This window comes from Zonotrichia leucophrys, chromosome 3 (genome assembly GCF_028769735.1).
Source record: "Zonotrichia leucophrys gambelii isolate GWCS_2022_RI chromosome 3, RI_Zleu_2.0, whole genome shotgun sequence".
In the NCBI taxonomy this organism is placed as follows: Eukaryota; Metazoa; Chordata; class Aves; order Passeriformes; family Passerellidae; genus Zonotrichia; species Zonotrichia leucophrys.
In genome coordinates, this window is record NC_088172.1 from 15,303,147 (window position 1) to 15,447,325 (window position 144,179).

The 144,179-nt window shown below is 39.5% G+C and overlaps 2 protein-coding genes across 3 annotated transcripts; one reads left to right on the top strand and one right to left on the bottom strand.

Moving 5' to 3' along the window:
* Positions 1 to 37,458: 37,458 nt before the first annotated feature.
* Positions 37,459 to 90,698, bottom strand: IBTK (inhibitor of Bruton tyrosine kinase). Of its 2 annotated transcripts, none has more exons than XM_064707453.1 (29): positions 90,517 to 90,698; positions 82,300 to 82,967; positions 78,937 to 79,033; positions 78,482 to 78,606; positions 77,527 to 77,637; positions 76,177 to 76,347; positions 74,965 to 75,082; positions 73,037 to 73,217; positions 71,616 to 71,739; positions 68,647 to 68,824; positions 67,776 to 67,950; positions 66,393 to 66,986; positions 64,960 to 65,046; positions 63,953 to 64,035; positions 63,815 to 63,852; positions 61,948 to 62,041; positions 61,459 to 61,560; positions 60,600 to 60,717; positions 58,887 to 58,947; positions 58,066 to 58,193; positions 56,498 to 56,610; positions 55,761 to 55,909; positions 55,408 to 55,571; positions 54,166 to 54,258; positions 52,905 to 53,057; positions 47,863 to 48,015; positions 41,381 to 41,449; positions 41,148 to 41,280; positions 37,459 to 38,821 (listed from the first exon to the last, which is right to left on the bottom strand). In XM_064707453.1, exons 2-29 carry the CDS (start codon positions 82,621 to 82,623, stop codon positions 38,696 to 38,698), a joined length of 4,062 nt encoding a protein of 1,353 aa, XP_064563523.1. In that variant the 5' UTR covers positions 82,624 to 82,967; positions 90,517 to 90,698; the 3' UTR covers positions 37,459 to 38,695. The 2 variants fall into 2 exon arrangements, with proteins under 2 accessions (XP_064563523.1, XP_064563522.1); XM_064707452.1 differs by having other exon boundaries at positions 52,905 to 53,060.
* Positions 90,699 to 115,184: 24,486 nt separating this feature from the next.
* TPBG (trophoblast glycoprotein) lies at positions 115,185 to 122,347 on the top strand. The gene is made up of 3 exons (XM_064706973.1): positions 115,185 to 115,227; positions 115,631 to 115,916; positions 116,626 to 122,347. Exons 1-3 carry the CDS (start codon positions 115,185 to 115,187, stop codon positions 117,899 to 117,901), a joined length of 1,605 nt encoding a protein of 534 aa, XP_064563043.1. The 3' UTR covers positions 117,902 to 122,347.
* Positions 122,348 to 144,179: the final 21,832 nt, after the last annotated feature.

The following is a 144,179-nucleotide window of genomic DNA, read 5'->3' on the forward strand; positions in this document are numbered from 1 at the left end:
ATTTAACTCATTTTACCACGCTAATAAATATTTCTATTAGCATTAAACTATATACATGGGCAGGGCATGCACTATATATAAATATGATCTACTTCGGACCTCTGTGAGCTAACTTCTACCTGTTCTTTGTAGGCTGGATTCTGCAGGTTGCTTCAGTTTGCCACAAATGTCATTGGTCCAGATCATTTTAAAATAGAAGATAACCCAGAACACAGTAAAACCTGCTCAATAAGAGCATCTCTCAGCTGGCAGCAGTGGTACATAGACCCTCCATCAGAAAGAGCTGTTGTCCTAAAATTAGAGCTACAAGGGACAAAAGGTCTCCCTGAAAAATATTTCTCTAATCTTATTTTATCTTTTTCAGATGTCTGGAGAGAAGTGTAATTATCTGAAAGAGTAAAATCTTGTCTATTTTGATTATTGCAGACACTGACTAGATCCATGTGTAGCCAGTGTGCTGTGTTCTCCCTTGAGAGTTCAAGCCAGAAACAATTCAGCATAAGCTCCACTTAGTAGCTGCAGAGAGTATGCTTTCCTTTTCCAGCTTTGCAAGCAAATGCAAATTGCAATTTTATTCACTGCTCTTCCAGCCATGTGAGTTTTGTCAAAGGTGTAGGGCCTGGTCTAATTCTGCTGGGCCCAATGGAAGTTTTTTTCTACTGACTTGCTTTAACATCAATTGGACAACAGGAATTCATTGGACCTCAGGCAAAACCATCACTTTCTGAATTTATTAGTTAAGACTGTCACACACATCCACAGAGCCCCAAAATTATGTTGGGTAGTAAGAAAAGAATCCTAAAAAGATATTTATTGTAAAATTTAGACTGGCTATTTGCTACATTCACTAAGCTGCTGCCCTTGGAAGGGTCTAAACACAAAAGCCTGCAAAGAGATTTAAGGAACTTACCTGTGCAGAGAGAGGACAAAGTCACACCAATAAATGAGAAAAAGATAATGGGGTCTTTGCAAAGATCTCTGTTGTTGACTTAAGTTGCAGTCTGGTGAATGCCAGAAGGGAATATGAATTTTCACTGAAAAAAGCCAACCTCAAAACAAACAAAAATCCCTAAAACACCCCCCTGAAAACTAGATCCTTATTTGCCATCAAAACAAGTGCAAGATGGTGAAAGTGAGCGGAGTCTTATGACTGTAATTTGTTACACAGTCACTAAGCTAATATCTGAGCCTCAGCATCTGCTGACTGCTCACAAAAACATTCTATTTAGCAATAGTTTTGCTGATACTGTATAACAGATTTGCTTTATTTTCTCCTCCTTTTCCCTTTATTGCAAGAGATATTTATACAGAAATAGAATGCTTGCTTCTGAGGAGTTCATCTGTGCCTTCTGGCGTTTCCACCCCTGTTATCACAAACAGATGATCAAGACCTGACACAGAGCACCAGCTGAGAGAGCTGACTAACCCTGCTGAAGCAAAAGGCTGGCTGGTGATTCAGAACAGAATATTCCCTCAGGAGGACTCACAGACCAATTCTTCTGGACACTGACCTACATTTGCCAGAGAATTGCTAACTAATCTGTCACCCTAATTTGTGCATATGTGTTAGTATACACACACATATTCTCTAGTTTATACATGTCCTGCATATAATTGTTTGGCTATTATTACTTCTTCTTATGAATAATAAAAAAATAACAAGGAACTCTTTGACTTATTGATGTTGTCATCAGTCCTGCCATTATATGGGGGAAAAGGCTACTCAGATTTGTTGCCATGGATTTTCCCATGTCCATTGCATCAAGCACCCATCCAACCACTCATCTTCCACTGGTACATCTCCAACAGCCACATCTGTATTCTTCGGATTTTACCTGACACTGCTAAATACAACTCTGGCAATAAAGTGGATTCCATCTCATTCCAAATGCAAGCCAGTAGCAATCTCCTAGGATTTTCCACCACGTTAAATTATTACTATTACACTGCCATAATTTGTCCTGGTGCAGAAATGCTTACCTGGTTTTAAAAGCTGATGAAAATACTATCAAAGTAGGTGCACACTCCCTAAACAAATTCCAATACATATTTTAAAATAAAGAGACATGCCTGACTTTGATTTTCACTGAGGAACTGAACCAACAGTAAGGATATCCTCAACACAATGTATGAACACTCTCAGTAGAAATTCTGCAGTTACACTAAATTCAATTGCAATTGCAAAACTGCCCCATGGCATAGGCCCTTGGGAGAGGTTTTATTATAAAAAATCCTCAGTCCTGGTTCTCAGACAGGAGAGACTGGCTCACTGAGCATCCTAGAGCGGTTAGATTAAGGGTAGCGTCTGGGTTACTGATTAAAAAAGTGTCTAATTTTAAAAACTTGCCAAAATCAAAAGCTCCCACTGATGTCTCATTTTCTAAAGACTGTAATGACTCATCACAGATCTTTGCCTTTTCAAGTTCAAGACTCCCTGCAATCACATCCTTAGGAGGAGAACCTAGTTGCTTAAAACGTAAAGGAAAGGAGGGGGCTGTGAAATTCTGGAAAAATAAATACACCAAATGCTCAAATGGTAGCTACCAATTCAACCCAAGCTGAGAAAAAGAAACCCTTTCTTTCTTTCTTTTTTTCTCTTATTCCCTAAGAGAATAAAAAAGCTGTCTAGGAAGTAACCTTTCCATGACAGACCGAAAATCTCATTTGTTATTCCACTTCATCCAAAGAGCTGAAACCCACTAAATACAATGCAAGCTGAGGAAGAGCACAGCCCAGTGATAAAAGCTTCGCAAGCAAATCTCTTCCAATCCAACTGCAGTTCAGCAATAACTCAGAAGGCCCTCTTTCCCCAGTGGAGAGCAGTGACTCTTTTCCAATGGGAGCTGTAGAGACTCCAGAAGTTCTCCTCCCTTCTTACCTACCAAAATCCTCTGGAGCTCACAGACTCCAAGTAGGGATCATTTGGGCATGGAGAGTAACAAGTGACTCCTCCAGCAGGGCCCTACAGCCCTTAGAGGAGGCCAGCACATTCTGGCTGAGTAGGAAAGGGAAGGGCACAGGTTAGTTAGGCTTTTAAAATTGCACTGTAGCATTTCTGCCTTCTTCCTTCAGTAAAAATTTGTTACGGTCTTTTTCCTAACAGAGCACTGTTTACTAAAGAGGAAAATTCTGCTTCTGGGAAGCCTAGGCTATCTGATTTTATAGCAAAAGCTTTGGGGTGAAGTAAGTGAACCGAGATAGTTTATGTTTTTTAATTAAACTGGCTGGAAAAACAGAGCTCTGCTGCTGACCCTGCTGCTCAGTGACTCAGAGGGGGTTACAGCTCATCTTATCTTTGTATTTTAACAGCTTTTACCAACCACCTCTCCTACATCTCAGTAAAGTTGATGGAAATTCACACAACTAAGACACAAAATATTTCAACAATATAATTCTCAGTTTCACATTCTTTCCTCCTGCTCTATTTGTGGGAAAATAATGGAAATCTAGCATGAGATCTAAAGTTGCACAAATATGGAGTGGAGGCCTGGCTGCTGGGATTCAAACAGGGATGTGACCCTTATAGAGATGATCATAAGCTTATTCTGAGAAGTGAGGGATATTGTGGTATAGTTCTGACACATCTGATGACAATTCAGAGCCACCAGAGATTCTGACTCAGTTCTCACCACAACTGCCACGCCTGGATGGCATCCAGCACAACAGATTAGCACTTGAAAACTAGTTGCTAGAGATGTAGGTGGGTAGCAGATCACAGTTGCCGCCTCAGAAGAAACTTTGTCTTTGGAAAAGAATTAGTAATTTTATAACTATCTCCAAATTGCATCTGCATGTGTCCCAAGTGCAAACAATACTGCACACTGGGACTTCCACATAAAAACTGTGCAACTTCTTTGCTAGCACTCTATCATGAATGCACCAACACAGAATTAAGCAACAAGAGCAGCAGACCAGGGGTGTACCAAACAACCAGACACTGTCTGTCCATCAGCCTATGACACAATCACTCTCAGAAGGTCTTACAGTTCAGATTTCCAAGGCAAACATAAGAAAAGGCGTGGGTGACTTAAAAGCTGTGACTTTTCCTTCTGAGTAATGGTCCAATTCAGTGGTTCTTTCAAAATGAGGAATCTTTCCATTGGTGTCAACAGATGTTGACCATCACGCCCTGAGAAAGAGATGGTGAAACTTCTTGGTCTCTGTGACTACACTGGTTTTAAGAAACAGCCCAGTTTCCTTTTTGGCAAGTCTTGACTAATAAACTGTTGCTTATGCTAATAGTTTGCCATGGCTGCTGAGAAGGGGACCAGCCCTCACTGCAGGTCTCTACAAATTTTGTAAACCTGCTGATTGCTTTTCAGGACATGGAGGCAAACACTGTGCAGCATTTCAAGGAAAGGAGGTCATAGAAAGAAATTAAAGCTCTAAAAAAATGAAATTAAAGTCATTGCAAATAACAGAGTTAATTGATGAAGTCACTTTAAATGAAGATGCAGCTAAGAGTCAGACCTGTCCCTGTAAAAACAAGATGTTTTTACATAAACATGGTAATAAAAGGCTACACAAAAGTTGGATTTTCTGACTCAGATTTTACACCACACTTTGCACCTTCCTTCCATACCCCATCTGCCTCTCTTTTCTCCCACAAAAGAGTATTCCTGTCCAAATTATTTATCAGGAATTATCCTGGGCCATAACATGCCTGGATCATGTCAGAGTACTACTGAGACACACGTTGGTCACTAGTGACCAAAATCATGCCTGAGAACATGCTGGCAGTCCTATGATCAAGGGACAATTCCCTAACCTCTACCCCAGGACTCCCCTCACCTGCTCATATAGACATAAGTAGGAAAAAATAGGGGGAAAATCCTTGTGAAACCAAGTGCTCCTTACTTGTCACCATTAGGTGTTAAACTGTACTGCTGTCTGCTCTTCAGGAGGTTTCCAGTTTCACCTCAGCTTTGGCTTGAGGCACCAGTTCGTTCATTCTGAAGCTGTTTTAATGTGGAATGAGAACACAAAAACCAAAAAATGTGTTCACACCTTTAAAATTTCGCTAAATAAAATCATAATCAATTCTCTCATACCCAGTAAGGAAGGATCACACCAAAAATGTGCACTTGGCCAAACGACCCCTCAGGGACACAGATTAAGGCTGGGCTCCTGCCTCTCAGAAGCTGTGCAGCCAGGAACAGTGTGGTGGCATCCCCAACTCTAAGTTTGCTAGCCAGAGTCTTTAACCAGCTGTTTGAGATATTTGAGAAAAGACACAGCTAGCAGGCTGCTAGAAATTACATACATTATATTATGACAATAAGGTCCGTTTTGAAATTTTGCTCTGAGTATTTCTGTGGGAATAACAAGGAAAGACAAGCATTGTGAAGACAAAACAGCACTGGAGTTTCCATTTCCATAGCACTTTATAAAAGCTGTGATTCTATATGGTCACTTTTTGAAAACAGTTTTAAAGGAAAAGAAAGTTTCCAAAGCAAATGTAGTGGCCATGTTCCAAACAGAGGAAGTAAGGAGATTTCAAGGTACATTTGAAATTTACAACTCTACACTAAGCTTTGGCACAACTTAGAGCTGCTTTTTCTACTGGAATCATCAGCTCGGAGGTTCCTTGGTTGTTGGTTTGATTTTTCTTTCATGTGATCCTCAAGTCACCTCCTGACACAGTAATTTCACCTTTCTGTTCCTTGGAATCTGCTCTGAAGAGAATATGTTCATTATAGAAAATGACAGACCGAAAATTTGACAATTTTGGGGAAAGAATTAAAGACTAGTGTCAAGATCAAGTGAACTTTCAGGACAGAAGGAGTTCCCTGCTACTTGACATGACTTACCATGAGCTGCTGCTTCCGCGTTGTTTGGATGTTGGCTGGATTTGTTCAGCTGAGTTTGATCTCTTATCACAGCTGGCTATCAGCCTGCTGCAGCTGCTCCTTCTTGACCTTTCACTTGCAGTATATTTTCTCCCCAAAGTCTGTTAGGATGCACAGGGTTGGGCAGCACTTCCCTGGGGATGACAAATGTCATTGGCAGGGCCTTCAACACCTGCAAGAGGGATCCTTCCTAGTATGATGTACATTAGGAGGAGCAGAGTTCTACACAGCAGAGCAAGAGGAGTGAAGAGGAAAATATCTGATGTTTCAGGTTGCAGCTGTCTCATCTATAAAATCGAGAAGCAGGCAACTACCGGAGAAACCTCAAAAGCAGCTACTAGAAAACAACAAGGCACAAAGATGACACTGACAGGGCCTATGGGAATGCAATATTTCCCAACAAATAATTAATTAAAAACGGCTTGGTAGGGTGGAAACAAGAGAAATTTGGACTGCAATGCTACTGTGAAAGTCTCTCTTTTTTCCTCCTCCTCTTTCTCTGTCTCTTCCCTTTCTGCACCCTAAGGCTCTTCTCTCCCTAGTAACTGCAGGGTAGCTCACAGCTGATGCCTTCAGAAAACAGGGTTCTTTACTATTGAAACAAATCATCTCTGGTCCTAATTACACCTGGAATATAAATCACATGTTACAACCAATGGGATGTCATCATATCTCTCTCAGGGAGAGGGAATAGTAATCCACTCTGTAAAATCCAGCCTTACCAATAGCGGTCAAAAATCAAATCAGTCTTCTGAGAGTACCACAACATTTCCCATTTTGATCTCTGTAGGGGAGCCAAAGGAAAACAATATATGCCTGTCAGTTTCCAGGCTCCTTGTTTTGGAGGGCTCCTAAGGTGACTCAGTGAGGTAGCAACACACACCCACACAGTAATACCCCACACACCTCACCACCAGGGATTAGGGCATGGGCACCAGAGAACACACTTACCTGCACACATTGGCATTTTGTGACAGAATCTCAGTTAAACAGTGAACAAATGTCAAATGTTAAATAATCCCTCAATTTCAAAAGGAAAAATTGCTATGAGCAGTTGCAACCTCTTACGGCAGAATTAACCACATCTTGAAGAGCTCCTCTCTGGGTGCCACAGTCCCTCAAGAAAGGATCCTTAGATCCCAATCTTCACCAGGAGGGCCAAGAGCAGATCCACTACAAGGGGCAGGATGGGGCTGCAGTGGGCTCAGCCAAGACACTGCTGCCACAGGCTGCTCTGTAGCTGTGGGGCTACAGACCGTCCTGACCACATATCCTGGTTAGCTCAGGAAATCCAAGAATTCCAGATGGGGACAGGGGTGACACAGAGAGAGCCATGCTGCAGCTTAGGGGAGGGTGAGGCTGATAGTTCCAGCAGAAATGCAGCTTCAGTGTAAGGGGGGGAATCTGCTGACACATCCTCATCTCTCATTGCTCTCCAGCCCTTTAATGGTGCCCACTCAAAGCTTCACAGCTTTTGGGGGAGAATCCTGAATGTTCTCTGTTTGCATTCTTATTGTTAAACATGCTAAATATTCTTCATATGTTTTGAAAAGCTAACACATTGTCTAGCCCAGCCCATCAAGCTGCAAAATTAGATGATGTTGAGCTTTGAACTCATGTCAGTGATGCACACCTTCATTTACACTCCTAGCTGGGGAGACAGATGTTGTCATACATGTGTGCTGAAGATGCTTCTGCACAGAACTGAAATGCAAGCATCACAGTTTGTACCTTTTTTGCCTCCTTTTTTGCCTCCTTTTTTCCAAGAAAGAAAATTATTTAATTCTATAAAATTTTTATTGAGTTGCAGGGAAACAAGTCAATCCAGGCAGCAATGTAGATATATTTAACTTCTATTCATCCAGTCATCAGTATTCTGTTCTTGCTGTTGAAGCACTCCTCTAAATATTAGGCAGCTAATAAACTTGTGCCTCTTTAGTGACATCAACATATTGAAAACTTGTAGATTTGAATTCCCTGCCATATGCTTTTCTCTTATAGCTTTTGCAATTTGATAATATTACTCAAAACATTCAGTGAGAGAAGGGGACAGTTTTGGGGGAGAAGAAGGTGTAGGGATGAGTTACATATATTCATATGTATATATTCATCAAGGCTTCATTTCTGAGCATTCTGTCTGTAATTCAGCAAGACAGCCAAGAGCATTGCAAGCCAGCAATACGAGGGCACATGTATGCTTAGAATTAGATGCAGACATAAAAAGCTTAGAGAACTGGAACACATAGCATCTGTTCCACTCTAAGTCCCCTAAACAATGAAATTCAGGAAGTAAAAATGCATTTTGTAGTTCATGGTTCTTTTTCTGTCAGCATTCCAGGAGCAAAAGCAAAGAATAACTGTGGGAAAGATCAAGTGCTTAAAAGCCTCTTCAGAAAGGATATTTAGTCCTTAAAGAAAAATGTATATTAAAAATAATCCCCATCATTCCAGCATTTCATAATACACATCTCTTGGTCATTTGCATTAAATATAATGTTCTGAAAAGCTCAAAGAATCACATGACTGTGAGACTGGGAGAAAAAGGCATTTATATGTTTATACAAAAAAAAAAAAGCCGTTTATTTTATATCTTGGGACCACATCCTTGGCTTCATTCAATTCCAAGGTTTTTAAAGTACAGTGTACGGAAAAACTAGAGATATGGTTTATCAAAATTAATATATTTTCACAAGCTGGATACACGTCTTAGAGTTGTAGGAGAGCCATAATTCAGAGTAAAGAAAGGAGCTGAAAAATGCTGTTTAAAAATTATGTACTTTTTATACCATTCATAGTTATAGTGGAGCCCTAGTTTAATAGAAATACTACCTAAAAAAATTTAAAAACCAAACCAATAAACTTCACCTTAGAAACAGCAAAATATTTTCTTTAATAATTTATCTGAAGCCTGCTACACAAAGTTAAATTTTCAGAGCAGCAAAATCACAGAGAGGGTGTTACTTTAAAGAATTTCTACAGGAAATTCAAAGCAAAAGCTGTGTGCCTCTAAGTATACTATGAGTTTCCTGACATTTGCTTGTCTGGTGCCAACAAGAAAGCTTAGGAATGCCACTATTCCAAGAGAACTGGCTAGAAAGCATCTCATTTTGCCAAGGCAATAAATCCTCTCCAGCATATCAGATAAGAGACAGGTCTTTCTCTTGACATGCAGACCTATCTGTTCTCATCCAAGTGGTGAGCTGGAAATCTCAAGACATCCGTTTACTCTAGGCCAAGAGCCCATAGAATTCCAAGAAATCTCTCTGGAGCTTACCTCAGAAACAGAATACCAAAGCAGAACAAAGAAAATAATTAGGAATTTGCTTTGCCAACAAATACAACATCTCTTTATTCTGCAGCTAACACAACCTCCCTTCCTATTGGCAGCATGCACAGAGTGAGAGAATATGAACAATATGAAGGATTAAAGATAAATTTGGAATTTTGTCCTTTGATTAAACAATGCTTGACTCCCTTTCTGAAACCAAACAAATAAGAGCTAGTGGCAATGACCATGGGGAAATTCTGTTGAACTCCCAGCCCCCTTTTTTCTAGAAATACTGAAAGCGCATGATAATAAAATCACAAAAAGTCTCATAAGCAAGCTAGAAAAAAATGAAACTTTCCTCTTACGAAGATGAACACCATCTTGACTCCTTTAAGTTGCCCCCACTCAATCATTTCCCTCCTTATTTCTTCCTCTTCTTCATATTTTCTAATGTAATTTGGATTTTATGTAGTCCATTAACAATAACAAGAAATATGCCCAAAAGGTTTGCAAACAAAAACTCCCCTGGACTTTGGTCTGAATCTTGACTTCTCTCAACTCCACCATCATGCTCAAACAATTCATCCATCATGGCCTGAAACGTGCATGGACAGACAAATGGGATTGCAAGAGCTCACAAAGGAGAAAAGCAAAACGGCTGACAGACAAACACTGGACAGTTTCTCCCCTGAAAGAATTAGCTGGAAAGAAAAGGCAAAGGTAAATACCACCCACAGGCCTTCTCATTAAATGAGAGCTCCTCTTGTCACACAGTGGTCTCACCCCTCTGAGCTAAATGCACAAATTTAACTGTCTTCAAAGTCATACAGCAATTGGTTTTGTTGTATCTGTGCTACTTACTACTGACAATCTATGTTCCATTACAAGATCCCTCAAAGAAGAAATCCCCATTCTGAAAAAACAGGCATAAAGACCAACAATGCTGAGGGTAAATGGATTTTTTTTCTAGTTCCAGAGGAGCCACAGCACTGCAATCCCCATCCAGGGTAAAAGTGAAATAGTCAGGTTTGAAGCATACCTCAAATTTCCATAGGAAACCAGAGAGCAGAGCAAAGAATTAAATTCAGTATCAAGTGAATAAATTTCATTTAGGTCTCAGGTCAGCTCTGTCTGACCAGCATGTCTTGTTTCCTTGACTTCAAAAACCAGTTTGATTATACCACAGAATCTGCCAGAGAAGCCCTTCATTCTATTTGCAGTATCCACACAGTGGATGGGATACATTTGACTAAATAAACTTTCTCAATCAACCTAAACTCAAAGAACTCTTTCATGAAGATAAGGCAGACTTCAAAACCCATCCCAATAAAATTCAGCCCCAAAGAGTGGACTCTGGGATCATTAATTTTATTGTCAGTAATATCTGGTTTTGGCTTTAGATGAAATTATCTCATCTGAACACTCATCTAAAGAACAGCACTGACATTCCAGAAGCCTATGAACAAGATTGTTTTATGGAGTTCAGTAGCAGACAGTGCAGCACAATGGGTGCCGTGGGAGAGGCAATCCCAGCTCAGCACACACCTAAGGTTACACACACGGATAGAACTGCTGAAATTGGTGCCTTTATCTGAGTGTTTACTTATTTAACTTTCAAGTGGGTGCGGGCCAGAGCAAGAACAAACAGTGAAATCTTGATGTGTTGTAATCACCAAAGGTCCCACTGAAGTCAGTGCTGTAAAGATGCCATCTGTGGCAGCAAGAATTACAGCCAGCAATTCCTGCAGACTTGGGATGCTCTCCTTAGTGCTGCTTTCTGGTCTGTGCCAGCACTACTGAGCACATGCTTTTGTTTCATTACTTAACTTCTTTTTCTATTTTCCTCCCCAACAAAAGAACAGATCTGAGACACATAATTTGCATTATTGCATATTCAGGGATTTTTCTGGCATTATGAAGAAAGTAATGCAGTCTATATACATTGCACACCCAGGGATTTTCTGGAGTTCTGAAGAAAGTAATGCAATCTATATTAAAAAACTCTTTCATTAGGTACATGGTGTTGTTACCTTATGTTTGCCATGACATTCTAGAACAAATCTGAATAGTTGCAGTGACTCAGATGCTCACTGTAACCTTCTCCCCTCCTGGAGGAGGGGAGATTTCCCAGAATGTGTGCAATGTTGCCATCTGTCTCCCTGCCCTCTCTGCCTGCTGACAACTCACAAACACCTTAAGTACTACATCCATTTTAACAGACAGGGAGAGAAGAACTTTTCTAAAAAGTTTCACATAGCATGGCAGGAATTGCTAGAGAGCACACCAGGTCCATCAAGTCCAAGAGAGACCCTGCAGCATATAGGGTTCTTTTCTTATTTATTCCCTGATAACAATTTTCTTGGTGTCACAGGTTCAATTTCAGAATCTAGTGAGGCTCCAATATCTGCTGGGCAAGGCACTCCTGCATCTTCAGACTCAACAGTCTCAAAAATCATTTAGTGTTACACTTGTAAATGAACACAATTCTGCAAACCCACTAGACATCAGTGTGCCAAAAGTATTCAGATGGCTTGTCCACATCCTGGTGAACAGACACAGCAACAAGGGTGTCTGGGTAGCCCATATTTTGCATTCAGGGACATCCCTACAGATATTTGGCTTAAACTGCATTCCAGGCACTGACTGCATAGCCAAGGAAAACACAGCTTCAGAGAGCTATTGTTCCTTTTCACTTGATTTATTTCAAAGTATGCATACATGCATACAAAACTCAGCAGATAGCTCCAACCATATATCTTTTCATCTGTGGTCAAGCAAAAAAAGACAAGATCCCTATGGTGCAGAAGGCACAGACAAGTATCACAAGATATTTTTCCACTGGAGCAACCGTCATCATCTACCACAAGCAAAAAATGGTGATGCCAAAAGCATCACACAGATGCAACTTTCCAAGCAGCCTCATAATCTTCTAAACTTAAACATTTTCTAATAAAGAAGAAAAATTTATTCCATTGTCAGTCTCAATCATTGACTTCAAAAGAATATAAAAGTCCAGGAACAAAAATTCTGCAACAGCTTCTAATGATTCACAGCAGCTAACCAGTCTAAAACTTAAAGCCCTGGGTTTGGGTGCTTGTAATTTTCTGCCAATTCCTGCTTCCCAATAAAAGAAGATATTTTCCATGGTATGTAGGAGATGTATAGTGTCAAGGCCCATATACAAACATAAAGTCATAGAACAGATTGGGTTGGAAAGGATCTTAAAGACCATCTACTTCCAAACCCTCTGCTGTGGGCAGGGACACCTTCTGCTGGACCAAGTCGCTCAAAGCTCCATCCAACCTGGCTCTGAGCACTTCCAGGGATGGAGCATCTCACACTCATTCCTGCCATTGTTAAACATTTCAGCAACCATTTCCTCTCTAAATTGTTTCCTTCCACAGAGGAATAGGAATCCTCAGAGCAGCACAAACAACCTTACATAGTGCTAGGGTATGTGTGCAATTGTAAACACAAGGTGAGGAGTACAAAAAGTGATAAGAGTGCTAAACATGTAAAAGCAATGCATCTGTAACTCGTGTGGAAGCTCCATCCCAGTACAGGCTGAGTTGTCCTCCCTGCTCCCATTGCTCTTCTGTGGGAGCCAGAGATCTCAGAGAGAACACAATGGAGCCTCTCACAGTCTGCATTGTTCAACCCATTTCTCCTCTCTGGATTCACTCCCTCTTTAATCTGCTGATAGCTGTTTTGACACAGAGTAGTATTTCACTTCAAACCCCTTCTCAGTGCTTCGGCGGCCAAAGCGTGGTGGGGCATCAATATAAATTAACAGAGATAAGCTGAGAGTTGTTAAGAGCTACAGCTGACATCTGTACCCTCAACAGCTCAACAATTCACACATAAACAATAGCCACATTTCCTGGTTTTATGTTTTCATAAGTTAATGAAAAGAGATAGGTTTCCCATGAGAGGTGCTGGAGCTCCACGCAGCATTATTTACCCTTCTTTCAAAAGCATGATCGTCGCCAACGGAAATTACTCAGAATGCAGTAAAACATGTTTTTCTAACAAAATGAAGTCCAAATCCTGCTTCCTGGACCAACATGAACTTTCCAATAGAGGACAATAAAGCTACCTCTCAGACCAGGAAAAACATTATTTGGGCCTTTTTCTGAACCATCCAAGAGCGGTAAATAAATATGTAGAGACAAACATTTCACCTCATTATGCTTTGGTTTATGGGGAACTGGGATGGTGCATGCACAGGAAGATTCTTTAATGATCTCAGGTTGATACTGAACAGACCATGCTGAAAAGCTTTTTGTGATTCATTAATCCAAATCAAGTAGTGATGTTACAAATATCTTTCAACAAAAACACCCACATCTTTGTCAGTGCTTGCAAAAGAATTAGCTATAGATCAGACTAACTTAGATATACCATAAAAAAACAAACAAAATTAGGAAGCAATTTTTCCTTCCTGTATATTTTTAAAGTGTGTAGAAAGAGGGTTTTTGTAGCTTAAACAGGCAAAAGAGAATTTTTATTTCTAATCTGTGTGCCTCTATGCTGTGGAGATCATTTCCAACTTTATCATTTCATGTCTGCACTAGAAAATTTTACCAGTTTTTGTACTGCAGGGTCTGAGTGGGATGATCTATTTCTTTCTTAAGTGACAAAATTGTATTGGTTTTTCAGTTCCCCCACAAGAAGGAAAGTACTTTAGTAAAGTATTCCTCAAGTGTATGCCTACAATGCCATGAATTTCTGCAGGCAAAATTTTTATGTTGTCATCATAAACTGTGTTTACCTCATATGAGTTCAGCATTCTGGTTAGAGACAAATCTTTTCTGATGAGACTATGAGGCCACTAAAACTTTTCTTATGCATGAATGGTGGCACTGTTTTTGAAAAGAAACTTATTTCTGTTCAAATGGGCTCTTTATGGAGCATTTTCTCATATTATGATTGCAGATATTTGAACCCAGCAAGCAATAAAAAACTAAGTATGTTTAGTTCTTCTCATGTACCTTCAAAAAAAAGACAAAGTTTTAGATTACCCATTTTTTAAATTTTAAAATCCTAAACAACCAAAATTATAGGCATTCTCTGACAGTAATAAGGACCAACATGGAAGACTGGGGATGACTGTTTTTTTCCTGCTGTGCAAATATTACTTTTCTTGTTTAAAAGTCAAAAAAACAATAGCCAGATATGGTTTCTGGATATTTAATAGACAATCACTACTCTTCTTCAGAAAAGAGCCCAACATAATAAAAAAACACATCTCAATAAGAAGTGTTTCACACCAAGGTCATTGCCTGATGTCCCAGACTCTCGGGCACCAAAGCCCACTGCCACCAGCAGACCTGGGAGGGCAGAGCAAACAAAGCTTTTGCACCGCAGTAAAAGCTGATGACTGAACAAAAATGGTGTGTGATTTTTCAAAGGCCAGATGAAGTGTTTTACACAGATGACAACTCTGACCTGGACTTCTACCCTTTAAATTGTTTGACTTGTGTTTTAAAAGTTTGCACGTAGATGCAGACGGATGCAACAGGTGAGTTTACTTAAATAAATACCCACAAGCATTTCTGACATTGCTAACTTGAAAATTCCAGAGAAAATCTAGTTCTTCAAAAGTTATGGTCTCTACTCACAGTTTCACTAAGTCTCTTCAGCCAGCAATCATGGTGACAAACAAATTCTTGCTCTCTGCAGGCAACTTGCAGTGAGTCCTGATGGGGTTTTTTGTTGGTACAAAGCATGGCACAATGGGTTAAGTTTTTCAAGCATCAAGATGGAGCACATGTGTGCAGGTTGAACACTTGGAGTGTTCAGAGGGTTTTGTGCTGAATGTGGGCTGAAATGGTGATGCAGAGTCCTCTAGCCATGCACATGTACTGTACAGCAGCACCCTGGCCCAGACACCATCCCAGCTGCACTTGATGGGCTCAAAGTCTGTCATGGCTGTGACCACTTTGATAAGCAACTCAACTGCTCTTCCTTTGCCATGGAACTTTTTGCAGCCTAGAAACTAAATAAAAATAATAAACAAATAGAAAGAAAAAAAGTAATTGTTTACCTCAGAGTAACTGAGACTCTAAGATGGGCTGTTGACTTAGACTCTACCTTTGAGGGCTTACTCAGGTAACAAAGATTAGGCTGTTTTTGCACTGCCCAGAGGAGTGTCCTGCCCTATAAGAACACCTGACCTACTCCTAGTCCTTCCAGATTCAAGGAGCCCAGAGGCACAAGGATTTAAAACCAGGAAAAAGAGTTACTAATCCACCCAAACAAAGCTGCTGAGAAAGCCTGCTTGCTGTAGGTTGAGTAGCCCTCCTGTATTCCTTCAGCAGTTACCCACATGGACCCCATCTACCAGCTCTTGTAACACCTAATTAACACTTCCAGGACTCATTAGACATGATCTTCTGAAATGGGCACCCAATCCACAGGGAACACCAGGCCAAGTGGGAAGCATTCAAAATATGAATCAAGACCCACACAAGTGCTTTAGAAATTTCAGGAACTCAGTTGTTTTTCAAACCAATCAACTGATGCTCTACAAAGGATGCATTTTTAATGTATTTGTTTTGCCTGATGATTTCAATTTGCTACGATGTTCAGAAAATCTAGAAAACATCCGTTTCAGAGCCATCCAAGCTCCAAAATGGAGCTTCTCCTGGTCTTTAATTTGATGTCTTCCTGTGCCATGGCCTCTCACTGCTGGTATGTCTTCAGATGGAAAGGTTTTAGGTCTTGGGTGCTGACAGGAAGACTGGGTGGTTGAAGAAAGCCTATCCCCTTATTTGAAAAACATTTTAAAGAACTTCCCTTTTACTAAAGATATTACTTAACATATAGACCTAGGTCTAAATTTAAAAGATATAATATGTAGAATATTGAAATAATTTTTACAGCATCATGATCAGAAGAAAGTTCACATAAATGAGAAGAAATGTACTAATTAGTGGACACAAATGAGCTGTATAAACTAAGAGATGCTGCATACCACAGTTGCACTGAATGGCAATGTGATCTAATTTAAGAACAAAACCAGCATGAGTCTTCCAGGTTTGAGGTCCCAGGTGAGAGTTTGAATATCTCCTATGACAAATAGCCTGTAACAACTCCAGTAATTGTGTTTAAATAATTTTCCAACAATGAGCTTGGGGATTTAAAATGTTCTCTATTTTACTGCACAGACTTGCTATACATGTTAAGGAATACAGAAGTAGATAAAAATGAGGACAAACTTAAAACAATAACAATGAATAGATGGGATCTACTTGCTAAAAGAAAAGATATCCAAATTACAGAAAGATTCCAATAAATCAAACCTGTCATGGTTTGACCAGGAAGGAGTGGGAATTCTGGGAAGCTGTGGTCAAACCAATGAAGGTTTTGGGTTTCATACTGACACCTGGTGTAGCCAGTGGGGTTTGGACACACCTCCGAGAATACACAGGGGTTAAAAGCAAGGCACTGCCCTGGCACTTCCTCTTTTGGACATCGTCGGGCGAAGAGGTCAGATCTCTTCCCCCGCCCGGCCCGCTGCTGCTGGGCGGGGGAGGGGCCGGCCATGCGGTAGGCCTGGGGCCTGGACAGAGGTGGGGGTTGAGGGGGCTTTCAAGGATGGAAGGGTGGCGGAGCCCCAAGAGACATCGAGACATCGGGCAGCCAGCCCCCCCCCCCCCCCCCCCCCCCCCCCCCCGGAGAGAGAGAGCCGGCGGCACCGAATGTGATGGCAGCCAGCCAGGAGGAGAAGGGGGGAGGGAGAGAGTGCCCGGCCGGCCGCAGCAGCAGCACGTGTGGGAGTATCATCTCGTCCCAGGACAGACAGAGACTGAAAACTTTTAACCCTTTCTTGCATGACTGGGGCCTTGCAAAAATGCTAATCCTCCTCGAAGCTGAATAAGAAGGGAGATGAGAGATGAGATGAGATGAGATAAGGACTTTGGCCCGGAGATTGTGGAGATGATTGGATGGGGAGAGATGATTTGGAGTGGCCTTTTGGCTGGACTTTTTCTTGTAGCCATGGACTCAGTTGTTCCTGTGACACAGACTGCATTTAGGGGGAGGCAGTGCCTCAAAACCAGGAGGGTTCATTCGTGAGGACCCCCCGGCCCCAGGGGGTTGGAAAAATATGGGGGGGACAGTTGTCCCAAAAGCAGAGACTGTGCCTTTTTGGAGTGAGACAAGGCATCCTTGAAAGACCACCCTAAAAGCAGCTCTGGCCATGTCTCGGTGGTGAGAGCACTGGGCATGGAAGGAACATGTCACAAGCGGCAAAAGGACTTTTTTTTTCCCCCGGGCGGTGCCGAAGTGACAAGGAAGCATCCGAGGTTTCAGTGTGTTTCCAGAAGCCTATGGAACAAGAAGGACTCCTTTCCTCTTCATGAACTGCAGTTTGAGTATACTAAAGTGTCGTGCCGGGCTGGGCAGTTGGTGTTTTTGAGAGAATGTATTGGATTGGGAAAGTCAGGGAGTGGGGAGGAGGAAAAGTGGTTTTTGTAAGGTTTTCAATTTTCTTTCTTTTTCCTTATAGTCTTTCCCTATTTTTCCTGTAGTTTTAGGTAATAAAGTGTTCTTTATGTTTAAGTTGGAGCCTGTTTTGCTTATTCCTGGTCACATCTCACAGCAGACACCAGGGTGAGGCATTTTCATGGGGGCACTGGCTCTGTGCCAGGCTCAAACCATGACAAAACCATATACTCCTTGAAAGAGAATTTTACTGTCTCAATGGTGCTAACCTTTCAATGCCCAGTTAGCCATTACTTCATCAAAATTTCAAGTAGGAGAATTACTGGCGTGCTCAGGCTGTCTTCAGATTTCCTAGTATTTTCTCATTAATGTTAATATGCCATTAGAACATTGTGCACTTGAATTAGTGACTCATGATATTAGACATAGCCCTATGGCAATCAAGAGCCACAAATGTCTCATAGCACACTTCAGTAGCAGTGCTCTGTGAAATATCCTTTGCATCTGAAATTCATCACTTCCTCAGCAATCTCATAAAAATGGCAATTTCTAGAGGTGCCTGCAGCAATGCAGGCAGAACACAAGCCCTTTTTCCACAAGTTACTTCACAGTGCTGTTATTAGCATTCAGTGGTGGAGCTGGCTGGTAGGGAGCAAAGCTCTGACATCTTGTCATGTTGCATCAGTCACTGCTGATACAAACTGGTGAATAACCTAGGACACAGCCAGAACTTCTGCAGAGAATGGCAAAACATCGAAACGACAGCAAGGTCATTACTGAGGGACACTCATTTTATAGTGTGTTTTACTTAATAACACTGATAGCAGGTAATTATTTTGAATGGAATTAAAGTAACAGTTTCTTGGTGTCAGCTGAAAATGAGACATTGTAGGAATCTGAGCTTATGAAAAGGAACCAAACAACCAAGTTTAAGATACCTTCGATGGAAGATGCAAAATGAAAAAAATTCCTTTGATGGAGGAAGAAGAATGCAGAGATATCTCCAGTTCCACATGACACTAACAAGTATTGAGCACTACAGTCAGTGTGGAAAGGGGATTAGAAAATGTTATCTACATATCTGCCAGTTGCACACCTTTCCCCAGGCTCTACTAGTTTTTGCTGATATAGAAATATTCTTTTTCCTTCAGTGCTGATTCCATTAGTGTTATTAACAGTAGTGTTGATCTGTAATCATTGCACTCATTCACCCAACTGCAAAGCACCAACATCCTGCACACACAGAGACTTCCCCACACAGCACCAAATCTGATAAAGAAATAAAAGAGATCCTTAAATTGCCTGTGCCTTCAAAGTAATCTGGGAGCCATGAATTGTGCAGGAAAAATTGAAGAACAGATTAATAACTCTAATTACAAAATGGAGATTATCCTTAAATGTTTCAATTTGAATGGGTAATTAACTGTGATAATGGTTGCAAATACATATTCTGAAGCGTTCTTACCTTTCATGTTCAAGTAAGGCTAATATCCTTAAGGAAGAAATGTCCTCAAAGCACGCTTACCATATTAACTCAGTCTTCCCCACACCAATGTGAAGTTCTTCTTCTGGCTTAACTCTTCAAGCAATAGGTTCCCTACAATGATTTTGCTTGTTGGTTTTCTGCTGCATGAGCTTCAGCAAGATTAATCTGACTTCAAAGCAGGCAGTGCTCTCTCAGTACTCATTTGCATTGAGTTTTGTAGCAAAGCAATAAAGTTATGCTGCATAGCTTGCTTGAACATTAGTCTTCCATCAGCCATTTGACAAAAGACTGAAAATAAACTCTGGTTAAGAAATTAAAAAAAAAAAGACAACAAACAAACAGTTCATTAACACAACTGCCTTACGTGGGCATGACCCAGTTTTTGGATTTTTTCCCAAATGCACATGTTAATAAAGACCAAAAAAATTTACTGAGAGAATATTGCCTTTTTTATGTTAGTAGGATAGCTAGACTGGAAACTGCACATCTCATATCAGCAGCCCAGAGGAACCAAACCTGCCTTCAGACCTGCCCCTTACCCATGGGATATTTTTCTTATTCTGTTATTTTCTTATTCAGAATTATAGCTTTGTTTAAGTCAATGTGGCATGAAACATTCCAGAAATTTGACTGTATCTTCAGACCTGAACTTGGTTACTCCTGCTCACAGCTACTGATGAGGGCACTAGGTACATCCTAGGTTACCTGAGATGTACCAAGGGCAAATCCATTCTTACCTGGAAACTTTCCCACCCACTCCACACTTCTGAGAAACACAGTCATCAGCAGGCACAGAGAGGTTGCTGCCCACCTTGAGTTCACAGCTGGGGACTAATTGGCATAAACAGCCTTTGGCAGTAAAAGCAAAGCAAGAGCATTCCTCCCCCAGACACCCAGGCTGCTCCATATGCTCTTTATGGCAGCTGAGTGGTGCAAACCCCAGCTATGCACCAGCCAGAGAGGAGCTGAGCAGGGAAAGAGTCATAACATGCTTTGGCTTCCAGCTGCTCCCCTACAGGCTGACATTTCTTAAGTAGGTGTGCATTTTGTGAAATAACACCCTGAGGCACTCAGAGGAGCAGGAGGTTGTTTTCCAGAGCAGCCACCATCGATCTCTGTACTCACCACAAAATTGCTGTAAGCCTCACTGTTTCACATGACTGCCTCAGACTTGGTAAAAACTCTTTGTTTATATTAAAAATGAAGATATTGAACATACCTGCTGGGACTGGAGGTGTGAGATATGAGACACAGCAAGCAGGAAAGCAGAAAGGAGGGACCTTTAAAAACTATGTTGTTTTTTGTCTCTAAAACACATTTCTGGAAGCACAACAAGGAAGCACAATAGTTACTGTAATGGTAAGATGACAAGAAATGGTAACAGAAAAGGCATCACATAGGAAGGTGACAGGGAAAAAAGATATAGCAGGAAGGAAAATGAGGAAATACAGCAAGAACTCAGACTGGAAAGAACAGCCAGAAATTTTGATTCCAGAGGAAACGTTCATCGTCAGGCTACAGCAGAAATAGGTTTGAAATGTATTTAGGATGTGTTTGGCCACAAAGATCACAACCACTTTGCCAACTTTCTTTCCAACAGTTCCTAATGCCAGTACCCAAAGCCTTATCCCTGCACAAGGCTTCTACAGCCACCCACATCTTAACCACTGGACTGTCTCAGACCTTTCCTTTGATGATTTAGGGTATGGCCATGAATTGAGGCTGCACCTTTTACCACTGGTCAGGTGCTAACTGGGTTGGTGGCTTTTGAGGGGCGTGTGTGTGTTTGTGTGAAATGGGGAGGGATAAAGAGGGAAAGTACAGCCACAGGGTCTTGCTCTGGGCCGCCTTGTCTGAGCCAGTTTCTATTGCAGTTTCCAGACCAAGAACTCACTCTTTGTTCGTGGTCTGTAGAAACCTAACTTGTGAAAGACTTTTTGGCTCTCCTCCTCATTTCCACTAGCTAAATTGCCATGAAAAGCAGTCATGTTATGCAGGGATTTTCACCTTTGGCATTTCTGAGATGTCTAGCCTTCTTGTTTTTCACATTTCTGCCCTGTGTCAGCAAGTGGTGTGGCTTCAGGAAACAATCTGTGTAGTCATGGTTAGCAGAGAAAAAGTCCTGTGGAGCTGTGAACTGTGAGGCCAAGAAGCAAGTGTGATCCACTGCTGGTTTGGAAAAGTCCAAGAGAAAGTGAAATTAAAAGAAAATTCTGATTTCTCAACTCTAATGCAATGTGTCAGTGGTGCTGGCACAGAGAGATTCAAACCCTTCAGAGACCCCTGCTCTGGCCCCAGCCTCAGAATCTTCTTTACCTCCAAATTCACAACTGAGCCTCACTGGTAGAGGCTCCTGATTCAGAGGTCCACTAAATCTCCTATCAAGAACAGGAGGCACAAAAGCTGTGACTGGATACCGGGGAAAACCACACCTACACCATTCTTCACAAATATCTTAATCACTTAGAATCTAAATAAAGCTTTCCAGAGCTGTTGGTGGGTCCAACTCTCACAATAAGAGGGAAACAATAGATCTACAAAGCGCAGACATGGGATGGTCTTAGAGGGAAGTTGCAAGTTCAGCTGTAGTGGAGGTAAGTGGGGTGACAGGACAAGAGGTCTAAAGGCAGAAAGGAAGTTTCCTCAAGGTAAAGAGGATGTTTTTACAGTAGATTTTGCTTTTTATTAAAAACTGAGTTGTTTTGTGCATGCCTTATCCATAGAGCAATGCAACATTCCACTGCCCTGCCAGACTTCTAAACATCCTCCTTCATTGCAGAGTGTCCCCTCATCCACCATGAGATCAAGCACAGGTGGATTGCATTACTCTGGGCTGATACTGATGGTACATGTGGTAAAATCTGAGCCTGTGCACTAAATTCATGCGCTACACTCTCTGTCTCACAACGGGGTCCAGCCCAGGCAGTGTCAAGCTGAAACATTGCATTTCTCTGGTGCCCTGCTCAACATTGCTCTTGCTTTTCTCAAGAGATGCCAGTTTCTTTCTTTCACTTAGACTTCATTTTTGAACCTTCTTAGTGACACTCAAAAGAGGTGGTTGGGGGAATAAAATAAAACCTGCCAGGCTCCAGTTACTTTGACTGAGTTAACTGCAAATACTAGTGAGTAGAAAAAAACTTGGGAAACCATCACGACAAGAAATGCACTTAAACTAAAAACATTATAGTACAGTTTCATTGGGTCTTGATCTGGGTTTCAGAAAAATTTCTCTTTTAATGGGGTTTTTTTCAATAAAATGTCACTAGAAAGGCAGCTATTGTGTATAAACTCTAAGTGATTTTGTGATTTCTTACCAAAACAGTCTCATGCTCTCTGTTTTACTCAGGTGAAAAGAATTTAAACTGAAACCCACAGCTACCACACCTAATTATGAGGTCCAGCACTGCAGAACACTTCCCATAGAATGGCTTCATTTCTGCTTCTGTAGATGACTTGACACAAAAGAAAGCACTAAGAAGCTGTCCAAAAGTTAATTCTGAGAAACTAAGGGCTGTGGGGACACGATATGAAAAGGATCAGGGTGAAAGAGACTATGTCGTTACTACAAATTGTGAAAATGGAGCAGATTAAATCAAGCACTTGTGCCAACCTGATTTACTTGTTCATGCACACTTGCACATCCATACTGCCCTTGTAGTAGTAGTTTTGTCCACTGAAAACCAGGCACCATGTCCTATACTTCTCCTTCTGATTGACAAGAAAAAAGCACCTGGTTCTTGCTTCAGTTACTGAACTTTCCAAATCACAGTTATCCTTTTTTAAGAACATCATGGGGTTTTTAAAAAGGATGTTTTTTGCAAATTCACACAGGCATAGTAGAGTTAATACATAATTTTCATTGAGACAATGCCAGGTTCTAACTACTTTAAGTGGCCCTTTAAATAAATAGATGAAAATTAAAAGCCACTTCCAGAAATAAACTGAAATAATTATAAGTAATTTCTGACCATGCTTAAGGAAAAATAATTTCCAAGCAGTAAAAATTAATAGTCAAATTTTGCTATCCAGCCATGGCACGTGAGATTTATGTTTTGATGTCTATTAGTTCTGTAATTGTTTTCCCTCCAAGCATTCATTTCTGGAGATTTGGTAGCTCTCTGGAGTTGTTATTAATTACTCTAAAATAATTTGTCCTGAAAAAATTGCTAGTGTTCTTAATAAGTGGCAGGTCTGAATGCTTACCTGCATGATTCATGAACATCAAACTAATCACAGCTCGTCACTAAAAATACTAAAAGTTCATTGCAGTAATTACAGCCTTTAATGCAGAACATTTCATACAACTGTCTTTATATAAAGGTCTCAGTTTCATACCGATGTCAGCAGTGGCAGAAAGCGCTCCCTTTTTAGGAGAGTATGATCATGATTTCAGGTGAACTACTCTGCAAGAGGCTATCTGCACGAGAAGTGGAAGAAATGGCTTGGATGAGAACCCAGATCGCCTTATCCTGAGTTGGGATTAGTTACATCTGCCTTCATACAGCCTGTTCTTAAAGACATCAGTGATTTGGACTGCCTAGGGAAGTCATGGCAAGGCTTCATCATACTTATTATCACAAGGATTTTTCAAGTGTTTAAGCTGAGTCCTCAATGGTTCAGCTGCATGGTGCATTTATATTTCTTTGTAAGATCCACTACTATTATTTTCTTGAGGGTAAAAAACCCCTTTTTTTTTCCCAGACCTCCTTCAGTGGTGGTATTTTCTACATGTGAAATAGGTTTTCGGAGGAAATGTGTCCACCTCATCCAGAAACCTGCACAGGAAAGCAAGTCCAGCCCACTTTTACAGGCAGAGACAGAGCAGGAGGTGCTCCAAAAGCCCCCTGTGACCTCTGGCTGCAACAGGCAGCCTCTGTGTGTGCAGATAATACATTACTCTGCACATTGATGTAAAATCAGCCATAAAGGGGCAAAAATAAAAGCCACAGTGGGAATGAGAGATTAACCAAGGAAACAGCGATGATGAGAAAGTTGGGATCATGACATGAACATAAACACTGAGTATGAGGTTGAAGGGTTTTTGTACATGTCAACAAATCAGATGAGAAAAGCAGGGAAATCTCTACCTCAGCATTTGGTTATACTGCGACATCTGTGGAGTGCTGCAGCAAATCACAGCACACAAATATTCACATTTCAAAGAGGACTTCAAGAAGAAAAGAATAAAAAAATCCAGACATGTTTAATAAAGAGCTCTTAAATAACTAAAAAGATGAAAATCATCATAGGAATCCAGCACATTTAGTTCACAAAGTTACTCAGTTACATCCTCTGGGATTATAAATACATTGAGGCCCCGCATACAAAGCAAATGATTGGAAGCTGAAGCTAAGATTCAGAGATAACCAAGATTCCAGCTCAACTCACAGGTGTAAAACTGTTCAGAGTGTTTTACTGACTTACGGATCTGTCAGTTGCCTTTTGAACAGTAGACTCTGTGCATTAAATGTCAAGGACTTGCACTTAGATCAGGATTTGATTAAGTGGATGTTGCAATCTCAAAACTTGCTGAGTTTCAAAATTCTTAATTCACAGGGTTATTTTCAGTCTTCAGTTTTAACATAAAGCATTTTCCTTTGTTCAGAACAGAAAAGGAAGGTAAGAATATGAAGTTATGTGACTTTATGGAGTGAAGCCCACAAGGAGAGACAGCTCAGCAGGGAGATTCCCTTGCACTGTCTGTCCCTGCCCATGGCACGGCCAGACAGAAATGTTCCTGAGACAGAAATGCACTGCTGAGCTTCCCACAGCAAGTTCTACACATGCTCCTCACAAAGACTGAGCTCCTCTGAAATGGTGTGGATAAAGGAGACATGCTTGGTACTGGAGGCTTTCTGCTGGAAGTAGCTGAAACACTTTTATTTTCCTGGTCTGGCAGAGTCCCTCTATTGATTTACCTTATCCTTCTCAAGTCTTGTTGATTTCTCTGAATCTGATTTCACAGATATTTAATTAAGCTTCTTTACAACACTAGCACTAACTGTTAAAAACTCACATTTGAGAGAGTACATTAAAAAGTATCAGATAAGGGGAAATCCCAAGTGTGTATGAAATGGCTTTTAGTGTCCAAATGCGCTGGCTAACAATTAGCAACACACTGTGGGAACAGAAAACTGTAACCAGAGATGTTTCTGACCAGAGTTTTACAGGCCCCTGTAGAAGCACGGAAAAGATTGTAAACTTCAGTCCCATTTCTAAATTGTATTGAAAAAAACCCTTAATCTGGGCTAAAAAAGAAAATTGTTTACATCTGGAAATAATAAGAAGGCTAGAAAAAAATGGAATGTGATTGTGGCTCCCTGGTGAAGCAAAGTTGGATATAGATTTAGACTGCAGAAACAGACATGAAATCAGATGTTACAAATATTGCAAAGAAATGCATAAATGAAATATAACCAGTGAGAACCTGTTAGTAGATCAGATTCTAGTTTACAAGCAGGTGAACTTTAAAGGGAAGATGTATAACGAGTAGTGTTCCCCTAGATAAAGAGAGGCACCATGCAATTGCAGTAAAAGAGAAAAAGAGATTGGGAGAGGGAAGCAAAGTGCAGTGGAGCAAGGAGCAGCAATTAAAAATTGGTGCAACCCAATGCCAGGGCATTTAAATGAAACAGAATATTGTGGGGGGTGAGGGAGATGAATCCTGGGAACTTTCCAAAAGCATTTAAATCTGCAGAAAAATGGCATGTGTGAAAGACATTTTGAACAGGGTTATCAAGATGTTGAAGGAAGCCCACAATAATATTTTGTCAAGCTACAAAAAAAGTTACAGGCTTGTGTAACTACCCAGTTTCCAGAGATGAACAGATGGCACTAGTAACAGAAAAGGAAAAGGCAACAGCTGAAATGAAAGCACAGAAAGATGCAAATTCTAGCAAACAGTAGAGACTTGCATAGACCTGAGGAAAAAGCTTGTACACAAACAAGAACACTAAAGAGAAGGGGGCATGCAAGTGATACAGAAAATAAACCAGCACACAGTCAATAGCAAATGTACAAGATACAAAAAAAAAAAAAAATAGAAAAGCAGTGATGTCGTGTAGAAAACTCAGTGGAAAAACCTTATGCACAGAATCATCATGTCAGGGGTTTCGGGAACAAATTCAACTGCTGATAACTTTGAGATTTCTCACAGATGACATTATTGAAACACAGTAAGTAAAAAGTAAATGTTAGTCATACCCCTCAAAAAAAACCCCCATCAAACAAAAAAAGACAGCAGTGAATGAGCAAGAAAACAGAAACCAAAGAGAAAATCAACACTTTTTTTCCCCATGCTAAAGTGTGCACTAAAATAATGCAAATTAAACCTATAATAAGTCTGGGAACTTTACTATAAACAGCACTTAGACTGATGAAAAGGGGAAAAGATTGAAATTTCACATAGGGAGGAAAAGCCACAGCTTCTGAATTAAAAAAATGTATATGATAACTAAACCTGAGACATACACTAAAACTAAGACAGAGGTAAAAAAATAAATTGAATAAAACCAGCTTATTTACAAGTCAGATACAGTATAGAAGTGACACATTGTCTATCACTGACTCCAAAGAGGTAGAAATGCTACTACATTATCAGAGCAATAATCTAGGGTACAAAACCTTCTAATATTTTCTCAAAAACCTCCAAGTACATCTGCCACCTGAGACAACAAATGGAGTAAGCTTCTACAGGATACTGTCTCAGCACACTGCAGCTTGAGTGTTGATGGGAGCTGGAAGCCAGCTACCACATCCTGAAAAATAAAGCATGAATGAAGAGGCAATCAGCATACAGCATGAGATTAGCCAGGCAGAGCAGAAATACCACTCCAGGAAAAGGCAGTGAGCTGCTGGATTGCACATCAGCTTCATTATCAAGAGATGGTCAAGAAATACTTGGAAAGAATTTCTTGAAATAGATGCCCTCTTGACAAGAGCCAGCCAGAACTTTTAAGAGTACGTAAAAACTAGTAGCAGAGGATATTAGAGGATAATAGCCAATGAGTAGAGGGGGGGGGGTTGGGGTTTGCTTTTTTTTCCTTTTTTCACTTAGTTGATTATGGGGTTGTGGGAGTTTTGGGATGTATTTTTTCATTCTGTTTCATTTTTAGTGAAAAATATCACAATCCAAACAGGTACTTCACTACAATGAATGAGAGGTGGATAGCTAATTGCTGAGACAATGGCCTTGCTATGTGAAAACACATCAACTGAACAAGAACTTTGACCTCACTATCAAACAGAAAATTTCTGTTTTTTCTCCATCTCAACTAATGGAGAATTTTAAGGCAGTCACTAGAAAGACACAGGGAAATAAAGCAGAGGTTTCCAAGTGGGCATATTTATTATTCTGCCAGACTGGCCCTGCCAGAGAGGAATTCCTCTCTGTGCCCATAAAGACAAGAAACACAGAGAAAAGCTGAGCCAGGTTGAAAGCATCACTTAAAAGATGACTGGATCATCAAAAACAAAAGGGCTGTCAAAAGTCTGAGCCACTGTCAGCGGGAAAGCTATTTCTGAAAAGTCAGAATTGCCAAATTCAGCCCATGACACTGGGTTAAGTGGTCATGGTACTTGCAGAAGTCAAGTTAAGAGCCAAAGAGATAATGACAGCTCATAGCACTAGCAGCAGGGTTTAGATTTTAGAGTTACTAGTTCCAGAGAATTTTTTACAGGTTAAAAAAAAAGAAAAAAATATTGAAAACAAAGGAAAAAAAATTAAAAGGAAAAAAGAAGGCAGAGAAAAGAAAACAAAAGGAAAAAAGAAAAACAGAAGTATTTTATGAGCAAGAAGCTGTGTGGGACTGAGTTGGTGGCCAGGATTAAACCATGACACAAACGAATAAACAAGTCAGCTAATCTACCCTAACAGATGTCCTGATTTTTAAATTTACATCTCAAACAAATATGACAGAGGGAAAAGTGATGCAGTCTCCCTGAACAGGCACTAGGATCTTACATAAAGAAACTGAAAACAACTTTCAGGACTTTTTACTTGGTCAGAACAACAAGTATGAAAGAAGAAGCAGGACCAGGACGCTGCACTCTTGTGTCTCACACAAAATGGGAGGGAGCCAAAAGAGTCCCTGTGACAATTTATCTGCTTGAAATGCTTTTAGCCACAGGGAATGGAGGTAATTTTGCCCAAAATTTACTTAGCTCATTAGGAAGCATTTCCTACCATAGAAGTGAATATGTGAAGGTGCATGAGAAGGAAATTGGTTCCTGATTTCAGTCAGCTCTCCATCCCCCTCTTCAAAGCTTACATTCCTGTACCTCCATATCACTGTCTAGAAATTACTGTAACCTCCATGGCATGCATAAAGAGCGTAAGGTGGTTTAATGAGAAAATAATCCTTGCTTTTTTTTTCTTTTAAAGCAAGCTTTCTGGTACTATATAGTTAGTACTTGCCACGAAATACCATCATAAAACCTTAAAACAGCCCTTGGTAATGTTACTACTGTGAGACCATATTTCAGTTAGTTTAACATATAACACATTAAAATAAACACAACCTGGTTTGGTTTTTTCCCTTCCTTTCAGCCTGACCCAAAATATGCTAACCTGATAGAAGGAGGCCAGGAGTGTTGCAAAGGCTCAGGCTCAGTACATTGCCTCCACAGCCACAGCTGCACCACCACAGGGGAGCACATGAAGAAGCAGCCATACTTTCTGGAGATATTCAAGGCACAGATACTTTTGGGAAAGCAGGGCTGGCAAACTGGTGTCTGATAAAGTCTGGGAAGCCACAAGGGAAATACTCTATGTGTACAACTCAACAGGACATAGGATTCTATAAAATTTTACAGTTCTTCCTCACAGTTGGACTTCACAAAACCTAAGAGTTACTTTCTCTCCCCGTGAACTGCTCAGCAAGGTTAAAAGGGATTCAACATCCAGTAAGTGAAATAATTCATCATTATGCTGTCAGCAGTAGAATCCAAAAGAGATGTTATTAAAAAAGAGAGCAAGAGTAAAAATGCCAGTTCTTGAGTCTGTTGGATATCAGCATACTGCTTCAGAGTCCAAGGCAGCATTGCAGGCATCCAACTCTGAACACTTCTAATAAGTTAATTAAAGAAATATTACATTCTTATTCATAAAAATCTTCCTTCTTCCAGAATGGACATTGATTGATGTCCTTAATAAATAAAAGATCATCAACTTTTATTCTATGATAAATCTTTCAAATTGCAATGTGTTTGCACTTTCCTGCTCTACCCACTGCAACTCCTCCAGCTGCTGTGAACTATTAGCAATATTTCAAGAATGAAAACATGGAACTGTTCTTGTTCCTTCCCAAATGCCAGAACTGACAAAAATGAAACAGAAAGTGACATTTTCAACCGTTTTACCTGATCCCATCATCTTTGCTGAAAATATGTGTCCAAATAATAATGCACAGCACTCTACTCCTACTTGAGTTAACCTAATTCTTTCTTTGACTGAAGTAGAAGGGGACCTTTCATATGCCAGTCCACAGTCCCTAACCATATTAAATGTCTCCACTTCTCATTTCTCATCTGTAACTTCACTTGGGGTAGGGGTTGGTGGTGGATGGAGCAATGGGTATGACAAAAAAACCCAAAACCAGCTCTAACAAACAGGCCATGAAAAACCCAGTCAAATAACCCAAAGAAATCCTGAACCATACATCATAGTTATTAATATCTGGCCATGATAAGCAGTCCACAATTGTTTACAGGACCAAATTAAAGAGCAGAATATGCAAGTTTGTTGTTTCCACATAGCCACATGCCTACAGTTGGGGCAGGTCATGATTCTTGCATGCAAAAACTTTGTGAAGCAGTGGTCTAAAGCAGAGAGATTTGCATAGAACTATTTTGCAAAAACATTTCGTTTTTGAAAATATTTTTCAGCTTTGTACCCAGAGATACAAAGCTAAAGCAAACAGATTTACAGTCCTTCAGGAGGACCCAGCTAGACTAAGACAAAATAAAAAAGCAGCAATGAGTTTAAATGTGATAAGGCAAAGCATTGATTTTCAGTCCACTACATTGCTCCTTTCAAAGGCATCCACAACAATCCTTGCATTGGCTACACAGGGAGATAAGGCTCCTGTGCTTTCCTTATCTGAAAATAGTTAATGCAAAAATTCTCTTTTCAGAGTTCTTTATCTCCAGTATAACCATCTTACCATAGTACCAGTAAGAAGTTATATCCAAAGCAGATTGCCTGCAGTAGAGTTCATATATTCATTTTCTTTCCTATTTAAAAAATAAGCTTTAAAAGCTTGCTTGACTTTCATATTTCTGTCCCTGCAGTAAAGTTTCTGAGAATCTAGTCAAGACCTTGCTGCAACAACAGAATCACAGTAGTAGCAATAAATATATATAATAGACAATTAATGAGTAATCTGCTTTAAACTATTGTTTAAGGATAATTCTGACCATGCTGACACTCCCTATCAACAACGCCTTTAAGTAAAGCTGAGAAAGACACAAATGCGGATGTGGGGGAAGGTGGTGAACAGAGAAATCTCCTTTCCCACTAATGAAACAACTGAAATAAGTAAACAAAGACATCACCAGTAAGTGAACTCTGACAGCTTTTTTCACCTAACATCTCAGTAACACAGAAACGTGGAGGCAGGTAGGTGGTGAGGTCTGAGATGGATACAGCCAGAAAAGATCTCTTTCACCCATCAGTGATATCCAAACCAAAGGGAAGGAAAAGGTAAGAGGGTTCACACCCTAAACTGAGAGAAATGGAAACGCTCCTGAGCAATTGAAAAGGAGACAGTGGTACTCAGACTTATGGTATTGGTTGTATTCTACTTAATCTGTTCTCCTGAGTCACAGAATATCCTGAGTTGGAAGTGACCCACAAGGACCCTCAGATACAACTCTTCAATGCTTGATACAAACCCACAACCTTGGCATTAATAGCACCATACTCTAACCTGCTGAGCTAATCTCAGCAGTCAAATGGTGTTTGTCCCCAAATTTAGGGCCCTTCCACTTCAAAGACCCCACTGTTTGAACAGGGCCCTTGGACAGTCAAAAGGGAAAGCCTGTCCCCTAAATATTCCTACACAGTACAAAGGCATGACATTAAATTTTCCCTTGGTGAGATAATTAGTTTGCCAAAAGGGAACCCCAGGCTACAGATGTGACTGCTCTGATTTCCAGCACTGTGAGACAGAAAGGTAGTAGGAGAAGTCAGCCTTATGCTGACCTCTCCAAAACAGGACAAGAGAAAGAGGCTGCAGGCCTCAATTCTTGTTTTGACACAAACAAAAGCATTTTTTATTATCCAGCCTACAGTAAAAATGAAATTAAAAAATCGAATAGTAATTCCCACAAAGGTCACAGCAGCATCCAACACAGCTGGAAACAGAAGCCACATGAGAGGTTCACCTGGAGGTTCCTGGGTGATGGGGCAGAGTACACTGTCAGCATGCATGACACCAAACTGGGGAGAGTGACTGATACACCAGAGGCTGTGCTGCCCTCCAGAGGGACCTCCACAGGCTGAAGAAATTGGCTGACAGGCACCTCATGAACAACACAGTACTACACAAACAGCTACAGAAAAATAATTCATTATCAAGATTATGCTGTGGAGGGGAAAAAAACAAATATTTTGTTGTCATATGATCAAAAACAAGGAAACAATAAAAGTCTTGGTAACTTGCCCTTCTAACTCCTTTTTGTACTTAGCCCAAGTTGCTGAAGATACTGAAATTTGTAGAGGCCTACTGCACAGGCACAGAAACACCCAAGCATTCTGCAAGGTGTTAAAGTGCTAGTAAAGATTTTCTGTGGAATCTTGCAACATCTTGTAAAAAGACATTTTGTGCTCTAAAAAAGTTTGCACCAGGTCAGCAGTTAGGTTTATTTTTCAATGGGCTTAAAATCTGTTGCCATGTGCCACAGTAGCACACAAATCTTTCCATCTCCTTGTCCACCAAAGATTTATCAATACTAGACCTTCAGTTACTGCTGCTCATTCTGAAGCTGCTAAGGAGCAGGGAGAAAAAAAAACTAAAAGATGAGAATGAATAAAAGGTAGCTGAAAAATTGCAGCTTACAACTTACAATGGGTGTTCAGCAAAATTTCAGCCAAAGCCTCATTTTTTATGCCATCAGTGAGAAGAGAGAGTGTCCTGGGAGTGGAATTTCCACCTCTGCTTGTGGTGCCAGCCTGTTCTTGCAGCAGCGGCACTTGTTTCATAGAGAGGGTCAGAGAAAGAGAGGAACAAATCTTGGCTGAAAGGCATTCAGCCTTTCAGCATTTAGCCTAAATAGCTGATTCCAGAACAGCTACAGGCTCCAAATGGGACAAGAAAAGAAGGAGAAACTTCCAGATTCTCCTTCAGGACATGACCATAATGTACTGCTTAGCCTTAGACTAACCAGCTTCCTACTTGCCTGTTGACAGCCACCACCTGGAAGCTGGATAAGAGTCCACAGTCAGTGTGCCTCACAAATACAGTGAGACGTAATCGTTAACATTTGCAAAGCACATAGATAAAGTTCAGATGAAAAGGTTCACTACCACTGAGTACACAGAGATGGAGGGAAGAGATAACACATTACCTGTATTTGATGAATGGTGCAATATAATTCAATTCTACAACCATGAGCAAATACAGCTATGCACACGTGCATGCACACACATTCTCCTTCAGCCCACATGCTAGCAACTATTTGTGTAACACAAAGATGTGATCCTGGAAACCCTGCTGCACTCACAGCCCAATTCCATCTTTGCAGTATGCATGAACATGGGCAGGGAGTCTTGTCAACATCTTAAAATACACATAGTGGGAAAAAGACTTAGATTTTGCACGTTTTTCCCTCCTATTGCAATAGAGGCAGTATAGAGAAGGTCAGGTGAACAAAAATATCTGTATATGTGTATACAGAAAAGAGAAAAATAACTTCAATACATCCTTTATGCCTTTTTTTTTTTTGCTAACGTATCAGTTGTTCCCAGTGTTGTGTCACCAAATGGCATAAGCACAGCTCTCATCACCAAGTGCTGTGTTGTCATCTATGACCTCTGCAGAAATGGTGGGGTCCCCTTCAGTACAAACTTACAACAGTAGATAAAAAATTGGCCTAGAAGCCCAGTGACACTGAAGGCAGTCACAGCTGATGAATCATGAAGACTGTAGAGAGATGAGCAGGAGGCAGAAGCAAGCAGCTTGTACTCCCTGCACAGCTCTCACGACCTCGTCACCGGCAGTACAGGGGCTGCAGCCGTGCTCACGCAGCAGGTACAGCGGCTGTGCTTAAAGCAAAGGGCACCTGGCACCCTCCTGACCACAGCACAGGCAGCTATTTCCTTCTAGTCAGGGTCCACTGCCTGGCATATTCCTACAGAATTACAGGATGGCAAAATGACTGCGTGAAGAAGAAAGACCCCTCTTCTACTTTAATGGCATGCAGTCTGAGGAGACAAATCTGGAAACAGTTTACTCCTGTGAGAAATTAGTTGAGAATCCAGGCTTGGGTGTTGCGCTTTCCCTATCTTCCTGAAACAAACTTTAAAATAATATTGAAGGGAGAAAAGAAGAGGAAAAAACAAAAGAAATCTTACAGTAATGAGAATTATATAAAAACGTCTGTATCCATTTTTGCCTGCTCATTTTCTTATTTGAGAATTATTCATGAAAATTATGACTATTAACGAGAGAACTGACTCAGTTTTCCCTCAGCTGTACATTTTTGCTTGAGAGCAAATGCAGGGGATCTGTTTAAGTCTGCTGTAAGGTCAACTTGCCTTTGTTCGTTTGCTTGCTTATCTATTTTTCATACATCCTTTATGCAAATGAAACAGGAAAAAATCCCCCAAGCATATCCCTGCTTTTAACAATTATATTTCCGTCATTATCGGAAAATCTCATGCATGATTTGGAAGAATTGACCCCAAACATTAGAAATATGTGTTTTAAAACAACTTTGTAGATATACAAAGAATTGATTTAAATCACGATCAAGGAGTGTGATGATCTTGCCTAAACCATCACTTGACTCAAACTTTTCTATCTCCCTGGATCAGTTTCCTCCAAGAAAACTGCAGTTGAACAAGCACATTGTTCTCCCACTCCATGAGATTATGAATCCTCTAGAGTGGCCTAATTTGACTGGGTATTTCCTTCTCCAAGACGAGCCACACAAAGAAAATGCACTCAGCACAAAGCTAATGCTTTTGACAGGCTCACGGTGTTTCCTGAAAACATGAACCAAGGAATTTTCCTCCCTCTTTGCAAAGGTTGAGACATGCCAATTCAGGCACCTTCACGTGCTCTGAATGGAGGTGCAGAAGACCCAGCCCAAGCAGACACCAGGACCTGGAAAGAACTCCCCTGCAGACTCCTCAGAAGTCACTCCAGAATTGTCATGCTGCCCTCACTTGATTGCCCAATCCTTTACTGTCTGTGACCTCAGCTCAGTCACTCAGCACCCACCAAGGCCCAACTTCATGCTTCTGGCCTGAGCTGAAATCTATACATTGTATACAAACAGAACACTGTCAGTCACTCGAATCACAGGAAATAAAGCATGCTTTAAACACCACCTTGATAAACCAGAGTGCATTCTTCAAAGCTGATCTAAAGAGCAGACTTTTAACTATTACTATTGCCAGTCCTTATCTGAAGCCATTGCAAAAGTTTTCTCTTTTCTCATGTTAATCAGGTGCCACAAAATAAGGGGATAAAAGACAGGTCGCACTAAAGAAATAGTATACTATGTGAGAAATAAAAACAGAAATCAATATAGAGAATGAAAGAGGAATAGAAATAAAGATAAATAGAGAAATAGAGAAGGAAAAACAAAACCAGAAAAACAGAACAACAGAAAGAAAAACCGAAGAACAGAAAAAGAGGGAAAATTAGAAAGACAGAAAAGAGAATAGAAAGCAGAACTGTTGCTAGAACAACAGGCACCTCACCTGAGCAGTATCTTCATTCCCAGCACATTCTTCACATCCAGCTTACTCTCCTCCAAGCAGAGTTTACAAGTGCTGAAGGACTAGTGTAATGAGTGTCCCATGCAGGTATCTGAAAGCTGCTACAAAAATGCCTTTTTTTTGGTTCCGTGATACACACTGTAGTTCAAGAAGAATTTTACTGGAAAGCAAAAACTTTCTAGGTAGAGTTTGTGTCAGATACCACTCTCTTGAACAAGAAACATCTCACACAAGCCACTAGAGGGATTCCCTAAACTCACAAGAACTTCTCTGCTGCATCATTGCTAAAACCCTTTCACTTCAAACTCAGATTGGGGGTTTGTGAATTTGCTGGCCTTCGGCAACTAATGAAGACTTTTTCTCAAGGTTAGACACCTGAAACACTACACAAATAGTCCCTTCCCTCTTGGCATTTCTCAGGTCTGCCACATCTAGAGCCTTGACAAGAGGGATTCATTTTGTATGCCTCAACATCTTACCATTTTCCAGCACATTAGGCCATAGAGAAAACCTTTCCCTTCAGTTTAAGTACCTGGCACTTGAGTGGAGTTTTACAAACTTTTCTTGGAGTGAGAATGGAAGGAATACATTTCGAGATCATTTGATACCTTAATTGACCACTTCTGTTACTACAAAGTAGTAGTAACTTTGTTGTCTGGGGACATCCTGCAAGTCAAGGATTAAGAGCCCAAATTACTTTATTCCTGTGTAAATCTTTTACCTTTATATTTAGAATATGATCTAACACCAGTGTTCTGTTCTGACTTGCCTTTACATCAGAGCTAGCAATTGTTTGGGTAAGGAGGAGAGTCCAGGTTGCCAAAGAGCTGCAGAACATCATTTCAATGGCAGAACAATCAATGAACACAATCAAGCTGAACACTGTCAAAAGAGCTCAGAGCCTCTTTTATATTATTAAAAAAAAAAAAAAAAAGAAAAAAGGAGGGGGGGAGGCATAGGGACAAAAAAACGGTCACATTTGAAGTTCAAAAGTGTTCATTTTAAAACATGCAGCTAAAATAATCTATCACCACCTACAAATGATGCTAACCACAGGGCGGGGGATGGGGAATTCAGTTAAAAAATATACAGTAGGAAGGTATCATCAAGATTTATAACAAAAGCTAAATTAGGAAATTCAGTAATTTTTTTGTCAATTCTGTTCTGTGAAAGGTTGCTCATTCAGTCCTAATATGGAAATTCCATTCAACAATACTGTCAGATTAGTCACTAAAAACAACCTCTACCCTTGAGGAACAAAAGTAGCAAAGATTCTACACCTGACTGAAGTCTCTCATTTTACTTACAGTGCAGAAGAGTTATGCATTCCTCAAATGCCTTGACACAGTAACAGCAAGTCCTGAAGGTAGTACACTATTATTAAAATTTTAAATTGTTTTTTTTCCCCTCCATTTGAAGGAGGAAAATTCGCAAGTTTTATTTATCCCTCTATTTTTTAAGAAGTTACTGAAGTTGGGGATAATGAATGATGAAGGAGAAAAGACAAAATGCTTATTCAAGGAAACCTATTTGAGAGGATGGTTCATTTGTCTGAGATAAAACAAATACTTCAGTAGAATCCTTTTGTTAAAGTTGTATTTCTTACACTAAGTAGCTGCAATACATCTCCTTTAACTTATAAATCTATATGTGAAATATTGTTCTTTACTGCAAACTCTGATGTGCTGCATTATGTTCACCAGAAGCTGGGAATTCAACTGTGGTTTTGTGCAAGTTAAAGGAGTTAACAAGCCCAGAAATGACAAAATGTCATGAGAGCTGAATTCATGTCTGGAGTAAAGAAAAAAGGCCACAAAGTTGGGCATCTGAGATAGAAAATGACAGTTTTCTGTGACACATTTTAGCCTTAACAAAGTTGTTCAATCACAGCAGTTTAGTGTTCTCAACTCCAGAAGAGTGGTACACTGATCATTCTTCACTTTTGTTTATGAATATTACATATAACCAGTGATGATGCCTAAACAAACTGTGACAATAAAACCACAACTTGAAAGCAGTCAAGCTCTTTGGCATGGTGGAAACATCAACACTCTTAAAATTTCAGGATAATTTTCAATGGCATATTTTGAAAAAAAAAGCAAATTAACAAATTTACAGCAATTTTACACTTGATAATAAATTAGTTCCCACCAGGAAAGGCCTGCTGCTTCTATAGCTATTTCTCACAGAACACAAGCTTTCTTTTAAACCAAAGGATAGTTTCAGCAGGCCCTAAGGCCTTTAGTGCACCAAGTAAAGCCTTTAATGCAAGTATTACCATTAGTTTAGTGAATGAATTACCAGTAGAATTCAAAACAGAATCAAAACCTACATCTTTCCTGGCCTGTGTAGCTTCAAAATGTCTGCAGTTCTTGTTTCAGACACAGAAGAAATACTTATCAATTACTCTAGTTACCGAAATAATTGATTATATATAGACAGCATATAAAAGTACACTAACTTTGTATAAATCAAGATTTTATGGTTTATTGGTTTTTTTTTTACAATTTTTGTGGGGGATATTTTTGGTGTAGCTTGACCTGAAATCATTAAGACATATCTACATCACTTTTTTTAAGATTCTTTTATCACACAGTGATCAATTTTTTACATTCATTTTCTGTAGATCTCTCCATTCCAGTTTTCCAGAGTTCATGAGTACTGACATTACTGAGTAAGCACAAGTTCAAACACACCTATACAAACAAGACAAACTAGACAAAGTATTGCAGATAAGGCTACATTTTTTTTTCTTCTTTTTATATCTATAAATTTGTTTCAACCAGGCACAGAGAACTTTGGAACACAATATTGAAAGCCATCTATGATAATCTTTGCAGCTCAGGTATTTGCAGATTTCCCAGTCAAGCACTCGCCCCTACAGCTTCAACAACGTATACACTGATCTTTGATTTCCTCAGCACTGCACGTGAATCATCCCCAAACACAGTGGTTCTAAAACCATACCATATTTACCAGAGTTAGACTACAGATAGGCTAATAAATGGCACCACACCCTCTTGAGCTGTGTGCTTTACTTCAAGACAGAGCTGGCTGCTCCGAGGCAGGGCTCACTCACAGCAGTGACAAACATGCACAGCTGAGCCGAGTACAGGCCATGGCTGGGCACAGCCTGGGGCACAACAGGGAAACGTGCTGGCCACAGCAACCAGAGAACCAGGACTTGCACACATCACTTAAGAAAAACTGCATTGTCAAACTATACTTTTACATGAAGTTCAAGCACAAACTTTTTCCCAATATTCCCAATTTGCAAGAAAGGTCTGAAGGACACATCCCCAAACTTTAAAGGTGTTTAATTCTGCACATTCAATTCCACGTTAAATCACAAAATAAACACTCGCTTTTCACCTGTTAATTTAATAAAAAACCCTTACAACTTAAGATTAGCAAATACATTCCCATCTACAGCCTCATGTACCATTACTAATTATAGGTGTTATTAAAGAAATGCTGTCAAAACATACATACAATAGATACTGTGGGTAAAGGACATAGTGAACACATTATTTCATTCTCTCTAACCTAGTGATTATGGGCAGTGTTTTAATGCTGATGTTAAAAATTACACGATTCTTATTCTTCCAGTCCTGTATTACTTGTAAGAAGAATTACAATTTCAAAAGTGCACATACAGCTGTGAGAACTGTGGGAGGGAGGACTGTGAAGAGTACAAATTAGTGCTTGTTCCACATAGGTGCTGCTATAGGTCCCTGTGGAGCCCTTTCAACGGTCACAAATTCTTCAGGGTTGTCAAAAGCTTCGTAGTGGACTAGTAAGTCTTGAATAGCACACTCCTCAATCTGGAAGGAAAAAAAGAGCATGTATGTCAGTGTCAAGTCTACATTTACTTTACTGGTCCTGAATGCATCACACCTCCTAATCAGGATGGAGTAGTAGATGATACATTCTTCAGACAGCTTGAAGAAACCTCATGTTTTCAGGCCCTGCTCCTCATAGGAAACTTGAGGCACCTTGATATCTGCTGGAAAGGCAAGAGAGCTGGACACAAACACTCCAAGATACCTCCCCAATGGTGAAAAATTCTTAACACAGATGATGAAGGAGGTGATCAAGGGAGACATTCTGATGGATCTCATATTCCCAAAAAATAAAAGGACTGGTCAGGGATGCAAAGGTTGAGGGCAGCCTTGGCTGCAATGACAATGAGATGCTGGAGTTCAGGATTCTGAAAGCTGGGAACAAGAGAAATAGCAAAAAACTTGAGACTTTAGAAGAGAAGACTATGAAGGCATCTGCTTAGAAAAATTCATGGGATTTGCCCCCAGGAAGAAGGAAGTTCCAGGACTGCTGGTTGACTTTAAAGATCATCTCTGGCAAGCTCAAGAACAGGCCATGCCAATGAGCTTCCTAGCCAAATAAGAATGGCAGGAGGACTCCACAGCTGAAAAGAAGAGCTCCTGACAAAACCCAAACAAAAAAGGAAGCATACAAGATGTGGAAGCAGAAAAAAGTCACACAGAAGGAGAACAGAGACACTGTGTGACCACAAAGGACAAGAATTAAGAAAGTCAAAGGCCATCTGTGGTAAAATCTGGCAAGGAATATGAAAGGCAGCAAAACAGGCTTCTACTGCAGCAAAAAAAGACAACATGGATCCACTCCTGAATGAAACAGACATGGAAAAGGCTGGGGACCTTCATCTTGGTCTTAGGTGTAAAGATCATGTCTCTAGCAATGCCAGGTCCTGGAGATCACAGCCAGCCAAAATGACTGCAAGACCACTCTCAGAAATACCTCTGGAAAATTTCTGCAATAAGGGTTGATTCCTGAGGACTAGGAATCAAGTGTCATTCCTACCTTTAAGAAGGGCAAGGGAATCTGAATGACCACTAGGTGCTTCCTGGGAAAATACGGTACAGCTTAAGTATTAACTACGAGTTTAAGTGGACAAGCTTAAAAACAGACCTCACAAACGCAACGTGAGACAGACAAAACTGGCAGAACTAGTGATCTCAAAGAGGGTGTGACCAGTGGCACAAAGTCCACCACACCAGCATTGAGACTAGGACCAGTACTGTTTAACATCTTCATCAATTACACACAGTGCACCCTCAGCAAGGTTGCAAGCAGTAGAGAATGGGAAGGAGTGGTTGATATACCAGACAGCTGTACTGCCAGAGAGACTCAGACAATGCTGAAAAAATGGGCTACAAAGAATCTCATGAAGTTCAAGAAAGGGAAACATGAAGTCCAGCTCCTGGGAAGAGAAACTCCAGACACCAGTACACACTGGGAGCTGACAAGTTGGAAAGCAGCCTGGCATAAAAGGAGCTGGGGTCCTGGTGGACCATTTAGCCTTTTAGCCAGCAGTGCTCTCATACTGCAAAGAGGGGTGACAGCCTCCTGTGCTCTATGAGAGACAGCACTGCCAGAAAAATAAGATGACACTTTCCCTCTACCCAGCACTGGCAAGACACACTTGAAGTGCTGGGTTCACTTCTTGACCTCCCAGTACGAGAGAAACATGGGACAGAATGACCAGTCCAGTGATATGGCACAAAAATGATTAAGAGCCCAGTGCATCTGACACTGAGGAGATGCTGAGCACACTGCACTTGTTTAACATGGATAAAAGAAGGCTTACAGTGATCATATCAAAGTCTATAAATACCTGCTAGGAGGGAACAAAGACAACTGACCCATGCTCTTCTAAGAGGAGGAGTCAAGACAGGAGAAGAGGCAATGGGCACAGACTGAAAACAGAAAATTTCATTTAAAAATCATTTTTCATGTGAGTGTGGTCCCTGGAACAGGTTTTCTAGAGAGGCCATTAGTCTTCATCCTTGGAGATAATCAAAGGCTGTCTGGCTTTGAGGAACATGCTCTAAACCTTCTCTGAGCAGGGGTTTGGATTAGACAATTTCCAGGGGTTCATTCCAAACTCAACCATTCTCTGAAGCTGCAAATACATTTATCACATTTATCAGCCATTTTGACTTTAACAGACCTTATCAAATAGCAGTGTGAAGTTATTATTAAATTATATTTGCTATCATTATGTAAATGACATGTACTACTACATAATTAATACTAGTAACTGATCTCTGAAAGAGCCACTGGAAACTCCTTGTGTTACTTTAGAGCAGCAGTAATTTAGCACTTTACCTGGATCAACGCCAAAGGTTTTTCTCTGCTCCTAATAAGAGCAGCTTCCTGCTGGAGCTCCTCCTCTACAATAGCTGAGAACATGACAGGTGCTGTCACAGGAGAGCTGGCTGGTGATGCTGTTGACCAAGGACTGCAAAAAAAGAAAAACCAAACAACATTATGAGGCAACATCAAGGTCAGCACAACATACAGTAAAAAAGTTCCAGAACCTACGCCGCTACCAAACTTACTTATGACTCTCCAGCTGTGGAGAATCCAGAACATGGTCTTCCAGACCTGGATTACTTCTAGTGTTGCACCTGGAGAGAGGTAGGAAAGGAAAGAAAAAGTCATTGGCAGAGCATTGTCCTACATCACATTGTGAAATACAAAATTGCAGTAGGAAATCACAACAAATGTGTAGGATTTTTACAGAGGAAAGGCATTAGAATGTAATGTGGAATTTGTTTTTAAGTGTGATACCAAGACTGAAAAAGACACTGATTCTCATTTCTAACTACCAGACCCTAACAGAATTTCATCTTGCACATTAATTCTGGCATTTCCTAACATTTGCGGATTTGATAAAAGGAGTTTTATTTCTGATTATTTAAAAAAAAAAAAGGCTCTTTTGCTTTTTTACACGTAAATTAGCCAACTGAGCTATGCCCTAACAGCACTACCCATAAAAGTTGGCAATTAATATGAATGAACAAAAAATTCAAGTTAAAAGGATAAAGAATCAAGATAAAAAACTGAACTGTCCTGCATTCAAAGTGAGTGTTTCATGCAAAAGAGTCAGTGCTACAATCTCACTAGAATAAATTCTTTGAGTGCAAACCCAGAAATTATGAAATTTCTGTACACATCCTGTAGCCACCTCTCACATTCACAAGAACAGCATAAAACTAAAATTAACAGAATAGAAAAAAAAATCTTGAAATATTGATGTAGTTCCTGACAGGAAGGTATTTTATTCAGTAGCAAAATGTTAACCTCTCAACAAAAAGAAGCTCACATTTTTTACACTGTATTCATTAAGAGACAAGTGTATTTGTCAGAAAAATCCTACACCAGTAGGAAGAGAGGGCCCTACTCTCATGATTTAATATCTATCTTTGACAGAATAGTTTTGCAATTCTCAGAACCTTAAAAAAGTATTACAGCATAAAGTGACATGCTGGCAAACATTTTTTGAATTATTCTATGGCACTGCAAACAACTCTAAGGGTGTTGCTGTTTAAATAAATCACTCTCAATTTTCTTTAATGCTTTGGTAATCCTTTGTAAGTGACCACAAGCTCTTGGATAAAACAGGAAAAAAATCTATAGAAAGCTAAGAGAATTCCAGTAACAACCAAGTTCTCTGTCTGAAATATTTTCCCCAGAACACAATTCCAAGGATAACAAAAAACATGATTCCTACCACTAAGTAGTAAGGGCAAGATCTCAAAAAATCTGAAATCCAACATCCATCATCAAAAATGGATTTAAATTAATCGTGTTGAGCTTTTTGTCACAAAACATAATTTTTTCCCACAAAACAAACAATGCACATTGCCAGGTCATACATCCTTGTTCTCAGTCTGAAAAATATTAACTGAGTAAATGGACTACAAGATGGGTGGAAAATAGTCTGGAAATGGACTAGCTGTACAAAGTCCAACTGGAAACCAAGTACTAGTGGGGGTCCTCAGGGCCTGGTACTGGAACCAATTCTGTTAAGCATCTTTGGTAGAACAGAATAGAACAGAACAGACCCTCAGCAGGCCACAGCTGGCTGTGGAGAGGCTGGGGATGGTGCATATTCTGGATGTCAGGCTGCCTTTCAGAAGCCCTCGGGAGGCTGGAAAAACGGGCAATTGAGAACCAATGAATTTCAAAGGCAAGTGCAAGGTCCTGTATTTGGAAGAGAACAACCCCATGAGGCAGTACTGGCCAGGACTGACTGGCTAGAAAGCAGCAGAGAGAAAGCAGAACCTGCAGAGTCCTGGCTGACAATAAGTGGAAGATGTTACCAGCCAGTGCCTCTGCAGCAGAGAAAGCCACCTGTGTGCTGGGTTGTGCTAGCAATACTGCAGCAAGGCAGGCAGAGGAAGTTGTATTTCTTCCTCTACATACAGAGTATCATCCTCAATTTTAGCTCCACAATAGAAGAAGGATGCTGTTAGGTTGGGACAGGTCCAGAATTTGGAAGAATGTGTTTTCTTAATCCTAAAGTGAGGCACTTAACTGCAGGACAGAGAAAGATGAAGCAAGAATCTTCTTAGAAGAGCACAATGATAGATTAAGAGGCAACACACACAAGAGGTAGAATAGTAAATCTCACACAGATAAAAGGAAAAATAAAAATACCATACAGAGATGATTATCCACTGAAATATGTTGCCCAAAGAGTCTGGGGTATCTTCTTGGAAACAGTCACAACTCAACCAGGCCACGTCCTGAGTAACATGATCTAGTTTCACTTATTTTGAGCAGGAGGCTAAACTACAGAATCAAAATTATTCTGTGATTTCAAAGCAGGGCACTATTTTTCAGCTGCATCCAGCTCTGAAGTCCTCAGCACAAAAAACACATGAACCTTGCTGCAAGTCCAGAGGAGGCCACCAAGAAAATTAGAGGTATGGAGCACCTCTCCATCCAGGGAAAAGCTGAGAGAATTGTTTTGTTCAGCCTGGAAAAGAGAAGGCTTCAGAGTGACCTAATTATTGCCTTTTAATACATGAAGGAACCCTGAAAGAAAGATGGACAGGGATTTTTTACAAGCACATGTAATGTCAGGACAAGGCTTCAAACTGAAAGAGTGCAGGTCTAGTCTAGATTAGGAGGAACTTCTTCACTGTGAAGGTGGTGAGGCACTGGAACACATCTTCCCCCAGGGAAGCTGTGGATGCCCCATCCCTGCAAGTGTTCAAGGCTTTTACTGCACTTGAAGATAACATTGAAAAACAGAAAAGAACCAAAGAAAAGAAAGACAAAGAGGAGATGAAGGCAACCTTCTGTGCTTTTATACTGATGTTAAATCTCAATTTCATCTCTTTTTCCACCTGCTTTTATAATACTCACATTCCAGCACATTTGACAGTATCTGATTTGACAGCTACACTATAAATGAACCCAACTGGATTGCTACACTTAACAAACGTGCTGACTTCTATATAAACAAACAAGCCAAAAAACCCAAATAAGAACTAAAAAAATCACCTGAGCAGGAATTTCCCAAAACTGGAATTAATAGTTCCAGCATCACAGTATGCTCTAGTGATCAATTAAAACATAAGTAAATACCTATATCATCTCCCTCAGTTAAAGTCAATGGGGCTTTAAAATGTAGGAAGAAGTCCAGGTATTTTGAAGCTGTTTGTACATACGTATATCTGTGTTCCTTGCTAACAAGCTCGACTGCTAACTCAGTCCAGATATTAAATCAACTGCAGATATTTCAACATTCTAAATTAATTCCTCAGCTGGCATCAAAATGACTAGAAATGGAATACACAGGAAATGTGAAGCTAGCATATACAGAAAAATGGAAAAAGAGCCACAAAAACATAGAACTTGGAAATCTGGAAGTCTTAGAAATTAAGACTGATGCAGACACATAAATGATTCTGCATGGAAATAAACCAGCCAAGTATCATCAGTACTGAACCAACCTGATTAACTCGGTTGGCTGAACTTGCCATGACTCTTGTGCAGCCACCAAAATGTCCCAGCCCTGAGCCCCCTAGTGTTTCTGGAGTATTTGTTCATGAGACGCCAGGTCAGGTTTGTTGCCTCCCTGATCTAATAACTGCTCTCAGAAAAAGAACACAAAGCCTGGTCTCCTGCAGAACCCTCCTGGGTTTTGCTATACCATTTGAGTCATGAGCTACATATTAGTTCACTATTAGCCATGACAGAACTAGGCCATTCCCACACGAAGCTGCAAACACTTGTTTCCACTAAGATTCTTCCCTGCTCCCTGGAGTAACACCGTGAACACAACTCAGGCTGCCACAACTGAGTTAAGTCATGTCAGCCCCATGCTTTGAGCTTGGACTGTGAGCTACACATGCACAGCATAACTCCCAAGGCTGAGGTGCCCCTGGAAACAACACAGCCACATCCACATGCCCCAGCTCTTGGAATGATGTGTCTCTGGATTAAATGCAGTTCAAATCACCACAATTCATGATATGGTTTACTTAAAAAAAAAAAGATCTGTACTGCAAAAATTGGCAAGTGACAGCACATAGAAGAATGCTTATGTCACCATCCAAAATACCCTCATCCAGAGATATAAGAAACTGTCATTTTAATTAGTGCACAGTTTATCCAAAGGAGAAAGACAAAGCAGGAACATAAAGCCATGCAAGTATCTTCAGTGTCCCATCACCAAGTCTGACATCAACAGATGAGGATTGCTTATCTCTATGTTTGTGTAATTTCCTCCCCTTAAAAAGGAAGGGGTAAGGGTGCAGATAATTAATCTTCACATAAATAGCCCTTAAATGCCTCAGGTAAAAAAATCAGAGCCTACTGTGACAAAATTGTACAGTCAAAAAAATTACCTCAAACTAGAAACTCCACTTCTAAGTTTCAGATGGAGGAACTAGTCACCTAGGCTCTTTATACCTACTAGGAAAAAAAGGCATCTTCAGAGTCAATTCAAAAACAACCTGAAATGGCTTTGGAGGGACCTTCTCTTCAAAGTGATGATAGTCAATTTAGCCATCTAGTCTTAGCCATCTAGTCTTCCACTAGCTTAATGTATCATTTTCAGACATTTAATGTATTAAGCCTGCATTCAGCTAAAATAGTCCACTTTGTGAGTATGCAGACAGGCCAGATTGCACAGACAAGACAGGGCAATGCAAAAGGAAAAGAAATGACTTTATGAAGATTACAGAGCTGTTGTGGCAAAGCTAATAATAGCATCCAGTGCAAATTCTCTTATTACCAGCCCCTGGCATCTCCCATATAATGAAAAGTTTTATTATTGTCCTAGCAACAAAATGAACAATACCTGTTCTGCAAATTTGTGTTTCATGTCCCCACACCTCCACTCACCACAGTAACTTCATCTTTATCACTCTGTTCCTGAGGAATGCCTCCCCTTCACACACACTCCAAATGCCTCCTACCTCTCTCCTCGACACCATCCCACACACAATGTTCCTACATTTCTATCCTCATTTTATTCTTTATATAGCAGTGAAACATGTACTACTAGGAAACATTTTCCTAGGGAAACACCAGTTTTTATACAAGCTGAACAACCAAAAGCAAGATCCAAAAGAACCTTCTTTTCCTCACAGAGGAGTCAGTTACTGGAAGACAATGGAATGGGAGTTCATTAAAAAAACAGCCAGAAAATGACACAGCTCCTTGTGCATCAACAGCTCTGCAAACTTCTCCCTCAGCACAGCTGTGTAAATTTGAGTCAGATTGCTCTGAAGTTGTGTTGTAAGAAGAGTTGTGTGAAGGATTACAGAAGCTCCCCCTCTTTATGCAAGAGCTTCACTTAAGCTCAGTCCCTCAGGCCTTTCTTGAGCTATGCTGCAGCTATGGCCAAGCCCAGCTTTGCTGTTCCTGATCCTGACTTGATTTGCAGGTTTGACGTCAGCCTTGCCTGATCCCAATGCACCTGTCTGTGCTCACTGCCACAGAGCCTGCCCTGCTCACCTCCCTCTGGCACACTGGGGCTGTGCCTTTGCCAGGGAAGCCACCAGCCAGTTGTGCTGTCACACTTGGGTTCCCTACCACTGTGGGTCAGCTGCTCTGCAGTGCTTCCAGATAGTAGGTGACAGAGTCTGTAAGATTTTCAGGCTCTCTGTTTTGTAACTATATTTTAAACATCTAGCATTCAAAGTTACTGATGATAGGAGGAGGAGATGCAGGTGGGTGGGCAGTTCAGTCATACAGACCTTCAAGAGTAAGGCTGAGATTCTTTCCTCAGCTTAAGCAGTTATTTAACCCAGAACAGAGATTCTATTGGAGGTAGCAAGAGGATGCATGGCTAGAACATTTTGACCAAAGAGCAATATTGTCTAATAACTAGAGATATAATTCACACGTACCTTATTTTGTCCTCAGAACTGTAACCCCACAGTAATTATAATACACTGACATAACCAGTGCATCAATGTTTCTGTAAACCTGCCTAATCCATGAAAAACTGCACTTAAACAATAAAGTCATCTTATAAGAAAACTCAGATTAGGAAATGCCAGAACTGTGTTCAAATAAACTAGTTTTATCCACTCAGTGGTTACACAAAAATACTTCTTAGCAAAATATTTCATGAATGCCGCATCTGAATGCTCATGAATATCTAATTACTGCAGAGGTTAGAAAAAACTGGTTTATCATTTGATACATAGATACATAAACAAACAAATTCAGATATGTTTTGTTTGGAGCCCGAAGTTTTTACATACATACATACATACATATATAGATACACACATATATATATACATAATATATTTAAATATATATAAACATGTATCCATCTATATGGATACAAACATTTTGAAACTGAAACCAAGTATTAGCAGTGGCATTAAATTGTTCAAGTCTTTAAGCTTTCTATTCTTTATAGTATTTCATTCATAAAATCTTATTAACAAAATCATCAGAAGAATGCTCTTTTTAAATGACAATTTTATTCTTATTTCAGCGGAATTCAACAGGTCATTGTGCTTCTTGTACAATGGCTGACAAATCATCAAAAATGTATTCTTACCTTATGGTGTTTTGGACAGATGAATCCTCAGATCCTTTATATCCACATCTTTTAATACCGGTACCAGGTGAATTATTCACATTCATACATTTTTCTTCTTCCATCACAAGATCACGGAATGACTTTGGCAAAGCAGAATGTAATGAAGATGACCTTTTCAAAAACAAAAATGAAACAAAACCATTGCACTTGATACTTGCACTTTCCCAGATCCCACATTATTCCATTATTCAGATAGCAAAGAGGCCTTTCTACTTAAATATACAAATAACAATACATTTATTACTAAAAATACATTGTTACTTCAGTTTTGTATACCACCATTATCCTCCTAGACCCCATCTGTTACAGTAAGTCATTTTGGGTCATATAGATAAAGAACAGGAAATAAATATCTATGAGAAGAGAGGAAGCCAGTAGTTTTGAAATGTCATTAGAATTAAAAAAAAAAAAAAATCAAACCTCACTCCTCCACCTATTCCCCCCACCTCATCTTTTCATAAATTAATTATTTTTTTCCTAGATAGCTTCTCTTAGACAAGCTGCACCTTTTCTAAAAGTGCTAGTCCTTGAAAAGTATTTTCATAAATCACAATGCTCCAGGTACTGTTGGTCTAACACAGGCAGTTTACCACCATGAAAGTCAAGTACACCTGATCTTTTCTTCCCAAGATACTGAATGGTTTACTCATACCTGCTTGAGGCTCTATAAACCCCTTAATCCACAGTGAAATTCAAAAAAACTGATATCCTCAATTTTCTTTTACTTGTCCAAGCACAAGTTACTGAATTAGCGCTTGCATATTATCTTTCAAAAATAAACCAGTAAGCAAATATAGCAATTTACCATCATAGGTATCATGAACACTTTCCAAACCCAAAACCTCTTTATTTACAGAATTCAAGGCAGTTACCATGAGTCCTTCTCTTACCTATCAAGGCTCTGGAATTAATTCTTCTTAAACACTACAGAAGTAAAACAAGCTTTTTATACAATGCCAATTTTTTGTGCAACTGCCATAAGAAGAGCAGCATCCCATGTCAAAGACTTTAAAGCTACATCTGGGTGGGACACAATTTAAGGTAACAAAGACAAGGGAATTTTAAAAGCACAACATTGTATCTGAAATGTTACAACAAAAGCACCTGAAATCTATGTATGATGTCTGATGTTAGACCACCCTGGCTTAAGTCTGGATCCTTTTATTTAAATATTGGATAAGAAACACAGAAGACACAGAAAGCAGAATGGGAACCTCCAGATACAGGGGCTCAGAGTCATTTTGCACATCCTCTATTCCTACCACCAGCTGGCACACGGAAGTTCAGGCAAGTGTTTGACCAGAACTTCCCCAAAACTATTATACTGAGTAGGCATATGGTCCATGGGATCTGCTGTCACACAATCTGCTTCTGCTAGTAACATTTTAAGTAGCCTACTTTGATTTGATTTACCCATTTCCATAAAAATTCTGTACTGCAATCAGATCCACTTGCAACAGAGAGCCAAAAAAAAACCCCAACCCACAAACAACATCTCCCAAAAAAATCAACTGTGTCATTCTCAGTTTGTGAACCTATCCAAAACAATTATTTGAGGTTTAAAGTTATTTGTCTGTAAGGTGGTACAAAATTTTCCAAGCACATAACTCTAAATTTCAGCTTGTCCTGTCTGATACATTGACATTTTTATCTAATTTGCAAAATTAGAAAAACTGGTTTATACTTTAAAAAAAACATAGAGTATGACTATGGTTCTCTAAGATGTAACTGCAAACCATCAAAGCATGGAGTTCCAAAACAGCTGCTGATGTTAAGTATAAGCTGTCAAACCAACAACCTAGACATCAGGATACACAATTGTTAATTCTCAAGAGAGATTTCAAATTTCTTCATGACTCTGGTCTTGAAAAGCCATAGACTCTCCTGAGCTTAGAAAAGGCAAAAACAAGTAAGCAACACTCCCACTTCCTTGATCAAAGTAGGTTTAGAGAACTAATAAAGTCAACATGCAATTAACTTTAGACATTTTTTCACAGTGTTACTAGAGCAGCATTTTATTTTTCCCTTCTAAATTTCAGTTCTCTTCAAAGGAAGAAAGAAAGGTTCAGTTTCCAAAAAACTGTGAAACTGGAGGTTTCTCTTGGTGGAAAAGGTAGGGCACAGTGTATAACAGACTTTCAGTCAACCCAAAAAAGCCAGAAGGTCCCACACCCTTCTGGCAAGTGTGCTTCACTGCGTTCAACATCCAAGTTGAATATCTGATTTCACTGGAACACAAGTTCTATGGCTTTGACTATATTGCAAGTGTGGAAAGCTCAATCGACTGCCAAATGCAGTCGATTAATAGTCCACTGTGAATTTACAGACTAACTGCAAATATAACATTAACGCAGATGAGTAATAACCATTCTACCTTACACACAAAAATACTTTGAATAACTAGCAGGGGCAATCGAATAATTGATCGCTTGCCTAAAGCAGCTTGAAGTTTATTCAATAAATGCTTTCTTCCAGCAGTGAGGCCTAATTTTAAAATTTCATAGAGCTCCCACTGGTTCTGTGCTTGAACTCTTGAGCTACCGGCATTTTCCAGATCGGCAGCCAGAGGAACGCAGGAGGAACGTGTGGAATCACGCACAGTGACCACATGAGTGTTAGATTGGATTCCATCCTCCTGAAATATACCCTAGCCTTTCCACCTAAGATGGTTTGTGTAACACAGTAGGCCCAGCTCTTTCCAAAAACTGTTTAATCAGAACCTTAAGAGCACAATATACTTTTTGGAGACATTTATCGAGGGATATTCAAAAATCAGTCTTTATTTGCTTTTTAAAAGCAAGGAAGAATTCATAGGCAGTTTGCAGTTTAAATAACACTCTATAGGTAAAGAATTATCTATCAGAGAGCAGACGAATAGTATGAATAAGTCAAACTATTCAGGCACAACCTGCCTTTCTTAAATCTATGCTGGCTAGACCAGACCATCCGGTTGTCCTGCACATGCCATGTTAAGGCACTAAGGATGATCTGCCCCATGAGCCTCCTGGAGCTGAGGTCAGGCTGACAGAATGTAGTCCCCACATTCTCCACCCAATCCTTCTTTAGATGGGTGTCATATTGGCTCACCTCCAGACACCAGGGCCCTCTCTATTTGACCAGGGCTGCTGGTAAATGATTTAAAGTGGCTCAGTAGTCACCTTGACCAGCTCCCCCGGTACCCTTGGGTTGCTCCCATCCAGCCCCATGGACCTGTGTGTGTCTAAGAGTGTAGCATATCATTCCCCTTGGATTATGGGGGATTCATTCCAGCATTCTCCAGTACCTGGAGAACGACTCATCTTACTAGTAAAGACTGAGGCAAAGAAGACATCAGCTGGTTCAGAATTTCCTTCATACTTTGTCACTGCAAATGATAAAAGGATGGAGGTTCTCCTTCACCTTCATTTTATTTCTATAAACAATTTTGTCTTTATTTCTTAGAATTTTTATATGGAATTGTCTTTATGGATAATTACAACATTAGTGGTGAGATTACAAGTGGTAGATAGAGTATCCCTTTTTTAATAAAGGATAGAATGACTCAGTGTTTACTGTGCTCATCAACAAGTGATTCAACCATCAGTTTCTCCTAGCAAATTCTAAGCCTCAGAGCTGTAACAGCCCTGTGACACCTCCATTAGCTAAGGCAAATAATTAACCTGCTGCTTGACCTGCAAAATCACCTGCGTAAAGCAGGTAGCATGTTCTTCAAAGCATTTGAGAGGAGCAGTTTTAAGGATACAAATTCATCCACTCACTAGACTTCAGAAGATGAATCTTGCAAACCTTGTTTCTCCTTCTGTCAAGGTCTCAATTATTGTTCAGAGATCAGGAAAAGTCTGAATCCTTAAATGCAAACCAACTCATTTGTCTTTTCACTTAAAAGTAAAATTGTGGGCTTTGCCTAATATCGTAACAGAACAAATTTAAGGGATTGGGAGAGTGAATGAGACCCTAAATTTCAGTATTAGGTGTACATGGATGAAAATCAATTCAGAAGAGAGAAAGCTTAAGAGTGACTGTGATGGGTATGCTGAAACCTTTGCTCCCACTGAGGTACAACCGAATAAGCTACAGGGAAAGGAGACTGACAATTCTTCTAAGGTAACAGTACAAATGTAATCTGCAACAAAAGTCTAGACCTTCTTGAACAGGAAAAACTGGAAAAATGGCCACATTTACTTAAATGAACTTTAAATGAACATTTACTTCATGCATAGAGCATGCAAATAGGTTTATTCCTGAGATAATTAAACCCATTGAATTTACATAGTTTGAAACTTCTACGTGTTTTGGTTATGCTTTATGCTTTTATCCAATACCAACAGTAAAAGTGAAGAACAAAGCATGACTTGGGCTAGCACCTTATTATATTTGTTATAAACCTAATTCACTGAACAGATGATAAACTATTATGGCATTAGTTACTATGACATAAACTCAAACTTCTAAATTGTACGTGATCAGCATTCAAAGTCATTTTAAGCCCCTATGCATCCTTCCACCATAAAAACTGTTAGAAGCATCTAATGCTCCCTCCAGCTCCAAGACACCTAGATAACTTTGTTATCCCTAATTTGGGTCAGTTTCTCTAGTCCAAAGTCATTCCAGACCTTCCCCCAGGAAGGGCTAACATTTTCCTTTGGTTTGACAGAGAAAAAGCACCATCCATAATGGTTTTCAATAACCTCTTCCTAACTAAGTTTTTCTAGTTAGTTAGAAAACTCCTAACTTTCTAGTTAGGAGCTAGTTCTTCTTCTTCTATGGTTTACTTCAACACCATCTGCAAATACAACATTGTACACAGGAAAGCACCAGTTGGGGTGCAGTCTTCTGACTCAGAGCAAAATTTCAAAGAACTGTTAAACTGCAACCACTGCATTTCCCTACCCCCTTTGAATTTCTAGATTACTTCCAAATGTAGATTCAAATAGATCAGTCTGCCTATTCAATGTAAAACTCTCCAAAGAAAAAGAATTGATATTTGATTTATAACATACCACACATTCCCTAGTTTTGCAACTTTTGTGGGTGGAGGTGGTGCAGTCACTAGAGTGGTAGGCTCTGGGCTGCTAGCTGATCCATTATCTTTTGCTGCCAGGGCAATCATTTTCCTTTGCTTCTGAGAAAGCTTGATTCCATGAGACACCATTCTGCTGTGAATGGACATTGCAAAGAAAGAATTTGTAAGATCTATGTCCTTTGAGATGACTCACCTTTAATCCTGCAAATTAAACTGAGAAATAACTTGTTCCCTAAAAATACTTTGCTTAGAGCGCCAAAAGGCAAGGGGGGAACAAGGGCTCAGATGGCTAGGAAGCAAAAAAAAAAGAGGATCAATTAACATCAAGGGTGACAGAAAGAAAACATCACAGAAATATTCTTCACATAGATGTCCATAAATGAAAACATGCAGAGTAGGAATCAAATCACCAAAAGGGGACTACCACCAGATGAAGACTACTTTCTAATCTTGTCAATTTTTTAGAGATTTTCAAGCTTAGCTCCCTTAAACCAAAAATATTCATACATTAAAAAAATGTATACAATAGCATAGAGCCATTTCTTCTATCTGCAACAATATTCTTTTCTAAGCTATTTGGATTCTTCAGTCTTGGCTGTTTTGTTTGTAGTTTCTGAATCTATCCAGCAAGCTTTTACCAGGTTCCATGAGTACTGTCCTAAGTCTCCTTCATAAGAAAGCCACACCTCAAAGGTCATGAGTCACCTCCTCTTCTCTTCCATATGTTTCTACTTAAACAACACTAGCTTTAACACACTGCCTTGTAAAGAAGCACATTTATCACCGTGTCTTTTGGGATGCTTCTGCAAGGAGGAACCTCACTTGCTTCTGTCTGAAGACTTGTTAATATCAAGACATGGTTTCTGGGAGAGGTCAGGGAATGCAAGACAAGAAATTAACTTCTCAAATCCAGTACTCATGCACAAGTAATTTCCAAAGTCCAAGGGCAAGAATTAATTCTTTTTGGTCAGAAACAGAAAGGCTCATCAGGACAGGCCACTTATTTAAAATACTAGCTTACTTGTTCTTTTGCAGTAGTTGACAAAGCAAGACTAGAGTAAAATAAAGGAATTCATTTTGTATGCTCAAAGAAAAACAATATAATGAAGTAAACAAAGCTGTTCAAATAGCACAACTTTTCTCCTGTTTTTTTTAAACTGAAAGGCCTAAACCACTAAGTAAATTCATAACAACTTAGGCCTATCACACTTTTTTATAGATTTTGGTTTTTTACCAACCTTGAATTTGCCTTTGGCATGGTTCCACATTTCTGCATACTTTCTTCAATTTCCATGATGGTTCTCAGATCCATAGCGGGAGGGCTGGCAGGACTAAATGAAAAATAAAAAGTTACCTTACAAGACACTGATTTTTACTTACATTCCACAGTTCCAGCCTTCACTGAAATCCTCTAAATCATACATAGGATTGGTAACTGGTTGTATAATTTATGTCTGTTTCCTCAATTATGGCAAACCTCAAATAAAATGTTTCTGACAAAACTTTTATAAATATATACATATTTAAGAGCACACTATAAAAACGCTTTCAAGACTCATTATAGTACGAAACAAAAAGATGTGAACTATGATTACTTTAAAAAAATTAGAGCCCTAAAACTTAGATACCTAACACTATGATTACTTCAAAAAAATTAGATAGCTAAATAAGGATACTTATTTAGTAGTCAAATGCTCATGCTAAGTTATAGAGAGGCACTGCTTGCAGCTCTGAATATTGGATTAGGTCTCTTTTAAGTGCAGGATTAAAATTATTTCACATGATAAACAAAACAGTTTTTGCAGTCAGAGTGCTACACAAACATCAGTAACATTCTTAAACTTCAGATATCAGTCTCTTTTTCATACATGACCTAATTTTCAACTTCCACAGAAATAAGCAAGAATTAAACCTACACATTCCCAAGCTCTACAAAAACTATAAATTAAAATGTGTGTACTTAAAGCCATCTGTAAAGTAAGCTGCAATTCAACTCAATTCAGGGACAGGCTTTGGAATAAAACATAATCAGCACTTCCTCCATCTCTCCTTACAGACAAAAAACAATACTCAATTTTTCATTATACCAAGTATACCAGTTAAACCTGTGGCATTGATTTTTACAGCCCTTGTAAGTCTAAAGGCCTAAAAAATGTCAAAGTACAGTGGAGCTTCTAAAGGCTTCAGGCATGGTATGATTCTACAAAAAACTCTCCTGTATTTTTCACAGTATTAACCAAGTAGGTGTTATAAAAACAGATATTAGAAGTATGGAGTGGAAGCAATTAAAAAAAAATTATATATATATAGCATTGTTTTTCTCCATTAATAATTACAAAATATTCTCCTTTTATTAAATTACCAAGATCTTGAGTTCACGTGTACAATCATTTTGAAGAGCAAATAGCATTTTAGTCTAAATAGACCATTGTTAGCTTTCACTACCAAGTGTAAACCAGCGACTGTAAGCATTACTGCACCTGAAACTGGTTGCTACCCAATTGGGAGAGCTTGCAGAGCTGTGTCTGGCACTGGGAATGGACTGTGGAACAGACTGCATCACTGCTGATGCTCCCTTGCATGACTTCATCTCCTTGTTAGGGTGAGAGGGTTTCATACCCGGACTGCATACTTTGTCCTTCATCTAAAGATCAGGCAGAAAATAGTTGAATAAACACTGCAAACACTAAATTTTATTTTCTTAATCAAATAAACTACAACTCTTCAAAGTCGTCTACTCCATTGTACAACAGATTCACAGAAAGACTCTAAAATAAAAACTCTGCTTTTGATGGACTAGATAAACAAAAAAATTGGTAAGAGGAAATCCAACCTCAGTCCTCTCTGGATGAAATCCTTTTGTGAAGTCAGGGGACTGCAAGTCTCTGGGACTACTCACTCCTGCATAACTACCTTCAGAGTCAGATGTTAAGAGTTCTGGAAGTGAGTCTACTGAGTTAGTTTTATCCAGTTTTACTGAGCCTAGAAATACAAAAAGATAGTAGAACTATTAAATCATGAGAGCCAGACTAAACAATGCTTAACAAACACAAAAATTATTAACACCATATGATGAATATAAAGCAATCAGAAGTTTACCTAGTCCAGAATACCAGCCAGTGGTAAGTATAAGCAAGTTTTTTGCTATCCTAAATATTTTTTCAGACTAACATTACTCCCAGTTTTCTTCTTCTGTCTCAGAATATACAAATAACAACACTTTTCCTTTAAATTCTTCTACCACCTTCTCAATAAAAAGTGAATAATTTATTCTTTGTTTCAGAAAAAAAAACCCACAACAGAAATGTTCCACTTACTAAAAACCACGTAAGAAAATGTGTATTATTTTATTTGATAAAACACATGCTTTTAGCTGAACTTTGGGTACAATGACAAACACCCTTTCAAAAAAACCCTCATCTTAAGAATTTACTATTTAAATTCAACTCTAGTGTTCACTAGAAAAGAAATAATCTTTCTAAGATTTCCTTCTTGAAATACAGAAATTGCATTGCATATTACACTTCATGCTCTGTTTTTATACCTGAAAGCAATCTCTTTCCCACTGACCTGTAGAGGCCGGACTCTGAATAATATCTGACAGATTATATCCTCCAGAGCTGTCAGACCGTTTTCTTGGCTTCTTTTTTGCCTTAGTTTTTGCTTTTTTGAAAAGGGCTTCCCTAATAGGAAAAAGACCAAAAAATCCACAGGATGCATTAAAGCCAAAGAAACTGAGAACTCCCCATGTCAACGTCACCTTTCTCAGTCAGCAGCAGCAGTGATACTTCAAGCAATGGTACCTCATCTCAGCAGCCTGCACTAGCTGCCTGCTCCTCTCTGCTTATGCACTGGCACAACCATTTCATAAATGTCTTTGGGGGAAAAGAAGAATCCAGGAGGAAAAGAAAAAAACTCTTTCCAATCTAGATCTAGCCTCTGGACTATTACACTGCACATAGACTTCTGCTGAGACAGTGGAAGATACAGCTGCTGCACAGGCTGGCACTGCCACCTAGGTCAGATTAAACCTGCTACATATAACAGCAACTGACATAAAGCAAATTACATACAATTCTCCACTTTTTTCTCTCTTGCTTTCTCCTAAATTACTGAAGCTTAATAAATGCCACAGTTGGTCTCAATTTTCCCCAACATAAACACTACCATTGTGATAATACTAATTTTACAATAAAGCAGATACAGGGTGATGTTACCTAAATATCATGTGTTCCTGTATATGCTATTAGGAAGAGTGAAATCAAATTAAAAAAGGCATCTTTCATTTTAACAAAACTACTAGATATTCAGAATTACATGAAATGCAGCTGCATATTCAGAATTACATGAAATGCAGCTACAGTGCACTATTTCGAAGTTTCTTTAAGCAGATTTTTGTTAAGTAACTATATAACTACTTAACCACTGCTGCAGCACTACCATACTTGGGGTGTCTATTTTTCAATCCTTGGACTACCCAATTCCCTAGATGCTACCATCCTGCCTTGAAAAACACTGGAAGGTTTAAAGTTGAATATAAAACAGCCTTTCAGTTGCCTTGATCTACTAGCTCTTACCTACACTAGTTTATTTTGTGCAACTTTTCCTGACACACGTGCTTAGAACAGTACACAATATTTCAGGTGAGGTTTCCTCTGCAGGCTGACATTTTATCCCACTATTTGGAAGCCTGTTACCAAGCTATTCTATCATACTACAAAGCGCTGTATTTCACTTGACAAGTCTGTGATAGTTTTAATATCAAGAAATTTAGATTATCACAATTTTTCATACAGATCTATAGTACATTCAAGTCTGTTTTTTCTTTTGATCTCTCCTAATGCAGTGTAGTACAATGAACTGCACAGTTGGTCTCACACATATACAGATACTCTCATCACATGCACAACCCCCAAATATTGCTGTGAATGCTCATTTTGCAACCTTTACTCATATGCCACTTATAAGCTGAAAGTGCTCTGCTGCAGTTTTGCAACATTTTCAAAGACTTAAGGAAACTGATAATGGTCTTTGAAATCTCATTTCTTAATCTTTCAATTCTGAACTTAAACACAGTCAGGCACCAATACCATACACAGCTCATCTAGTAAAAATATTGATGAAAAACAAACACTTACTGAGAATTTTGTTCTGTATTCATTTCTTCCCTCAAAAAGACAAAGTTCTCTCCATCTTCAGGCTCAAAAGAACTTATATCAGGTCCATCTGGATATGGAGTAATTACTCTCCTGACCATAGCTGGAATCTGTAGTTGTAGAAGTTGTTACATTAAGTTTCACTGAAGTTGTATGCTAGCAAATTTATGTAAAGGGCCAAAACTGTTCATCGTTTAAAACCCTTTCACAAATCAGGTAATTAATTACCTAACAAGCTTATAAACTTAAGTTATATCTTTAAGCAAAATTGGAGAAGTATCTTAAGTGACAGACACAAAATGCCCATGTTTCATCTATTGTTAACTTATGGCAAAAAAAAAGCTTAAAGGTTTTGCAAGCATTTATCTTTTACAGTAAGAGAATACTGGATTATAATGGGTCTTGGCTTTCACCATTGCATTACAGTTCAATTTTCACATTATTCTTCTACTGATTTTAACATCTATATGATCACCCTGAACATTTTAGCTTTCTTCTAAGTAAGGGATGCTCTTTTCCCTAGGTTTTGCTTACACTGTCCCAAGCAACAACTGTTAATTACAGAACATGAATATGTTTAATATGTATAACTAATTAATTTAAAAGACACAACACTGTAGCAGCAGCAGCTAGTGAATAATGAAATAGGGACTCCTTGAGAGTGATAATAGCAGAAGACAACTTTATCTTTTGAGTCAGATGTTCCATTTCAGCCTGTCACCTACAGACTCTTCAGGTACATATTTATCACATCTATTCTCATTTCACACCTAATCAGCTTACACTCAAGTTGTACAACTTACCATTTTCCTGTAATAAACAGAAAGATCCTTCACAACTTCATCACTTAAGACTTCCAGAGTCCTAAAATAAAAAAAAAAAAGTTATCTTTATCCTTAAATATCACAGTCATCTTAGCAACTTATTAAAAAAATGACATTAATTAAAAATTCAGATTAACATTTTGGATGAATCTCACCTACAGGTATTATCACCTATTCATGGTGGTCAGAGTCTAAAGGAAGACACTGAACACAAAATAAAAACTAATCAATATCTTGGTTGTAGGGTAGGATTAAACACACAACCTTCCCACCTACCTTTACCTAAGGTCATAGCCAAAACAGACCTATATAGTTAAGTTACCAAGAACTGGTAGCTTTACCTATTTCTGCACACTGTCCTCCTGACATGTATCTAAATACTCCAAATCTGTGTAAATTCTCCATAAAACTCAAACACAACACACAACATAGACATTTATGCCAATAAATAATACTACAGCAACAAACTTGACTCAACAGAACTGTCTTGTCCATGTGAGTAGTTCTCCTTGCAAAAAGCTGTCAGGAGTTAGTTCTGTTTCTCAAATTAAAACTCTTTCTACCCAATACTAACATTTTCAGATTTTCATTGAAATGTAGCCAGACTCCTAATTGTAATAAGAAAATTACATGTAGGCTTAAGAGGAAATGAGTCTGAACTCCAGGTAATATTTAAGGCAACATTACTAGATTTTTACTCTTCTCTCCAAAATCAAAGGTTAGAATGTTTATATTTTATAGAGAGGGGAAGAGGGAAATTGCTAACATGAATGAACTTCTATATCTGGGATGCAAGTGAAGCCACTGTGTGATGTGGCAATGAAATGCTGGCATTCTGAACTGTTTCAGATCTCTAAGAACTTCTCTAAGTGAAAAGAAGTCTGACAAAAAGGACAGAGAGAACTCACAATTGAGATTTTTGTTTTCGGTGGGTTTTTTTGTGTTTTTCTTAAGGTTTTGCTAGAAAAAAACTTCATTCAGTGCTGATAAGGTTTACTCTGAGAAGATGATATGTAATTAGGAAACAACTTGACGGCCTGTCCAAATGCATCAAGAGAAGGAAGGCCAGAGCACACCTTCAGCTTCTCAGAACTTTAGAACAACTGTGGAAAGCAAGGATAATAAATTAATTTGTTCAGCTCTCACTGCAGACGTTAAAGCAAAAAGACTACCAGAGGACAGGCCCATCCTCTTTGGAAAATGAAGCAGCTATTTAGTACACCTGCTTAAAACAAATCAAATATTCATTGTTAACAACCATGTTTTAAAAAAAAAAATCCACCCAAACAAACAGTCCTAAAACAAACAAAAATCCCCACAATAATCCCCATCCCCCAAAAAAACAACCTCCAAATGAAGGGAAGAGCCCCACAGCAGTTTTAGGCATCTTCAAAAACACTTTTAAAACCCCAGAAAAGACTAGACCTAATGTTAAAGCCCACTGAATTCCAGAGAGGCTCTTCATGCCAGACTGTAACATATGGTTTTGTATTACAGAACTGGCACAGTATGTACAGAGGTTTAACTAAGTTCTCTCTCCCTAACTGACAAAAATGAGCCTACCTTTAAGCTAGAAGCATTCAGCTGCATTTTAACATTTAACTGTCCATATTAGTTATTCCAATCCTTTTACCTTTTTGGGCTTTTTAAATTTTACAATTAATACATGAACACATTTGCACTCCTGCTTACCTTGCTTCAAGCAAAGCTGCCATATTGAGTCCTATGAACTGCAAGCAGGACAATTTTAGCTGTTCAGCATTATACATTGCTGAGAACTCCAACAGCTCAGCAGCATTCTTTAAGGTCACTGCAGAAACAAAAACCAACAAACTATATTAGATAATTGGCTGTAGTATCAAGCAGCCATTTTAAGACTTATTGTGCAGCATGATCTAGTTATTGAAACATATCTTATACTTCCCATTCCTAGAAAAAATGCTAATGCTCCAATGGCCATAAACAATAGGGAGCTCCATGTTATTTGTGGCAGCTTGCATGCCATGGCTGCTGCACAGAACTAAAAAGCCCTGCCTACAAACAGATCAGTTTCAAAATATTAAAACCCAGCAGTCCAAAACAAAAAGAAAAAAGAAAGATAAAAACAGTAAATTTCATAAACAGCACAAAGAGTTGTTAAACGTCCAAATGTTCCAATTTAGCACAGATAAAGAAAAAATAAGGAGAGTGAAAGAGGAGAGAGGGAACACTAAATGCAAGGAAGAAACAGAAACAGAATTCATTTTATCATATTTTAAAGAAAATAAATTCCAGTTCAATGAAATGAAGATTTCATTTGGGTTAGATTTTTTTTTGTTTTTTCTTTTTTACTTTTTTTTATGAAAGAGCATGAACATAAGTAATGGAAGATCATGCTAACTTAGAATATTGCTCAGACTAAAGAAGCAAGTATTAGCAGACATGCAATGAACATCAAAATGTAATCACCTGAAAGGAAGACACACAAATTCTGCTCTGCAAAAGGCAAGAACATCTAAAAATAGCATTTTTTTGTTCTCTAACCCTTTACAATACATACGGAAGGACTCACATTTTTCTGCAATGGCTACTTCACAGATTTCTTTGAGTCTGGATATAAGAAGCTGGTCTGCTACCACAAGAACATTACATATGAATTCCACATTTTGAGAATCTGGAAAACAAAGCACCATATAAACACTGGGGGTAAATCAAAAGCAACTATAAAACAGACAGCTTCAATGAAATTTTACCAAAGCACAAATATAATGGCTTTGCAAATTTTGATAGGAATTTCACAGCACAAGGAATAGCTTAGAAGAGCACCAACAATCCACTTTTTGAAACAACAGAAGGAGGGAAAAGGAAAACTGCAGTTTGACAAAATGAAGAAAAGGTAAAACAAGGCCTGGGGTACTGCTATGCCCTCAAACTCTAAAGAAAGAGTCAAGAATTTTGATTTTTTTAAACGTAACTCCAACACAAGCATATTAAGTTTTGAATTTCTATTTTAAAAATATAAAAATTGCAAGAGTTATAGTTGAAAATATATTAAAGGCACCTTTGATGGCAAGTGCTTCATCTGTATACAAGTAATCCACAATTATCTGTAGTATGTCAGAATGGATGGGCATTTCCAGAGCTGAACAGGTAGCCTAAAAAGCAGAAATATTTAAAGAAAAAAAAAAAAAAAGAAGAAATAGAAAGAATAAGAGAGGCTGACTACTTGGAATAAAATGCAAAATTAAGACAGTACCTATATTAAGAAAATAACTCAGATTGAAGGCGACATTTTCAACATCAATTACTTAAGCATTAGTACAAAATCTGTCCAAGTTTCTCAATCAAGAATTGATTGTAGCAAAGCAATTAAAATCTGTTCAAACTTCTGAATAAATACCCATGAAACAGTTTCATATTTGATCACTTTGATCATCTACTCTAACAATCCTCCTTGACTATATTACTTTACCAAAAATTGCCTAAAAGTAGAACTACAGGAACCCTCTATGCAAGTACTGAACTGCTTTCCTGTCAAGGTCAAAAGAGCTAATGAAATCATGAGTTCCCAAATAACAATACTGAAGTAATCACTACTGTTAATACCTCTGAAAACAAGGTCCTGATCAAGTCCTACATTTGAACCATCCTAACCATTAAGATAAAGCTTTTGTAAGAGCAAAAATTGGCCACTAAACCATACAACTGTCACCATCTGTGTTTATTCAACATCATTGCTAAACAATTTTGGTTTACTTCAGCTGGTACCCAAGTAAAGCTTCATACTAAAATATTTACTTTGCTTTAGAACACACTACTGGTACTGACATATTTTCCTTCTAAAGGTTAAAAATCTCTTACAGACATTAAGGTTTTTATATAACATCTACAGCCCTTGCTTCATAAAATATTTACTTATTAATTTAGGTTGATTTAGGTTCACTTACAAAATAATAGGCAACTTATGAACTATATACTACTGATATACAAAACCATGATACAAATGGACATTCAACACTCAAAAAAAACCCCTTAAATCCATAATTTGTTGCAAATATGTCTTCTCAGGGATGACTTGGGAAAAGGCAACACAGTAACCTGGAGGACAGGTGAAGTTCTGTTTCACAGCAGAACAGAACTGCCAGTACTTCACTTAAATACTGAATGTTCTTAATGTATTGCCAGAAAACTAGGAATTTGAGGAACTCCTGCACACTGCTTTAGTTTTTAGTCTCAGAAAAATGTTTCTCCATTTAGACCATTCCTCTCTTTCCATAAGCATTATCAATAGTGATCAGGTAGTTAAACAGAGACATTTTTTGGAATTACAATGTCCAGGAACAACCAGGGCATTGACACACAGCTGGCAAATAGGAACCAAGACAAATGAAAGATCTACACCTTTTGAAACAGCAGTTGGTGACAAAGTAGAATAGTCCCTGGTATCTTCTATTTCATTTAACAGCAAAAGTCAGCTGGAGTTCTACACACTGACCCTCAATCCTGTTCTCTCTTGCACTCAGTACATATGACAAGCTATTCCAATCTGCATACTATTTAAATTGTACAATCTTTTACAGAAAGAAAATGAAAATTCATCCAAAGCAGTATCCCATAAGAACAGTCCAGTCAATGGTTTTTATAAATCCATGAACTAGCTCAAACTAAATCCCTAAAACAAAAGCAGTAATTTCCTTCGATATACAGTATTACATTTGCTATTCTCATTTAATACACAATCTCAATAGTACAAATACAGCATAACTAAAAATGTGGCTTGTGGGGTTTTTCCTTGCAAATTGAATCAAAGAATCCAACCCTTTCTTTTCCCTAGCATTTAGGATATGTTATTATAGGAAAAACTGAAAAGCTGTCACTTATTTGATGCAAAAAACATGTACCATCACACATGGTTTTGGCAGACTTACCTCAATCCATGAGCTGCTTAACATGCTGTGAAAATAATCTGTAAAGAAAGGCATTTCAGTTCAAGATGCAATAAAATGACAGTTAAAAAAGACAATATAACTTTTGTTATATAAAGATATAAAAATACACACACATACCAAGTCTTGCACAAAGTACACACTTATGACACGGGAATTCCTTTCCATCTAAAGATTTCAGGGTCACATCGCAGAGGTATGAACTAGAAGATATTTAATAGCATCAGAACTGCGACTATTCAGATTTACAACTATTTCAAGTTGTAGACTCTACAATTAAATGATAACTTTAGCAAGTTAGGATCTATACTTTGAAATAACACACACCTGACCTTTAATAATACCACAGAACATGAACCCAAAAGAACAGGCACTGTACTTTCCAGGGAGAATTTCTTTGTCCAAAGTTAAGCTTCAAAAATTCCATCTGAAATATTTCCTTCAAAACTCAGTCAATTGCTGTTTCAAAAATGCTATGATTAAATAAATTAATTATGGCTTATTTTCATCAATCTTAAATGGTCTTAAATGGTTAAGTTACCTATTTCTTCAATATCAGGAGGTACCATAGGCCTTGATGATGCATTTTAGGAATGAACCCCAATTCTGTGAAACCAGCTACTGTCATGCAATGTTGCTTTTCCCATATAGACAGACTATTCAGGACTTTGGGTATAAGTAACTCGATCACATCAATGGAATGAACAAAAAATCACTTTGCTAAAAGCAAATTAGAAAGCATTTGCTTATTTCCAATCCATGTATTCTTATTGTTACAGAACAATACAGAAAGCAGATTTACAGAAGTCAAATTGCTTTTGACTGGATTACCCATTACACTTCTCCTGGCATTAGCACTCAATGACACAGTTAATCCACAGAACACATTAAGGTACAGTAAAAAGAAACAAGGATATATCACACGTAATCTACCCCCAATTACTGATCTACAGATCAAGTCTATAAATATGTACAAAGAACTTCCAAACCTGAGTTACTATGATATAGAAAATTGCATACCAGAAGTTAAAATGCAGTGGGATCAACCTCAGCCCTTACTTAACATATAAAGAGATGACATAAGAGGAAGATAGTGGGGCAGGGAAAAGTTGATTTCAAAAAATTACCATTTCTTCTGATTTAACTTTGGTTTGTTCCCATTCTTCTTGTTGACAACGTTAATTTTTCCATTTTCTAATTTGACTCCATCCAACCTGCAAATTATTACCATTGGTAATAGGCAACACAATTAGTATACACTTCAAACCATTAACAACAGTTTCACAAAGTAACAGTACTTCAGTGGGCTCATATTGTGAACATGAAAACGAATCATCATACAAAAATAGAAGCCAGTTGTTACTTGAAAGGTCTTCAAGGAAGATGCAAAATGTAACTGACATTCTTTCCTCACCTTAGATATGTATTTATTATCTGAGATGAAGCCTATACTGTATAGTTAATGCCAAAGTTCAATACTACAGAGTCAAAAACCAGAAGGTTAAATACGTATTGGAACCAGCCAATAAACTGAACAAAAACAGTGGCTGGGATTCAGCACAGGCTTTTTTAGCATCCTAATTCATAAAGGAGGCTTGTGAATGGGATGGTAAAGACACAGGAGTGCTGCTGGTAGATTACAAAGTAATACACCTTTAAAGCAAAGTACTTTACCACAGAAATATTACTTAGGAACTCAGTTTTAGCAGCAGCCTCACATCTTTGCTGTGTATGCAAGAAGTACAGTAAGAAAACTGCCCTGAAAAAGTTCATATCCCTCTTTGGAAGAGACAAATGCAGGGAAAAAGAAAAAAAAAAACCAAACCAATTAATGCAGTTCTACAGAGACATTTGATCCCAATCCCATTTGTTTCAGTATGTAACATAAAAATTACATCACTTGAGCAAGAATTTAAATTTGCTTTGTGGTGTTTTACACTAAACACATTTGCTGTCTCATGAAAAACTGCTAGACTACAGACCAGAGTATAGAAATTACGCAGTTCAAAATTCAGTTAGATTCAGTCTCTAACATAATGAGTACTAATGTTTTACAACAGTCTTTCTAGAAAGCCAGATGATTTATCCCAGATATCAAACCTCACAGAGCTCATGTCTTAGAGGATACTGTCATGGTTTAACTTATATGGCTAAAGACCACACAGTCCCTCACTCACTCTGCCCTCACCACCCACCAGTGGGACGGGGGAGAAAACTAGGGAAAAAATAGTATAATTGTGGGTTGAGATAGACAGTTTTAATAGGGCAGAAGAAGAATGGAACATAGTAGTAATGCTAACAGAATGAGCATATAAAAACCAAATGATGTCCAAACAGTGATGGAATAGCTCACCACCCACCAACCTGAAACTCCTATATGTACTGGAAATAAGCCCAGTCAGTTCCTAAGCAGCATCCCCTCATCATCTACCCCTAGTTTCTATTCTAACATCAGTGTCTTAATTTTCACTATTGTCATAAAAACTGAAGTTAGATCAGCTTACATAAGAAAACTACAGGGAGAGCTTGTTGAAATAGAAATGCATTTCCTTTCACCTACCTTCCACTTAAATTGCTGAGCCCAAACTTCTTTGCTGCACTTTGCAACATTTTAATAAGGTTAGCTTCATCACCAGCTTTGCCTTTTTTAGATTTGCTCTTCTGTTTTTCATTTATAACTTGCACTTGATTATTTCTATAAATCTCAAATGCAGACTTTCCATTGACATTTTCATCAAAGCTCATTTTGCTGAGATTCGAAATTAAAGTATCTTGATATTCATCTGATTTTTCTTTATATGAGATTTTTGGCTTATAACCATGAGTCAAAAGATCACAAGTATCAGTGTATATGAACTGCAGAAGGTATGCAAACAGATCTGGATGGACCTTCTCAATTACATAGAGATCACATCCAACAGCATCTTCATCCTTCCGGTAGATGTCTGGAGTGTCTAGCTGGCTGTCACTGGAAAGAAAGAGCTTCCTGAAGAAGTCGGAGCGTACGGCCAAGATGTATTTGTGCACAGGGTACATTCTTGTGCCAATCTGAAAAGTCACATCATGGATGCTGTCCATTTCATCTGTTTCATCCAACAGTTTGCCAAAATCCATTCCAAAACTTGATAGTGACACACTTGGAATTTCATAGAGACTAAAACAAAATTAAATCCATAATCAAACACTATTTTAAACCTTCATCACATTTTACATAATATGTTTAATGACAAGAACAATGATGTTTCCATTTGGTTTCTTTGTTTCTTACATTGCTGCACTGCTCAACATTTCTTGTCCTGTTCTTTACAAGAATAACTAATAATATGGTATTTAGGCAATTAAACTACATAAAGAAGACCTGTCTAGTTTCAGTATATTTATAGTATATAGTATTTTGCCTTTATACTGTACCAGTATTATCAGAACTATCTTATCTTCATCTCATTTTTCCAATGTGAAAACACAGAAACGCCTGCTGTACTTCATATTACAAACTAAAGCAATAAGGGAAAAAAGCTAATGTTCAGCTATTTATCACAAACGTTGGAAACTATTATGAGAGCATAAGAAACATGGTCCAGTATTGAATTTATTTATTTTCCTTTACACATTTCTTTCCAAACAAACAAAAATGCACTTGTCACTTTTACTTAAAAGCTGGTTATTGGTGATTACTGAAGGGGTGAATTTCTACATGGCAAATGCTTGCCTTAAACACTTCAGATAAAACATCAATAATGTCTACTATTACGCAAATACATAAGCTTAGGCCTTTAGATAACTTCAACATAATTACTAACAAAGTACTATTCTCTAGCAGTATGGACAACTGTATTTACTGTATTTTTGTATCAGCCAAAAAATGGTTTGGAAAAGAATTGTTCAATCACAATCACACACAAAAAAAAAGGAAAAATTACAGCTGTTGCTATCTTAAATATACCTGGTTTTAGGATCTGACTGCAATACAGCAAAATTGCAGCCACTAGGATCAGTGGCAATACTGACAGCTCGGTGGACAAAAGTCAGCTTCTGAAGTCGAATTCTTTCATACACACTGGTTGTATCATGTTCACAAGCCACATCACATGAAGGATGCTGAAGGCTTGATACAGGTTCTGTTAAAAAAACCCAGAAAGCGAATACACATCACAAAAAGATCCTGCTCATTAAAATACAACTAATACAACAAAAAGGCAAGACTATGACGTTGGTATGTCCATTGATGGAGTAATTGAATAAGGCTAAACCATGCTGAACATTTCAGCTTGCTTATTTACAGAACCTAGCAGGAGAGCTGACAATTTCAGTTAAAATTTTGTCTTATAAGAGACAAATATATTCCTTGCAGAAAAACAAACCATCAGGACCTATTTTCAGTAATATGAGCCAAGCTAATAAGGTGGAAGTTGCTTCGGACCCTGAATTGTGCCCAGATAAGGGACTGGGAAACAGATTTCACAGACTTAGCAGAGCAAGCAAGTATATGTTCCTTCTCTTGCTTAATAACAATTCTCTTCAGACTCATCATCTAATATGTGACAAGATCATTACACTAGATCATTGTGCTACTACTATTCTCCAGAAGTACTTTTTTTTCCCAGAAATCTCCACCTAGAAGTGTACTGAAGGGTGCAAAGTCAATCTTAGTATTACTGAGGAAACAGTCCAGTAGCAGTCAATGCTAAAAACTGTCAGTCACAGAGGAAAGAACAAACTTGTCACATAATAATACTGTTAGAGATTGTAAACATTCAGTAAACTTTCTCACTGATTTTAAAGTACTTAAAAACAGCTAAGAAATCACGGCTAACCTTTCTTTTCTGAGTTTTTTTTCCCTTCTTCCAGCCACTTTCCTGTAAAGGCTTCACCATCATGTGTGACAAACATGATTTCATTCCCATTCAAGGCAACATCAGACATGAAGACTTGCCGGCCATACACCCAACGACACTGCTTCATGGAGTTGTTAGATGACTTCCAGCAAAACACCTATAATATCAAATTTTTCAAGAAAGGGAAAATCTTCATGTCATTTAAGAGCAGTTACATATTACACATTACTTTTTTAAACACAAGAACATGCCATCTCAAAATTGCATATAAAAGGAGAAAGACCTTCTTCAAAATTTTAGGATAGTGTTATGAGCATCTATGAGAGAATCCATAAGTAAAACAAAGAAAATGTATCATGATATCAAGATCCATTTGCTCATGAAGAGCATCTGAAAACCTTCTCCAAACACTGAAATATCTTCACAGCAGTCATATATAGGACAGGTTTCACTGACATCTCGACAAAGAGAGTAAAAGGTGTCAAGTCAAGAAACAAGTTTTATCTAGTTCTTAAGTAACAGATTTGTCCAACTGGTTTGCTTATAAATCAGACGAAATTCAAAGTCAGCACACTGGGAATTTAAATAATTTCCTGTAAATTATTTGACAAAAATCTCAAATTTCTCTGTACTAGTCTAGGTTTGGAATGGACATCATGACCAAACACAAACTTCAAAACCCTCAGGAATATGAAGCACTGCATGCACAGCAAGACCCCAACAAGGTACACTGTACATGTCTGAAAGACAGTCCCAAGCAAAGTAAAGCCCAAATGTGTATTAGCAGTGCTAAAGTCAGCCTTCATTTTCTCCAACTGAAGGACCTGCACAGGTCTGTTAGCATCCACATAAGGAAGGGGCAGAAGAACTTGAGTAATCTACTTCATCCCACCTGCCTTGAGCCCTAAGAATCACAGAATGTTGAAACTGAAAGAGATCTCTGGAGGTTGTTTAGTCCAACCCTCTGCTAGAGCCGGACTACCCCAAGCCAGCTGCCCGGGAACACATCCAAGACAGCTTTTGTGTATTTCCAAGGATGTTATTTCACAACCTTAATTGGCAACCTGTGGCAGTGCTGGACCACCCTCAGTGCTTCCCGATATTCAGATGGAGCCTGCTCTATTTCAGTTTGTGCCCACTGCCTCTGGTACTGGCTCTGGGCACCATTCACATCTTCTCTTCAAGTGTGTATATACAAGATTCCCCTTGTGATTTTTATTTTCTAGGCTCCCTTCAGAAAGTGCAATCAGAAAGTAGTCCCTTCAAGAAAGTACTCCCTTCAAGAAAGTGCATTCAAACTAAAGAAGCACTGACTCAGTAAACCCAACTTTTAAGATCCCATCTCTCTCCTTATTCAATGATTTATAATGCCTGAAAACACTGATGATCCCAATACTTGTCAGTATTCAACACTGAAAGATATAAAATGCACATGAACATTTTTCCTCTGATGCAGGAAGATCAAGTAATTCCTTACTGATAAAGCAGTGTCCCAAAGATGCTGAAGGGGAACTACCAATACTACAGATGCTAGAGGCTACACCTCACATGATCAAATACTGAATTGAAAGTTTATCATCTCTGAGACAACTAATGACCTAATGAAAAGATAAGATCATCTCAAAACATTATTCAGCCAAATGCGAGGAAAGAAAAGGAAAAAACCACATTGCTCCTTATTTTGATATACAAGCACCTTTTTCAACATTCTTTAAGAAGGCGTTTCAGCAGGAAAAGCTTCTTTGTAAACACCACTAGATGGCAGTGAAGGTTGAGATCTCTCAGTGAGCAGAGCGAAAAAAGGGATTTAGTAGGGTCCTGTAAACTAGCACTTAAAAAAGAGTAAGGGAAGAAAAAAATAGTGAACGGGGTGACATCAGACTGGTGACCTGTCATTTACTGGGGTTTCTCCACAGGGCTCCTCAGCCCTGTTCTCTTCAACACCTTCATAAATGACTTGGAGGCAGGACTGAGAGAGATAATGAGCAAGTTCACAGGTGATACAGAACTGGGAGGAGCTGCTGACTGCCTCCAGGGCAGGGAGGGCCTGCAGAGACCTTGACAAATTAAAGGCTGGGCAACCACCAACCACATGAAGCTCAACAAGAGAACGCGCTGGATTCTGGACCTGGGATGGGCCAACCCTGGATGTATGGACAGACTGGGGAATGGGATACTGGAAAGCAGTGCCAAGGAAAGGGATTTGGTCCATGGCGAGTTGAACATGAGCCAGCAGTGCCCTGGAGCCAGGAGGACCAACCCTGTCCTGGGGGCATCAGGCACAGCATCACCAGCTGGGCAAGGGAGGGGATTGTCCTGCTCTGCTCTGCACTGGGGCAGCCTCACCTCCAGTGCTGGGGGCAGTTCTGGGCACCACAAGGTAAGAAAGACATTAAACTATTAGAGAGTGTCCAAGGAGGGCAACAAAGATGGGGAAGGCCTTGAGGGGAAGCTGTGTGAGGAGCGGCTGAGGGCACTGGGCCTGTTCAGCCTGGAGGAGGCTGAGGGGAGACCTCACTGCAGTTACAGCTTCCTTGTGAGGGGACAAGAAAGGGCAGGCCCTGATCTCTGCTCTGTGGTGACAGTGACAGGAGCCAAGGGAATGGCCTGAAGCTGTGTCAGGGGAGGTTTACAGCAAAAAGATCCTTCACCCAGAGGGTGGCTGGGGACTGAACAGGTTCCCCAGGGAGAGGGTCACAGCACCAACCATGACAGAGTCCAAGAAGCTCTTGGACAATGCTCTCAGGCACCTGGTGTGACTCTTGGGGATGGTGCTGTTTAGGGCCAGGAGCTGGACCTGGCAATCCTTGTGGGTCCCTTTCAACTCAGCATATTCTATGATTCTGTGAAATTCGTTACTTTCTATGCATGACTTTGTCCTGTCTAACCTTTAAAGTTTAATTAATCACTATCCAGCCTGCTATATAATTATAATTATAACAACTTACCCTTCCAGCTTCATCCAGTGCCAGAATGCAAGTCTTTTGACCCCCATTTTCTTTAAGATGCTGGGTATCTACTTTATATTCCAAATATCCTCCACTGACAAGAACTTTTTTAAGGTTCAGCTGTCTGAAAGAACACAAAAAGTTAAATTAGTACCTCCCTATTGGGTACTTCATGTTGGTTCTATGACAGTTACCTTTTTATTTTACACAAGCAGTAAAAAAGTAAAGTTGAGGCAGTGACACTGAAAAATTACTTATGTTTAGTTTCATTCTACTGGTTCTATTAACATAGTTGCTAATATTACAGCAGACTATAACTTTTGTTTTGTTTTTAAGTATATCAGATTGTATATCTGTAAGTTCTTCACAAAATAACAGATTTTGTGAAGAATCTGTAATTCTTCACAAATGAAAAATTATATTTGTGAAGAATTGTAAAGAGTGAAATTCATTACATGAATTATATTTCATGAATGTGACTCATTCCATGAGTGAAAATTAGTAGATTATGTAGCTTTGATTTCATCATTACAAAAATTTATTCAGCTGTGTATATTAAAACATCTATCCTGTCCCAGCAGGTCACTTCTCAAGGGTTTGCTAGGTCTTGGTTTTTAGCTGATCAAAACCATACTCATTATCTTTCTTCAGTTGCTTAGCATAAGAACACAGGACACAGCATTAAGGTTCTTCAAGTGTCAACACCTTCACTTACAGCCATGTAGAAATTAAGTATGAAGCAATCATTAAGCTGTAATATGTCAATAAATACTGTTAGAATTTGAAGCGAAGCTGAAAAACTAGGGGGGGAGTTATGTTTTAAGTAAAAGAGAACAGGATTATATATTTTCCTAAATTGATGAGTTAAGAATCCAGCTTCTTCAACAGATTTTACATCCTGGTTTTAGCTACGTACCAGAGGATTTCACAACGTCCTCCTTGCAACCTAAATTACTCTTTATAATGTACTATATCTACACATTAATTAGGAAATTCAGACCCCAAATCACTGATTCAAAATCATAACAACATAAATAAACAGAACAGCAGATCTTCAACATCTCTACCAAGATGCACTTAGACTAATTCAGGGTAACAGAGGAAGAAAAATATCAGTTTTAATGTCTTTAAATTTATGGCACATAATATTTCCGCCTAATGTGTTTTTTTAAATATCTTTAGTAAACAGTAAGTGGCACCTTAGCCTCTTGTAAAAAAAAAAAACCAAAAAACAAATGAAGAAACAAACAAAAATTATAGCCCCAGCTCATATGAAAGAACCATAAATGAAGAAAATACAGGGCACCACTGTATTTTCTGTACTTTATGCACAAAAATCTTTAAAATAGCTTGCAAGTATACAACTACAGTGAAATCTTCCCCTATTATTCTTCATGACAAATTAGAAAAGTAACACATACTTGGAAGCTATCTTTTTGCACTGATAGTCTGCAAGTAAATAAATATCTCCTCTTTCAGAAACACATACTGTAGCGCCATCACTTGCAGAGACCAGGGACACAGAGATGTCTTTATGGTGTAGAGCAGAGACTTGGCGAGGTGCAGTTACACATTTTTCTCCATTAGGATCCAGCAGATAACCTAGAAAATACAACACACTCAAAAAATTATTTGTCATTCCACACATTGTGCACTTAAAGGATACTTTATGACACTACTTTGAAGAACCTTTAAATTCTAGAAGATTTTTTAGGTAGTTGGATAACTTGTCTCCAAAATATTTAGACAGATGAGACCCACCACACCTACTTGTTACTTCACTACAAACACCTGAAAACCAAGACCTGATACATAAAAATGAAGTAAGGCATATTCAACAGGGAAGCTATTTAATGTGGTGGTACTGCTTTGATTCCAAAAAAAAGAGTATTTATTTGATCATACAAAAATTCAAGACAGTAGAACTACCATAACACTGGCATAAACTACCGATTATTTTGGACACTGGAATACAAAAAAAAAAAAACATTGCCCAAAAAATTACTGTTAACTGCAGGTAAGCAAGAAGGCAGCAGTTACATGAAACAGAAAAGGTTGGAGCTGTAATGCAAGATCTCTGAAAACATTAAAAGAAATAAACAAAATGAGTCATTGCTGCTCTGTTGCAACAAGAAACCTAACATCAGGAATCTCATATATGGCATAATCCTGATTTTTGATTCTTGCCATCACAGAGCAGAGCACAGATACCAAGAAACAAGCAGCAGAGCTGCCTCTACAGCTGGCAGCAACCCTGCCACAGGACAATGCAGGGCAATGCTCAAACATCTGATGGGGGCAAGGTTTACCACTGCAGGTCTACCATGGTGCCCAGCTGACACAGATAATATCACTTAAGATTCAATTACTGTCTCTCTATGGTACTGCACTGGGCCACATGCTAGCCAGAACAATTCCAACAACATAAGCAACCATAAAAAAGCTTATATGATGGGTGCTTATAAAAAAAGGCCAAAAAACCCAAGAAGACAGTCATTACTAAGGTATTTCTCTGACAAAGACAAGTTTTTTCACATACCTTTGACACCTTAACATAGAAATACAAAACTACCTGGAACCTGAGGCCAGAACTGATTAAGTACCAGAGATAGCTAATAGTTTTGTTTGCCCATAGACCCAAAACTGCAAAAATGCAAATCCAAATCAATATAGCAATACCTGTTTATTAAAAAAGATAAAAGCAATTAAAATGCCCCATTCATACAAAAAATCAAGTTCATTAGTTGGTAATATATTTTTAAAAGGTTCTTTCTTGATTTCAGAGTAAGAAAAAGTTAACTGAAGATTCTGGCAATGGTATTGCTGAAAAAATTCTAGATATAGGCAAGTATTTAACTTTAAAAAGTTAGTATGGAAAAAGTTATCAGAAGCATGTTTACAGTGCTTGATGAAAGAAGGACATAGGCAGGAGAGCTGAAGGCTAATTTATAATTTATTAAAGGCAGTGCCAGCCAGATTGCTGGAAGGAGACAAGCTTGCCTTGGAGTAATTTCCAACACAGCAACATTCCATTTCCTCAAAGTCTCCAGTAGCAGGACCACACAAGATACATGGAAGGTGAAAGTTAAAAAGAGTTCAAATGAGAGCTAAATCTGACAAGCTCCTGTCATCTCTGAATTTGAAAGTAATTGGTAGGAATGAAAAATATTCTTTGAAAGAAGTGTGAAAGGATGATGTCATCAGATTGGTTAAAAAAAAAAAAAAAAAACAACAAGAGAGAGAGAAAAAAGCTTCATCCAGGCTTCTGTTCTCAGAAGCAGATGATAGGTTAAGCATGAACAACATCTTTCAATGGCTGGGTTTTACTGTCAGAATGCTTCTACCTTACCTAGTTGGCCGCCATTCAGCCCCATGGTATACACTGCTTCCTTAGTCCATAGCACAGTATGGAATCTGCCTGCAGCCACTCCAATCACCATTCTACCTTTCAGGTTTTTTGCCTGAACCTAAGCACAAATCCAAAGTACATCTTAATATTAAGTAGCAACAGGTGAATTTCACACGTACAAACTTCTGACAACATTTAACTCCTAAAGTCATTAAGAATGAAGCACTAATATCAATCCACATACAGTCTAATAAATCAGATTATTTCAGAAGTTTGTCAAGTGGGGTACTATTGCACTAATGAAAAAAAGAACAAAACTTTTTGTAATAGCTAATTAGAACTAGAATCAAGTCTCCTTAGGCTGTCTTCATATGTAAGATGTTGAACAAGACTGAACTGGACATGAATAGCACAGCCACAAAAGACTCAGGTGCTGCAAAATGTCAACTAGAAGTTTAAACTTGCAAGTCCTAATGGCCTAAACACACTGCAGAACACTACACTACTAATTCCACACTTCACATTTAACTTAAATTTTCCATATTAAGATGATAAAATCATGGCAAATACTGTGGATATAGAGCTGTCATTACACTACTGAAGAATACACAGTACCCCAAAACAATATCCTGCTGCATTTTGGCCAATCATTCTGTTTGACACTAATAGTGCCATGTTGCTCTACTTCAGATGAAGTTAAAGCTTCTTTACTTAAAAAAAAAAAAATAGACATTAGGCATAGAAATATAGTTAAGCTGCTGATGCCCATACCCCCTCTTCCCTGTCACTACTCTTCCCAAAGCACCGACTCCAGTGCTTCCAGCAAAGGATGTAATGCTCCAACCCTGAGAGCCATCATCCAGTGATCCAGAAGGAGTTCAGACCATGATTCTCAAGTGATACATATCTATTCATACTTCAGCTACACAACAATTTGGGGAGGAGGGAAGAAAAGGGTTTTGGCAGTTGTACCTTGTATCACACTACAAATTTTGGTCTTGTTCAGGTTACAAACTCAGACATTTATCAGAACACAGTAAAGATCTGAGATGTCTGATAACACAGAATCAAGATTTACCTGAATTCACATTAAACTTTGCTGTTCTGAAAAAGCTTAGGGGTTATTTTTATAATCTTCACATTTTACTTTCTGTTAAGAGAAACCAAAATAGCAACACCAAACAATTAAGCTTTGACTGATGTTATTTTTACCTGTCTTGGAACACTGCAATTAGAAGGAGGAGGAAGAATACCCAATTGATGGAAAGTATTCAAACCAAATGTGTAAACATATCCATCTTCTGTTAGAACAACAGTATGATCCTTAGCTGCAGCTATCTGGGAGCACTGATGACCAGTTAAGCCTTCGACGAGTCTTGGAACCTGAATCAGGAAAAAAGAGTTGATATAAAAGCATATTGTCTTGTTATTAACCAGTGGCCATCTATGAAACTAAAGTTACACCAACAGAAAGTCATGACCAAATATTGAAATAAAGATAAAATGCATTTTAGCACACAACACACTCATTAACATAACCACATCCAGTGCAGTACGATTAACTACTTTCATTTGAAATGCTATCATGGAAATGTCCTTTTCTGTCATGAGAGATGAATTTTAAACCACCTGCTCTGAAATTAGATTGGAAACTACATCTTCAGGACAGCTGAACAAATATTAACTATCACGTGGTATTTTAAGTACCACAAACACTAAAGCTATCTCCCTCCAACACAGGATAATCCTGATGAAATTTCACAGAATAAGGAAGCAGTTCTGTATCTTTGAGTCTTGATGCACTCTAACATGACTTCTCCTTTATTCAACCACGTAACATCACAATTTTGAAAAGCAATTTGAAAAAAAATCCTAATTTAACAGAATTACTTTCTTTTCAAAACAGTAAGGAAATGTGAGCTCTAGTCTCCACTATAGCATTCAGCAACAGAATATCAAGTTCTACCAGATACTCAAAATTAGAAATTTTTAAAATTTACTATGCTGCAAGATAAATGCATGCTACAAGGTAGGATAAGATGCTTAAGTCTAAGAATTGCACTGTCATCATATTTAGTCTTCTCAAATTTTAGTTTTGTGCATTGCAACAATGTACTATTCAAATGAAAATGACTTTTCAATTAAGTTGCATAAGTCTAGTAAAAACCAACCCTACCAGCCCTCTTCCTGCCACTACAGCTTCCCAGCACTGTACTGCTGTTCCTCTGCCAAAAAGCCCAGACAAAAAACATTTGCTTCCACTTATCTAGCATCAGCTGGCCTTTAAATCAAGTCAGCCATAACACAAGTTTGACCACAGCATCTAGCTATCTGAAGTTAAACTATAATTAAATGCACACTCCTCTACTCTCTGCCACCTCACTATTAGCACTGGAAAAGCTTTTCTGTTACTTAGTGGGAAGCAAGGAGATTGGTTTGAAATGAATAGCAAACTCATTTTGAAAGTACACTGACAGAAACTCTAATTCCCTTTTTAGCCTTGCTGCTAGAAATAAAGGAAACATCATAGTAGACTACAAGGAGTAGTACAAGACAGCATACCAAGCACGTTTGCTCATCACCATGACCCAAGCGCCCTCCTTGTCCATGTCCACATGTATACACTTGGCCTTTGTGGGAAAGGAACACAGAGTGGAATTTGCAGAGTACCACCTGAAAAAATAGCAAAAAATGGATGGGAAGAGGCAACATAGAACAGATTAATTTTTCTGGATAATCTGAAAACACTTGCCATAAGCACTTTGTGAAGAAGTTCTGCTTTAAAGCTATATTCATGAAAATACAAGTAAGATGGTAGTATTAAATCATAGGACACATAAAATACTTGCTTTAAACATATTATGTACTGCCTTAACCTACTTGAAGAGATCAACAGTTTCAGTTTATTAAAATAAGATCAAGCATGACCCCATAGGCTAACAGAAACTCGAAAGACTGAACTTTAAGGTCCACAGTGCTGCCTCAGAAATGCCAAAGAAAACATGTTAAGACTGCAGCACAGATTGTCTGCCCTGAATGTTTGCTCAAGTTGTACTTTAAACTTTCAAATATTCTCAAATTGAAGTCACAAGAAGTTATTAGAGACATGTGCTTAACAGCATATGCTGCTTTGAACACAAGATCAATTTTAATTCAACAAGTACCAAGCACATTTATTATTCCACTTCAGTTCAAAGTGTGACTGGAGTCACACAGGAAGTCAGCAGCTCAAAACAGTTACAGAAGTGTCAAGTTTCTGAATGTATTTAATGACACACAAGCCATATATCCAAAGTAAATAATACAGAAACCCCTGTTCTCCCCAGAAAACAGAGAACCACAATTTCAGTGATGGTGAATGGGGGTGCAGGGAGGTAAGGAGGTGGGCAGAGAGGGGAAGGCACCAAGAACTGTTTTTCCATGGAAATCTTCAATGTTTGATAACTCCCCTTGGTTACTTTTTCCCCCTTACACACCCCTCACCAGGAAAAGTGCCTATGTAATACATGAGGAATACCTGTTTGATATACACGCCATTCCGAGGAAAAAGGTCCACCAATTCAGGATGATGTCTACCCTGCTGACCACCGTGGCCCAAAGTAAAATTTATATTGTTTCCCCAGGTGTAGACTTCTGTGGGATCTGTAGTGAAAAAATCCTCTCTGGTAAATGTAACAGTATTGTGCACACTGACTTCAAAAAACAGCAATTGCTATTTCTATCTAAAAATTGAAGAGGAATTTTTTTTTTTACCTAAAACTGAACTTTAAAAACATTTAGTATTATAAGAAGTAAGGTACCACGACAAAATATTCCAATAATATTGTACAGATGATCAACACTAGCATCAGGCATCTCACAATTTATGAAGTCACAATTAAAAACAGAAAACATTGTATACACTGGTGCATTCATTAACACGTTGAAACAGATCTCATTGCAAAATACAAATTAGACTATTTTATTTCTTACCAGTTTTCTTGAACACCACATGGATAGGCCTATCTTTCATCACAAGATCCAGGGCTGATAAGCCTTCTTTATCCTGAACATACAGACTAACACCATGCTGAAAGAGGAGAGAAGAACTGAAGTTAATTTTAACTTCATAGCTTGATGTAAACCAGGTAAACCTTTTAAGGAGCAAATCATATCTTTAATTGAAGTTTAATACTGATAAAAGAAAATTTTCAGATTCAAGTAAACTGTATGCAAATCTAAAATAAACCAAAAACATAGCAAATCTGTTCTGCTATGTATACATCTTGTTGACATATTAACATGGATTTTATTGTTTCAACACTGACTGTGTAATAAACTGTAACCAGCAAAACACAAAGGAAACAGATGTGAAGATAAAGCACTGACATCTAGGAATGGCAAGTATTCACCAAAAATTAATTTACCAGCTTCAAAGGACGCATTTTCTTAAACTGGCATTCTACAGAATCAGTCTTGACAAGCCAGACAAGTGACAAAATAAAAAATAAAATACTATTACTTTGAAAACAAGCAAGGAACAGAGTTTCACGGTTGCTGAGAAAAGGCAAGAGGACACAAACAGCCAGGAAAGAGAGCATTAGGGAAGGTTCAGAGCCACAAAGCATGCACAGGTCATTCTTTCAGAACCTAGACAGACACAGACAATCTCTGTAAATACCATTTTCTCAATAAAAAAGAGTGCTGCTACAGTAGCACTGATTTCAGGAAGGAAGTCAAGTTCCATCAATCACCTCCCAAAAGGGGACTCCAGACGTCCTCAAATGGAATCTAATAGCCAACTCAGCTGTACCTGCGTCCCTTGTACCTGAGGTCATGGCTAATACAAAGGATACCTTGGAAAACCTCACACTTAAGAGGTAAACACATGAAATACAACTTTTTCTGAAAAAAACATTCCCCAGAAGAACAGCAGCACACATTCTCCAAATTATAAAGACAACCCTAGTGCAACAGGGCTGGGATTAATTCACCATATAATAGAAAAGACTGACCTATTTTTATGACCTAACAGATAGCTGGATATTCTTCATTTCTGGAAGTTGTTTAAAACATTCACAAGCAGACAGAGGCTGTAGGGATATTCACATGGTTGGAATTTGTGAAAACAAACCCCAATTGCTGCATGGCAAATCTTGTAGTTAGATACAGCCTCAGAATAAGCCAAGAACACCTCCAGCCCACAGCAGAAGTCTGTCATCCACACTAGTTTAGGAATCCAGGGGCTCATTCTGGAGCTAGTACTGTTTAACATCTTGACTAACAACCTGGATGATAGGCTAGAGTGCTGCTCCCTCAGCAAAGGCGATGACAGGAGAGCAGGAGGAGTGGCTGATAAGTCAGAGGGTTATGCTGACATTCAAAGGGACTTTGACAAGCCAGAGCAACAGGAAGAGAAACCACATAAAGTTCAACACAGGGAAATGCAAATCCTGGCCCTGGGGAAGAACAACCCGGTGAACTGGTACAGCTGGAGGCTGAATGACTAGAAAGCACCTTAGTAGAAAAGGACTTAGGGACTCTTGCAGACCACCAGATGACCACAAGCCAGCAGGCTCAGAGTTAAGAATGCTGAAAGCATCCAGGGCTGCAGGTGGGAGTGTTGCCAGCAAGCATTACTCAGCACTGGAGTGCTGGGTTCAGGTCTGGACTCCCAGACAGATAAGGACACACAGCAGCAAGCTCAGCAAAAGACCATGAAGATAATGACTGGGGCATCTGACACTGAAAGAGAAGCTGAGAGAGCTGGGATGCTTAGCCTAGAGAAGGTTTGGGATGGGGGAGGGGGACAGCACGCCTTATTGAACATAATAAATACCTAATTGGAGGTTAGAGGTAGGGATGACAGTGACATCCAGTGACAGAAAAAGTGGCAATGGGCACAAACTAACATGGAAGAAATCCTGTTTAAATGTAAAACACATTTTTACTGCACTGATAGTAAAACATTGGAACAGAGATGTCTGATGCTCTGCTCAAAATCCAACCAGACCTAGCCCTGGCCTGCTCCAGCTGACCTTGCCTGAGCACGGGGGCTAGATTAGGCAATCTTTAGAGATCTCCTTCTATCTCACCTATTTCATAATTCCATTCTATAATCAGTTTCTGTTGTTGCTATAATACCTTAAGAACACATCCTTTTTATAACACAGTACAGCAGACAGACTTCAGTTAAGGAACTAGAGGAGAGAGCACCCTCCATGAACTGTTTTGTGCTGCTTCTTAGAAGAATATCAGCAGAGCTAGCTAACAAAAAAATCTCATTCACTTATGTAACTGACAGAAAAGTAAAGACATTGGGGAAAAGCTGTACAGGCCTCCTGTAAGCAAATATCAAAGATACAGACATACACACATGCACTAGAGGACTGAAAACTTTTTCATATGTCACATGCACAGTTTCCAGTTTTCTAGAGAAAAGAATCATACGTACAATGCTTATAAAAACACCTACGTTTTTCAAGTTTAATGAAAACTTCCCCACTCTGTAAGGGGACAGCACATGAAATAAATACTTAACAGTTATCAGACCCTAACAGATCCACCATCTTTCTATTTAAAGTCTTGTAGGAAGCAGAGAGTTACATCTGCAAATGGCTAGTCACTGTAATTTTAAAAGACTGCATTCAAATGAAATGGAACATTCTCTGCTTTAAAAGGTTTCTTTTTAAAAAACCCTGAACCACAAATATTTCATTTTCTCACATGATTAAAGAGACTCTGAACATCTCAAACAAACATCTCTTCCCTTTGCTGCACTCGCAAAAGGAGGAACAGAAGGAAGATTAATTAAAAATATATACAACTTGCTAATTGGATGGGAAGAAACAACAGTTGTTAGAAAGGAATAAGGGGGACTGAGCAAAAGCCCTGGTTTAAAATACTAATGAAATGGAGAGTCACTTAATAAAATACTTCAAATCTTTAATTGTTTATCTCTTAAATATAAGATTAATTTCTAATTATAACTCCATTTAATTTTCCCTTATTTTTTATGTTCTCTAACATCAATTGATACAATTACTGCAGGTCTATTTTCAGAGTATCTTTCGTCTGACCACTCTCTATTTGTAAGATCCTGAGCATAAACAAGTCTTCAAGGAAGTCCACAATTAATCAGGGATCCTTTCTCAGTGCTGATTTCTGCGTGGGCAAAGGCAGACATCTGTATTAACAGAGACAACCTTCAAGTAAATCAATGCACTGCAATCTGAGCACAGTATTAAGACAAGCCTCAGGAGGCTTCCAGTCAAGTTTAAAAACACACTTTTACAAAAGCAATAAAACTCTAAAAATTGTAGGTGCCAAGGAAAATTACAGTTGCAAATCACTCACCTTCAGTAATGACAAAACACAATCAATGTATCCATAAAATATGCTTCTGTGCAAAGCTGTCCATCCAGACTCTTTGTCTTTTGCCAAGAGATCCACTCCTTTGGTCTCAGCCAACCAGTCCAGCACACCTTTTTTGCCACAGGACGAAGCAAGATGTATAACATTTCTACCAAAGGCATCTTTGATAGTTGCAGCATTGTAGCAGTAAGAAGAGAGGAAGGCCTTGATCTGGCCTTCACTTCCTCTGGTAACTACAGAAATAACATCCAGAGCATGCTGTAGAGATCGACACTTTGAAGTGCACTCTGGCATGTAAGAATTCATCTTCAGTGCTAAAGCTGCTCTTCTCCTTAAGGGGAACAACCCTTAAGTGTATCAAGGCACTCCAATTCAGTACACAACACAGTGCCTCAGAAAAATTGTAATTCCAAGGATGTAAATCCAAGTTTATTGAGCTGCCATTAGAAATCTTTGTACTGTTATGTTTGGCACTTGATCCAAATAAATATTTATAAATATATATTTTTAGAAGTCTTATTTCACCATCTTATATAACAAATAATCTTGTCCATAGAAAATTCCAAAAGTGAACTACCTCTAGCGTGCAGAGGGGGATTCCCCCTCCACACTACCTTATTCTTCTAAAACTCCATAATTGCAAGGGAGACCTGAAAGAGAGCAAATCAGAACAGATTAGTAAACAAAACCCCTTTACCCCTGCAACTGTACTGATTTAACTGCATATCAAACTAGCAAGTACAGGGCAAGACAATGTGACAAGGGCCGACTGACCTGCCCCATGCCATCTGAGCTTATACTCAGGCATTCAATCAGATTAAAAAAGCATTACTCCCTTCCCCACCCCAGCCTCCAAAGGCACCTCCTACCTTTCTCTGACATAAGTTGTTTAGGCCACCAAGTAAACTAGATCCAAAAAGGCTTGCTTTCCCACCCTGAGGATCCTCAGGATCCTGACTGTTTAGTGTCTAATTGCATCATTACTTTGTCATCAGAAATTAAGAACTGAACTAAAAGACTGGGTGGGGTGGAAGCCATCCACCAGAAAATCCCCTCAGCTGTTGAGTACACCACAGCTAACAGAGGCATTGTTAGTAACATGGTAGAAGGAGCAATCTTCACAACCACTGCAATAAAAGGCTTGTGTCCCACTTTCTCTTCCCTGGCCCCAACACCTTTCCATGTCCCTGGTAATTCTAATCTGCAGAATCAATAGGAAGGCTCCTCTCCATCACTCCCAGAGCTGCTCACAAAGCTGGGATGGAGGATGGCATCAAAGCAAGTAAAAGCAGCTTGTACAAGAGACATGAACGCAGGCTGTTAGCACTCATGCAGGGCTAAGGTCTAAAGCTCCTGAAACAGGCAAGAAGAAAAGAGGTCTAACTTGGAAGGGGTAAGGGACAAAGAAGAAGAAAAAGGAAGCAAAAATAAGAATAATTCTTCATGAAAATATACATTCACAGTCTGGGGCATACAGCTCTTCTGCTTAGCTGTGCATACTTTTCTTTAGCATATATATCTTTCTCTGGCATCCCTTTTCTCAAAAGTAAAGGAGGCCTGACAGAAACACTCACCTGGCCTATGAAATGTCTGCAGTTATAGTCAGAAGTGTCACAAGATGTGCAGACTTCAGTACAAAAATCACACACAAACCCAGAAAGCAGAAAAGTGAACTACATACATCACTATGCACAACACCCCCAAAAAATCACTCTTCAGCCTTCCAGATATAAGTTTCAAACTGAGTGAAACAGTATTCAGTTCATGTTTTTGTTTGTTATGCAAAATGTAATTTAAAGTTGTTCTACCCACAATTAAAATATTCCAAGAGAAGCTGAGCAATGTCATCCTGAAAGCTAAAAGAGAACAAACTAAAAATGTTAACAAGCCCTCAGAGTGGGGAATGGGGGGGATAAGACAGGGATAAGAAACACCAAAAAGAAAACCAACAAAACACAAAACTCTCCCATCCTACTCAACTTAGCAGTCATTATAAACGTTCACATCCTACTCCTTGACTCCAACCTCATCAAAAAGGTTGAGCTTAGCTTCCATTGCTTTTCAGCCACTAAATGTATAACCATATTTTCTTAATATCTTCATTTGCAAAGACATATCAGAAAAATACGGTTTTGTCTGGAAAAGAGAAATCCCAGTCCTCCTCCTGTTTTAAGAATCAAGATTTCCATAAAGCTGCAAGCAATCAGCTTAGAGCAAACATTAGCAATAGAATATAAACTTTCAAGAAAAAAAAATCTAGTCAACAATTACTTTTCAACCTCATTCAGAAGGGTTACAATACTCAGAATGTAAATCTATGGACCAGAAGTTGTTCAGTGTATACCTTCAAAACAAGTTCAAAGAGCAGGCAAATGAAAAAGAAAAGAAAATCATTTTTATTCACTACAATTTAGTCCTTCATCCCTGACCAGGGGTAGCACCAGGAAATCTTTACAAGACTTGAACTCACCCCAACTGTTCAGCTTAGATTTGTCACAGCAAGCTTCAGTTCACTCTACAGGGCATTTTCCAAACAACATACAAACTTCTGCAGTAACACTAGAAATTTATCATATATATGTGTGGACTTTTGTCCTCTGACCTTCTCAAGCCTCAGATTATAAAGAGAAGTAAATCACTGTAACAGGTTTGGAAAAAAGCTCTGATTTCAAGAATACAACCTAACTTGTTGCTCCAATGAACTGAAGTGTGATAGGTAACTATTAGCACACTCAGACTGCCAGCACATCAAACACGCTTCTGAAACTAATAATTAAAAACAAAACACCCTCAAGAAAAAACAGACCAAAACAAAAAATCTAAAAAAAAATCCAATCATTTCAAGATCTACAGGAAAAAATGTATCACATTTCACCGATATGACACTAGGCAATAGAATTATGTCATGGAAGAAGTAAAAATTTTATGCATGCCTTGTGAAGCACATGTCAAATACAGCTCATTGTTTAAGCATTACTATTGTTGCTACACAGGAAAATAAAGGTAATGATAAAAACAACATTAAGAAAAATCACTCGGGGAGACATAAGGTTGACTAATCTGTTAAACTGGTATGAAATGGCACCACCACCCAAGAAAGCAGTCCTGCTGTCCCCTGTGTCATACCTTCCTTTGTGCAGATCCACACCTATCTAAGGCACTGAATTGCATGAGAAAATGATCCGGAAGAAAGCAAATCCTGAGATTTGTGCCATTACAAGAAAAGAACAGAGGCCAGACAAAAACTTATTGAAGGCACCTGAGCTCCAGCCTACCAAACACCAAAATAATGTGAATAACAAATCAAGTATTAAAAGAATAAAAAGCCTGTTAGTAAACAGAAACAGAAGCCTGCCTATCATATACTAACTCCATCACAGTGACATTTACTTCAGCTATGTGAAACCTGACCCTGCTGAATTATTTCTTTATAAGTCATTCCAGCCCAGCCTTTCTTTACTGTAAACATTACAAAACTAAATACTGCATTAGTATATTGATATATATGTACACCTTGAGCTCAAGACAGAAGGGGTAGATCAAGTTTTCACCTAAGGCTGTCACACTGGCAACAAACACTGTCACATTAAAACAAAATCTGGAAAAAGGTGGTCATCAAACCTGACTGTTCCACAAAGGAAGTCCTTAAGAGAAACCTTAATACTTTCAAATTGTGAATTGAAGCTCAGGTCAGTGTGAAAGCATTTCCACTATGAAATGCTTACTTTTAGTATATGGAGTCCCAGCTGAACAGTGAGCACCTAAAACAAGCACAAAACAGGAAGCAACAGCATTTTTTAAATTTTGAATTAAGATGATCTGGAACATGGTGCCATTTTGATTATCTGTCTCCACTTTTATTTACAGATATTTCTGTAGGCTTCTCAGCATGAATCACATCCATGTTATAATACCAGTGTCTTCTTAATGTTGTAATTATTAAAAGACATAAAAAGCTAAATATGGCTATAATATTTTTAACACTTTTATGATACAGTAAGCATTATCTGGAATTCAAATTATTTTTAAAAATTGATTCCTAATTAACATTATAGAAAAAAGTCATAAAAAATGAAGGAATTAGAGCAGCATTCAAAGTATCCCAAAGATATTTTATTTCAGCAGCAAGTGGGTTTCTAGCCCTCAGAGACATGAGCTATTTATTATACATGTTCACAGCCCAGGAAAATGTAAAAGATTGGAACCAATTTGGAAGCAATTCTTTAGTAGCAAGAAAGTGTTTGTGGTATCTCGCCTCCTGCAAGTGGGTAGGGAGGGCTGTCTTACTCAGCTCTCCCCCTCAGGGAAGGCAAAGCACCACTGCACCAGAGCTGTCAGACACCCTCCCAGAAGGAAGGTGTCACATGCATCATCTGACCCTATGGAGGCAGAACTCCTACAGCTGAAACAGCAGCTCTGCACCCACTGTGCTTGTCTCAAAAATCTGTTTCTCTCAGGAAGCCACTACAAAAATCAAAGCTGTCACACCTCTCCTGAGTATGAAGTGAACAAAGATTCTACAAATATCTTAGTGACTAAGGATGATGGTGATAGATTTCATTTCCTGCAAACAGCAGACATGAAATCTCAACATTTGGGAAAAGCAGAGTTGGCAGAAGCCTCCCACTGTGAAGTTCCAGAAACCTCTCTCTGTGTACCATATTCACTATCAATGCATTCCCAATTTTCTCTTTTTCCAGAAAAAACAGAGGTTGTGTGCTCTCAGCTCAGAGGTACAAGGAAACAGCAACCAACCCTCACCTCATGGGTGGCAGTGTCAATGTCTAGTATCCAGTCTGATTTGATACTAGAACTGCCATCTGTGGTCCTTTCAATTCTTCCTGAACGCCTATACCCAGGTGTTAGAGCTACCAAAACCTGGCTGACATGGATGTGGGTACTGGTTAGAGGTAACAAAACCTGGCTGACGTGGATGTGGATCTGGTACCAAGACAGAGGCTGGTAGCTGCTGTTGTGCCTTTTTTCATTTAATGTGGACAATGGTCTTACATGGAAGTGAAAGAGAACACAGAAGAGACTCAGCTACTCAGAATTCAGCACCACTCAAAGACATTGCTGGGTTTGCATCTTCAATGTGCACTGCATTAAAGTAACTCAACTGTCAAATTAGTGACATGGCCCTGAAACCCATCCTTGGCCTCATTTACTAAAAATATATTTCTCAAGACCTTAAAATTGGCATAACTTCATTCCATTCACTGCTTTTTTGTCAGAGTTTAATAATTTATTTTTTCAGTGTTATTAATTTTACTAAATCACACCTAAATTTTACTAAATTTACACTTGATTTTACTAAGTCACACCTAAAATACACATGGTGCAAAATTACCTAGCTCTCCTAATTTGGCTCTGCTAAAACAGAACTAAGTTATGGTTTCTATTTTTCATATAAAAGAAGCATACAGCTTTCCTTGTCAAGCCTAACACCCTTCCTTAAAAAAAAAAAAAAAACAGAAAAGTAAAAATAATATGGTTTTTCTGAAGGCACTAAATTAATTTCCTTTTCCTTCTGATAGTAAGTTGCTAAGTGAAATGAGACTGGCAACATCACACATTTCAGGAAGGTTAGCTCTATCCTTATAAGGGTATTGCAGTATCTTAAATATTTCCAGTGCAGAATGGAAAGGGATTGTTTTTTAAACAAGCATGCTGACATTTCTCCACGTTGGTCCATTCACATTTGTTTCATAACATCACAAAAGACCTGTAACCATAACAGCACAGAAATCCTTAAAATATTTGTACCTAAGCAAACTTCACTAAACAGACTACTTGATTAGAAAGCTAATAAAAAACGGCTTACAGAAATAAAGCCATGGGAATTTGCTATCATGTTATCATGTTACCACTTTTCCAGGACTTTCTGTTGACTGTATTCTTAGCTAAAGGCAACTTTCACTAACACCTATTAAAGAAACAGTTTAGAATCTGACAAAAGTGACCAGAAAATTGAGGCTAGGTAGTAATATAACAGTCTTAGCACTGGCATTAAGCAAGATATCCTCAAGGAAACACAGATGAATTCCTAGATAAACAAAACGAGTGCACCTTTCAGGTACAGGTGGCACACTGTCCTAGCCTTTAAAAACAGTTAGACTACTAATTGCTGTTCAGATTACACATCCACAGATAGTTTAACCTGTCCACAAATTCCTTGTATGTTTGTTGAAGAACAGGCAAAAATCTACACTTTCCAACCCCTTGAACAAAAAATGTACTTTCTGGGGAGAAAAGTGATTGAATGTACAAGGAAAAGCAGGTAAATCTAAGCTATGCAGTAGATAAGAGTGGTTTAGCAGCCTGAAATTCCCACAGAGAGACCTTTAAAAAAGCAGCTTCTACTCGACTATATAATAGGAGCATTGAGACACAGAAAACAAGGGTTCTGCTCTCCTCAATGCACAAAATATCAGAGTCCTGCTTCTAGTTCAGATAGCAAGTTTTAAGAGAAGCAAGTAAGTAGAGAAAAACTTAGGAAGAGTCACTAGGATTCAGAATGTTTATGGAACAACCCCTGAGTACCAGCAAATTGGATCTCTTTTCTCTTTCAGCTGTGGCTTCAGCAGACCACCCAGAGCCTCTGAATAAGGTGTCTGTTACAAAAGAGGAAACATCAAAACTCCAGTCCCTTTTACTCCTGACAGCGGACAAAGCAGTTCACTTCAAATTTCACAATTCCTTCAAATTTCAAAAAAGATTCAGATGATATATCAGGGAGGATTTTCAAATGACAAACTGAATGCACGTGAGGCTCTCAAAACAAGCCAGACAACAAGCAAACTGCTCAAGTTATAAATAAATGTGACCTGCCCAGAAGCAAAGCTATGAAGGAAAACCAATTTGCTTTGAAAGACACCACATTCCACCATGCCCACTCCATCCCTTGGGCCACTGCTGCTCCTTTTCCTGGGATGGGGCCTCTGTGCCACCACTCAGCACATGTACACCCTGGCACAAGTGACCTTTAGAGGCTCTCTCCAGATTTTCTGTACCTTCAACAACAACAGCATAATCCTTATCAGAGTGAGACATGCAGCAATGCAACAACCCTAATTCAGTTGCTCCTAGCTGAGCTAAGCAGCACTGCCAATTAAAGGCTGACACATCTGTCAAAAAAAGACCAAAGTACCACTGGTAGCTAAATTCAGCTACAAACGTCAGAGCACATCTATCACTTGGGAATCATTGTACATAAACAGTAAACTGTGAAATACTGTGCTCTGCTTATCTAGAAATACCGAGGACTGCTTATGCTTAATAACTTAGTACTATTTAAAAAAATTAAAACAAAGTGCTATAGGCAAAAGTACAGTGAGGGCAGCTACAGTCACTTCCACAATGCATCAAGATCTTGCTTCAGGCTTTATTGAAAGAGATAATGCTGAAGGGAAGTTAAACACAACAAACCACAAGTGCGCACAAGAACTTCACCCCACTTCAAATTATGTCCGATAAATCCATCAAGGACTTTTCCATCTTGGGGAAAAGTGACAGTTTTGAATTAACTGGGAACTTCTGGTACAGTTTTACTGCAGCCTGCCCACACCAGATGTCGGTGGGCGATTACTGTTTTTTGCAAACCACAAACTGTGACCAGTTTCCACAAAGACAGACAGCTACACTGACCACATAACCAAAAAAAGAGTTGTATTTCGCTTAGGAAGCCTGCATGGAAGTATCCTCCTAAGATAACTTAGGATACTTTAACGAGACCGCAGCTCTCCGGTGCTTACGGTGCTGGTCCAACCCAGCAGCACCGTGAGCTGCTACCAAAAACAGACAAGCAGAACCAAGAAGGAGAGAAACACGCCAGGCTTTCCCTGAAGCCACAGCTAAGGAAACCTGGCCAGAGGCTCCTGCCCGTGTCAGGGCGGGGGAAGGTCTGCAGTGCTTCAGGGAGCCAGAGGGCAGGGGCAGGCAGAGGGGCAGGGGCCGTGCCGGCTCCCACCGCACGCGTCCACGGAGCCGAGGAGCGCCGAGACACTTATTGACACAGGAGGCCGAGCCACGAAGCCGGTCCCCTCCCATTCTACGTGGCCGGCCGTCCTTTACCCGCCCTAGCTGCCTTGCCCGGAGCTCTCCCCAACCCTTCAGCCGCCCACCGCCGCCGTCCCGACCCCTCCGCCAGGACCGTCCCCCGAGCGGCTCCCCCGCCGGACTCTCCGGCCCGCCCCTCACCAGTCGCTAGATGAATGGACTCGGGCGGGCAGGGCGGGACGCGCGCTGGGCAGCGCGGGGGCTCATCCTCAGTGACTCCGGAGCAGGGCCAGGCTAAGGCTGCAGCCGCTACCGCGACAGCTCCGCCGGCGACAGCGACGGCGACAGGCGGGGCCCGCGGCTCTCAGCGGGGCGCACCGACAGCGGCCGCCGCACCCACGAAGAAGCGAAACGCCGATTGGCCGCCGCGCCGCCGCACCTCGCGCGCCGATTGGCTGCGGCTGCCGGCTGCCGCCTCGGCCCCGCCCCTCACTGCCGAGCCCGGATTGACTGACAGGCGGGGTCAGGGGGACGAGGGGGCGGGGCCCGGGCGGCCGTGGTGCTGCAGGGGTTAAACCAAGATGGCGGGCGGGGGTTTGGGGTGGGATTATCGGTCTTTGTGTGGGGCAGGGGAACGGGCTGGAGTTATCGGGAAGGGGGCAGAGCTTAGAGGCCTCCTTCTGGCAGTCCTGGCCGGAGAAGCACCGTGCCTTGCTGCGAAGGGTGGGATGGGTTTCTGGTAAGGTCACGCCTCCCTCCTGGAGGGCTCAAAAGCAAATAGTTAAATACCCAGCCTGTGGGTCCCCTAAAGTAATGGGGAGAAAGCAGGGAGGAGGCTGTGCCCATTCAGACTGTGTTACACCACAGCAGCTTCTCTCTCTGACAGAGCAAATGGTCTAATGTGTCGGATATAGCTTGATTTTTTGTGGGGCTTTTGACACCGTCTCGGGGCAGTCTCGTAAGCAAAGGCGGTGTGTGCGCAAGGATCGGCACAGCCGTGAGTCCTGCGGGGCACAAGGATCGGCACAGCTGCCCCTGTGAGTCCTGCGGGGCACAAGGATCGGCACAGCCGTAAGTCCTGCAGGGCACAAGGATTGGCACAGCTGTGAGTCCTGTGGGGCACAACGATTGGCACAGCTGTGAGTCCTGCAGGGCACAAGGACTGGCACAGCCGTGAGTCCTGCGGGGCACAAGCAGTGGCACAGCTGTGAGTCCTGCGGGGCACAAGAATTGGCACAGCTGCCCCTGTGAGTCCTGCGGGGCACTCCGGGAGGGCTCAGCCCTTCTTGGTGGATGTCTTGGGTGATGCAATAGGTGGCACAGGTTGCAAATTAAATCTGGAACAGGATTAGGGTGTACTGTTTAAGGGCAGGAAGCTGAGCCCAAGACAAGCGGTACTCAAAGTAAAATACAGAGTAAAACAAGCACATATCAGCTTTTAAAAAATAAAAGAAATTGATATATTTTTTTCCAAGAAAAACATTAATGATGTATTGATATTAATGTAATGGCCAGAGTTCCTATATATTTTTTAAAGCCACAGCATTATCCCATGCTGTGTGAGCATTATGACCTTAAAACAACATAGCTATCTTTAATACCACAAAACAGTTGAAAAAAAAGTTATGCTCTTCAGTAGGAGTTCAATTTGGGAAAGATCCAGTATGAATTGTATTTAGGTGAATCCCAAGCATTTTTACCCGTGCCATCTGACTCAGTTAATGTGAACCATACAATCTGCTCTATGGTTTTCTCTGTATAAACGTTTAGTTTGCCAGCAGACATTCACCATTATAACTAAAACTGCAAGCTGCATGAAATTTATTTATGCATTATTTTCCCAGTGATAGTTTCTTAGTGCTTCAGTCACAAATAAAGGTTGGAGGTGGCCACACTCCAAGTCTGCTGCCAGCTGGCCTAAGGACAGAGATGACCATGTGGGGACATGAGGAGGTCCAAATACAGCTCAAGTCAGTTCTGAGCAATGCTTTGTTGCATAATAACAAATTCAAGTGAATAGCCTGGACCGACTTTGGAGCAGCAAAGAGCATGATGGAAAGACGAAGAGGCTTAAAGTAGAATAATGTCTCAAATTCCATATGAAAAACATAATATCTGGAAGCTGGACTGCCCCTTAGGTCCAGCTTTATAATAAATGCTACTGTGAAGAATAGAAAACTGCAGCAAGCAACACAGAAAAGTGGGAAAACAGAGTCATGAATAGAACCTGATTAGAGTTCAAGCCAGAAAAAATTTTGCCAGAATAACCAAAGGGTTTTAGCAATCGTTTTCTATGCAAGAGTTTTATCTTTGCAGAACTTTTAATATATGCTTGGAAAAATAAGCTATTAACTGTTGTTTATTGTTTAGGTTTTTCTAATTTACTCCAGCCTACACAATAATATAAATTCCTGCTATCTTGTTTGCTCTGCAAAAGCAGCAGCAAACTATTCACAGAACCAGGATGCTGCAGCTTGATTTGCAGAGCTATGTTGAAGTGCAAAAGTAATGTTGTAAAACAAAAGTAGCTCAAACAGGGTAACTTGAGCCTCTGATTAAATTACTATTTGGTTTTGGGTTTTCTGCTGTGGAAAATTGCAACACTGTTGCATAAAATACTATTTTAAGTCTTTTGGAAAAAATTACAGATGTTGAGATGAAAAGCCAGCGAGTCACTGAAGAGTATTTTTAATTGGGCAGTCCAACAGCCAGATTTGTAAGTTCCTGACACACGTAGCATGTGTCTGTCAACAAAGAACAGTTCATCTGGCTTTTTTCAGTCTGTGATGAAAAGATCTGAATTATCAGAAATAAACAAGTAATTATAGGAAAAAATATGTCTCTAACTGCTGTTGTTATTTTATAGAAGCTCTAGACTTTAATCCATAAAAAGGAAGGAAGAGCAACACTTAAAAAGGAAAACCAGTATACTTAGCCATTTTCAGAATTTGAGGAGGAACATCAATTTTGAGCAACTTAACTAGCCTACAGAGTGTATTTTTGTCTTTATATGCTTCTCAGCTCATTGAGTGTTGAAGAATTACAAATTGACTGTGCTCTCAATGTGTGTACTCATTTAAGGTTAGGGAAGATAAATCTAGGCTATAGGGAGGACATTACCCCATTAGGCAGCTTTCTAGTGACCTATTAATCTTATCCATCCATCCATTGTAGTCTGCACCAGATTTAGGCTACTGGAGGAATTAGAGGAGGAGATTTAAGTGACAGAAAGAAAAAAAAAAGAACTTTGTGCTTTATTCTGTCTAAAATTGATCCTGAATGTTGGGGGAAAAGAGTGATTTTTTTTTTCAGTCAGTAATCAAAAAGTTCAATCTATATATCAAAAATAAAAATAATTAATTCTTTCCTTTTTGGCTATACTAAATGTCAAGTGACAGATTTCTGTCTTCACATATCTATTTATGTGCCTTAGCTGGCCTCATTATTACCAGTGTCCTCTGGAGCCTTGAGTAATAACTGTTATTGGCAGCAGTAATACTCTGCTGAAGAAAATATTAATCAGGTTTAACTTCTGCTACTAAAAAAGTTTCTCATGATCCTTCTCTTTAATGAACTTGAAAAAAAAAAGAGTATAATATACTAGAAAATTTATATTACAGAACTAATAAAGCAAAATTCAATGTAACACCTCTTACAAGGGAAAGCTTGCAAAAAAAAAGTGTCTCCAAATTCACTAAAACTATTGCATCTTGATTTAACAAAGCTTATCCTCTTACTCAAACAGATTGGGTCATTAAATTCCTGATGTATAACAATCTAAGAAAAATGTGGAGAAGTCCAAGGATCAAACAGCATGGAAATGACAATGGTGATGGATGTGGGTTTCCCAAACTGATCAATCTACTTGAGAGTTCCCCTGTGAAGTAGGAAACAGAGAGGTGGGAGCTTCCAGGAGCTTTCTCTCTGCAAACCATGGCTCCAGAAAAGCAGGTTCATCTTGCATGGCTGGAGCACCTTGTGTACCTGTGCCATGTCAGAAACTCCATCATCTCCTCTTCAGCTTCCAAGATTTCCAGCTTGTCTAATTAAACCTTGGGAGCCTCTCTGATTCCCAAGGTAGATTTTTCTCTTATTGTAGTTGTCCAGGTATACAAAAAGGATAGGTTGTTATCAGTGATATGAGATGTGTGTGGTGACAATGCATTGTCCCCCATTTGTTCAGAATTCCCATATTTTTAAAAAATGTTTTGTATCCTGTGATAAAGGGCCTAACATACATGAAAGAAAAATTATAATGGTATCCCACAGGTACTAAAAGAACTTTTGTGGGACCTGGTAAAGGGACAGTTACTAGAATGTAATCTTCAATAAAATCAGAGACTGCAGTATATGTAAAGTTATTGCAGTAGCATCTGTTGTGTGTGAAATATTTTGCAGAAGAGCATGATTTTAAACAAAGTGGTTGTTGGACTTTATTTTGGGGGAAGTTTATTGTACAAGTGCAGCAAAAACTTCACTCTGTGGTCTCTCTTTCCTGCGTCACCATTATCTTACTAAATAGAAGGAGCAAGGGTGCAGATTATTTCAGAGCATCAACCCTCTGTGGAGAGGAGAGATGGACAAAAAGACAAGAATGAAGCCAATGTCTTGGGCTTCATACCGACTTTCCAGTGAAAATCTCAGAGTCCACATCCATGGCAAATAACACTGCTGGTCTTTGGCAGTCTCACAGAGAAGGGAGAGGAAAGATCATGGTGGCTAAGAGAAAAAGAAGATCTGTTTTTCTCTTCTGAACCAGTGGCAACAAAGAGAAACTGCCTTTCTTGCCTTATTCTGATGATGGGGAAAAAAAGAGATTTTTTTTAAAGAACTTTATGTAAAGACTAGGTAAACATCCTGTTTATGGTACAGCTGTTTTGTTTTGGTTTTTTTTCCTGTCCATTTCGTGCCGAAATGCAGCTATGTTGGTGCTATCCCTGAAAAAGGCATCTGACCCCCTCTCTTGCATCAAGCCCCAGGTAGAGTGGCCATGCTGGCAGTGGGATCTTGCTGTGCTCAGCGTGGGGGGCAGAGGGAGTCTGGAATTGTCCTGCACCACTCGTGTCCATCCCTGTAGCAACTGACTGCTCTTGTGGAAGGTGTTGGTCCCCAGTAGCGCTGCATTAAATAGTATGTTGGCAAAGATAGCATGGCTTTCCTTCCATCACCTCCAGACAAGTCTCCTCTGGCCTTGCCTTACTTCGTTTTAGGTCATAAAATGCTCTCTTGATATCAGTGTTGATAGATAAAAAAACAATCTCAGGAGAATAAAATCTCCACAGCTACTAGCGACACACCTTTGCATTTACCTTGCAGTGCCATCTACAGTCGGGAAAGTCTTGTGACACTCAGATGACGCCTCAGTGTTGCTCAGTTAGCAGGCAATTCTGCAACAAAAACTGTGGCACCGCAGTTTTCTTTGCAAGTTCAGCTTGTGGAGTGCTGGCTCGGAACTCGAGGCATTTCTCTTGATCTAGTTTCAGCTGTGCCAATGGCTTGCTAAATATTGCATCAGGGAGTGGGAAGAGGATTCATCCTTCCTCACTCCATGGTGAGGTCTCATGGTCTGTCTCAGCAATCTAAATAAGCACCTTTATTGGGACTGCTAAAAACAGGAACTTAACTTTTCTGTTTTAAATTGTCCCTTGTATGAAGCTGTTTGTGATCACTGACTCCTCAGCAAAACAGAATCAGAGTGGCCTGGGTTGGAAGGAACCATAAAGGTCATCTCATTCCAATCTCCTGTCATGGGCAGAGACACTTTCCACTAGACCAGATTGCTCAGAGCACCATTCAACCTGGCCTTGAACACTTCCAGGGATGGAACATCCACAGCTTCTCTGGGCAATCTGTTCCAGGGCCTCTTCACATTCCTGTAAATTATTTCTTCCTGTTGTCTGACCTGCTCTCAGGTTGAAGCCATTCCCCCTTGTCCTGTCACTGCATGCCCTTGTAAATAGTCTCTCTCCTTCTTTCTTGCAGGCTCCCTTTAGTTGGTGGAGGGAAATAACAGGTGGAATGCAAATAGGACTCTCTAAAATGAGTTGAGACATTTGAATGAAAGGGTGTATAAGAAACAGTAAATATTTCAATACCTAAAATGTGAGATTTGTTTTAGTGTGTGATAAAAGTGCAAATGAAGATCCAAATAAAACTGTAAAAGGGGTGATTAGAGCCTCCTTTTTCCACAATTTTTAAAACATATAGAATAGTTTGGGTTGTAAGAGACCTTAAACATCATCTCATTGCAGCCCCCTGCCATATGCAGGGACACCTTCCACTAGGCCAGGTAAACCCTTATCCAGGCTGGCCTTGACCAAACACTTCCAGAGATGGGACATTCACAGTTTTTCTGAGTGACCTATTCCAATGCCTTGCCACCCTCACAGTGAAACATTTCTTCCTAATACCCAAACTAAACCTACTCTCTTTTAGTTTGAAACCATTCGACTTTTATCTATCACTCCCTGATAATCACTTTCCATCTTTCCACAGTCCTCTTTTAGGTACTGCAAGGCTACTGTAAGGTCTTCTTGGAGCTTTCTCTTCTCCGGGCTGAACAGCCCAAACTCTCTCATTTGTGTTCTTAGGAGGGGTGGCCCTCCTGTGGACTCACTCCAAGACATCCAACATATGCCAAATTGCAGGGGAAAAAGAATAGGAAAACTGAAAATGCTCATTTTTCTTCTCACAGATAGCTCCAACCTACCCAGCTATCATGTAGGCCCACTGTAAATAGATCATACATAAATACGTTGTATTTCAGACAGAATATATCAGAAAATGTATAGATTTTTTCCAATTAACACCTTTAAGGATTTTTTTCTTAATAGCTTTCAATATTAAGTCTAGCAGCTTTGATATAACTGTTTGAGTTTCTGCTAAGGATTCTAATAGCAGAAGTTAAGCAGCAGAATTTCTGTGAACTGCCATTGTAATAAACATATATGGAAATTATAAATTCTATTTATTCTAGTTTCATAAAGAAAATGCACAAGATTTGATAGATTTCATACACCATGCTGATTTCTAAATTTTAATAAAGTAATCCCAAGTTTGATGTAATTATTTCTGATTGGTTTTTAATTTTGTTTATTTCCAGGTATGAAAGAGGTTTCTGTCCCCTCTTTTAGCATTGATTATGCAGTGTGAACATCCAGTACAGCACTGCAGGTACAAAGGAGTGTTTTAGTAATACTGTAGCCCAAAAGGTCATTAATGTCTCTGAGACAGCATGGATTGAGCAACAATACTACAAAAAAACTCAACTCTCTCCTGCTTTCCTTCCCAAATGAACAGTAAATTCAAGTACCTGGCCCCATGCCCTGGGACTAAGACCTCCAAAAATGGGAGTCCAAATAATACAATTGTAGTGTATCTCACTGCACTCATACCTGTATCTCATTTTTGTAAAGAATCAAGCCAGCTCCTATCCTTACATCCATTCTGAATTCCTCAGTGCTGGGTAGTCAATGATTACATGTAGATAACATTGCTGTAGATAATCATGGCTGTCTTTAGGATAGGTCTCTCTCTCTTCTGACTGGGAAGGTAAATCTCATGTCCCAGATCGTGACTCAAGGTGATGATCCACATCTTCATGACAGTAGGCTGCACTTTTGCAATGTAGTGGACACACTATAAGTACAGTAGTACAAACGTAAGTAAAGTGAAGCTATTTAGAAACAGGGGGAAAAAGGGGTTTTTTCCTTCTTTTCTTTTTATGTACCCAAGTGGTTAAATAGTTCCTGTTAGCTCTGCTGGGACATTCTTCTGCTGTTCCCCAGCACAAATTCATGCTCTTGTAGTTTGACTTGCTGTGTCAGACTAGCTTAAATACTTTCTCAAAAGATACCAATCCCCCTTTATGGTTTCATTACACAGCAAATCTTTTCAGATGTGCAAAGGGCAAATCTTTCCTAGCAACTGAACTAAAGGCATGGACCTCTTTCCCCAGAACAACATCATCTCCCGTGCAAACTGCTGCATGTATTCCTCATCTATTCTGGATGGAAGAAGCCTTCAAGTCGCCCGCAGGGAGAGTTCCCAAGGTACAAATCTGTGGACCAAACATTAATCAGTTGTGAAGAACAGGCTGCAGCTCGCTCAAGGACATCGCACGTATTATGCCACTAGATGCCACTGTCGAGACACGTTTGGTCTTTGATCCAGCTTACTTAAAAATAAATTAAACGAATGGCAAGATATATTTCTAAGCAGTATTTTGGATAGCGTTATTCTTAAAATGTGAGGGGGAAATACAGTCTAAGAAACTAAAATTTCTGGCTAAAATGGTATACTTTCCAGAAGTAGAACCAGGGAAACATATTTTCAGACTATGGCAAGTAAATGAGTTCATGTTGTATTTAGCTGTTTAAATAGTTATGGTACAATTTAGAGACAGAATGAAATTCTGTCAGATACTTGCAAGCCTACTCACATTTTCATTACAGAATCAAAACTAGGGAGAGAAGTTGGCATGTGAAATTTCTATTTCATTTGGCCAAGCAAAATTGTGAGTTCTTCGTGGTTTTGTCAGTCCTCTTATCTGGGAATATATATGCTTTCCTCACTGAGCTGAAAAAATTCTATCCTTTCTCATGTCAAAGACAGCTAATAACCAACAGCCCAGACAAAAAGAAAGGCACTGATAAGCTGGACCATTCTTTCATCTTCTTTCTCCAATAATAAAGAAAATAAGATATTTCCCATTACTCTGAAGGTATAATATGGAGTAGGAGGACACCATCCAGCTCTAAAGCAAACTTGCAATCCTATTGCTAGCTCTTGGAAACAGAAGTTATCTCTTAAAAATGTGCAGTTCTCCTGACCCAGAATGTGTTCACATGGTTCCGCATTTGTTTGGTTTTGTAGTTACCTGAAAAGCTATCCTTGTGCTAAATATTGTTCAGCTCCTGCCCAAGCTACTTGCAGGCAGCAGGACCATTTCCAGGCTTGGATAGGCGAGCAGAACAGGGAGACTGACCTGGAGCATCAGCTAAGAGTGACACTCTGCCGTAATTCTGATGCTGTTTTGATCAAATATGGAACTGTTTTAATTTGACATCATTTGGAAGTGAGATAAAAAGACTTGTGCTCAGAATCTATAAGTGGCAACTCAGTGAATGTTCAGTACTTTGAAAGATGAATTAAAACCTGTAGTATTTGAAATTCAAAATGATGTTAAAAAATGCAAAAACATTCATTCATTCATTCTTCATTTTTAAAAGTAATTTTTACCATGCATACATCTTCCCTAGCTGTTTCTGCTTAAGAGTTTGGTCAGCAGTAAACTGCTTGCAGAACATGTGGCTGCTAGTTCTTGAAAAACAGCCTTATGAGCTTGCTACTTGCTGTTTTTATTTTTTATTTTTTTTTAACAGAATCAACTTTTTAGGGCAGATTATATAGAGGATTGGATTAAGTTTTTACTAAGCCAGTAAGTATCATCTCAGATCAGTGTCAATAATGTAGTCCCACATCACTAGATCTATACTGAAGTGATGTGGATTTCAAAAGCACTCCTTTTTTTAATCCAAATCAGACCAGATCTTGTTTTCAGCAGAGCCTCACAAACCTGCTTGAGCCCGACAGAACAACTGCAGCAGAGCCATGGCAATAAATGTGTAGGACTGAGGACAGGATGGAGAGGCAGGAATCTTGTGGGCCAGCTATGCAAAAAGAAAGAAAACGTGGAATACACCACAAGCTGTTACACAGTTCACAGCACAATTCTGACATCTTTCTTATCAGCCATAACACTGGAATAATAGCATAATAGTACCCAGACTGCAAATAGGTGTTTTAGCAGAGGTATGTAACATTTCCAAGGCATGTAACATTTCCAAGGTATATGGGAAAATACTTCAAAATCACTGTGAGGGCCAGGACACTCCAGGTTGGCTCACTATACTAGTTCTGTTCCAGCCCTTCACATAATGAGAGTGTAAATGGAATAGGGACTGAAAAGAGTGCAGACTCCTTGTCCTGCTAAATAGTACATGAAAAGATAATGTTAAAAAAAAACCACAGATTAAAATTGATTTTAAAAGGAAGAAGGACTGGAAGCACCTCTCAGCTATTGCTGCTGTGTATCAGTTTACCCACCAATTACATAGTTAAGAAAACCCTGGGGGGTTTTGCCATGCTGGCTGGCTGTGGTGATAGGATCCCTGGCTATGAGACCTTGAGAGCTCATGGGGGGGACCCTGCCACTCCAGTCCCCAGCCCCATTGTGCTCTGACATTTGCTTTATCTTGAGGAAACTGCTCATTTCTCTCTGAACATACCCATTTGTATTTCAGGTATTCTTCCTTGCTCTCTCAGCTCTATTTTTATAGAAAATAGTAGAAAGAAACAAAGATCATTTTTCATGCCAAAGCTCATTAAGCAGACTTGGTTCAGCTCCCAAGCAAAAAGAAAAGGCAAAAAAGCAATGAAGGAGCCTGTTTTTCCCTATAATTCAATAGCATCCTTAAAGAACCAACCTGTGAAAAATTATTTTTGTCTGTCTTTTAGTTGCCTTAGGAAAGAGTTTGCAGCAATGTCTCTGTCTTATGCCTTGGGCCAGCTATATGGCAGCACAACAAAATCTTTATACTCTTCTTGCCAGTGCAGGCATGATTTACACTACATGGCATTATGCTATCCTTTCACCAAAGCACAGAAAAACAAGGCTGGAGAAAGATACTCAGAGGTGGTATTCTGAGGTAACAGACCCATTAAGAAATTTTTAAGTGACTGGTGTTGCACAGCTGTGAAAAGGATGAGACACAAAACACAATTTCTGCAGTAAACAGGCCTAAATAGGAGGGATTTAATGATATCATGTAGTCAATGTGATGATTCACTGGTTACTCTGCAAGGACATTGCTGCTACAAGCCCTCCTCAGGGTTGTTTTCTTCCTGCAGCCTACTTTTATATGACTTAAAGCTTTGTATTCAGTCTTTTTCAGCCTGAAAGATTACAGCCAGATTTTTCTCAACTCTGTCCAACAAAGATCTCTGTATTACCAGTACAGGCACTACCCTTGCACAGCAGCATTTGCCTTGTCTTGCACATAGCCAAACAGAAAAGCCAGCATAGCTTTATGGAAAGGACAAGCTGAAGGGGAAGAAAATACAGAAAACTTCTTCTATAAAAGCAGCTTCTGAAAACTAAGAAGCTTAATTTGTCTGCTGCAGTCTTTAAAGGAGTATCTCCCTTTAACAGCTAGTAAATCTCTGATCTGGGACTCAGCTGCTCGTCGCATAAAAATGGCATATGTCGCTGAACCTTCAGATGCCTCAGCACCTACAGATATTTTAAACTCATAAGCACTCACAAAAAGTTGTGTCCAGATGGCATAAGACTTAAACATAGTTTCTCTGTCTCCTTGGGACTTGATTATCTCCTGCCTTGCTCTTTAAATTGCTTTCACTGTTTGTATCTTCTAATTTATGTCTCTGTAAAGCATTGTCATTTTGGTAAGGTGAACTATACACACACCTGTAAGTGGCTGCATAGGATATAAAGTAGCAGAAGATTAGGTCTGTGGTTCCAATCTGTCCTGCAGAAGGAAAAACAATCTAGAGATGAAAGGACAATAGGAATTACCAGCTGCTAGGACAAAAGATAAACAAAACCATTATTCTCCCATCAGTCAAGAAAGCAGAAAAAAATTCCAGTGTGACCTCATGCACTTCATCTCAGATTGCTTTTCTCAGATCCTAAAATGTAGCTAGCTACATAATGAAAGGAAGTCCATTAGAATGTTTTAAGGAGTTTTTCCTGAAAGCACATGAACAAATGTCCTCCTGTTACCTTCAGCAGAGTGCTCAGTCACTCTGGCAAACAGCAGTAATTCATTCTATTGCACACTTACCTGGCACAGCAGGCACAGCAATGCCTACAACAATATAGCTGAAGTGCCAGGAATTTGCCTCATGCACCTGAAAAACTGGTGGGGAGGTCATTTCTTCTCTTAGTGCAAGAGAGAATGCTACCCGAGCATCTCTAGTGCTGTGAGAGGAGTACTGAAAATGTTAATGCCTCTCAATGAGGAAACCAGGCTTTCAACAGCTGCCCATTGTGCCCCTTGCACAAGGATAGAGGAAAGCATTCCTTCGTCTCCTGGGGCACATGAGAGCCTCCCCATAAAACTACATCTGCTGGAAAAAGTTCAGGTTTGTGACTCTGCAATGTATCTAATCAGTCCTTTTTTACCATATCTGTAGTGCTGTACGTGCAGCAGAAGACATTTATAGGGATTGTGCGTAGTTCAGGCTTACATATACACAGCTTATAAAATAATCATATGTACCAGCGCTAGTCAAACTTTCTACATGCTACTAAGCAAATGGGGCTTAGTCTAAGCACTACAGATATGACCCCTTTCACAAGCCATTTTACCTCAGAATACTTTTTGTCTCCCATTAGATCTATCTCCCTTGCCAAATGAAATCAACATTTTAATTCTCTAAAGCAATCCCAATTCTCCCTAGGAAGGACTTTGATAAAAATGGAAAAAAAAAGGGGGAGAAGCCTTTACAAGTTTGAAAAAGTCAGCTTGTTCAAAATGTAAGTTTTGAAGCTGTCCTGTGAGAAATGATGATACTAAAAAAAAAAAAAATCTGGTTCAGCTGAGTTCATAAATCTGATGATTACTGTGAACCATTAAGACTGAATAGATCTGCTACACTGTCTAGAGGCTGCTCTCTATGCTGAGTTAAAGAAAAGCATTGGACATCTCTGGGATGCTCTACACATTATCAGAGAAGCTTTTTGACAGCTGTAGGGCTACTTTGTCCAGAAGAAGAGTATAAGAGAGCCATGGAAGTTGTAGATACATTTCGGATACCAAAGAACCAAAAAAGACCATCATCATTATTAAAATGGTGTGTGATCTAAGAGATGCAATGTAGTGAATAACTTTAACAAGGATCCCAGAAAAGTCCAGAAATGGAAGTGAGAAACTAGTAAAGAAGATAACTGGGTTAAAAGAACTCAGCACTAACTCTGCTTGAATGGAATCAGTGTCTTCCAGAGGAAAAATGCAGGATGGTTTCTTTAAAAAAACAATACATGTAATCCTTTCTTATTCATTACCTGTTTTTGTAAATTAAAATTTTCTCAAGTTGGTGAGAAATAAGTATTGCCTTATTCCAAGGATTTGTATTTTTACTACTCTTACACTCAATAACTGGCAGGTAGAAATATTTCAGTTGATACAAATGCTACTACAGGGCTGATTTTCTTTCTGTCTCTGTATAGAGAGTGCCCAGTTTGGAGTGCAGCTCCCTTCCTGGGACTCGGCTAGGAACAGGAATGTAACATATGGAGCTGTTTGTAGAATCAGCATTGAAATTTAGTCAAGCAGCTCTTGTAATTTTAAATTTGTTCTGACCCAGCAGAGTTATTACTGTTCTATAATTAAGTTTATCATCACTGTAATAGGAACCATATCTGAGGTTGAAGAAATGTTACTTTAGCAAAAAATAACATGATAAAAAATGCCTCATCAAAAATTGAAAATGCTCAAAGATGTTAACTTAAAAAAAAAAACAGTAAGCAAGTCACCTAAGCTGTTGAAAAATAATGGTTTTACCTGTTTTCACATTATTGAGATTTTTCAAAGACTATCTCGTAAGCAAAATAATATATTCTATAATGCACTTAGCATTGCACCCAAAATAATTTCTGCCCATTTCAAAAAAGGCAGACTTTTACTTCAGCTCCGTGTAACGCATCTCTGGGATTCTTAAGCTGCCAGGTGTTTTATATAACATTCTTATGGAAAAAGAAAAAAGAAAAAGTATACTCTGTTCCTATAAAAATAGCAGGTCTCATCATATTAACACAGTCAAAGCAATCTCATATGCAAAAGAAATGAAAATAGCTACAGCAGGTTGATAAGAAGCAACCAGTATAGGAAACAAAAGAAGCCAACATAAGTGATGAATTTTGAATTTTGAATAAAATGAAAAGTTCTGATTAACTTAAAATTTACAGAGTCTGAATGCCTCATTGATTGCCAATGCTATCTGACAACGTGTGCAACAGTCCAACAGAACTTATCGACACAAAAACATTTCCATATTACACAACATAACCAGGTGGGCAAATGTCAGTGCCAGAGAGGAAATGGTAAAAATAAAAAGGAATCTGTGTAATGGCTGAGGTTACAGCCTAAGAAAGCCACATGCAAAGGTTTTCTCCTGCAAATCTCCCCTCTTCCCAAAGACTGGAGTTATATACATGGGGCCATGCTCATTTCCAGAGAGGCAGCATAGATCCATGAGAAAGTGGTTTTTTACTAATCCAAGAATATAAATGAGCCTGAGTGTATAAATAAGAGAGGTTATATTTCCAGAACCAGAAATGTTTTATTATTGCATGTAAACCACTGAGATACAGAAAGTCAGTTGTAGCCTTAACAAACTAAAAATACTCCTATCAAAATTCACTTGACATATCAGCTTAAAAAATGTCCAAGCCTTTAGCAAATATAATTTAAATGAAAAAAAATTATTTGTTCAATCTAGTCCAAGTTTTGACAAAAGGTTATTTTTTAAATTAATTGAATGAAAAAATAGTTCTCTTCCCCATCCAACTGAAGACCTCTCTTACATACAATTAGCAAATGCCTTGACAAATTTAGCTCTCTTTTATTTTGAAGCTCATCATTTGACCTTTTTACACTCTCAGTATTGCTTTTTACAAATTAACTTTATTTTTAGATTAAATAATTACAGCGCTTTTAGTTTTCTTTCAAGAAGAAGCTACCATCAAAAAGTAATTATGGGATACATTTTTCCCATTCATGTTTCACTATTAAGAGCATTGCCTGAACAATTAATAAACCTTCTTTAAGAATACATTTGGCAAGGTAAGACTTGAGATTTAATAAGCATCAATATATTTTTTCCTTATAGATTGAGTAGAAAAATTTAGTCAATAACAAAAATTGTTAATTGTTTTGGTTTTCCTATTCCCAAGGAAGATATTTTGATATTTTATCTAGAACCTTTATTTTTGAGTAGTGCTATTCTAGTTATCCAGAGTCTGCAAACAGTATATATTTACCTTGTAGAAACACCAACTGTGAATATTGAGGACAAGAATATCTCTGTAACAAGGAAATAGTTAGAAGCTCTACAAAAGTGCCCTGACTTGAGAATTTAGTTACTTACAATGAATGAAATGCCTGGAACCACTTCGGCATTTGCCAGTGTTGTTTTTTTCTGAATGAAGCAATTCATCATCAGACAGAATCTGAATTCATATGCTGATGGATTAATCATCAGTCTATTATCAATTAACCTGAAGAAAACAAACAAAGGACTTAAACTGAGGAAGATATGAGTTACAATTCTTTTGAAAAACCTGAAAAAATATTTGAGATAACAAAATGATTGTTCTAGCCTTCAGACTTAGTATTGCCAGTGTAAATGACAAAAATAGAACCTGGGAATTGCTTTGTTCTATCTGAATGGGGAAACAGTTAAATTCTGAGCTGCAACATAAGTAACTTTGTAATCAGATAAAAACATTTCTGCAGAGCTTCCGCTCCGATTAAAAACATCTGCAGAGTGTCACATTACCTGTGGCTTTCAAAACTTTACATCATTTGTCTCATGTACATCTTGATTAAAATGCTGGTCCTAGTCTTTTGTGACAGCTTTTCAAATATATTTTCCCTCTCTCCTTACACAGGCTCATTTTCTATACTGGCCAACACTTTTTAAAAATAACTGCACACCATCCAGGGCAAATATATAAATAAGCAATGTTCCATCATTATAGAGTTGTTTTTCCATTGGGCGGCCCCACTGGATTCAAGGTATGCTAAAATACTGTTTCCTGAAGGAAGAGTAAAAATAGAGGATTTTGAAACAGATCTAGCCAGCAGTAGATATCCTAGCAGCATTATATGAAATCTTAAACTCATTAAATGAAAGAGGCCAATCTTTTTTCTCTTGTATCTTTCCAGCAGTTGACTTTGCCTTTGTTCTGATGCAGCTCTGAACTGTGAATTGGCAGCATGAGGTTGGCAAAGTGAAGGCATTTTTCAAACTAATACTAAATGATGGACAAATGCCAACTGACTAGAGATTTAGCATTCATGGCATGTAGAAAATCTACCACGACTATATGTAAGCAATAAATTATGATCCTCCTAATACTTTTTGGGGTTTGGTCAAAAACACAGTGAAGAGCAAATGAATTTATCCGGTCCTTTTTTGGTTCCCCTACCACCTTGCCTGGTTGTTTCCTGGATTGCAGCAGTTCTGTAGAGGCACATGAGTTAGCAGTTTGTCTAAGCATGTCAGAAAGAAGATATTCACTGAAAGGAATAAATAAAATACTGAAAGTACTAAAAAGAGAGAAAATTACTTTTCTGTCACTGTAGAATGGTAAATTAAAAAAAAAAAAGTTTTACTTGCAGCCTCAAAAATGCCAAAGTGTTCTTCATCTCCCATTCCTTTGAATAGGAATATATAAATGTAACAAGTAATGCCCCTGTAGTATTGCAAATACTAATTTTTTTTTCACATTAAAATTACTATTAAATACTGAAACTGATTTCCATTCAAGAAAGCACTTACAGCTTAGTATCATTTTGTCCAGCTTAAATGGAGCATGACCTCCATGCCCAGTGTGATCAATTGTCAATTATGGTAAAAAACTACCATCAGCAACATCTATATGAGAAACAATAAAGCATATACAGCACTGAAAAGTTCAGTGCATTTTTTTTTTTCAGTGTGACCTGAACATGATTTAACTATCTTAACAACTGCTTCCCAGCCATTTTCCCCAGCAGCACATTAATTTTCAAGTGTCATGTTTATATACTTGGTATTAGCATCCCAAACTTCAGAATATTTTAACCTAGTCATAAAAAAACAGCTCTTGCCATTTTGGATCTAATTTCTTGTCATAAATCTTTCAAGCAGGAAATGCTCAGCAAGAACACCTTTGATATGTTATCTTGCATCGCCTCCATTGCAGGCTGTGATGCTGCCATCTTTTCCCCACTATTCTGTGTTTCCAGTGATACATTTCTTCCACTTAGGGGAACCTCTATATCTGTGTGTCCATAATGCCTTGAGGTTATACACAACTGGAAACTGTTTTTTCCAATTACTTCTTTTATCTTACCCTTTTGTGGGTATGAATTGCAGAAAAAAGAATATGGGAATGAGAGTCCGAGTTTGTGCTGTAGGCTGTGACTGTGCTGTCCCAAGTGTGAGTCAGAGCAGTCTCAGTAAGTTTCTGCCACCCTCAATATCCATGCAATAAATTGCAGGTATATATTGTTCACTCTCAAACTAATATTCTTTTCAAAATGTTCTATGTCCATGCCCCATTTTCTGTAGAGGCCATCTGCACCCAGAGAAGGGAAAGCCATTTTACACCCTACAGGGCATTTTGCTCTGAATATGACACAGGGAGGCCCTAATGAAACAAAGAAACCATCCAACAAAATTTTCAGACAGATTTTGCAGGATGTATATTGTGCAAGTGCATTTCCAACAATTTATTCAATAACATCAAGCGTACACAATGGTTCTGAAGTGCATTACAAATATACGGAAATTTAAAATTAATATGTTTAGCATTATATTTTGTACTGAATTTTAAAGGCAGGAAATCTTGAATATTTAAATAAATATTTTAATTGACATATTCAGATGGCTAGAGAAAGTCGTTACTAAAATTGGTTAAAAATAGAATTTCTTCCAGAAAAATGTTCAAATATTTTTTCTTGTCACTTATTAATAGTATTGTATGGAACGATGGATCAGAAATAGATCTAAAAAATAAAATGTTTTCTGTTTCTCCTTATGTTCAATACCAATCATTTTAAATTTAGATATTTTAGAATTTTGTCCCCTTTATTCTCGTCTCTCTCTTTCTGCGTTTTGTCACAGAATGTAAACAGACTAATTAAGGCCACAGCTTTACTTCCGTTTTCCCCATTCTTTTGACATCATATGATTGAAAGCTTTCAGAGCTAGAAAATGAAAAGGGATGGTGTAAACTTGTAATTATTTTACTTTTTTTAAAAAGATTTCCAGATACTAAGGATGCATGATTTTGGTTTTGAACTTGAGGTTGAAACAAAATAATATTTCAACAGAGAATATTTTCATTGTAAAATCTTCCAAGTGAAAAGAACTGGCAAACAGTACTCATGTTCATAGTACTGAAGATTTTTAAGCTCTGATTCAAATGTCCCTCAGTCACAAATCAGCAGGGTTTGGGAAAAATGTTGAAGAGTTCATGTTTGAACAGAATTTAATGTCTTTCTTCAGCAATGTGTGTTGGCCACAATAAGAAACAATATGCTGGACTAGGCAGACTTTTGCTCTAATGCCATAGCAAGAGTTTGGCTCTTTTTCTGGGACTGAAATTCTTTCCAGTTTACATTCAGAAATAAGAATCCTAATGGGGTAGACCTGAAACCTTATACAACATTGAGCTGATAATTATAACAGACTTTGTAATGTAAAATACATTGTATTACCCATAAAAGATGCTAAAATAGTTCAGCCCAGTGACATTAACTTTCCATGGCTAGGTGGTGCTGACACGTATCATGCTTCACTATTGCACTAAATCATTAAAGCTAGCATATTTTTAAGCATGCAAATTTGGCCAAAGAAAGCTGAGCTCTTTTGATCCAGACTTTAATTTTATTGGAAAAAGAATGCCAGAACAGACTACAGTTAAATGTTCTACATATAATTGCAGAGGATCTTGTGGTTCTTGGCTATGACATTCACAAAAACAGAGAAAGAAAAAATTAAGAATGTATTCTTTAAAAACACTCCCTTTTATCTTTTCATCTGTTACCACAGTGGACTGACAGATAGATATAGAACTGGTATACAAAGATATATAAAGATTGGACTCTAGTGAGAGGTACTTGGACTGAAGTAATAGCCAGAAATTGCACAAAATCTGTAAGTGTTCACAGCCATGAACTAAGGAAGTTAGTTACTAAGTTACAAGAAGCAGTCAGGAAAAAATAAGAGTTGCCTTTCACACAGACAGATTCAGGTACACCCACTGGCCATTGTGATATTTGGGACTCCTTTCAGGCATGACAGAAACATAAGCATATATTAGAGCCATGTGTTCACCAGTTCATTTAGCTGACTGTAGCACAGGGAACTTCTATGAATTCTGACATACTTTCTATAAAAAGGTACAGTAGACTACCACTAACTCAGTGTACTAAGGGCAGAATTCTATAGTGTAGGCAAGTTTATTTTTTATACTAAGCATGTATCTTTGTTTCCTGAGGGTCATCCAATCACCTATACCCACCTTGAAGTAGTACAACTAGCTCCCCTCTTCACTCAATTTTAGCCTGTTTTGAAACAGAGATATCTTCTGTAGCCTTTTTCCTTGGGCAAGTCTCTGCCTAAGCTTTTAAAATTTATTTTAGTCTTTCCATGTAAGTCAGCATACATCTAGCCTCCAAATCACTTTTACTGCTCCTTCTTTCTTTCTTTCTTTCTTTCTTTCTTTCTTTCTTTCTTTCTTTCTTTCTTTCTTTCTTTCTTTCTTTCTTTCTTTCTTTCTTTCTTTCTTTCTTTCTTTCTTCTTCTTCTTCTTCTTCTCTTTCTCTTCTTCTTTCTTTCTTTCTTTCTCTTTCTTTCTTTCTTCTTCTTCTTTCTTTCTTTCTTCTTCTTCTCTTCCTTCCTTCCTTCCTTCCTTCTTCCTTCCTTCCTTCCTTCCTTCCTTCCTTCTTCCTTCCTTCCTTCCTTCCTTCCTTCCTTCTTCCTTCCTTCCTTCCTTCCTTCTTCCTTCCTTCCTCTCCTTCCTTCTTCTCTTCTTCTTCTCCTTTCCTTCCTTTCTTCTTTCTCTCTTTCTCTCTTTCTCTCTCTCTTTCTTTCTCTTTCTTTTCTTTCTTATCTATGTCTTGTCATTTTTTCTAGTCATAGGATGCCAGAATGGAATGCAGTATTTCAGGTGTAGTCATCGATACTAAAGGGGAAGGAAGGTATCTTCTTCCTCCTTTGTTGACAGAATATGCCATCTCCACAAAAAAAAAAAATCACTGTATTCCTTGTTCCTCCCACCCTCATTGGGTGAATGCAATCCCTAAGAATGCATTCCTTTTAAAATATTTCAGATGTAGTAACCCAGAAAGATGCAAAATCTTGAGCTAAAGATGGAGAAGGATGGAAAGGCAAAGAAAAACAGAGTTCAGTAGAAGAGGGTTTTATAAACCTACATGTGCCACAGTGGTCAAATGCAGGTAACGAATTATCAACAATCATAAAGGAAAAGAAGCAGGAGACTGATTCACCAAGCTTTTAAATATTGTGTACTCAATCATACTTGTGAAGGAGAATCCTACCCAGGCAGAGAGGTTGCATTTTAAGTCTGCTTTGTCAGATCGTAAACAACAACACAATGTGTAAGACAGGGGAGAATCAAACCCCATATGTTCTCAAATCTGCTGAGCCTTTTATATGCCTTTTTGGGTTGGGTTTTTTTGTTTTGTTTTGCTTAATGGGGAATTCGTAAAATTCAACTCTTCCCTACAAAGGCTTCCAGTTTCAACAGATGAAAATGTTTTCATGAAAAAGGTTTTCCATGGAAATACTCCCAACTTGCAGTCCTCTATGGTTAGATCCCTCACAACCCTGAGTGCTGGAGTCAGCCACCCTTACTTTCCAGGGAAGCAAGGGCAAACTGGGAAACACCCCTGGCACCACGAGGGGCTGCAAAACCTTGGCACAGCACTGCCTGCGGAGTGAGGAACGAGTGGGACTGTCGAGAGAAGTGTGAGGAACACATTGGCCCAAATTCCCTGCAGATCTGGGTTTCTGCTTCTCAGAGACAAAGAAGAAAGCAGTGTATTTCAGCTCTCCCTTCCTTTCTCCACTACAGCTCAGGGATGGCCCCAGCCTATGCCATCCTTTAAGAGTCCTCTAGAAGAACTGGAACCCAGCACCTCAATACAACATGGTGCCTTCCTTACACACTGTAACGAAGACAACATCGCCAGTTGGCTAAAAAAGCAGGATTTTGAGTAAAGCCTCAGCTGGGAGTGACTGTGTGTAGCAAGGCAGGTCACCACGGCCCAGAGCAATACTAATCCAACAAATAATCTGCTCAGCCAGTTTCCCAGGTTTGCCTTCAGACATCTAGATGGATATCCCAAAAGGACACAAATACACAAGATTTCTAGCTGAAGCCTACTCATATTATCCACCCTGCTTTGTGAATCAGAGTAATAACGAGTAATCAGAAACCATGTCATTCAAGAAGGGCTAAAATCAAAACGCTTATTTTGTAGAAGGAAGAGTTTTACTCACTGTAGTGATTTACTCTAAGTAGAATTTATTTGGAAAATAGCCTAGGTCTAAGAACTAAACTTGCATACTTAAAATTAGAAAAATGAAAAAGAAATTACCATTTTAAAATACACGTAGGGGTCCATCAAAGATAGATTAAAATTAAGACATGCATTGTTCCTGAGCAAAGAAAGAATAAAAGCATGATTGAAAATTTAGCCTGACCTGTTTAAGCATGTTAAATTCTCAGTTATATTGTGATGAGCTTGTAAGTAGTTATTCAGCTTGGATCATGTTGCAGATACTCTACATGTCAGAACATGCAGAGCTGGAGTACAGGCAGAGGAATTAGCACAAAGTGCTTACCTGGAATACAGCATCTGGAATACAGCAAGTCCTCTTCCCCAATCTTTTTTTCTAGTACATTCCTGACTCCAGGTCTGGTAGCTGGTTTTGCTGGAGGAAGTTACCATTGCTTTTTCTCATTTGAGTAAAAGGTTTTAACAATAAAACACTACCATGAAACCTGGGGAGCAGCTAAAGAGTCCATCTTCAGTTTCAGCAGTTTTCAGCATTGCTTACATTCAGATGGGGGCACTTTGTCTGCTATGGTCCCTTCTATTCCCAGCTAAGCATGCAGGAGTCTCCACAAATTCAAACAATGCACTGATAACCAATTAACATATTTAAAGACCCCCAAAAAAGGTTATTTTCAGCTAAAATATTTTTTTTTCTGCTAGTTCTAGCAAACTTTATGTTTTCACAGTATTAAAAATCAACATTCTCTGTATTAAATTAACTTTCATTTTTTCAATATAAAAAAATGGAGAGCACACAAGAAAATGCAAATATCTATTCCTTGAAGATTGTCTTCTCTACAGCTTCAATCCAAAACTATCACATGAATTTAAGTGCACCTAAAAAGAAAACTGGAGCCTGAATGTTTATGGTTGTGAACATATGAATGCTAAATAAAATTCAAACAAGAATTCAAGGCAACATTTGGCTACCTAAGTAGTTTTATGACAAAATCTTAAGGATTCTGATGGTGTTTGTTCAAAGGAAGCCAAGCCTCAAGAGAAACAGGGGTCCCTTGGAGAACCTGCTGGATCTCTCTATGCGAGGAAGCAGATGGAACTTGCAGCTTGTTCTTTCGCTTTTGTGGGAAGATATTTTTGGTGAAAGAAAAGAATTCTGGTCTCTGTACAATTGCTCACTTAGTTTATTATCTTTAGCACATTATAAATACGCTTCCAAGGTCACTTCCTATGAAGTGCTGAGTATCTTCATGCAATGTTGAGGCAATGTAGAAACATTTCACAGATGAAACAAAAATGTCCCCATTGATAAAGAAAATAAAAAACAAAAAAAATATGACCACTATTGCATGGAGTCCTACCCCAAGTTATTCCAACTCCATGAACATCAGCTGCAGTCAGGCCACTCAAAAAGGGTATCCAGCACTGTTTAGTATTGGTCCAAGGGGGCACTGAGAAGATTATTTAGGATGGGATCCATCTCAATTAGCTTAATTAACAGCCTTAAATTTCAGTATCTAAAGAATCTTTCAGATTTTCCTAAGGACAGTGGAGTGACATGAGCATCTACAAATGATACTTTGTTCCTTTCTAAGTTGAGAGTCTTAAAAGGGGAATAGCAACACCAAAATGATCAAGTAATGCAGTTATCAGAGGTTGTCCCCATGACTCTGCAGCCCCTTAGGTAGGTTTTCAGCTTGTGGAAGCTGAATTACTGGAGTACTGATTTTCAAAAGCAAGCAGATCTCATCACTGTCACACGAAGCAAGCTTTAACCTTTTGGATAAGGAGGATCAGAGGTTTCCTTCATGATTGCAGATGGCCAGCACATCATCCAGCCTCAGCCTGGAGCAGCAGACTGAAGCATTGTCTCAACCCCCACATTGTTTAACATGAGCTTCTCAGGTAAAGCCCCGGAAATATCAGCCACAGGAACAGTTTCCTAGTGGTAAATTAGCTTCCAGGTTGTGTCCTTTAGCCAAGACAATCTATTTTTAAACCCTATACTTTAACTCAGGCAGAAGTTTTGCATAATCTTTATGCAAAAAACTATTAGATGAGATTCCATGGTCTGTGCAATGCAAATTCACAAATGAATCAATCATAACAGCCAAAACTGATCTGAAACACATCAAGGTTGGGTTTTTTTTATTTTCTGAGTATATATTACAAACACATCCAGGAAATATACTTAGTATAGATGAATTCACCAGAAAGCATCATTTTTTTTTTTCTGAGTATGCCTCTGAGAAAAATTGTTTTATTTAAACAAGAGGAAAAGAAATCAGATTACAAGTTATTTTCTTCCTCTTGCAAGCTTAAGCAGGTTTAGCAGGTACAATTTGCTACTGGAATAATAGGAAAGAATAGGAAAATACTTGTTATCTATTATTTGCATTACTGCAGTACATTCAAGCACCTGCCAGTGAGCAACTTCACAGAGATGGAAAGAAACCATATTCCCTGCCCAAAGAGCTAGCCTGCTGTGAAGGACCAGAGGCACAGTCCCATCTAGACTGTGAGCCTGAACTGCTAGGAAAACTATGGTCAGGACAATGAGCAGATCAGTGTAATTGATCTTAATTGTATTATTTAATTCAAAATTACATTGTATCTAAATATTTTATTAAAGGTGGTTATGTTTATGCTGATTTAGTATTTTTTTCTTTATTTTTGATAATATATTCAGTTACGTATCTTTAAAAGCCATCTCCTTTTGGAAACTTTTTATTGATCACTGAATTTTACTGCTGTCCAGTTGGTCAATTCGGGGACAGGGGTGTTTCTTTGACTTTTTCAAAGAATTTTCATAGATTAGGAGAACAAGTCTTTCTCTCGCAAAATGCAAGATATCTTTACCTATCTGTTTTTCTGAGCACTACACTAAAAGACATGTCAGCAACCTCTCAACCAACTAAAATCTCATGCAGTGTAGTGCCACTCAACATTAAAGCAATAACTTCCCAAAGTTCTGGAACTGCTTGTGAGTCCAAGATCTCATTTGTATCACTATTACTCCAGCCACTGCATATTTTCTTTTCGCCATAAGCTTCATGTTGTGCTGCTCCATCAGCTGGACAGCCCTTGCCTGTCACCCCAGCCCCAGACTGTGCTGCACCGTAACACCACTGTCAGACTAGAAAGAGAACAATCCGACAGAAACTGGTGTTTCAATTCATTATTCTCCAGATTCTGGGGCTGATTTTATCAGGACTTCATACTGGATTCATCTCTTCATTTCCCCTACGGCTTTTGGCAGCTCTGCGATTCCTGCTGACTCTACCAAAAAAAGGAACATAGTTTATCAGGAAAGCAGAAGGAGTGTAAGTCTGACATACGGGGAGAAGGAAATCTTGTGTAGGCAGTCAACAGAAGGATAAGGAAAGCCCAAAGGAGTCATCGCCTCAAAACTTTCTGTTTCACATTGCTGAAACTGGTTATTTGTATACACTGGTGAATCTTTTGTGTTAATTAGGTGTTATTTAATGATCTGAATCACTTTCTAGGGACCAGTGGCTAAATACAGTCCACATGGCAGCGCACACCATTCACGACTTCCTCAAATACCCCCACTGTAGGTTAAGGTAAGGGAGTTACTCGGTTGCAAACCAGATTTTGTTACACCTGGGTTGTTCAGCCCTGCCAGGACTGTTCTGGGACAGCCACAGCGACTGAAGCTGCTAAACATTTCACACACAGACAGGTACTTACAGGCTTTTCCTCACCATAATAAAGTTTAAATCTCAGTCTTGAATTGTCGATTTGCAGGTTCATTTCTTTTCTTAAAAATCACTACTATTATATATTTCAGGACCTCTAAAGTTCCCGGTGGGTTTAAGTGTAGTTTTGGTGTTATTTTGGCTTGGGATTTGTTTGTGGATTTTTAGGGGTTTTTTTTGCTTTAGCTTTGGAGCTCACTCGGTGTATTTTGTGGTTGCTGTTGTTCCCTCCTCTCCCGAAACACGATCCCTGGGTAGGCGGGCGCGGGCAGCGGCCGCCAGCAGCCGGCTCGGCACCCCGGCGCCCGAAACCCGCCGGGATTCCCCATCCTGCCGCCGCCCTGAGCGCGCCCATCGTGGAGACCGCGGGGAAGGGCGCCCCGCAGCCGCGGCGGGGCAGGCACAAGCACGGCGCTGCGGGACGGGGAGCGGAGCGCGGGGCTCTCGCTTCCAGAGGCGGGCGGGACCCGCTCCGCGCCCGGCGAGCCGAGCTGAAGCCCCGCACGGCGCGGCTGCACATGGCGCGGCCCCGCTCGGCGGCAAGGTGAGTCTCCGGCAGCAGCACCTGGCCCGGGGGCCGCGGGGCACAGGACGCCGAGCGGAGCCGCCCGGGGCTCCCGGGCCGGGCAGCGGCGGCGGCCGAGCTGGAGCGCGGGGGCGGCGGGCGGGAGCCGGGCGGGGCGCGGGCGGCGGCTCCCCCTGGCCGGGCGGCGCTTGGTTTCTCCTGCCCGCGGAGGCAGGGCCAGGCGCGGCGAGGGTGGGCGCGGAGTTGGCGGCGGGGCTCGGGGCAGACGGCGGCGAGCCGCGGCGGAGTTTGTGCTGTACGCGGGGCGGGAGGTGAGGGACGGGGTCCGGGACTGGGCTCGGCTCCGCTGCGCTCCGCGCTGGGTTTTGGGGGTGGGAGTTTGTAGCGGCCGCGGCGCGGAGCGGAGGGGAAGAGCCCCGGGGCAGGGAGGGCAGGTGAGGAGCGGCGGGACACGGTGGGCGGTGGCGGCTCAGACCCTCCTCTTCCTCTCCGCGCTCCGCCGGTGGAGTCGACGGCCGGGTGGGAAGGTGGCGGCGTGAGCTGGAAGTGGGCGAAAACTTGTTCCTCCTCGTGTTCCCCCGCTCTGCCGCGGGGCCGGAGCCACCCGGGAGAGCCGCGTATTATCGGGGGCGGGGGGCGAGACGCGGGCCGAGGGAGGGCGGGTGGGCGCGGGCAAGAGGAGCCGCGCCGCCCGCCGCTGCCGTCTCCCTTTCCTCCCCTGCCGCAGGTCTCGCTGCGGGAAGCGGAGCGGAGCCAGCCCCCGAGGGGAAACGCCTGCCCCCGAAGAAAGGGCTGCCCGGAGCCGGCCCCCGCCTCGCCGCGCCGCCCGGAGCCGGAGGCGCCCGAAGGGAAAAGTTGCGTGCGGGGCCGGGCCGGGCGCGATGCCGGGGCGCGGCGCGCTCTGCCTGGGGCTGCTGCTGCCCGTCCTGCTGGGCTGCGGATCGGCACAGCCCGGCGGCTGCCCGGCCCTCTGCGAGTGCTCGGAGCCGGCCAGGACGGTGAAGTGCGTGAACAGGAACCTGACGGCGGTGCCCCCCGACCTGCCGCCCTACGTGCGCAGCCTCTTCATCACCGGCAACCCCCTGAGCGACCTGCCGGCCGGCGCCTTCCCCGCCCAGCGCCTGCCCGACCTCGCTTCCCTCAACCTCAGTGGCAACCACCTGCGGACCGTGGAGGCCGGCTCCCTCGCCCTGCCCGCCCTGCGGCAGCTGGACCTCAGCGGCAACGCGCTGGTCTCCTTCAGCCCGCAGGCCTTCGGGGAGGGCGGCAGCCCGCTGGAGGAGCTGCTTCTCCGCGGGGCCCTGCGCGACCACGGCGTGCTGCTCAGCCTGGCCGCCCTGCTGCAATCCGGGGCCCTGCGCAACCTCAGCCGCCTGGAGCTGGCCGACAACGGGCTGCTGCTGCTGCCCGCCGGCATGTTCACCGCCCTGCCGGCCCTGCGGCTGCTGGACCTCAGCAACAACTCCCTGGTGGGCCTGCGAAATGTCTCTTTCCAGGGACTGGGCCATCTGCAGAGCCTCAACCTGAGCGATAACTCCCTGAGCGTTCTGTGGAACAGCACCCTGGCCCAGTTCCGCAGCCTGCCCGCGCTCCGGCACATTGTCCTGCGCCACAACGCCTGGGTCTGTGACTGTGCCATCGAGGACCTGGTGGTCTGGCTTAAAGAGAGCGACCAGGTGGAGGGCAAAGAAGCCCTGACCTGTGCCTCCCCTGACAAGATGTTGGGCAAAGCCCTGCTGAAGATCAATGGCTCGGACCTGAACTGCTCCGTGCCCATAGACCTGCCCTCCCAGCTTCAGACTTCATATGTCTTCCTGGGGATAGTCTTGGCTCTCATTGGGGCCATATTCCTCCTAGTTTTGTACTTGAACCGAAAAGGAATCAAAAAGTGGATGCACAACATCAGAGATGCCTGTAGGGATCACATGGAGGGCTACCACTACAGATACGAGATCAATGCAGACCCCAGGTTAACAAACGTCAGCTCCAACTCGGATGTCTGACAAAATGCCCTGGATGCAGGGCAGTGCAAAGTACCTATGCATGAAAAGTAGACTTATGCTTTACCCTTGTGCTTGCTTCCATCTCCGCTGAAAAGTCTCAGACATGCTTGTAACTTGAGAGGGATATGCCTCCCTGTGATGTCAAGTTAATTTTTGTTTTGAGACACTGAACTGCTGAGCATGGCGTTCAGCTGTGTCTAGGAAACAAGCTGCTACTTATTTTCCTCCTTACCTGTCTGCACTTGTGGGAAATTTTTCAAGTTGTCAAAAGAAAAAAAGGATTCTCTCTGATGATCCAAAGCCACCAGAGTTTATAAAACGTTTACTGATGCAGACGCCATTCAACAAAAGCTGCCTCAACTTTTTGGGAAAAAAAAATGTTATGTTCCTCTGTGCCAGTTTTGATCTTGTATATCTGAATTGAGATGCGATGATTACATTTCGTAGACTATCTTGAGATTTTAAAAACCAAACAAACTCCTTTTAACAGCTCTTCAGAAGGAAATCAAATAGCAAGCATGCACAAATACTGTATAGTTTTACATGTTAGGAAATTTATGATCTCAGTAAGTCTCTTACTATTTTGTAGTTATTTTTGATTGCAGTTTATGTGACTTGAAAGAATTTTTTTATATGAACTGCATCTAAACTCCATCTAAACTCAGTCTGAACTGCTAGATTCAATAAACAGTCTTACAAGAACTGTTGTTTGCTGTTAAATGAGAAAAGTATGGACATCTAAGAATGTGAATACTGCTATAATCTCCGAAGTAATAGCCCTGAAGTAGTAATATGAATAAAAGTTTATACAAATGTGTAGCTTAGAGCCATAAATGTTTGACAACTTTGTGATATATGCTAGGAGAATTACACTGAGCTTAATTACACTGAGAATTAAACGACGGGAGCAGTTTCACTTGGCACAAACCCCTCAGACTGCCCTCTGAAAGCACTTGCATAATGTCAGGACAGATGCTAGGGTCTGCCTTCCTGGGAAGGTACAAGCTAATAGAATTTTCGTAAGGTCTTCTCTACCAAATTAAAAAACAAAAAAACAACAAAATTAAATTGTGGAGTACGTAAGCTAAAGAACATTTTACCTGAATGGAATGGCTTATTATAAAAAACCATACTTGTGTGTCCTGAACTAAATTAAATGCAGCTCAGTCGTGCGGTCAGGAAGCTCTAGGCTTATGCATCACTACAGCAGTTATTAGATTGCTGTTTCCTTTTTAAGGTCTTGGTACTTGTGAGGTTCTGTAGCGATCTACTTCCAGTAACTTGATGGAACTTTACACTTATATTTATGCATTTAACAGGTGCACTTCAGTATGGTATGTTGCTTGCTGCTTGCTTGGGAATGCATTTTCTTGTAAATAGATAAAGCATGCAAAAGAACCCTTCAGAATGCCTAATTTAAGATGCAACTCTGACCACATATAGAAAGGTTAGCAAGAACCTTGCAGTGGCTGCCAATAATTAGTGCACTTTTTCTAATGTATTTATGTTTTTTTAATGAAAAGAAATACACCAGCTGTAAAAGTGTGATGTGACTTGATATATATCAGTTTATCTGTGGAGCTTTTTCCATGGTCACTGTTACTTGAAGCTCTTGAGCATCTCTGAAATTTTATGAATTGCTGGCTAATTCCTTTTGCTTTCGAAAGTGACAGTTTTCTCATAGATGTATACATTTGGTAAGAGCTCAAATACAAAATAGTCTTTAAAGTATCAGAAGAAATATAATCTATTTTGGGCATTGGTATTATTCAAAAGTGTTTCTCATCTTGCGACTTCAGAGAAAGCAAGTAGCACAATTTGCTTTTGATTCATTTTCTACTGCTTTAAATTGGATTTGTTTAACAGCAGTGATTTTTTTATGTACTTATGTGCATTTACCCTTAAAAGTAAAAAAGAATGGATATTAAGTACAACTATCATTTTGTAAATCAGTATATTTTGCAATTAATGTAGAATAAGTGATAGCATATTTTCCTGCTGTAATTTGAATGTATGAGCAATATCTCGATAATGGCATATCAATTAAATTTGTCAATTCTTACAAAGCAGGCTGCCCGTCTCAATATTAGCTGCCCATATTTTAAGGATAGCGTGAAAACCCCCGTGTGAAGAACTGTTACTGTTGCCACTATGCAAACCCTTCATACTTGGTGTCCATCAGATAGGTTATGTAAGAATTTACAGTAGCTGCGCAGTGTGCTTCGTTGTATCCGTTATCCTGGAGATTATCAACTTACACTTACCTGTACAGTGCCAAAAGGAGTAGAGCATCATCCTTGCTTAAGATGCTCCTGTAATACAATGGAGAAAATATGTGCAAACCAAGCCATTTCTCGGGCAATTTCCTGAGTTTTGTTAACAGATACTTTAACTACAGTAAAAGCAATTATCCGTGATGTGTTAATGTGGTTTGTGGAGCTGTGTAAGGACAGGCAACGACTTTCATTGCAGTCTCTCACCAATGGAGCAAGTATTTGTATAGTGAGCAAGTGTAACTGTTGTTACTGTTACTGCACATATTATTCTAAAGATTATTATTACTATTATTTTTGTATCTTAGTCAATGTAATAGAAATTTATTAGAGATCTGGTGACAGCTGCTTAAAAACAATTTTTGTTATTTGCTTACATGGTATTTATTAGGATGTAACATTTAGCATGTGTCAGTGTTGTGTTGGATGATGTTCCCCTACAGTGTTTGACCAACAGTGAATGCTTTGGTGTTTTGTACAATGCATTATTTGATCTTAAATTCCCTTCCATAAACAGTGCTTGAAATTTGTTTTGCTTTTCTTTTACAAAATAATTAACAGTGGTACTCAGATGACACATAAAAGTAGCTCCCACACTACTTCAGAACGTGGTTAAAAACAAAACACCTAAAAAATAATTAGTTTCAACTTTCTTCTGAAGCACATTTTATAATCCTACTCTGCTTTGACACCTGGGATTCCAATTGACTACTTCCAATTGACTATTTCCAGAGCAGCTTATTCATTCATTCTTTGATAAAACACATGTAGTTCTAAATACCTCTAAAATGTGTTTTGTATACATAAATCCCCTAAGTTCTGTGTAACATAGTTGTCGCTGAAAAACATCCAGACTATAATGTATTGGGTAAATCTTCATAAATGGCTGCACAGCTAAGAAGCAGAAAGGATAATTATTCCAAGGTTTAGCTGCTTTGTTAAAGCTAGTTTTAGTTGTAGCAATCTCATAATTTTCTTAGAAAAATAGCACAAAGGAATTAACATAATTTTAATATATTTTATTAAAACACTTTGGATAAGTGATGTGGCCAGGTAAACAAATTCTCCCAAACCACCTCTCACCAAGGTAGCTTTAAATTAGATAATTTTTATTTTACTAGATAATACTTATTTTGCCAAGCCATAATATTGCCAGTAATTCTGACATCCAGAAAGTAGTTTGAAGTTTTGCAACAACTGCTTCAAATCTTTTCAGTCTGGGTAATTTACTTTTTCAGCACTGGTGACAGTCCCCAGTGACATGGCAGCAAGCAGAGCAGTCTGTTCAGACCCGCATTCTGTTGTTGACTGAGATGTCACTGAAAACAGGCATGGCAAATTATTCAAAATATGACTGTACTAGGATCTCAACTCTCATTATTCTTCTAGCATTTTCCCTGTGGTATACTCCAGTCTTTCTGCATCTGCATAATTTCTTTTTTGCCTCATTCTCTCAAGAAATCCATTAAAAAGAGTATCATGAATCTGCACAGGTAGAGAAATCAGTCTGACTGCACCAATATATTGAGGTTTAGCATCTTTATTTTTCTTTAAGCCTTAATGTGGAAAAGAGCCTTTGTCAAAGTGGACAGAATGAAAATTTGATATGCTCTTTCTCTTTAGCAGCTGAATTTTCAAGAAGAACCATTCATTCTCAGCATATGATGAAGGAAAATAGCATTTGGTAAGAAAAATGTTTTGGTTTCAAGCTTCCAAAATGACATTTATATTCCATAAGAGAAAGTGTAAGGGAGAAGCTTGTGAAGGAAACAGAGATATCTCTTTGTAATGGGTCAGCATTGGAAGTCACAATGCTATGAATAGGAACAATTCCTGATTGAATCTGTCCATTACTTTCTGGTCATTTTTGTAGGTTCAGCTCAAATTTCTTCCTGTTGCTATAAATAGAAACATTTTGTTAATAAGTGCTGTCCCATCTTACAATATTTGCAGTGAAGGTGTTTTCACTGTGAGTTTCTTGTGGAATATAATAGAAGATTGAATTTAATTCAGTGCCTGCTGATTTAATAATGACCAGATCAAGCTCATAACTTAATAATCCTCTTTTTTTTTTTTTTTGCAAATATGCTGCTTACAAGGGGAAAAGACCTTGGCTTGAAATCAAACAATAAAAGCCCAATTTAAAAAAAAAAAAAAACAAAAACAGGGGAGATAGATAGAAAGCAGAACATTTGGAGAGTGCAGCACTCATTAGGTACTTCACTCAGAAAAGAGGCAAACCACGTGGGAGCTGAGGGTCCTTTGGTGATACAGAAGTAAGTGTACTCTGTTAGCTTCCCAAGTCAATACAGCAGTAGCAGAAAAGTGATGCTTTATACCAACACAATAAACCTAACAGCACTTCTCTCCCACACTGAAAAAACCCCACCAAGCCTTTAGAAGGAAGAATACAGGTTTGCAGTATAAGTATGTCCTTAAAAAGGACTTTCACTTTCTCAACTGTGTTACAATTTATGTGTTGTCACATCCTTGGAAAACCTTGCTATGCCAGAAGTCATCTGTTGCGTAGGCAAAGCTTGAAATCAGTCTTTGCATTCCCAATGTTAGCCTAAATAGAAAAAGCAAACTATTAAGGAAATTAAACCAGTACTTTAGACAGCATATCTGTGGTATAGTTAATAATTTAATATTTGCAATTACTTACATTTTTCAAAGTATTCACAAGATAGCTTTTCCTATCTGATGGTAGACGAGCAGAAAAACAGATTTGTGTTTCTAGTAATTATGCATGAAAGCATCTGAATAAATTAGCAATATTTCAGTACATACGGTGACGAAAATGCTAGAAATCTTGTGTTCTAGAAAGTTTCAATGTTACAGAAATGTTAGATGTGCAAGAAACAGCTGTAACTTTCTGACTGAAGTTTGGTTTCCTAATTAAAAAATATTCTTGAGGAAAACCCCAATAAAATATTTACCAGATTGGTTATACATGTTATATGTTCACTCTGTTTATTTTATTACTATAAATCCTTACAGGTATTGAGGTCTGTACTAAAAGTAGTTGTATTCCTTTTAGCCCAAATTGATGGTTGGGCTATGAATTTGCATGATAGAATAATGAAAAAGCAAGGTCCATATAGCTGGCCTGATTGATTTACTTAGAGAGAAATTTGGCCAGTGAATATAAGAGATTATGCTTCAATTGTTTTTGTTATTACAGACACAATTTGATACCTTTTTTGGTTTGAATATATGTGGTATTAATTTTCAAGTTAGGTGCCGATTCTAAATGTAACAGGAAAGTATTTTCATCTTCTTCATTACCATATCAGACTGTGTTTTAATGTCTTCAAATACATATTTACATAGTGAAGTATAAAGGCACTGTTATTACTGATGGAACTGTCAAGGAAAAATGCTGCTGGAACAGAGAAAACAGGTGAAAACCAGAGTGGTACAAAAAAGCATTCAGTTGACAAACTTTTATTCCTGCAACTTCTTTTAATGAAATTGTTTCTATTGTAACCTCATGGAAATCCAAGGGAAGAATGGCCGTTTATCTTCTCATATTTAGCTAATACAGATGTCCAAAATTTTATTAGGTAGGAACAATCTTTTGGGGTTGTCCCAGGAGCTACAGCTGATAACTTAGTTTTGTGTCTAAATTGTTTGCTATTATTTTTTGCTAGTTCTTAGAAGAGCTAACACAGAAGGAAGTTTGGCTTTGCACATGGTAGATTGATCTGTCCTAAGTTTTATCACAGAGCTGAACTGTCATAGGATCTGGCCACAGTCTGCTTCAGGTGTTCCATTTGTTCCAGTAGAATTTCCCTTCTGCACCATAGCCCAGGGTAGCTTTGTGTGATGTCATGGGCATGGATACAATAAACAACTCCTTTACCAAATGGTCATTATTAAAAGTCAAATAGACATTTCAACATAATTCACTGAATATTTCATCAAGTAATGGTAGTGAAATAACAAAATAAGAAGAAAGTAACATTTATTACCAGAATGCTGTAAGCAGTCATGAACTGACACCACATTGGAGCATTTGAGTAATTTAAGCTGCTTCTGAAGATGGAAAAAGAAAAAGAAGAAGCTATTGCATTAACAGTTTTCTTCTTCAGGTAGGTGTCTTCATTAATTCTCATTAATAGCTCATGAACAAGCAATAACTGAATCCTACAGATAGTTACACATTTAAATACATTTCAGTCAGGGGTTTTACCGTACTGATTTTCTAGTTCCATCTTTGCAGAGGTGGGTACTTTAGTTAGCCTGGAGAGGACTAAGAATTCCTAAACATTAGAAGACAAGAATTTTTATTTTACATGTACACAGAAGCATTTTGCATACACACACATACATGTATAAATATATTTACATAATGTAAAATTAGTAGAGACAGAAGAGTAAAATCCAAGACACACCATCTCTCCTGTCCGACATTCTATTGGCTAGCTTAGGGGCTTTTTTTTCCCCACAGATCGAAAACGGAACCTAAGTGCCTAAAGGGAGTGGGGAATGCTTCTGAGAAGCACATAAGACGTAATTCATGTTGCAGCACACCTACTGTGACCATTAGCAGCAAGTTAACAAAAACTGGTGCTGAGTGGTCAAGGTTTTCCAAAGTGTCTGCAGTCTGGGGTTCTTCTCTCAAAGTAGCTTAAAGGGGCTTCATTTACAAAAGTTCTAGAATGCCTTTTGGAAAATTACACTTGTTTTCTTTTTAAGGCAAATTGAACAAAATGCAGAAGAAACAATTTTCAATGTGAAAAGGTATATGAGAGAAAATATAAATACTTACTTGTAAGAACTCCTGAAATTCCAAAGTCTGCTTTCTTTGTAATTTCTCAAATTGAGATCTCTGTAGCACCATCCAGAATATGTTTCCTCTTCCTTATCTTATTTAATCATCCCTAATTCAGATTACTTTTATCTATCAACTTTGTGGTTACAAACTTGATTACTTCACATTGATAAGCAAGGGTAGAACTAGGAAACAAATCATGCATAAAATCAAATACTCAATATTTATCACTAAGCAGATTATTATTAAGGTTATATTTGTTGACAGTGTTTCATTCAGGTTTTCCCTTTTGCTGTCAGTCCCTTTATGTTTAGCTTTTCAACATATTAAAAAGTTCTGTGGTAGCCCAGAGGAACTCTCGGATTCCAATTTCCAGGGACAAACAGGGAGATCTTATTTTGTGATGATAGTCTTGAAAAAAACTTGCAGAAGCAGTGCTTGAACTTTTCTGACAAGATAGTAAAATGTCGCTGAAAATAGCTCAGCTAACATATTCTTCATTTGTCAGAAATGCTAGATGTGCAGAAAGGGCTGGAATGCTGAATTTGTGATGCTGATGTAGATGCTGTTTAACGAGTCCGTGAGGTTTCTGTTACAATAGCTTGTGCTACCTCTGCTCCGATTTCTCCTCCCTGCAGCTCCACACCACTCTGATGTGCTCCAACAGGACTCGGATGAGTTTAGGACATGCATTCAGCAGCTTGTGGTAATTTGTTTATATTATTATTCATATGTGAAGTCCCTTTATTTTCATGCGTATAGAGAAATACATTCTAGTACTTGTAATTTTAACATAGAAAAAACTAGCTGGCATACGCCTGGTTTCATAACTTATCTGTAAATACAAAACAAATGCTCTGAATTTGAGCTTGCGAGGAACAGATGTCTTTCAGCAAGCTCGAGAGTAAATTCAGCAGGATTTCCAATTTAATCCAGGAAATGATGACACGGAAATTTATTGCAAGCAGAGAAATAACTCGTTCTTCATCACAGTTATGCGGACTGTGCCTTTTTCACGAAGCAGTGCAAGGTGGTTTTTTCTCCTAGGTTTCCAGGGAGACAATCACAATCCAGTAGGGGTTACTGTTGTTCTTAATAAAGCTCTCTAGATTTTGTAGTTTTAGCAATTTTTCTGATCAAAATTACAGAGATAGCAGATAGGATTTGATAAATGACACTGAGTAACGTGAATTGAAGTGACCTATTTCAAACACACACGGATGATGCAGTGTCCACCAGCTTAGAGTAGATGGTACTAGTACTTTCACCAGCTAAAATCATTTTAACTGGCAGGAAAGGACTCAAAACTGAGTATTAGTCACTGTAGAGAGCTATACAAACTAACTATCCTTAGCATTTAGCAGTTGATATAGAATATAGTATATGCAAAAGGTTTCTTATATAGGTGTGAAGTACCATGTCCAGTTCTGGGGTTTTTGTGTACAAGTTATACCCTAATTCACAACCTGTATGTCTGTCCATGATTTAGAAGGAAAATTGAAGTAAACAAGAACTGGTTGATGTAAATCAAATTAATAGACATAAATCTCATCTCTCAAAATAATAATAGTTAGTGATCTTATTGTTGATGAGAATTCAAGAAATTTTGGTCGCAGAAATATATTTGCCTCACATATTTATTTATTGTTATACGTTCAACAGTGAAAGCACATGAATTTGCAGAGGGTATATTTAGTACAAGGAGATCAATGGATAGTACATCAATGCTACTGAGGACCCTCTCAATTTTATTTTCCATTATTCTGCCATGTGAAAGGAAGAAGTAGAAAAGGGAAAACCTTTGACAGAACAAACTTCCTTAAGAAAGGAAGGTGGTAGAGCCAAAAATCTCCTGTAATGACTGTCCTTTTTATACTTACTGAAGAAGGATGTGGCAGCAATAGTGATGCAGTAGTAGAAGATAGTACAGTTTTTTTGATACATTTAAGGTTATTTAGGTTTATTCAGGGTTTTATATTGTTAGATCCAGAGCTAATTCGTGCATTAACATTTAATCTAGGTCACCAGAAAGTACCAGTGCCAGAATGTGCTATACATTTTCTTCCCGTAGTTTTTACACAGCACTCTGTGCCTTCCAGTAATGCATGAAGTGCTTGTTGTTCTCTCCTTCCCTCCCAAGGGAAGTGTGTACACTGGTTGAGGGATACTGTATGCACTGTCTTGCCTTATGTTTCTGAGAGAAGGCATAAGCAAAGTAAAGCATCTTGCACTTAAAAGTGGGTTTGCTTTATGATATTCCCTAATTTCCAGACAACTAAGTTCTTTTGCAAAGCCTGCTGCTTGGAGAAAGTTTTGTCTCCCACGCAATAAGCCTTTTGTCTGATTTAGAAGAAAATGTTAGGGACATTCTTCTCCTCTTTAATTTAGTCCTAGAAGTTCATCTTTCCAAAGATATATGATAAATACTCCTAAAATTATGTTTTGCATCAGGAAATAGAAGGTCAGCTATGCATAAATTCAGTACCACGATGGAACCCCCAGGAAAATGATTGCTTAGAACCAGTGAAAAAATGAGTAAAGGTCCTACCAATTAAATAAGTTTTTAAAGTACGTCATAGTTAATAAACTCCCTCCCTAAGGATCCTGCAAAGCTCTCAAACGTGGGCATCATAGTACCCTGTGAACTTTCCTCTCTCACCTTCCCTTCCTCTCTCCCCTCTTCTTTCTCCTTTTTTTTTTTTTCTCCTCTCTTCTCTCTCTCCTCTCCTGTAGCCTGTGTTGTTCTGACTGAGCTGTGTCCAGCCATCCAGCTAAAAGGACATGAATGCCATCCTCTTACATTCCCGATAAACAATATTTGCAGCTCACAGTTGGTTTTAATATCTTTTCTACATCAGCCAAAATTTAGCATGTACTGATCTGAGCTTTGCAGTTAAGTGAGTGAAGAATACAAGGTGAGTTGGAGATGCACATGCAACTTGGTCAGCTTGTGAATTGGTCTTACTGTCTTTAAAGGATGAGGGGAAACATGTCCATACCATTTTGCTCTTCATATCTTTACCTCATAATGACACAAATAATAAAATACATTTTTTGCATTTTCAATATTTTTATGTACATGCATTTATATATATATACATGCCCATTTACGTAGTACATTTTAGAATTCTTGCATATTTTATATTTACAAAAACACATGTTTCTTATATACAGGCCATGCTATTTTTGCTGGAAAACAATATTTCAGTTTTAACTCATGTGCAGGCTTTTGCAAATAATGCTAATTGAAAGCTATTTATATTTTGTTTACTTTTTTAGATAAAAGAAATAGAGTCTACTAGTTTGGAACTAATTATTGCAGTAAGCTTTGCAATAAACACTTTTGATAACAGGAATGATAGTTCAGGCTAGCATGGCAATTTTTAGCATCTATTAAGTCTTCTGAGTAGCTTAGAATTCTGTAACTTGTAAAACAGTCAGACAGAAGCTTATCCTGGGTGAATAGTTTAGCACAAAATACTCCCTTGCCTTCACTTTGTTTTTATTGCTCCTTCAGCATGAGGATGCTGCCAATATTTTGACACTTTTTTCTCCTTAAAATCTGCATCTCTCTGACGCTATGCCTTCAGAGAAAAAGAGCAAGGGACTGGGATATTCTTGAATTTTCTTGTCAAAACACCGACAGGATAATTACCAAGAGATGATCCAATTTGTCAGCAGGAGAGTGGGTGTTTGTGCATTGTGAGAGGGTGTCACCATGGCAGGTACATTGTGCAGGTGTCACATCCTTCTTCTCTAACGTGAAAAGGTCTCCATCTTCAAATGTGATAGGGAAGTGAGGGCACTTCTGTGAAAGGTGGTGTAAGATCCAGTATTGCTTTTGTCCTGGATTGCCCATTTTCTGAGCTCTAAAGGAGAGAGGCCTTCCCATTAGAGCAGCACCTCATGGGTCTCCAGACCCACTGTAGTGAAGGAGGTCATGTAGGACATCATGCAATGGCTCTTTGGTCTTCCTGCATCTGGTCTCTCCACACTGCCTGTAAATCCTTTTGTGGCCAGTTATCCTGGCTTGGTGACTGTTTTGTACTGGCAAAGAGAAATAAGCCAAGCTGATTACAGAGGAGGACTAGACCTCCATCCTTATTCCAAAATCACAAAATGGGTGATCCCCAGTGTGACCTGGAGCACTCCAAGGAGAAAAGGAGCTTCAGAGGTATTTCCTTAAGGTCTGGGGATAAATTGTTCTTGGCAGTGATAACTTAGATTTGCTTGGGGAGGCAGAGTTCTAGCAGTGACAGAAAAAATGTTCTAAGGTGTCATTTGTGCCAGGTACTCAAATAGCTCTCTTTGGCCCATCAGTTGCCAGTTTCCCATTAGCACAAAGTAGTAACAGAGAGGGCTGCCTTTGAAAAAGGGAGGGAAAAGACAGGGTAATTACCCTGATTTCATTTGAAACTTTAATTTTACTAGGGGATAATGCAAAGCAGGACTTGTGATAGTGCAAAAACGGGGAGTTTGTGGAGGTCAAAATGATAACTCAACAATGAAGTATTTTAAAAAAGGAATAGGTAAGTGTTCTACCTACATTAGGAACAATATTTTTAGAAACATTCTATCAGAGAATCATAGAATCACTAAGGTTGGAAAAGACTTCCAAGGTTGTTGAGTCCAGCTTTTGACTTAATACCATCATGCCAACTAAACCATAGCACTGAGTGCCATGTCCAGTTATATCCTGAATATTTCCAGGTATGGTGACTCTACAGCTTCCCTGGGGAGTGCATTTCTATGCCTGACAACACTTGCACTTCTTCCTCATGTCCAACCTGAATCTGCCTTAGTGTGGCTTGAGGCCAATTCCTCTTGTCCTGTTGCTGGTTGCCTCAGAGAAGAGGCCGACTGCTGCCTGACTACACAGAGAGTTAAACAGAATTATAAGGTCACCCATGAATCTTCTGTTCTCCAGGCTAAACACACCCAGCTCCCTCAGCCACTCCTCACAGGATGTGCACTCCAGACCCTTCTCCAGCTCCTTTGCCCTTCTCTGGACTCCAGCACCTCAATGTCCTTCTCGTAGTGAGGGGCCCAGCCCTGGGCACAGCACTTGAGCTGTGGCATCACCATTGCAGAGTACAGAGTGGACAATGACTGCCCTGGCCCTGCTGGCCACACCATTGCTGATCCAGGCCAGGTGCCATTGGCCTTCTTGGCCACCTAGGGACATTTTTTTGGTGAACTTTTTGGAGTAGGGCACACCTATAACTCTATTCTGTATTTCCACATTGCCTGGTACACTGGTTCACAATTCTCTGTCAGGAGCATCCAAATGCTACTAAAAATAAATAATGATAATGCTGTACAGACTAATACACTTAACTTCCTTTCTTAGTTCTCCAATAACACTTGCTGCTTTAACACCACCAGCTCTTTTGAAATAGCGTAACAAATCCCTGAAATGCCTGAGCCTCCTCCTTCAATACTTACCATGGGCTAAATACTATCTTTGGGTAAAAAGCACTTAATATTATAAGAAGGCTTTGCCAGGAAAGAGATTTTTGTATGACGAAATTTGAGACAGGCCTAAGAATTCTTAAAACAGCTAAACACTGCATGCTTAACTGGGGGAAAGACTCCAGTGTAATGCAAAGATTCCCAAGCTGGCTTAAAGTACATTGCTTTGTGTATGAGAATTTTAGCTGTGGCAATACAGAACCCTTTGGAAGAGAATTTTCTCTGCCAGAGAGACTGCCTCTGTCAAGGCTACAGCAACAACAGCAGAAAGATATCTGCTTTTTTGCCAGAACAATTCTTAAAAAGAATATCAAAAAATTAACACAGGACAGATCTCTTATACAGAAATAGATGAAAAGAGACATCTTATTTAGTGAACAAGAATTAGGTTGTGAAAAGACAGCAGTGAAAGAGGATGAAATCATTTAAGATGATTTAGGTTTGACTAGGAGCAAGTTTTCTGCTGGAATCCAAGCAGAATATCATCAGTGCCTGCCCAGGGCTCCTTGTCAAAGCCCAAGTCTGTGCCATCTTTTCTGGGGACAGCCAGGTGTGCCCAGTCCCTCAGCACAGCACCTGTGCTCATAGCAAATTCCTTGTGCAGGAGGCCAGCCATGAACCTTATCATGAGCTTTCTTTTAATAAATAAATTGATAAAAAGGTCTGTGCAAGAGAATTTGCAGAAACCTCTGAGGGATGCTATGGCCCAGTCAGTCCTGAGGACTGTGGCTAGTTTGCTTTGAAGTGTTTGTATCAAAGTAATGTAAACACTGCACTGCTTCTCTTTCATTTATTTTTTTTTCACATGCTTCCAACTGTGCTAATTTTATGCAAAGATGTCTGTTAGCTGTAACAAATATTTATCCTCTGCTGGAACTTGAGCTCTTTTGAGTACACAGCAGCCCTTGTAAGCAGGCATTTGAGGATGGCAGGTGCTCACCTGCTCCATTCCTCTGGTATCTTCCAGCTGGCCACCTTACATTATCCTTCTCAAAAGAGCTGAAGTTCCCAAGGTCTGTCTGTGTATGGAGTTGTAATTAATCAGCTTCAGTGGGAGCTGCATGTGTAGTATCTGAAAGTAGCTGAGAGCTCAGAAATGTGTACCCAGTACTTCAAGCTGGTGATTTCTCTGAGCGAACTATTTATTTTCCTGGCCAGCAAAATAAGCATGTCCTGAACTTCTGAGCAACTCATTCACAAAGCAATGCATTGTTTTTACAAGGAAAAGAGCCTTAACGCATTGCAGCAGGAGGTAGAGGATAGCTTTCCAAAGCATTTATTTGTCTTGTAAATTTTGACTTCGCTCCAAAGGAAAAGAAGTAGATGTGCTTTCTTTGGACATTGTGCCTCTGGTTCCTTGAAATAGCTCAGCTATATTCTGCTTCTCATCGTGTTGCATCAATGATGCTTTTTAATACATGAGTTGAGAGAAAGGCTTGGAGAGACAGGTGATTGACTTACATCTGTTCTGAGAGCAGATTGTGATTTTTCTCATCATTTTTTAAACTCATCACTAGAAAAGATGGTTAATGCAATGAGCTGCTAAACCAAATAGTTAGACTTTATTAGTAAAAGGAGACTAGTACACTTCTCTTATGGTGTGATTTATGTCATATTTTTAGACTTTTATATCACCCAAAGGCCCTGCTAAACCCCAAGACTTATCTTGTACTGCAGGTAAATATCCTTAAAAATTCCATCACCAAAGTTAATATGATTTGCTCATCAAATCATAACACAAATTTGCTTTCCATATATATTTCACATTTATATGTGTAATTATACATACAGCCCTTTAGGAAGGACTGAAATAGTTCTAGGACATTGTGACTTAGAGAACATGTAATCTATTTTGCAGTTATTTTACCTGTTGGCTCAGGAAATAGGCAAACTAATTCAAGCAACTACGAGCCCCTGCTTGCCAAGCTGTTCCATTGGACAATTCCTTCCTCTGGCTGGAGTTTTACCCCAGATTTGCTCCTATAGACACATGTTTTTGCTGTCTTTTGAAGGAAGTGGTTGAACACTTAAGCAGGACATCTGTGGCACAGATCTTGTAGATCTGTGGGGTGAAAAGAGGAAAGGTTGGAGAATGCTCACAGGTTTTTAAGGCCATGGAGACATCAGCTTCCTAAATGTCTGAAGCCAAATGACTTTGCCTGGTCCATGTGCAGATCTGCAGTGAAGTGAGATAGTGATTGCATTGTGATGGTATGTAGTCACAGAGTGGCTCTGTGTGCCCTCCATGGCCTGGAAAGACAAGAACTGTCCCTTCTGGAAAGTACCTTCGGGAAAGAACTTTTCCTCATGCAGAGAGGGAAGTGTTTGGTTCAGTCCAATAGCTCCAGCGAGCTGCTAGATCATACACTCCACAGCTTTCTGTCAGCTGAGACCTCTCCAGATTTCCAAGACTGCTCTGAAATCATTGAGAGAGCCTTTAGGATGACATCAGACAATTCTTTGAAGATTCTTGGGTGAATCCTATAGATTTGCAGGGATCTAGCCGGGGCAGCAGGTCCCACACAGTTTCAGGATCAGCTGTTAGTTGATCATTCTCCCAGTCATGAACCTCCAGCTCAGGGCACTGAGAGCCTCTTGGTCCATCATCCATGCTGAGGACAGAGGCAAAGAATGAATTAAACACTTGTGCCTTGTCTGTGTCTGAGCTTGTGGGGTGACCATCCTCACTCTATAATGGGCTGATGTTATTTTTACACTGCCTGTTGCCATTAATATATTTGAAAAATCTTTTATTTTCCCCTACAGCTCAACTCCAGTTGAGCATTGGCAATCAGCACAATTTTTGGTATAGTTATTTAGTAATGCTAAAGTCGGCCTTCTTCAGTAAAATGATCACACCATTTCTACATTGTTTATTATCCAAGAAAAAGATGCTTTTATTAAGCAGTGAAACTGTACTTCATACTGTAAAATACAGTCCATTAAAATGCATTCTCATTGAGTTTTTCACTGGTAGTATTTGCAAAGTAATTATTAAAGGAAACTATAAACGCTATAATTTTATTCATGTAATATGAAACTGTTATTAATCATCTATATGTTTTATTTTATACAAAGTTTGTTCATTAAACCTAACCTTAGTAAAGAAATTATACTGGGATGGAGAAATTTATCACATTTCGTTTTTCATCAGCAAGAACTGCCTCTAGTCTGGTGACCTAAGCTTGTTTACACTAGTCACAGCACAATGTTTAATGCAGTAATACAAACACAATATGTAGTTCCACAACTCCTTTTAAGCTCTGGCATAATTAGCTTCCATTAATTAGTTAATGAATTAACTTTCATTAATACCTCACCTCTACAGTTACAAAGGTCACCTTCAGATTCAGACAGAGGAGTTTCTGGTGGTAATTCTAAGAGATGGAAACTGTCCTCATTAGTAGCTGTAGATGTTAATAGAAGTAGAAGTTAATAGAATTGTAGAAGTTTAACAAATACTATTAAAATTTGAACAGTAGTATCAAATTACCTTTTTACCTGTCACTTTCCAAGCAGTTAAGGTTCTCCTTACCATGATCACAGCTGTATCCATGATGCATTTAAGGCCATTCTGTTCCTTATGGACTGTCATGGGCTGCAAATATCATGGCCAAAATCTGTGCTAGCCCTCTGCAGTGTAATTATTTTGACAAAAATATCAGCATAGAGCCTAATGAGGCAGAAGTGAGAAGGAACAGGGTCTGGAGGTTGTGCTGCACAGTTAGGTCTCACATGAGATAGAAAGCTGCCTGTTGGCTTCATATGGAAACATGGCAGTCCTGGTTTTTCCAGATGGAATTTTTAGGCAGACACATGAGTTGACTTCCTTGCTACATGTCTCCATTTGCATGGTAAGCGGAAAGTACATAACTCTGTAGGCTCACTCAGAGTTCTCCTTTTGCTCAAGGAAGAGCTATGGTGTCACTCTCAGTACAGCCAGAGGCAAAACATTAAGATTAACAAAAAATCAGGAATTTTTTTTAAAGTAATTTTCTTTTAATGCCTGACCAATGCCCAATGTCCTCGGCCATTTTGATGAAAAACCACTAGGATTTTTGTGGCTGTAAAGAGAGAGGGTCAATTATGGACCTTCAAGGAGAAGAGGAGGCTCACATGTTTATGACATTTTTTTCTTTGGAAAAGAAAATAATCATGGAAAAAGGCCCCTTAAGATGGAAATGGGAGCTCTCTGTAAAGGCTCTTCATGCTGATCAGCAGTGACGAGATGTAGAAAAACTACCAGTGACAGAAAGATCACTTCATTTGCAAGTATAATTGTCTCCAAGAGAGGTGTTCATACAGCCAAAGACATTGCTCTCCTTGCCACTCATTACTGGTGGTGGGTGTAAGGGATGTCATGATCATGCAGGTAAATGAGGAAGCAGGTAACTAACCTAAAGCACTTTGATGGTTGCCTATTGAACACTTGGCCTCCTGGGGAAGCAGCATAATACCCTGAGATGCAATATAAAACATTTATAGCCTCCCTTTTAAAAGCCTTCCAGAGGGGAAGGTTCAACTTTTCCATTTTGTTGCAGTATTTTGCTGGAAGAAACACACTGTGAAGAAAGGGGGAAGCAGAGAAAGTTAGCAGTAATTATCATGCTTTAGGGCTTTTTGTTAGCAACTTCCTTGGTCATTTCTACAATCTGAAGTATTTCAAAGCAATAACATACATAGGAAAAGTAATTCCCATTTAAAACAGGAATAAATGCTATGTTAAAAATGTTTTTCAGCTTCATCATATGCAGCCATCTCTGAGTTTCAAACTGAGATCTGCAACTACCAGACAGACAAAGCCTCATGTTTCAAGTGTAGAGCCTACTTGACATATTCTAACAAGCATTTAGAATATCTGATATACCTTAGTGGTAAGGAAAACATTAACTTCATTAATTTGCCAGTAAACTCTGAACTTAAAGAGTTAAACATATACAGCGCATGATTTTCCCCACTTTCTATGGTAGGGTCTGTGACAGAATATTAACTTTACTGAATTTTGTTAGAAAAAGTTAATCAAATCTAGTAACATGGTGTAAAAGTAAAAAAATACCTGTCCTGATTTGAGAGGAAGTGAGTTTTTTGGGATGCTGTGGTCAAACCAATAGGTGTTCAGATTTGAATATCGGCACCTGGTGTGGCCACTGAGGACATGGATACACCTCTGAGAACACAGAGGGTTTAAAAGCAGAGAACTCGCAGGAAAATCCTCTCTTGAATTCCAGTCAGGAAGAGTTCAGACCTCCCCTGGGCAGGGGAGGGGAAGGCATGTGGCCTGGTGGGGTAGACCAGGGCCCTGAGGATGGAAGGGTGGAGGAGCACCAAGAGGCATCGAGCAGCTCCCTCCCCTCCAGGAGAGACACAGAGAGAGAGAGAGCCTGTGCCTGTGCTTGTGCCACCTTGAAGTTGATAGTGCAGCCGGCCGAGAAGTAGAAAGGGGAGGTGTGGTGAGAAGGTGCCCTGCAGGGCAACATGGGAGTTCTGGACAGGCAAATCCAGAGATTTTTAACCTTTTTCTTAGATGCTGATCCTCCTGGAGTTGAATGAGAAGAGAGATAGAGATGAGATGAGAGGAAATGGGCCACAGGAGAAGTTGAGAAGAATCTTGGGTGGGCGGAGGTGATGGAGTGGCCTTTGGCTGGACTTTTCTTATATAGCCATGGACAAAACCATTTTTTTCCTGTGACACAGAGACTCTACTTAGGGGGAGGCAATGGCTCAGAGCCAAGAGAGTGCAGTGATGTTATGTGAAGGAGTACGTGAACTGAGGCGATGGGTGAGGAGGGTGCTGATGGTGCCCTTCGTCTTTGGGGAAGAAGAAGAAGATCTCTGTTCTTGAAACCCCTTAGCCCCAGGGGGTGAATCTGGGGGGGACAGGTGTCCCGAAGGTGAGACTGTGCTCTTTTTGGAAAGGGACAAAGCATCCTTAAAAGGACAACCCTAGAAGCAGCTCTGGTCCATGCGCAGGGGTGAGAGCACTGGGCATAGAAGGAAGAGGTCACAATGGCAGATGTTCTCTGGGCAGTGCCACGTGTGACAGGAAACATATGAGGTTTCAGCGGTGTTTCCTGGGGAAGCCTATGGCACAAGAGGGACTCCTCACTCCTTGATGAACTGAGAATTGATTATCTAAAGGGCGGTGATGGACTGAGAATTGATTATCTGAGGGGTAGATGTATTGGAAATTTGGTGGGGGAAGGAGGAATATTTTTGGAAGGTTTTAATTCTGAGTTCTGTGTGTGTTTCTTTCTATATATAGTTGTAGGTTAATAAAGTTTTTTCTTCTTCATTCCTAAGGTGGAGCCTGCCTTGCTCTATTCCTTGTCACATCTCACAGCAGACACCAGGGAGCATATATTTGCATGGGGGTACTGGCATTGAGCCAGCCTGAAACCCTGACAGTAGCCTAATAGAAAATTATTATTTACATTTAGTTCCATGTCATAATCCAGCCTCCTGAGGAAAGAATTTTATAACCTGTCCAACTTTATGCTGAATTTTACCATCTGAAGACATGTATTTAAAAGGAACAGTTTTGAATGAGAAATCCCATTTTAATTGCATTTTAATCCACCCACAGAGATGCTGCATTTTATTGATTTGATTAGCTGAAGGCCATTCCTTTTGCATACTCAGAAATGCAAATTTTTGAGTATTATCAGACAATTTCACTTAGGCAAGTCAAGTATGTAGAAATATACACTGAATAGAGCAAAATCCAAAAAATCCTTTCCCTGCCTCCAGCCTGTGCTCATTCTTTCTAATAAGTTATCATTACTCTGAGCCATGTTTGCACATCCTACCTCCTTAGGGAGAAGAAGGGTCACAACAAGGAGATGTTCTAAGTGCCACTTGTCTCCATTTCTTACCAGAAATCATTTTTAATGAGCACATTCACTCGTTTCAGGGCAGAGCCCACCAAATCGCATCCCTCTGAGCCAGAACATATGGGAGTCTTTAGCAAAGGTGTGTGCCTTGTGAGCAGACCAAAAAGAGGCCTGCAAAAAGAGGTTTGCAAAAGATCCCATGATGAATTGCTAGCTGAAGTGAGCTGCATTTGAAACATGAGCTGGTGTGCTTCATTATTCTGCTTGCAGCATTTGGGAAAGTTCAGTAAACTAGGCTATAAAAATTTATGACCAGTTTGAATGTGGACAAAAATAGTGAGTTTATGTGTTTCCTGGTGCAGATGGTGATGGACAATAAGAGCATATAGTACTCCCAAGTACAGAAACCCACAGAGCTTTATTTAGTGTGACCTATCACTGTGCCCCTGCACATTTCTAACAAGGCAGCAGCCCTGGCTCGTACACTGCACAGTGAACTGCTTCAGCTTAAAAAGTAGCATAGATGGTATTTCTTATATGCATGAATATTAACCAGGGTACTCGGTGCTGCAGGAAATTGAAGTTAGAAAAGAATTTAAGTTGGAAAAATTTAAGTTAGTTTTGTTGAGAAAACTCAACAAAGATTTAGGAAGATTTTACTCTGCTCTCCCTATAATGTTGGCTGGAGGCCCACAGTTCCCCATCCACCTTGTACTTCTCTGTCCTTTTATACGCAAAAACACACCTTTAATTTCCTCCACAAGTTTGTAGAACCCAGCACAGGGCTGGTCCAGACAGCACAACAGTGGGAATCCTTGATCCCAGTCCAGGGGAGCCCTGCTGCCAGTGACGCAGTGAGGACGGGCTGTTGCTGGTGCAACGGCAGGAGATTTCCTGTACAGTATTCGTCTCACTCTTTTGGGACCAGACAGAGCCAATTGACCCTTTAGCATGTGTATTTCCATTTATGTCCTCTAACTCTTCTATACTCATCATAGGAGTGAGGTGAGTCTGCTGCTGCAGCATAAAACACGTACATTGTGTTTTCTCAGAAAAAAAAAAAAAGGAAAAAAAAACCAAAAAAGGATTTAATCTTTCCTGAAAAGTCACGTAAGTTTTACTATCACTATTTACAATTAGGCCGATGCAGTAGTGTTCAAAGTAAATGATAAATCTCCCTTCCTGATGGCATTGCTATTTCCCCCCCAGTGACAGAAATTTTCAGGGAAAGATTTGCTGTGGCAACTGAGCAGGACATGGCACAGGAAAGCCTTATTTTGGGTAGTGCTTCTACTCCATCTCAGACTAAATAAATCTATCAGAGATACATACAAACATGTTTCTATCCTGTCCGTGCCTCTAACTGAAGAAATGGACTTTGGAGACCTTACATCTCTTCTCCAGAGTCTCTGAACTCAGTCATTTTCAATAATAAGTGTCATGGCAGTAGAGGAATTTGAAAGCACCTTAGGGCAGCCCTGGGCCTTGCTTACTGCAGTATTTTTCTGTTAGGTGGTGTGTTGCCTTCCACTGGTTATTTTGAATGTATTTTGAAATAAATCCATTTTACAAAAAGATAAAGTACTATATTCCTCAAAATAACCTGTAAGAGTAGCAAAGCTAGTTTTGTTTGATACTGGTGTGATAAGAATCACAAACTCAGATTCAAAATGAGAAATGTATTGCTACCTGGAAATTGTTCACTGTCTTCCCACTTAGTCTGAGGACAATCTAGTTACCTTGTTCCTTTGGTTTTATAAACAGTGTATTGATTCAAAGACTAACTAAATAAAATATCAAAGCAAAGGTAAAGCAGCCGTTGGGCAAAAGTTACAATATAACTAATACAAGTCAGAAAAAGCCATAGTAAAAGAAAAAGAAAAATGCCATTACTGGGAATTCAATAATATGAATTTAAAAACTTGATCCCTCTAAATTTGAAGATAATATGGCATATGCAATAAATTTCTATAATCTTTAAATCATTAATGTATTAAGTTTTAGGGTGGATGTTAAAGGAGAGTAGACCTGAGACAGTTCTTTGGGTTGCTCTGGGACTTTGAGAGAGAGCATCTGAACTCCTCTGGGAGCCTAATGCTCTAATAAATGTATTTCCTGAATTATTAATCAAAAGAGCATATACTCTCATAAATTATAAGCAACAGCTGAGGAAGTGACCAGAAGAAAATACCTAGGACACCAGGAGAGTGATGCTCCGAATTTCATTGTTTGAACTGAGATAGATATAGCTACTCTGATTCAGTAGCCTTGGAACAATTTACTCAGCTCCAAGTATCATTTGGAGCTGCACTCAGGCTGTATCCTCTATATCTAAAGCAGAAACAGTGATCCCCCAGATGGGGAATAATGTGCTCTGACTCCAAGATTCAGAAGGCTGCACAATTGCTATATTAAGCTAGGTTATATTACACTAATACTATACTAAATTACATACTAAAGAAAAACCTGTGACTGTCTGAGACTGTCAGGACACAGCTTTGACCCACCTGGCCAATCAATCCAAACAATCATCAACAGAATCCAATTAACAAATCACTCTTGATAAACTATCTCCATAACACATTCCACATGTGCCGTACAACAGGCACAGCAAGTGAAGATAAGAATTGCTTTCTCTTCTTCTCTGAGCTTCTTACTGCCTTTCCCTGGAAAAATCCTGGGAGAGATTTATGCCTGCTGCTCTCTGTGAAGAGAGCTGTAGCCACATATACTCATGCTCAGGGATGGGCAAAGGGTAGCAAATACCACCCTATCTAGTTCTTTTTTAGCCAAAGAGTGATGTTTGGAATGAGCAGCCTGCTCCACAGTACTGAGAGGCATTGCACTGAGGCAAGGCACAGCTAAGGGGCCATGCCAAGCAGGGCAGTGCTTCCCAGCAGGTTCCTGCAGTGCTGCTGTGGATAGCTGGGGTGTGAGCCATCAGCCCAAGCAGGGCAGTGCTTCCCAGCAGGTTCCTGCAGTGCTGCTGTGGATAGCTGGGGTGTGAGCCATCAGCCCAAGCAAGGCAAGCTCCTGGGGGGCCTTGCCAGAGCAGCTGCAGGAGGGCAGCAAGGGCCAGGAACCGCTGCTTTGCCCAGATCTGCTGATGGGTAGGGTGTTATCAAAGGGAAGCAACCACTTCCAACTTTGATTCTGGTTATTCACCTACTTTTTCTCTCCTTTGAGCACTCTCCGGCTGTAACTGTGAAATCTCTGTCAAAAAATTGCTACCTTGAGAGACGGGGACCTGGCTGCCATGTTAAGGAAAAACTGAATCTAGTGCCTCTTTCTGCAGGTATTGAGAAATGCCTAAAATCATAACTGTGGTCCTGATAAACATTTCAGCATTTTACTTGTGTTTCAAAGGTAGGAATAGGAGAACTGGGGTTTGTGCTGATATGCAAAAAAATTGAAGAAATGTGGGATAATAGAAACCAGATCAGTCTCCAGAAGGTAGGAAGGTAGTGATTTTTACTTATGATTGTGCAGAGGGATGGGATGTTGCTTCTGACATCTAAAGAAACAGAGCAGAGAGATTAGAACAGACATTGTTGGTGATGTGCATTACTAATCTCTTACAGCAAGTAAGTGGAGGGAAAGAGGTGACCAAAGGCAGCAAACCTCAATTATGCTCTCTAGAAAATAATTGACTATAATATTAGAAGAAATATATCACAGGAAACAATGGTAAAGAGCTGTTTAGTTAATTTCCTGATTAATTATTTTAATAATAAATAACCTTAGATAGATTATTCTGAAAATTCAGCACAACTGCCTAGAAATTTCCCATTGTCAGTCAAAAAATGAAAGGGCAATTTCTACTCTGTTTCTATCAATCATTTTGAAATTATTTTTCCTGCTTCTCTATGCAGGCAGAGAAGGGAGGTGAGATCAAATATTTCTTCAACCACTTGTATTGTCATTGTTATCATCTGGCTATTCTATACCTGTATCAACAGGGTTGGACACCTTCAGAGGACAGATCTGAGCATCTGAGCTATTTCTCTCTGTGGTTATATGTCCACTGCTAAAGATTTTTGTCGAAGAGAGCAGTGCTTGTTCTCAGGCCAGAGCAGGGCACAGGGTGGGTGGTGTCCTGAATGTTTGGGTCTGGCTGCTGCTGGAACAGAGTGACCATGCAGCTCCGCCCAACCATTTCACCAAGTCTTCCCTGGGTGCCCCACTAGCACTGAGTCCTAACAGCTGCTTTTCAATGGGAAACACCTGAAATATGGTAACACCAAGTCCTGTGATCACCAGTCCAAGCATAAGCAGTAGGTTCAAGTCCTGACCATCTCTTTATTAATCAGGGAAGCAGACAGATGGAGTGACCAGTAATTTCTCTCTGTATATAATGCAGTAGAAAGAGAAGAGGTGAGGAGGAAGCAGCTGCTGCCCATTTCTCAGCCCCCTGTTTTGGAACAGCACCATAGTACCCAGATTTTTAAATACAGCCTTACTGCAGACATGCATCTCTTCATCATGGGGCTTTTTTAATACAGCCTTACTGCAAACACAGGTCTCTTTATCATGTAAATGGAAAATAGTGCTTGATGTACAGCCCCCTCATAAAAAGAAACTGCTTATGCCTGTGACTATAAATATATACACACAGAGAATTCTCTGTATCTCTTTATCTATAGATATAGTTAAATTTCTATCTATCTAGATATTGTGTTTATATCTATTGTATTAATCTATCTATTTATCTATAGATATAGATATATCTCTGGAATTAAATCTTCCATGCTTCTGTCCTGTCTGATTGTCCTTTGGTCCCCAAACTATGATGATTTCCACATCAGCAGATGCCCAGTGGTTGCTGGGATGAAGTAGCAAGATTATCATGCTTGGTGTGATTTACACACAAATGCTCTGGCCGGAATTAGATGGTGGAATTAATTGTCTGTTCATGGGGTTGTTTTTTGGTTTTTTTGAGAGAACTAACTTTGATTCAGAAATTAGCTCAAAATTAAAAGAAAAATGCAAACCCCAAAATCCTAGTTTATATGTAGTGTTCTGCAGGCATCCAGGAATGAACTGAGGAGCTGAGTGATTTGACAGCTCAGCATTCCTCACGTGCCTCTCCATCTTCAGCCCATTTTGAAGCAGAGGTCCCTCAGAGTGACTGAGGAGGGCAGGATTTGGGTGCAGAAACCCCAGTTACAGCAAGTTCCCAATCTGAATGCCAAAGTTTGTTTCAGGGTTTCACAAATGACGTATGTGTGACATACCCTAAAAATGACCAGTGGTCTCAGGGAGGCATGGAAGCCAGAAAGGCAAACCTTGAGTTCTTCAGTGGATAAAAGCAGCACAGGTTTGTTCTGCTCCTGGCAGGGGAGGAAGGGGAAATTTCTCTATCTAATGGTACTCCTGCCGTTCCTTGTAGGACAAGTCCTCCTGAGTAGGAATTCAAAATACAGAAGCATAATTCTCAATTCTCTACACTGTGCTAAGGAGCAGTACTTCTGGTACAAAATCATGAAGTGCACTGTCCCAAAGCAGCAGACTGGGACATACTGTCTCTGGTTCCAGTGTACAGTAGAGAGCATGACCTGCTCAAGAGGTTCAGAGAGGCTTGGGAAGGGATACAAAGTCCCTAGGGCCCTGGAAGCACAGACATGAGCTGGCCTGGTGCCAAGGCTGATGGAGAGCTGGGTCCTCTCCCTAGGCTTTCCCAGTAATTGTGTGCAAACCCCATTGTGCTAGGTGTTCAGCATTTCCACACAGAGCTCAGTGTCCCAGCCCTGCTCCAGCCTCTGCCGGCTGCAGGGAGGTGGGAGCTGGCCCAGGCTGGGGCTGGGTGCTGTGCCTGCAGCCAGGTGCTAAGATGGAAGGAAGGCAGCTGTGTGGTGTGAAGAGAATTCTTCTCCACAGGTGTTTTCCTGAGTCAGCCATGTGAGCTCCAAAAAGCAGAGGGGCTCTCCTTCCCTGTTGTCTTATCAGGCAGGTTTGGTGCTCAGTAGGTAAGCTGCTTTCAAAAATGACTCTGAAGATCTTCACTTTCCTCCTGCAGTCAAGAAAGAAGGCAATGATTTAGTTTGCCTCTAGGACAACGGGTTTTGCGTCCTTCTCTGTATTCCTAAATTAGCTAAAGGTAGAAATTTTGACTGCTTCAAACCATTTTCTTCTTTCTCACAGCCAGTAAGAAAGAGATTTTTTTTTCTCTTCTCTAGTGTTCCTCTGTGTTTGTGGCCACTTAAGTCCCAGGTTACACTCTTTTAAACACACAAGAGGAAGAAAAATCACCATCTAAAAGAAATTTCCCACTTTGCACCTAAAAGACAATATTTTAACATTAAGCTATGCAACATCTTCTTAGGTTTAATTCATCAAATGACTCACAAAAGCAAAAAGTGTATGGTCTTTCTTTCCCTTTTCTTAGGAAAAAAAATACATTGATTTAATTGCAAAATCAAATACAAGAATAAAAACTGGCAAGAGATAGTGTTCCAAAGCAGACTAGCATTCACATTTAAGTGTATACAATATTCAATTACCTTTTTTTTTTTTTGACCAAAAAAGATGGTATCCATCTGTTATTTTGTTTATTTTTTAATGTGATAGAAGCAAAAGCTACTTTCAAAGATGTGAGGTAATGTCCATCAATAATTCACTTTCAATGGCTGTAGTATTTAAAGATAATCACCCACTGGGCCATTTATTAGGCCTGACAGAGTGAATACAGTGTCAGATATCACTGAAAGGCCTGGAGGATTAAGGCACCATGCTTGCCAGTCAAACTAGTCTCCAGGACATAGTTAAACCAGGTCATAACCCTTTGCTTGAAGTTAATGCATTTAAGTCTGTTCATGCTTTGGATCATTGCCTCTCTGCCTGCAGGGAAAGTAGAAGGGTTAGCTCAGCATTGGTAAAAGAATTTTATAGAAATGTAGTATACCCTTTTTTTTTTTTATACATCATAT

Coding starts and splice junctions, on each gene's coding strand:
- TPBG (XM_064706973.1), top strand. CDS start 115,185: ATGGCAGCGCACACCATTCACGACTTCCTCAAATACCCCCACT. Junction 115,228..115,630: donor CTTCCTCAAATACCCCCACT/GTAGGTTAAGGT, acceptor ATCCCTGGGTAG/GCGGGCGCGGGCAGCGGCCG. Junction 115,917..116,625: donor CGGCCCCGCTCGGCGGCAAG/GTGAGTCTCCGG, acceptor CCCCTGCCGCAG/GTCTCGCTGCGGGAAGCGGA.
- IBTK (XM_064707452.1), bottom strand. CDS start 82,623: ATGAATTCTTACATGCCAGAGTGCACTTCAAAGTGTCGATCTCTACAG. Junction 73,218..74,964: donor GCTGAATGGCGGCCAACTAG/GTAAGGTAGAAG, acceptor TGTATTTTCTAG/GTTATCTGCTGGATCCTAAT. Junction 48,016..52,904: donor GCAAAACTAGGGAATGTGTG/GTATGTTATAAA, acceptor GTTTTTGAAAAG/GTCATCTTCATTACATTCTG.